General features: G+C 37.7%; 3 protein-coding genes across 3 annotated transcripts in view; 2 read left to right on the forward strand and 1 right to left on the reverse strand.

Annotated features, from left to right (window-relative positions):
• The window catches only part of LOC121369191 (coadhesin-like), a 36,805-nt gene extending 366 nt beyond the window's left edge, over nucleotides 1–36,439 (forward strand). Inside the window, exons 1-12 of the mRNA XM_041494109.1 lie at nucleotides 1–67; nucleotides 5,246–5,403; nucleotides 6,899–7,073; nucleotides 10,503–10,679; nucleotides 12,894–13,064; nucleotides 14,200–14,370; nucleotides 17,204–17,377; nucleotides 19,500–19,679; nucleotides 21,059–21,190; nucleotides 32,962–33,021; nucleotides 34,346–34,417; nucleotides 34,854–36,439. The exon at nucleotides 1–67 is cut by the window's left edge and continues 366 nt beyond it. Of these exons, the coding sequence (XP_041350043.1) occupies nucleotides 7–67; nucleotides 5,246–5,403; nucleotides 6,899–7,073; nucleotides 10,503–10,679; nucleotides 12,894–13,064; nucleotides 14,200–14,370; nucleotides 17,204–17,377; nucleotides 19,500–19,679; nucleotides 21,059–21,190; nucleotides 32,962–33,021; nucleotides 34,346–34,416 (1,530 nt within the window). The 5' untranslated portion in view covers nucleotides 1–6 and the 3' untranslated portion in view covers nucleotide 34,417; nucleotides 34,854–36,439. The remainder of the gene's footprint in view (nucleotides 68–5,245; nucleotides 5,404–6,898; nucleotides 7,074–10,502; nucleotides 10,680–12,893; nucleotides 13,065–14,199; nucleotides 14,371–17,203; nucleotides 17,378–19,499; nucleotides 19,680–21,058; nucleotides 21,191–32,961; nucleotides 33,022–34,345; nucleotides 34,418–34,853) is intronic.
• A 5,842-nt stretch (nucleotides 36,440–42,281) lies between these two features.
• Nucleotides 42,282–121,357, reverse strand: LOC121369192. Its single transcript, XM_041494110.1, has 25 exons — nucleotides 121,008–121,357; nucleotides 92,816–92,964; nucleotides 92,250–92,345; nucleotides 91,467–91,539; nucleotides 90,081–90,172; nucleotides 89,173–89,310; nucleotides 87,186–87,322; nucleotides 83,405–83,563; nucleotides 82,113–82,311; nucleotides 81,447–81,519; nucleotides 80,870–80,950; nucleotides 78,870–79,667; nucleotides 75,964–76,774; nucleotides 75,177–75,274; nucleotides 67,270–68,446; nucleotides 65,032–66,886; nucleotides 63,643–63,773; nucleotides 63,118–63,294; nucleotides 58,944–59,088; nucleotides 56,238–58,563; nucleotides 54,340–54,435; nucleotides 50,064–53,780; nucleotides 49,648–49,756; nucleotides 48,825–49,033; nucleotides 42,282–45,634 (listed from the first exon to the last, which is right to left on the reverse strand). The coding sequence occupies exons 1-25, from the start codon at nucleotides 121,288–121,290 to the stop codon at nucleotides 45,531–45,533; spliced, it is 13,233 nt and encodes a 4,410-aa protein (XP_041350044.1). The 5' UTR covers nucleotides 121,291–121,357; the 3' UTR covers nucleotides 42,282–45,530.
• Nucleotides 121,358–133,736: 12,379 nt separating this feature from the next.
• Nucleotides 133,737–144,179, forward strand: part of LOC121368887 (E3 SUMO-protein ligase ZBED1-like) — a 22,557-nt gene continuing 12,114 nt past the window's right edge. Inside the window, exon 1 of the mRNA XM_041493645.1 lies at nucleotides 133,737–134,844. Within this exon, the coding sequence (XP_041349579.1) occupies nucleotides 133,737–134,844 (1,108 nt within the window). The remainder of the gene's footprint in view (nucleotides 134,845–144,179) is intronic.

Consider the following 144,179-nt stretch of genomic DNA (forward strand, 5'->3'; position numbering starts at 1 on the left):
AGCACAATGAACATTCAATACTTTCTGCTTCTTGGGTTGTTGTTTGCAGTCTTGCTCGTCGAAACAGGTTTGTAAATGCATAAACAATATTTAAAATATGAAGTAAAATGGAATATTGTGACAAAACTGACTGTATAGAATGTAAATTATCAATTGTATAGAATGTAAATTATCATGGATTTATGACGTAAACAAAGGCGGACCCAGGTAATATCTCAGGGGCGGAACCCAGGGCAGAAGAGACATGGACCAATTTTTTAAAATAACACTGCAATTAAAGTTTGGCATTCGTGAAATGGAATTGTAAATAAATTGATGAAAAAGGGGGCACTTGAATTTTGCGGGGGAAGGTAAGTCCTCTCTCTTGTATCTGCCCTTGGTAAAACACATTTCCGGCTACTACCCGTATATGTAGACAATCGCAACTTCTCGAATCGTGTCAGTCGAAATATATATAATGGCGAAAAGTTGAAAACATTGTGTGTGAATGTGTGTGTGGGGATTTAGCTCAGTCGGTTAAATGCTCGCTTGAGGTGCTTCATCGTAGGATCAAACCACCTCGGTGGATCCATTCAACTGATCGGGTATTTTTCACGTTCCAACCAGTGCATCACAGCTGGTAAAAGGACGTGGTGTGTGCTTTCCTGTCTGTGAGAAAGTGGATTTCCCTTGCTGCATTAAGAGAAATATAGCAGGTTTCCTCTCAATATGATTAATTAATCAATGTGCTCTAGTGGTGTCTTAAAAAAACCCTTTGTAAACAGTGGAAATTTGTGACACGTGTAATTGTGAAACTGTTTACGTTTTAAAGTTAGTTTGTTTTGTTTAACGACACCACTAGAGCACATTGCTTTATTAATCATCGGCTATTGGATGTCAAACATTTGCTCATTCTGACATATAATCTTAGAAAGGAAATCCGCAACATTTTTTCATTAGTAGCTTAGTAGCAAGGGATCTTTTTTATGCACAATCCCACAGACAGGATATCACATACTACGGCCTTTGATTTACCAGTCATGGTGCACTGCCAGAAAAGAGAAATAGCTCAATGGACCCACCGACTTGGATCGATCCTAAACCGACCGCGCAGTGTTTACGGAGGACCAAGAAATAATTTATTTAAAAGTATTGGATATTTTTCTTCTTATGCAATACAAAGTTTTGTTTTGTTTAACAACACCACTAGAGCATCTTATGCAATACATGCATAGGGACTTTTCTCTGTCAGTATATATATTAACTAGCTAACACAAAATAAATGAGAATACGTTTCTATATACTTATTACAAAAGCTGAAATTTGGACTGGTTATCAATTTAATTATAAATAGGAAATTATTTGTTGGAAGAATTCTTCTCATTTATTTTTTGAATGTTCACATGTACAATGCTTAATTAAATCGCTATTCAAATGGATAAGGGAAGTAACAGGTACTAACATTACCATGGCCCCAACAAATTTTCTCTTAGGGTACCCTGAAGAAAACACTGTTATAACACTGTTATAAATATCATCATTACATTGGCAAAACAAGATATATATATAGTTCAAAATTTGATAAAAAAAACCCAAGTTTTGAAATCCTCAAGGTCAAACTAAATGTTTATTATAATTTAGAAAAAGCTGCATATTGTAACAAGAATAAATACGAGAAACTGATTAAGAAATGGAAATTATGAAATACTTTTCAGCAGACTCAAACCTGATGGGTGACAAAATAGTTCTGGACTAGGTAAAAACAGAGAATGTTTTGGTGTGTTGACTATTTTCATAAACAAGGAAAAACTGCATCATAAAAGACTGAAAAACCCCCAACAAACTTCTATATAGTAACCTTTTCTATAACCTTAGTATATGAAAAACTCTCAAGTGTGTATTGGCTTATATTCTACTTTTTGTGCAATGTGTAAATGTATGTGTGGCACTATAATACTTGTATATTGTGAAAATGGCGGGGAAAATGCAAAAAAACTAAAAACCCTAGCTAACACAATCCTCCCACCAACAACAACTAACACAATTTACATACAACCGTGTCCGGTGTATCAGCGCGTCCGGTGATTCGGCGCACTTGGTATTTTGCTTGAGTATGCTTAGGAAGTTGTCATGTTGTCGGAGTTTTTAACGAACTAAAGTTCAATTCCTTTTTCAATGGTTAATCAAGTATCAACATATTTATTGTTACGGGTGCAATTAATTTTTTTTTAATTATCAATAATTATATAATAATTTCAAAATAAATCATTCACCTGTTTTCGTGTTTATAAACGCGAAGTAGGTCATCCTTATTGATATTAAGAATGTTAAAACCAGTCTAAAACCACCGTTCTCGCATTTTAAAAATTATAGTAAACAGTATAAATGTAATTATTTTTGTTCGGTTATTTTTTTATTTAAACCGAAAAAGAAAACACAGGCAAATACAAACAAAACGAAAATTTTACACCTTAATTGACAGTCATTCCAGTTCACAATTGTCACAGTTATAAAATATAATAGTGAAATAAGATCCACATGTGTGCACAATCTACCCGAGAAAAATAAAATCCATGTAGGCATCTTAGCCATGCATGACAATGAACATGTATGCATCTGCAGTACTGTGCCACTCAAGAAAACGATTCCGAAACTGATCATGAGATGGGTCATATGTTATCGTTCATTTTCATAGTAATATTTTTAACAAGACAAAACAAAAAAGTACTAAAATAATTCTGGGACAATAGTGTAGCGTTTATGGCCGATACACCGGACAGCACTGTACTAATTAATGTCTGCTAAACCAAGGCGGCACTACTAGGTTGTCTCAGACTGAAGCCAAAATTAACCCTTTCGTCTAATGTTCACAGACAGTAGCCAAAATCCAATCAGTGTGAACCGGGCCACGATAATCGCAATATGCGGAAAGACCTCTCTGGAAACAGGTTCGCCGCCGCCAGTTTAAAAGCAATTACCATAGAGGTTGATGTTCTTTCTATGGTTAATAGACTAAACAGACTTCCCGAAGAATTCAAGCCATAGACAGGCCTCGGTGGTGTAGTGCTTACGTCATCGGAATTAAAGATTGTACAGGTACTGGGTTCGCATCCCGGTACCGGTTCCCATCCGGAGCGAGTTTAACGACACTTGTACCACGCTTTGCTGTCGGTCCCTTTGATTTTACCCGTGGTGTATCCCAGTTAGACCACGGGCTTATCTGACCTAAATTTTAGCGGTTGCTGAATGGATGAAGAAAGTTACGCCTACAGGTCACATATAGTTCAGCAGGAAGTAAATTAGAACATTGTTTTAAAAAGTAACACTTTCACTAATATTAGTAATAAAGTTACAATATATATCTGTAAATATAAAACAATTATTTTCATAAAAAAAAAAACCCTACAAAAATTAAATATTAAATAGTTTCGCTTCATTTTCCATTACATTACTTTATCAGTTGCAAAATTTAAAAAGGACACCTCCTGTATTGAGGTTGTTAACAGCGTTAAAAAGGACGCCTATAGCAAGAGGTCGTGGCACCCCCCCCCCCCCCCCCCCCCCCCCCCCCCACACACACACACACTTTTGCACGTTACACTGTTCAGAAGGCTTTAAATGTATTTGAACACCTAAAATTCAAAATGTTCTCGGGGAAGCATGCCCGGGTCCACAGACATTCGCCCCACTCCCGACCCCATTTTCAAATACACTCCGTGGGCCCTGTGTAAGTCTTGAAAAGTAACCCCACCCCAATTACCTGTTAAATATATATTAGTCTGTTATAATTATATACATGACTCAAAGACAGTGTGGGCGCCCTCCCCACATATGGGTACCCCTCAATATAAAATCATAGCTAAGCTCGTGCCAAAATTCACTAGCATATATATTATCTACAGGGTAATTATCAAGCTGAGCAAGATATTACGTTCTCCACTAAAAAAAACCCCCAATAAATGCATTGTATTTACCTGCTAAACATTTGTTTTTTTCCGGGGCACTTCAAATTTCGAGGAGGGGTTTCGCAGCCTGTAATGTCAGATAAATTAGTATTCCTGACATGTTTCCCCGTATAGGCTAATCGAAGCAAGTAGTCCAAGCAGACCCAATAAACTGCATAAACCCACACATTTGCTACGTCCAATTCGGACTACAAAGCAAGGTGAAATGTACCCGCTAAAATTAAATTGTAAAACTTCTTTCCGACCATGGTGACGTTATGAAGGCGTGGTAATAGGGACGTGGTACAAGCTAGTTACCTCATCCATCACTCGAGATTCGTCTAGTTAGACCACGGTTATTACGACCGTTGAGTGACGGGTGTACTAGATCTCGGGCTACGCCCTCGAACATTACACCCGTCACTCAATGGTCGCAAAAAACGTGGTCTAACTAGACAAATCTCTCGGAAAAGGATGATGTAACTATAACATTGAGTAGGTATAAGGCCGCTACACTGATTTTTTTAAATCAATAACAACTAACCTACTGATAGCTGAGGTATGTGCCCAGGACAGCGTGCTTGAGCCTTAACTGGATATAAAAAAAGTTTTGTTTTATTTAACGACACCACTAGAGCACATTGATTTATTAATCACCGGCTATTGGATGTCAAACATTTGGTAATTTTGACATGTAGTCTTAGAGAGGAAACCTGCTACATTTTTCCATTAGTAGCAAGGGATCTTTTATGTACACCATCTCGCAGACAGGAGTTATGCCGTATCCGCCAGATTTGCTTCACAGCTGGTTTGTACAAAGTCGTATCTCTACACAAGACAGAGCTGAGGGGACATTAGCGCATGAAAGCTAATGAAATACGAACCAGAGCAGCAATTTCGAACTCGGTTGTATTCTTACTTTTACCACCTAGAATTAATATATAAAGGCACTTTCAGTAGCTGGCATCATCCGACGCCTATAAACTTACCACGTCCATATGTATGCTACTTATTACAAGCTGTAGCATGATGATGATGATTATGATAATAATGATGATGATGACGATGATGAAGGTTGATAACGATGATAATTATGATGATGATGATAATGATGATAATGATGATGATAATGATGGTGATAAAGATTGATAACGATTGTGATGATGATAAAGGTTGACAAAGATGATTATGATTATGATGATAATGATGATAATAATGATTATGATAATGATGTTGTTGATGATGATGATGATGATGATGATGACGACGACGATGATGATGACGACGACAACTATTTCCTAGTATTACATTAATATTTGCAGCTAGTAAGAACGGCAAGAAGCAGAAGAACAAAGACAAGCTGGTGTGCTTTAGGAAGCTGAAGAAGAACGGGAAATGTTCGGGGATCGTCCGGAAGCGATCGTTCACCTCGCCGGAAGCCTGCTGCTCCAGGAGAGGACACGGGTTCGCCTGGAAAAAGGTGTGTATGAAATAATCGACTGCAATTAAATAATCGATAATCGAGTATATAAATGTATGAAATAATCGATTGCAATTTTGTCATCGATAATTAATTGGATATAAAATGTGTGAAATAATCGATTGCAATTTTGTCATCGACAGAAATATACGCTTCAGTTGTTAAAAAGATAATGTTTCTATGGAAATCGATGACGTAACCTTCCGAGAAAGGTGGGCAGTATATGTAACAGGGGATTGGAGGGTATAATAAAATGATAGATTGGTTATAAACGTGAGAGGTGAAAAACAAAATTAATCTCGAACTGACGATTTTCCCGGCTTATAGCAATTTAAAAATAAAATAATTAGGCATTTCTTCACCATGGTGCATGGGTGGTAACATTATCATGTTTTGTCATAAAAATGGCGAATACAAAGGCGGGTTCATGGGGAAAAACACCCCCCGCCCCCCCCCCCACCTCCACCCCTCACCCACGATATATTCAAATGTCTCCCCAGCCAGTGCACCACGACTGGTTTTTCAAATACCGTAGTATGTGCTATCCTGTCTGTAGGATCGTGCATAAAAAAGATTCCTAGCTACTAATGGAAAAAATGTAGCGGGTTTACTCTCTAAGACTAGATGTTTAAATTGCCATATGTTTGACATCCAATAGCCGATGATTAATAAATCAATGTGCTCTAGTGGTGTCGTTAAACAAAACAAAGTTGAAACTTCTTCTTTTTTTCAACTGACTTTTTTCTTTCTCTTTTTTAAACATTTCATTGGATTGCTCTTTTTCACGAGATAGTTCATGTTCCTTGCTAGAGTGTCGTTCATAGGCTCTACGGGCTCCCATTTTAACAGGAGAACATGACCGAATTAAACGAAAATGCCCGAATCGGGGAAACAACATTAGCATTACTGCCAAACAGCTATATATGGTTGCAAACAAATCACTACGAATTTTTACATGGATTACAACTATATTTGCGGGTAGAATGATGGAAATACATGGTAAAAAGGTCTTATGTTAGCATATTTTGCGCGAATATCTATCATTTTTGCCTGAATTTGAGGATTTGCTCCGGCACATGGGGGTGGGGGGGGGGGGGGGGGGGGGCAGCTGCTCTTCTGCCCCCTCTCCCCCATGTCTCTTAGGCTTATGGTGTCGTTTAAAAATCAGTTTATTCATTATTTTAATTAAGCAAACTGTAATTGATAGATCAACCGATTTGCAGTGGATACTCATAAATAATCGTGAAAATATAAAACATTCAAGTTGATAAGGTATGTCATGTGTGAAATTCATTACCCGTACAAATCGTGTAAAATCCTAGTTGTGAGAAGTGGAGATAGCCGATAGAGCGAGCGCAGTGAATTCAACGCAAAGTATAGAGCGTCATATCTACCAAACAGAACTATATCATCTACAAGTGTTCTGAACGCTTAAATAATAATTAAAAAAGAAAGATTCTAGTATTATGGTTTTTGACGTGTTGCATTATTTCAGGAAAAGCTCAGGAAGAACAGATTCCGCTGCACTCCGTGTAACACTTTAATGTCCTCCAAGAAAGACCACGATATGCAGATTTTGACCAAACTGAAACCAATCAAAGGCAGGAAATATGTAGATTTTACGACAAGAATGACGTTTCCTGAAAACCAGAGGCCACCCGTAATAAGAGGTATAGAAACTATTATTATTTAGCATGTTTATAGTTATTTTTACTACTAAGTAATATCCGATTTCAAAATTGAAAACAATAATAATGTAATAATAGTCGACATCTACCAATAAACATTTTCCATGTATGGGATATAAAAGTGCGTATAAAAGATCTCTTCGTGCTAATGGAAAAATGAAACGGGCTTCTTCTGAAGATAATTCATAAATCAAATGTGCTCTATTAGTATTGTTAAAAAAAACCTTTAACATTTAACAAAGACAACATTATTTTGACCATCATAGTAACAACCATGGTGCATTATAGCTGTTCTTCAGGATGAGACGTAGCCCAGTGGTAAAGCGCTCGCTTGATGCGCAGCCGGTTTGGGTTCGATACCCGTCGGTGGGCCCATTGGGCTATTTCTCGTTCCAGCCAGTGCCATACGACTGGTATATCAAAGGCTGTGATATGTGCTATCCTGTCTCTGGGATGGTGTATAGGGGCAGTTTCACGGGAAAGGTTGCACTGCTCGTTGATAGGAATAAAAGTTTCATAACTTTAAAATTTAAAGCTCTATTCTACTGAAATTTTATGGGTACCTGTGTGAATGGTATAGCAACCTACAAACCAAATTTTATTGCAATAACTTGATTTTTCATCAAGTAGTGAATATTTATATATCAAAATAACACATTTACGAGTCTCATTTGCATTTTTGCATTATTCCATCACTATTTTAATAATAATGTAATGTGAAATAGATACTTTTATTTTTATTTATTTGAATACTAGACTACTGATAAACATTTTTTACCAACCATATCAAAACTGGATGTTGTGTTATAAATTTACAGTATTTTAAAGAACTAACCCTGTTTTCCGTTAAAAAAATTTGGAAGATGTCATGTTATGAACATTGACCTATAAATAATTCAAATAACATTTTACAACAATTATTTTTGTATTACTATAATCACAATAGACACCTATAGTTGTGACAAGAACAAAAATCGATGTAACTTTGTTATTTACTTTGAGATATTTATTGTAACATAAGAGCCAAAAAATTTCCGTTAAAAAATGTCCCCTCCTTAACATGGGTCAAATAAATATATACAGGCAGGTTACAAAACTTTAATCATATATTGCATGCATAATAGCCTACAAAAACTAATTTGTGTAATTATTGTGTTTGTGTGAATTGTAGTTCTGTAAATACACAAGATTTTGCATGTTAAACAAAATGTCCCCTCCTAAACACAATTTTAAGATATATATTTAAACATCTTTTTGCAAAGTGCTTTCATTACATTATCAATATATTTACTTGAATGGATACAAAATACAATTCTATACCAATTTCATAATATATATGAAGTTTGTTTTGGTAGATTTTTTGTAAAAGGGTTGTGAGATATGATGCATTATTGAGATAATTAAAAAAAACCCCACCAAAAACCCGGCATGCTTATATGTATGATTTAAATTAATTTAAAATTAACTATTAATTCACTGATGCAGTGGTAATTTTATGTCACAATGTTCAAGTTCCGGAAAGGACATTTTACAACATGTTAAAGCTGAGCAGATTTGATACTGACATGTCTGGGTGTTGCTATGTACATGTGACTTGTATAGAAGTCTGAGACATTTGTTGACAATCAGCAGGTGTTAGTGGGTTTGACTGAGAGATGTCAGCTTTGTTTATTATTCTGTCACACTTGGAAAGTTGTGCAGTAATCAATTTTGGTTCTTTATTCTGCCATGCGTATAAATACAGTCAAACTGTGTTAAACATTCACCATAAGGAGGACATGTATCAACTTGGCCTTTTAACACAGGTGGTTGTTTAATACAGGTGGCTGCTTAATGCAGATAAGTTCATATTATTACAGAATCTGATGGGTTTTTTAAGAATACTGTTTACTATGACGAGGGTTATTACACTGGACGAATAACCAATACACAATCAGGGCTTCTAGAATTTTTATAAAATCCACTAGCCATGGGATCAGTGATTTTTAAAAATGTACTAGCCACAATTAAAAATTATCTAGCCCTACTTTACTTTAAGTTAATATAATTTTACTAAATACTAGTAATAATCGGATATAACACCTAAAGAGGGCGATAGAGCGCAAAAACACTAACATTGGGAGATGGGATGGGGGGGCAGGATATTCCGTCGGGCATGGCAATAGTAGTTATTTACTAGCCCAATATTGAATATCACTAGCCATGGGAGTGGGACTACCATAATCTAGAAGCCCTGACAATGCAAGTGTAAAGTACTTGAAGGTGATCATATTTGTATGAAATTCCTTCATGAGTGTAAAGTGACATCAACATTTAAATGGCCACGAACAAGGTCCTCCCAGACTGTCGGAGTGGAGTGCTTAGAAAGTTGTTTCATCTTTCTTGGGCCTTTAACGGTTGAAGGACATGAGCCTTTTATTCTGCCAGTTGCAGGACGTAAAATTCAAATATTACAAAATAAAGCTGGCAAATAAGGACATTACAAGCTAAGTAGATTGTGTGTCTTGTATGCAGCAGTGTACATATGAATGTCAGGTAATCTTTCAATGTTAATTATCTAATTACACCATTACATGCAGATTCATATCAAATATTATTTTCTAATACAATTCTGAATTTTTTTTTTTTTTAAAGATTACGAACAGTCTCAGTTTATTTAACTGACATCTAAATGTTAAAACAAAATTCCCCTCCTAAACGAAATTGCCATTTTCACACTGCATTGTTTGAAAGCTTATATTACTGCTAATACTAATGCAATCAACATTATTTTTAACTAGTATTCTAAAAAACATATTGAAATTTCTTTTCTAATTCAGTTATAGACATTCTGTTTGAAGATTAGTATTTAATGGTTTCTGTTTAAAATAAATCATTTTTAAATAGAAGAATATTGCTAAAATATTACCAAAAATCATCAGAAAACTTAAAATCCTTGGCCTTATTAATTAAAACATAGTTACTCTTAACAGTTTCCTATTTTAAAAAAACACCTCAGTTTATCTTTAGAAATGTATCACATAAAAGCTTATATTTTGCTGTACCTATGTGTCCTCATATTTTTATGCTGATTATTTTATAAACCGTAACAGCTGTAGGTCCAATTTTTTATAAAACATTTCACTAGTCATATTGCTTTTTAAAAATATAGTTTTTTTTTTTTTATAGAATGCTGCATAGTTCATTTTTGGGTCCCAGTGAGACTCTTTATGCAACCTTTCCCGTGAAACTACCCATATACAATATTCCTTAATACTAATGGAAAAATATAGCGGGTTTCCTCTCTGAGACTATATGTCAAAATTACCAAATGTTTGACATCCAGGCGATGATTAATAAATCAATGTGCTCTAGTGGTGTCGTTAAACAAAACATTTGTTTTAACTGTATAGCTGTTGTTATTTGCAACAGGTACGTTCCCGACAGAAGACCCAAACGCCCCTAAGATCGAATGGGGTCCTTGGAGCCCCTGCAGTAGCACGTGCGGCGCGGGGTGGCGATCCCGCTACAAGGTGTGCGACAACTGCGACATGAACGACTACGAGAACGCTAAAGTTGAGCCCTGCGTTGTGAACTTCTGGTGTCCACGTAAGTCTATATGTGTTCACGTAAGTCTTTAATTGTCCATGTAAGTCCATAAGTGTCCACGTAAGTCTATAAGTGTCCACGGAATTCGATAATTGTACACGTAAGTCCATGAATGTCCACGTAAGTCTATAGGTGTCCACGTAAGTCGATAAGTGTCCACGTAAGTCCATAAGTGTACAGGTAAGTCCATGAGTGTCCACGTAAGTCTATATGTGTCCACGTAAGTCCATAAGTATCCACGTAAGTGTATACTTGTCCATGTAAGTCTATAATTGTCTACGTATGTCTATAAGCGTCCACGTAAGTCTATAAGTGACTACGTAAGTCTATAAATGTCCACGTAAATCTATAAGTGTTCACATAAATCCATAAGTGTCAACGTTAGTCTATAATTGTCCACGTAAGTCTATACGTGTCCACGTAAGTCTATACGTGTCCACGTAAGTCTATACGTGTCCACGTAAGTCTGTAAGTGTCCACGTAAGTTTATAACTGTCCACGTAAGTTTATGATTGTCCATGTAAGCCCATAACTGTCCACGTAAGTATATACGTCTCCACGTAAGTCTATAAGTGTCCACGTAAGTCTATAAGTATCCACGTAAGTCTGTAAGTGTCCACGTAAGTCTGTAAGTGTCCACTTAAGTTTATAAGTGTCCACGTAAGTCTATAAGTGTCCACGTAAGTCCATAACTGTCCACGTAAGTCTATATCATGTCTTAAAGGTACTTGGACCTTAAAATAATGTGTGCAATATTTATGTGAAATACTTACAGTTCCTTGCTTGAAATATTGTTTTGGGTACAATGCCACATTATTCGTGTGGGCTTTATATTAAGGCTATTAAGGCATCACGTGATTTTCGAAAGCTGTTGAAAGGTTGTTGGCGTCTGCACTGGTGAGTAGATTAATGCATACTATTATGGCTAATGTAATACTGTTGACAGTAGTTAGTGGAAAGTTTCCTATTAGCTCAGTTGGTAGAGCGCTGGACACTTAAAATGAGGGTCTGTGGTTCGAATCTCCCCAGTGGAGATTGATTTAACAATTACGCTAATGTTCGCGAAAAAGATTTTACGAGTGAAGTACCTTTAAATCCTCTGTACGTCTGCTCAATATTGGACATATATATCCTCGTTCCGGCCAGTGCACCATGACTGGTATATCAAAGGCCGTGGTATGTGCTGTCCTGTCTGTGGGATGATGCTAATAAAAGACCCCTTGCTACTAATGAAAACAATGTAGCGTGTGGTGAATACAGGTGCGGATCCATGGGACTCCCTTCCGCCCCCCTCCCATATATTCAAGTGCCTCCTCAGCCAGTGCACCACGACTGGTATATCAAAAGCTGTGGTATGTATTATCCTGTCTGCGGGATGATGCTAATAAAAGATCCATTGCTACTAATGAAAAACAAATGTAGCAGGGTTCCTCTCGAAGACTACATGTCAACATTACCTAATGTTTGACATCCAATAGCCGACGATTAATAAATCAGTGTGCTCTAGTGGGATCGTTAAACAAAACAAACAAACTTTTGACATATTATGCATCATATAAGTTACATCTAGAGCGTGTTCAGGATAGAGAACGATCGCAGACGCTCGCAGTTGATTCATTAAACATTCGCTCTCCTGAAAACGTTTCTGTTTTTGCTTCCTGATACGTATGACCGGTCAACAATATTGAAATAAATATGAACATGAGACAAATATGTGGAAATCCAAACAGAACAGCCATGTTGAATTCAGCTTCGAAATACATATTTGAAACGCCGTATTAAGAAAACATGTCATGTGAAATGTGGATAAACAATTAGTAGTAGTAGGGTAATGGAACGCTCTCAAAAACGAACGGAATACAGCCATCATGAAAATAAATATACATACATGCATGCATACATACATACATACATACATACATACATGTATACATACACAAATACACACATACACACATACATACACGCACACACATACATACATACATACATACATACATGCATACATGCATACACACACATAAACAAACACAAACAACCTCAGTTTCAAGAGAAATATGTTCTATTTCAATAAATTGTTAAATAAAATAATGAGTTTACTTTAAAATTCATCAAACCATAATAAACTTGTATAATTATACCATTTATGTAGATATTGTGTAATAAATACGAAATAATTTAATAATTTAATTATAACCCGTTTTTTTTCTCCAGAGGATGGCAACTGGGGACCTTGGTTTCCGTGGCAGCCCTGCACCCAGTCGTGTGAGGGAGGTACTCGCATTCGTCAACGGAAGTGTAACTACCCACCCCCTGCGTACGGTGGCCAGAACTGCCCTGGACAGGGTAAAAACAACCAGACATGCAATGAAAAATCGTGTCCAGGTACGTTGACCCATAGGGCTATACGGGACGGCACTTTACTGGTGGTGGTGAGATGGGGGCGTAGGTGGGGTTTGAAATTTGAAAAGCCCCTGATTTCCATATAAGCATTATTTGCAACATAAGGAAATAATGAATGAAAGAAAGAAAGGAAGAAAGAAAGAAAGAAAGAATGAAAGAAAGAAAGAAAGAAAGAAAGAAAGAAAGAAAGAATGAATGAATAAATGAATGAATAAATGAACGAACGAACGAACGAATGAACGAATGAATGAAAGAATGAATGAATGAATGAATGGGTGCATGGATGGATGGATGGATGGATGAAAGAAAGAAAGAAAGAAAGAGTGAAAGAATGAATGAATGTGTAACAACGCCCCAGCACAAAAAAATTACATCGGCTATTGGGTGTCAAACTAAGGTAAATCCAAACATGAAATGCATATGTAGAATAAAATAAGATGTGTGTTTGAAGAATGAATCGTCACCGGTGACCTCACTTCATACTCTGACTTGGTGATTGGATTACATGTAGCCACATTATATAGCAGCCAGCAAGCAACACGTTCCAGGGAATGTCCATCGACGCATCCACCAAACCCATCCCATCCATCCAGTCATCCATCCATCCACCCTCCGACCACCCCCACCACACCCCCACATATACGTACACATGAATTATAATATACCTGCCTGTAGTACGGTAGACGTCAGTCACAGGTCTGGTTATTTCCAGGGTTATGAATAACACCACCATTATTGTGTTTGTATTTCCAGGGTTATGAATAAGACCACCATTATTGTGTTTGTATTTCCAGGGTTATGAATAAGACCACCATTATTGTGTTTGTATTTCCAGGGTTATGAATAGGACCACCATTATTGTGTTTGTATTTCCAGGGTTATGAATAGGACCACCATTATTGTGTTTGTATTTCCAGGGTTATGAATAAGACCATCATTATTGTGTTTGTATTTCCAGATTAATGTATAACACCTCCATTATTGTGTTGGCCTATAGTAACACCACCATTATTGTGTTTGCTTGTAGTAACACCACCATTATTGTGTTTACTTGTAGTAACACCACCATTATTGTGTTTGCTTGTAGTAACACCACCATTACTGTGTTTGCTTGTAGTGGACGGCAGCTGGAGTGACTGGTCGGACTTTCTCGACTGTAGTGTCACGTGCGGACACGGAACCATGATGAAGCGAAGAAGATGCGACAGCCCCGCCCCGGCCAATGGCGGCAGGAACTGCCACGGTCCGAGTACCTTCACCAAGAAATGTGACCGACCCCGCTGTCCTCGTACGTATATACTATTATTATATGTAAACAAGGACCCATGCTTATAAAACTTTAGTCTAGACTCATCTCCAATGACGCCCCATGCATACAATTGGTATGGCACTTCCTTGACGTTTCAAACATCAAACTCTTTTAGTCTTGAGTCTTGACTCTAAACGTTTATAAGCACGAGAAACCGTGCTTATAAAACTTTAGTGTCTAGACTCGAATCTCCAATGATGTCCCATGCAGACATTTGGTATAGCACCACCATGACGGTAAAATAGTCTTAAGTTTGAACTCTAAAATGTTATAATCACCAGGCCTGAAGGACAAAACCATTAACATTTTCAAAATCATATATCTAGAGAGAGAGAGAGAGAGAGAGAGAGAGAGAGAGAGAGAGAGAGAGAGAGAGAGAGAGAGAGAGAGAGAGAGAGAGAGAGAGAGAGACGTTTTGATAGTGTGATTATTGCCCATTTAAGTGATTGTCAGATTTTTCATTACTAGGAGGACTGCCACTCACAAAATCATATTCCTTCTTACTTCACATATAAGACTCACTCTCAAGAATAGTCTTCCTTATTACTAGTACTTCAAACGTAGGAGGATTGCCACCAAGGAATAGTATTACTTCTAACTACACCTGTAGGACTCACTCCCAAGAACCACATTCCTTGTTGCTTCGTATATAGGAGGACTGCCATTCCAAAAATTAATATTTTTTGTCACTTCACCCATAGGAGGACTACCACTAACAAGACTTAATATCCCTTCTCATTCCACTTGTGGGAGGACTGTTACTCCCCAAAAGTTTATTCTTGCCTCACCTGTAGGATGACTGCCACTCCCATAATTAATGTTCCTTCTTGCCTCACCTGTAGGAGGACTGCCACTCCATAATTAATGTTCCTTCTTGCTTTACCTGTAGGAAGACTGCCACTCCCAATCATTAATGTTCCTTCTTGTTTTACCTGTAGGAGGACTGCCACTCCCAATCATTAATGTTCCTTCTTGCTTTACCTGTAGGAGGACTGCCACTCCCAATCATTAATGTTCCTTCTTGCTTTACCTGTAGGAGGACTGCCACTCCCAATCATTAATGTTCCTTCTTGTTTTACCTGTAGGAGGACTGCCACTCCATAATTAATGTTCCTTCTTGCTTTACCTGTAGGAAGACTGCCACTCCCAATCATTAATGTTCCTTCTTGTTTTACCTGTAGGAGGACTGCCACTCCCAATCATTAATGTTCCTTCTTGCTTTACCTGTAGGAAGACTGCCACTCCCAATCATTAATGTTCCTTCTTGTTTTACCTGTAGGAGGACTGCCACTCCGAAGGATTAATGTTCGTTGTAACAAGAATTAAAGTTACTTCTTGCTTCACCTGTAAGAAGACTGCCACTCCATAATTAATGTTCCTTCTTGCTTTACCTGTAAGAAGACTGCCACTCCCAATCATTAATGTTCCTTCTTGTTTTACCTGTAGGAGGACTGCCACTCCCAAGGATTAATGTTCGTTGTAACAAGAATTAAATTTACTTCTTGCTTCACCTGTAGGAAGACTGCCACTCCATAATTAATGTTCCTTCTTGCTTTACCTGTAAGAAGACTGCCACTCCCAATCATTAATGTTCCTTCTTGTTTTACCTGTAGGAGGACTGCCACTCCCAAGGATTAATGTTCGTTGTAACAAGAATTAAATTTACTTCTTGCTTCACCTGTAGGAAGACTACCACTACCAATAATCGTATTCCTTATTATTTCACCTGTAACAGGACTGCTAGGACAAGACTTGCTTGAAAAATGTAAACCTGCATAAGACCACCGTCTTCCTTCAACCCTTATAATACATATTACACACCCACAATTCGGTACTTTAATGTGTTGATGAAATCGCTCACAATACTCGTAGTAACTGATTAGTGAAGCCGGCCCATGCAAACAACGCCACAATCTGTCAGGACTCAGGACTCAGTAACGATACAAGGAGATAGAACTGGGACCAGTTTCACAAAACATCGCAAACCTAGGTTTGCACGTAAACGTACATCTACGACTAAACCACAATTCATATTACCATTGGCGTAACCAGGATTTTATATTGGGGGTGGAGCAACTCACATTGAGGAGGGGGGGGGGGGGGGGACAACCCACACTATGTTTGTATGATTTTATAAAATTTAATACAGTAAAAACAAAACAAAAAGGTTTGATTGGGGGGGGGGGGCGGCCATAGACCCCCTGCCCCCTCATGCTACGCCTGTCGTATTGCCTGTACTATTAAAGGGTCTGTCCTGAAGCTAGTGTGACATGTATTTGACATGCGGAGCCTTTGAAGTTTCTGATGACTAACTCTACATATTAAAGACATTTTCCTCACTAGAATAATAGTGTCTGTATAAACAATGTGTTTGTCATTGTCATAATGACCGGATTTTACCTTCCAATAATGAAAAAGACTGTTATTTGGAAACATCTTACAAACCCCTTTAACAGTACAGCTAAAATAGTATGAAGTATACACACATTTTTAGTGCTAACAATGTTTCATATTCCGTAACGATGTAATTGTCTGTGTAGAATAGATGCCAAACACGTAAACGTACCACAGGTATAACTGCTAGGTGCAAATGTAAACCTACGATGTTTTGTGATATTTGCTCCAGTAAGTCTAAGAAATGTAACATTTGACACAGACTTAAAAGAGTTAAAATTTATTTTGTTTAACGATACCACCAGAGCACAATAATTAATTAATCATCAGTTATTGGATGTCAAACATTTGAGGAAATGTTTTTAAAAGGTATATTTATATCATACTCTTATTTAATTTGATATTTGTTTCTTATCAGAGGACGGTGGTTGGTCATTGTGGGGCACGTGGAGAGCATGCGCAGTTACGTGTGGCGAAGGCATGCGTCAGAGATACAGATCGTGTGACAGCCCTAAGCCAATGTATGGCGGCAAGGACTGTGACGGTTCGCCAGTGGAACAGATGCCGTGTTCTGGAGGCAGACCGTGTCCAGGTATCCGTGCTTGGTTTACTGTAACTTGTAAAACTAAAAACAACAAATCATTAGCATACTACGGGTTTGTCTGTGTATGAATGAAAACTAACTCATGAGGAGTTTTCACATATATTCAATATTTACGCCAAATATACATGAAACCCATCAAAGAAACATTGCAAAAGACATCAACAGACAACAAAAAAACAACAACAAACAAACAAAAAACAAACACGTGCAAAAACAAGCACATACATACGAATGCACGCACATACACACACAAATCCACCCATATTTCACACCGTAAAAAATGTTAATTTTAAAAATGTTGTTGTTTGGTATGTTAATGCGCTGTTTTTAACGTAATTACAAAATATCGTGTCACTCGTATGGAAACATTTCTAACCATAGACTCAATTTTGGGGTGTATCTGTTTCCCGCACCTGTACAGCTCCCGCGATGCGCCAAAAACTAATAATATGGAAAACGACCCTTGTATGTTTATATTTAAGGCAGTAGCTTATCATTTAAAAATAATTCAAAATGAAATTATATTAATTGTTCACTAATTACTATTACATAAACTAATTATAGCACAAATTACATGTAAATGAAAGGAATGTTTGTCTAACAATAAGCACAGATTTACATGTATATTTAAGGAATGTTTGTCTACCAACAAGCACAGATTTACATGTTAATGAAAGGAATGTTTGTCTAACAATAAGCACAGATTTACATGTTGATGAAAGAAATATTTGTCTAACAATAAGCACAGATTGACATGTTAATGAAAAGAATGTTTGTCTAACAATAAGCACAGATTTACATGTTAATGAAAGGAATGTTTGTCTAACAACAAACACAGATTTACATGTTGATGAAAGAAATATTTGTCTAACAATAAGCACAGATTTACATGTTAATGAAAGGAATGTTTGTCTAACAATAAGCACAGATTTACATGTTAATGAAAGGAATGTTTGTCTAACAACAAACACAGATTTACATGTTGATGAAAGAAATATTTGTCTAACAATAAGCACAGATTTACATGTTAATGAAAGGAATGTTTGTCTAACAACAACCACAGATTTACATGTTAATGAAAGGAATGTTTGTCTAACAACAACCCAGCCTGCGCAGTTTAAAATACAGTTAAAGGGACTGCCCTGTGTTTTCTGCCATTAAGACTAACAGAGACGTTTAACGAGATAATTACGTATGGAATTAAATATGATTCTGGTCATCCCAATGTTTATACTAGGTCAAACATCCTTTTATTTCCTAAAATATATGTTTTCATATGTACAAATTTAATGAGAGTTTGGTCTACTTGCAAACACTAGGACGATCAGAAACACATTGAATATACAGACACTGATATTCTAAACAAGAATCTGTATAATTTTATATTAGTATTTAATTTTAGTTGTTACAGCATTTTATTAGTTATAAACATCTTAAAATGGCAGCAAACTCCGGATAGTCCATTAAATGGTGTTCAATAATTATGGCAAATACGACAAGTAATCGCACTGAAAGGTAAAGTTTGTTTTATTTAACGATGCCACTAGAGCACATTGATTTTTTTTATCTTATCATCGGCTGTTGGATGTCAAACATATGGTCATTTTGACACTGTTTTTTAGAGGAAACCCGCTGTCGCTACATAGGCTACTCTTTTACGACAGGCAGCAAGGGATCTTTTATTTGCGCTTCCCACAGGCAGGATAGCACAAACCAGTTATGGATCACTGGTCGGTGCAAGTGGTTTACACCTACCCACTGAGCCTTGCGGAGCACTCACTCAGGGTTTGGAGTCTGTATCTGGATTAAAAATCCCATGCCTTGACTGTGATCCGAATCCAGTACCTACCAGCATATAGACCGATGGCCTAACCACGACGCCACCGAGGCCGGTCGCACTGAAAGGAAGCCTATATAAATGGTCGTATTTACCGTAATAGTGTTACTAGACACCGTTAAAGTAATTATCCCGAGTTCGCTTCCACTGTAAGATGCTTCTAACCAATAAAATACTGTAACTAAAATTACATACTAAAGCAGATTCTTGTTTGAAATACCAGTGTCTGCTAATCCAAGAGGTGTAGGCTAATTGGGGGTTTTGTTCATTCAGTGGACGGTGGATGGTCCCCCTGGACTAACTTTGGGTTCTGCCGTGCGCTGCAGAGGTGTCAGACGGGTTTTCAGGTGAGATCTCGGACCTGCACCAATCCGCGCCCCCTCCACGGAGGGAAGCAGTGTCCAGGGCAGCAATATGAGCGTGTAAAATGTTTCAATGACAAAGACTGTCCAAGTAAGTTATAACGGCGGTTCCAAATTCCATCGCATGTCTATATTATCTAGCCTAAAATAACTAGGGGTAGGGGGTGCGGTAAACGAAATAATTGTGGTCCAGTCATTGACTACTTGGACCTACCCCTTGCTCCCGCTAGGTACGGCCATGGAGTGAAGGGATCTTAGTTTTTGTTTTTTAATTGGCTCAAGAGTGTTTGTATCTCATGTAAAAACAATGATGCTTTAGATTATCAGAATAAAACAGCATTCCACTCACTGATACGACAAGTCTCAACTGCTCAAGAAGTTCTCTTTCAGAATCCCCCTCCTCCATTCAGAAATCCTAGATCCGCCCTTGTTTCATTTATTTAGGCGTATGGTAATACTTATTTCATTATAATATTTTGTCATTACCGAAATTGTTCTTTGTTTGGTGTTGTTGTTTTGTTGTTTTGTTGTTTTTTGGTATTTTGTTATTTCTTATTTGTTTGTTTGTTTTTGTTTTGTTTTGTTTTTGTTTTTGTTTGTTTTTTGGGGGTATTAATTGTTTTGTAATTATTATTATTATTATTAGAAAGAAGAAAGTCAAAGCATTTGTAACCAATATATTTTTCCCCACCAAAATGATCTATTTGATTTGTTTTATGTTATGATGAAACCAGTGCTCCTTGACGGACACTGAAGACCGTAGTATCTCTCCTGTCTGTGAGAGTGTGTATTTAAAATAGTCCTTACTTTAAAGAAACAGACTCTAGTTTTTGAACACTACAGCATATTTTTCACTATTAGAGACGTTTATGATCACTGAAATAAAACATTATTAGATTATCCATTTCCGTAGAACCGAAGAGTTTCTGGTCATCCCGTTGTTTTAATGTCACAAAATAAATTTTTCAAATTTTTAAAAACGCACGTGCGTCTGAGAAGTAGCGGTTATTGATTCGAGTTCTAGTCTATTTTTAAGGATATTTTGCGCTTTTAACGTCACAGACTCTTGTTTCACTCTGTTGTAACTTTATCCAAGTGTGTTACAGGTTTGTAGATTAACTGAACTTAGTGGTAATTTTCACGAGTTCAAACTATGTTCTGTCCCTTAATCAATGTCACCTATAGTGCGTCCCACAGAGAATGCGTTTCTCATACAATGAAATTTACTTCAAGTTATTTATTTCTGAGCCGATTCTTTTCTAAATTGCACACAAAAATAGTAGTTTTCGTTTGTTGTTGTTTGTTTTGTTTTTTGTTGTCTTTTCCAAAACACATTTACTTTTCTTCTTACGTCAAACCAAGCTGAAATTATGTACAAAAAAACATTTATATAGGAGGATGGGATGGACTATAGTGGTGTCGTTAAACAGAACCAACTTTAAACTTAACTTTTATTTTCTATGGCAACAGAAAATGGGTCGTGGTGTGAGTGGGGTAAGTGGTCGACGTGTTCCGCCACCTGTCAGATAAACACCGCCCTGCGGGTCAGGGAAAGAGAATGTCGGTGTCCGGTGCCAGAGAATGGAGGGGCGGGCTGTGAAGGTAAGGCATACTAATATAGTGGTGCGTCATTTAAAAATTGTCATACCGGTGTGTATAATGTCGGTGACGTAAAATCAGCATCACCATCAGCAGCAATAGTAGTTGTAGCAGCAGCAGTTGTTATAGTAGAAGCAACAGCAGCAGTTGTTATAGTAGCAGCAACAGCAGCAGTTGTTATAGTAGCAGCAACAGCAGCAGCAGTTCTAGTGGTAGCAGCAACAGCAGCAGTTGTAGTGGTAGTAGCAACAGCAGCAGTTGTAGTGGTAGCACCAACAGCAGCAGTTGTAGTGGTAGCACCAACAGCAGCAGTTGTAGTGGTAGTAGCAACAGCAGCAGTTGTAGTGGTAGCAGCAACAGCAGCAGTTCTAGTGGTAGCAGCAACAGAAGCAGTTGTAGTGGTAGTAGCAACAGCAACAGTTGTAGTGGTAGCAGCAACAGCAGCAGTTGTAGCGATAGTAGCAGCAGTTGTAGTGGTAGTAGCAACATCAGCAGTTGTAGTAGTAGCAGCAGCAGTTGTAGTGGTAGTAGCAACAGCAGCAGTTGTAGTGGTAGTAGCAGCAGCAGTTGTAGTGGTAGCAGCAACAGCAGCAGTTGTTATAGTAGCAGCAACAGCAGCAGTTGTTATAGTAGCAGCAACACCAGCAGCAGTTCTAGTGGCAGCAGCAACAGCAGCAGTTGTAGTGGTAGTAGCAACAGCAGCAGTTGTAGTGGTAGAACCAACAGCAGCAGTTGTAGTGGTAGCAGCAACAGCAGCAGTTCTAGTGGTAGCAGCAACAGCAGCAGTTCTAGTGGTAGCAGCAACAGCAGCAGTTGTAGTGGTAGTAGAAACAGCAACAGTTGTAGTGGTAGCAGCAACAGCAGCAGTTGTAGTGATAGTAGCAGCAGTTGTAGTGGTAGTAGCAACATCAGCAGTTGTAGTAGTAGCAGCAGCAGTTGTAGTGGTAGTAGCAACAGCAGCAGTTGTAGTGGTAGTAGCAGCAGCAGTTGTAGTGGTAGCAGCAACAGCAGGAGTTGTAGTGGTAGTAGCAGCAGCAGCAGTTGTAGTAGTAGTAGCAACAGCAGCAGTTGTAGTAGTAGTAGTAGTAGCAGCAGCAGCAGTTGTAGTGGTAGTAGTAGTAGCAGCAGCAGCAGCTGTAGTAGTAGTAGCAGCAGTTGTAGTTGTAGTAGTAGTATCAGCAGTTGTAGTGGTAGTAGTAGTAGCAACAGCAGCAGTTGTAGTAGTAGCAGCAGCAGTTGTAGTAGTAGTAGTAGCAGCAGCAGCAGCAGTTGTAGTGGTAGTAGCAACAGCAACAGTTGTAGTGGTAGTAGCAGCAGCAGCAGTTGTAGTAGCAGTATTAGCAATAGCAGCGGCAGTTGTAGTGGTAGTAGCAACAGCAGCAGTTCTAGTGGTAGTAGCAGCAGCAGCAGCAGTTGTAGTAGTAGTAGTAGTAGTAGTAGTAGCAGCAGCAGTTGTAGTGGTAGTAGAAACAGCAGCAGTTGTAGTAGTAGTAGCAGCAGTTGTAGTGGTAGTAGCAACAGCAGCAGTTGTAGTGGTAGCAGCAACAGCAGCAGTTGTAGTGGTAGTAGCAGCAGCAGCAGCAGTTGTAGTGGTAGTAGCAACAGCAGCAATTCTAGTGGTAGCAGCAACATCAGCAGTTCTAGTGGTAGCAGCAACAGCAGCAGTTGTAGTGGTAGCAGCAACAGCAGCAGTTGTAGTGATAGTAGCAGCAGTTGTAGTGGTAGTAGCAACATCAGCAGTTGTAGTAGTAAGAGCAGCAGTTGTAGTGGTAGTAGCAACAGCAGCAGTTGTAGTGGTAGTAGCAGCAGCAGTTGTAGTGGTAGCAGCAACAGCAGCAGTTGTTATAGTAGCAGCAACAGCAGCAGTTGTTATAGTAGCAGCAACAGCAGCAGCAGTTCTAGTGGTAGCAGCAACAGCAGCAGTTGTAGTGGTAGTAGCAACAGCAACAGTTGTAGTGGTAGCAGCAACAGCAGCAGTTGTAGTGATAGTAGCAGCAGTTGTAGTGGTAGTAGCAACATCAGCAGTTGTAGTAGTAGCAGCAGCAGTTGTAGTGGTAGTAGCAACAGCAGCAGTTGTAGTGGTAGCAGCAACAGCAGCAGTTCTAGTGGTAGCAGCAACAGCAGCAGTTCTAGTGGTAGCAGCAACAGCAGCAGTTGTAGTGGTAGTAGCAACAGCAACAGTTGTAGTGGTAGCAGCAACAGCAGCAGTTGTAGTGATAGTAGCAGCAGTTGTAGTGGTAGTAGCAACATCAGCAGTTGTAGTAGTAGCAGCAGCAGTTGTAGTGGTAGTAGCAACAGCAGCAGTTGTAGTGGTAGTAGCAGCAGCAGTTGTAGTGGTAGCAGCAACAGCAGCAGTTGTAGTGGTAGTAGCAGCAGCAGCAGTTGTAGTAGTAGTAGCAACAGCAGCAGTTGTAGTAGTAGTAGTAGTAGCAGCAGCAGCAGTTGTAGTGGTAGTAGTAGTAGCAGCAGCAGCAGTTGTAGTAGTAGTAGCAGCAGTTGTAGTTGTAGTAGTAGTATCAGCAGTTGTAGTGGTAGTGTAGTAGCAACAGCAGCAGTTGTAGTAGTAGCAGCAGCAGTTGTAGTAGTAGTAGCTGCAGCAGTTGTAGTGGTAGTAGCAACAGCAACAGTTGTAGTGGTAGTAGCAGCAGCAGCAGTTGTAGTAGCAGTACTAGCAGTGGCAGCAGCAGTTGTAGTGGTAGTAGCAACAGCAGCAGTTCTAGTGGTAGTAGCAGCAGCAGCAGTTGTAGTAGTAGTAGTAGTAGCAGCAGCAGCAGCAGTTGTAGTGGTAGTAGCAACAGCAGCAGTTCTAGTGGTAGTAACAGCAGCAGCAGTTGTAGTGGTAGTAACAGCAGCAGCAGTTGTAGTGGTAGTAGCAACAGCAGCAGTTGTAGTGGTAGCAGCAACAGCAGCAGTTCTAGTGGTAGTAGCAGCAGCAGCAGCAGTTGTAGTAGTAGTAGTAGTAGTAGTAGTAGTAGCAGCAGCAGCAGTTGTAGTGGTAGTAGAAACAGCAGCAGTTATAGTAGTAGTAGCAGCAGTTGTAGTGGTAGTAGCAACAGCAGCAGTTGTAGTGGTAGCAGCAACAGCAGCAGTTGTAGTGGTAGTAGCAGCAGCAGCAGCAGTTGTAGTGGTAGTAGCAACAGCAGCAGTTGTAGTGGTAGTAGCAACAGCAGCAGTTGTAGTGGTAGCAGCAACAGCAGCAGTTCTAGTGGTAGCAGCAACAGCAGCAGTTCTAGTGGTAGCAGCAACAGCAGCAGTTGTAGTGGTAGTAGCAACAGCAGCAGTTGTAGTGGTAGCAGCAACAGCAGCAGTTGTAGTGGTAGTAGCAGCAGTTGTAGTGGTAGTAGCAACATCAGCAGTTGTAGTAGTAGCAGCAGCAGTTGTAGTGGTAGTAGCAACAGCAGCAGTTGTAGTGGTAGTAGCAGCAGCAGTTGTAGTGGTAGCAGCAACAGCAGCAGTTGTAGTGGTAGTAGCAGCAGCAGCAGTTGTAGTAGTAGTAGCAACAGCAGCAGTTGTAGTAGTAGTAGTAGTAGCAGCAGCAGCAGTTGTAGTGGTAGTAGTAGTAGCAGCAGCAGCAGTTGTAGTAGTAGTAGCAGCAGTTGTAGTTGTAGTAGTAGTATCAGCAGTTGTAGTGGTAGTAGTAGTAGCAACAGCAGCAGTTGTAGTAGTAGCAGCAGCAGTTTTAGTAGTAGTAGTAGCAGCTGCAGCAGTTGTAGTGGTAGTTGCAACAGCAACAGTTGTAGTGGTAGTAGCACCAGCAGCAGTTGTAGTAGCAGTACTAGCAGTGGCAGCAGCAGTTGTAGTGGTAGTAGCAACAGCAGCAGTTCTAGTGGTAGTAGCAGCAGCAGCAGTTGTAGTAGTAGTAGTAGTAGTAGCAGCAGCAGCAGTTGTAGTGGTAGTAGCAACAGCAGCAGTTCTAGTGGTAGTAACAGCAGCAGCAGTTGTAGTGGTAGTAACAGCAGCAGCAGTTGTAGTGGTAGTAGCAACAGCAGCAGTTGTAGTGGTAGCAGCAACAGCAGCAGTTGTAGTGGTAGTAGCAGCAGCAGCAGCAGTTGTAGTAGTAGTAGTAGTAGTAGTAGTAGTAGCAGCAGCAGCAGTTGTAGTGGTAGTAGAAACAGCAGCAGTTATAGTAGTAGTAGCAGCAGTTGTAGTGGTAGTAGCAACAGCAGCAGTTGTAGTGGTAGCAGCAACAGCAGCAGTTGTAGTGGTAGTAGCAGCAGCAGCAGCAGTTGTAGTGGTAGTAGCAACAGCAGCAGTTGTAGTGGTAGCAGCAACATCAGCAGTTCTAGTGGTAGCAGCAACAGCAGCAGTTGTAGTGGTAGCAGCAACAGCAGCAGTTGTAGTGATAGTAGCAGCAGTTGTAGTGGTAGTAGCAACATCAGCAGTTGTAGTAGTAGCAGCAGCAGTTGTAGTGGTAGTAGCAACAGCAGCAGTTGTAGTGGTAGTAACAGCAGCAGTTGTAGTGGTAGCAGCAACAGCAGCAGTTGTTATAGTAGCAGCAACAGCAGCAGTTGTTATAGTAGCAGAAACAGCAGCAGCAGTTCTAGTGGTAGCAGCAACAGCAGCAGTTGTAGTGGTAGTAGCAACAGCAACAGTTGTAGTGGTAGCAGCAACAGCAGCAGTTGTAGTGATAGTAGCAGCAGTTGTAGTGGTAGTAGCAACATCAGCAGTTGTAGTAGTAGCAGCAGCAGTTGTAGTGGTAGTAGCAACAGCAGCAGTTGTAGTGGTAGCAGCAGCAGCAGTTGTAGTGGTAGCAGCAACAGCAGCAGTTGTTATAGTAGCAGCAACAGCAGCAGTTGTTATAGTAGCAGCAACAGCAGCAGCAGTTCTAGTGGTAGCAGCAACAGCAGCAGTTGTAGTAGTAGTAGTAGTAGCAGCAGCAGCAGTTGTAGTGGTAGTAGCAACAGCAGCAGTTGTAGTGGTAGCAGCAACAGCAGCAGTTCTAGTGGTAGCAGCAACAGCAGCAGTTCTAGTGGTAGCAGCAATAGCAGCAGTTATAGTGGTAGTAGCAACAGCAACAGTTGTAGTGGTAGCAGCAACAGCAGCAGTTGTAGTGATAGTAGCAGCAGTTGTAGTGGTAGTAGCAACATCAGCAGTTGTAGTAGTAGCAACAGCAGTTGTAGTGGTAGTAGCAACAGCAGCAGTTGTAGTGGTAGTAGCAGCAGCAGTTGTAGTGGTAGCAGCAACAGCAGCAGTTGTAGTGGTAGTAGCAGCAGCAGTTGTAGTAGTAGTAGCAACAGCAGCAGTTGTAGTAGTAGTAGTAGTAGTAGCAGCAGCAGCAGCAGTTGTAGTAGTAGTAGCAGCAGCAGCAGTTGTAGTAGTAGTAGCAGCAGTTAGTAGTTGTAGTAGTAGTAGCAGCAGCAGTAGTGGTAGTAGTAGTAGAGCAGCAGCAGTTGTAGTAGTAGTAGCAGCAGTTTTAGTAGTAGTAGTAGCAGCTGCAGCAGTTGTAGTGGTAGTTGCAACAGCAGCAGTTGTAGTGGTAGTAGCACCAGCAGCAGTTGTAGTAGTAGTAGCAGCAGCAGCAGTTGTAGTGGTAGTAGCAACAGCAGCAGTTGTAGTGGTAGTAGTAGCAGCAGCAGCAGTTGTAGTAGTAGTAGTAGTAGTAGCAGCAGCAGCAGTTGTAGTGGTAGTAGCAACAGCAGCAGTTCTAGTGGTAGTAACAGCAGCAGCAGTTGTAGTAGTAGTAGCAACAGCAGCAGTTGTAGTGGTAGCAGCAACAGCAGCAGTTGTAGTGGTAGTAGCAGCAGTTGTAGTGGTAGTAGCAACAGCAGCAGTTGTAGTAGTAGTAGCAGCAGTTGTAGTGGTAGTAGCAACAGCAGCAGTTGTAGTAGTAGCAGCAGCAGTTGTAGTGGTAGTAGCAACAGCAGCAGTTGTATTGGTAGCAGCAACAGCAGCAGTTGTAGTGGTAGCAGCAAGAACAGCAGTTGTAGTGGTAGTACCAGCAGCAGCAGTTGTAGTAGTAGTAGTAGTAGTAGCAACAGCAGCAGTTGTAGTGGTAGTAGTAGTAGCAGCAGCAGCAGTTGTAGTGGTAGTAGTAGTAGCAGCAGCAGCAGTAGTTGTAGTAGTAGTAGCAGCAGTTATAGTGGTAGTAGCAACAGCAGCAGTTGTAGTAGTAGTAGCAACAGCAGCAGTTGTAGTGGTAGCAGCAACAGCAGCAGTTGTAGTGGTAGTAGCAGCAGCAGCAGCAGTTGTAGTGGTAGTAGCAGCAGCAGCAGTTGTAGTAGTAGTAGTAGCAGCAGCAGCAGTTGTAGTGGTAGTAGCAGCAGCAGCAGTTGTAGTGGTAGTAGCAGCAGCAGCAGTTGTAGTAGTAGTAGCAGCAGCAGCAGCAGTTGTAGTAGTAGTAGCAGCTGCAGTAGTAGTAGTAGTAGTAGTAGTAGTAGCAGCAGCAGCAGTTATAGTGGTAGTAGTAGTATCAGCAGCAGCAGTTGTAGTAGTAGTATCAGCAGTTGTAGTGGTAGTAGTAGTAGTAGTAGCAACAGCAGCAGTTGTAGTAGTAGCAGCAGCAGTTGTAGTAGTAGTAGCAGCAGCAGCAGCAGTTGTAGTAGTAGTAGCAACAGCAACAGTTGTAGTGGTAGTAGCAGCAGCACCAGTTGTAGTAGCAGTAGTAGCAGCAGCAGCAGCAGTTGTAGTGGTAGTAGTAGTAGTAGTAGTAGTAGTAGTAACAGCAGCAGTTCTAGTGGTAGTAGCAGCAGCAGTTGTAGTAGTAGTAGCAACAGCAGCAGTTCTAGTGGTAGTAGCAGCAGCACCAGTTGTAGTAGCAGTAGTAGCAGCAGTTGTAGTGGTAGTAGCAACAGCAGCAGTTCTAGTGGTAGTAGCAGCAGCAGCAGTTGTAGTTGTAGTAGTAGTAACAGCAGCATCAGTTGTAGTGGTAGTAGCAACAGCAGCAGTTGTAGTGGTAGCAGCAACAGCAGCAGTTGTAGTGGTAGTAGAAACAGCAGCAGTTGTAGTAGTAGTAGCAGCAGTTGTAGTGGTAGTAGCAACAGCAGCAGTTGTAGTGGTAGCAGCAACAGCAGCAGTTTTAGTGGTAGTAGCAGCAGCAGCGGTTGTAGTAGTAGTAGCAGCAGCAGCAGTTGTAGTAGTAGTAGCAGCAGCAGCAGTTGTAGTAGTTGTAGTAGCAGCAGTTGTAGTAGTAGTAGCAGCAGCAGCAGTTGTAGTGGTAGTAGCAACAGCAGCAGTTGTAGTGGTAGTAGTAGTAGCAGCAGTTGTAGTAGTAGTAGCAGCAGCAGCAGTTGTAGTGGTAGTAGCAACAGCAGCAGTTGTAGTGGTAGCAGCAACAGCAGCAGTTGTAGTGGTAGTAGCAGCAGTTGTAGTGGTAGTAGCAACAGCAGCAGTTGTAGTAGTAGTAGTAGTAGCAGCAGTTGTAGTGGTAGTAGCAGCAGCAGTTGTAGTAGTAGCAGCAGCAGTTGTAGTGGTAGTAGCAACAGCAGCAGTTGTATTGGTAGCAGCAACAGCAGCAGTTGTAGTGGTAGCAGCAAGAACAGCAGTTCTAGTGGTAGTACCAGCAGCAGCAGTTGTAGTAGTAGTAGTAGTAGTAGCAACAGCAGCAGTTGCAGTGGTAGTAGTAGTAGCAGCAGCAGCAGTTGTAGTGGTAGTAGTAGTAGCAGCAGCAGCAGTTGTAGTAGTAGTAGTAGCAGCTGCAGTTGTAGTAGTAGTAGTAGTAGTAGCAGCAGCAGCAGCAGTTATAGTGGTAGTAGTAGTATCAGCAGCAGCAGTTGTAGTAGCAGCAGCAGCAGTTGTAGTGGTAGTAGCAACAGCAGCTGTTCTAGTGGTAGTAGCAGCAGCAGCTGTAGTGGTAGTAGCAACAGCAGCAGTTGCAGTAGTAGCAGCAGCAACAGCAGCAGTTGTAGTGGTAGTAGTAGCAGCAGTTGTAGTAGTAGTAGCAACAGCAGCAATTGTAGTGGTAGTAGTAGCAGCAGCAGCAGTTGTAGTAGTAGCAACAGCAGCATTTGTAGTAGTAGTAGTAGCAACAGCAGCAGTTGTAGTGGTAGTAGCAGCAGCAGCAGTTGCAGTGGAAGTAATAGTAGCAGCAGCAGCAGGTGTAGTGGTAGTAGTAGTAGCAGCAGTTGTAGTGGTAGTAGTAGTAGCAGCAGCAGTTGTAGTGGTAGCAGCAACAGCAGCAGTAGTAGTAGTAGTAGTAGTAGTAGTAGTAGCAGCAGCAGTTGTAGTAGTAGTAGTAGCAGCAGCAGCAGTTATAGTGGTAGCAGCAACAGCAGTTGTAGTAGTAGTAGCAGCAGCAGTTGTAGTAGTAGTAGCAACAGTTGTAGTGGTAGTAGTAGTAGTAGCAGCAGTTGTAGTGGTAGTAGTAGCAGCAGTTGTAGTAGTAGTAGCAACAGCAGCAATTGTAGTGGTAGTAGTACCAGCAGCAGCAGTTGTAGTAGTAGCAACAGCAGCATTTGTAGTAGTAGTAGTAGCAACAGCAGCAGTTGTAGTGGTAGTAGAAACAGCAGCAGTTGTAATAGTAGTAGCAGCAGTTGTAGTGGTAGTAGCAACAGCAGCAGTTGTAGTGGTAGCAGCAACAGCAGCAGTTTTAGTGGTAGTAGTAGCAGCAGCAGCAGTTGTAGTAGTAGTAGTAGCAGCAGCAGCAGTAGTAGTAGTAGCAGCAGCAGCAGTTGTAGTAGTAGCAGCAGCAGCAGTTGTAGTAGTAGTAGTAGCAACAGCAGCAGTTGTAGTGTAGTAGTAGCAGCAGCAGCAGTTGTAGTGGTAGTAGCAACAGCAGCAGTTGTAGTGGTAGTAGCAGCAGCAGCAGTTGTAGTAGTAGTAGCAACAGCAGCAGTAGTAGTAGTAGTAGCAGCAGCAGCAGTTGTAGTAGTAGTAGCAGCAGCAGCAGTGTAGTAGTAGTAGCAGCAGCAGTAGTTGTAGTAGTAGTAGCAGCAGCAGCAGTTGTAGTGGTAGTAGTAACAGCAGCAGTTGTAGTAGTAGTAGTAGTAGCAACAGCAGCAGTAGTAGTAGTAGCAACAGCAGCAGTAGTAGCAGCAGCAGCAGCAGTTGTAGTGGTAGTAGTAGCAGCAGCAGCAGCAGCAGTTGTAGTAGTAGTAGTAGCAACAGCAGCAGTTGTAGTGGTAGTAGCAGCAGCAGCAGTTGTAGTAGTAGTAGTAGCAGCAGCAGCAGTTGTAGTGGTAGTAGCAGCAGTTGTAGTGGTAGTAGCAGCAGCAGCAGTTGTAGTAGTAGTAGCAGCAGCAGCAGTTGTAGTAGTAGTAGCAGCAGCAGCAGTTGTAGTAGTAGTAGTAGTAGTAGCAGCAGCAGCAGTTGTAGTGGTAGTAGCAACAGCAGCAGTTGTAGTAGTAGTAGTAGTAGCAGCAGCAGTTGTAGTGGTAGTAGCAACAGCAGCAGTTGTAGTAGTAGTAGTAGTAGCAGCAGCAGTTGTAGTAGTAGTAGCAGCAGCAGCAGTTGTAGTGGTAGCAGCAACAGCAGCAGTTGTAGTGGTAGTAGCAACAGCAGCAGTTGTAGTAGTAGTAGTAGCAGCAGTTGTAGTAGTAGTAGCAGCAGCAGTTGTAGTGGTAGTAGCAACAGCAGCAGTTGTAGTGGTAGTAGCAGCAGCAGCAGTTGTAGTAGCAGTTGTAGTGGTAGTAGCAGCAGCAGTTGTTGTAGTAGCAGCAGCAGCAGTTGTAGTGGTAGTAGCAACAGCAGCAGTTGTAGTGGTAGTAGCAACAGCAGCAGTTGTAGTGGTAGTAGTAGCAGCAGCAGTTGTAGTAGTAGTAGCAGCAGCAGCAGTTGTAGTGGTAGTAGCAACAGCAGCAGTTAGTAGTAGTAGTAGCAGCAGCAGCAGTTGTAGTAGTAGTAGCAGCAGCAGCAGTTGTAGTGGTAGTAGCAGCAGCAGCAGTTGTAGTAGTAGTAGCAGCAGCAGCAGTTGTAGTAGTAGTAGCAGCAGCAGCAGTTGTAGTGGTAGTAGCAACAGCAGCAGTTGTAGTGGTAGTAGTAGTAGCAGCAGCAGCAGTTGTAGTGGTAGTAGCAGCAGCAGCAGTTGCAGTAGTAGTAGTAGCAGCAGCAGCAGTTGTAGTGGTAGCAGCAACAGCAGCAGTTGTAGTAGTAGTAGCAGCAGCAGCAGTTGTAGTGGTAGTAGAAACAGCAGCAGTTGTAGTGGTAGTAGCAGCAGTTGTAGTGGTAGTAGCAACAGCAGCAGTAGTAGTAGTAGTAGTAGCAGCAGCAGCAGTTGTAGTGGTAGTAGCAACAGCAGCAGTTGTAGTAGTAGTAGTAGCAGCAGCAGCAGCAGTTGTAGTGGTAGCAGAAGCAGCAGCAGTTGTAGTGGTAGTAGTAGCAGCAGTTGTAGTAGTGGTAGTAGCAACAGCAGCAGTTGTAGTGGTAGTAGTAGCAGCAGCAGCAGTTGTAGTAGTAGTAGCAACAGCAGCAGTTGTAGTGGTAGTAGCAGCAGCAGCAGTTGTAGTGGTAGTAGTAGTAGCAGCAGTTGTAGTGGTAGTAGCAGTAGCAGCAGCAGCAGTTGTAGTGGTAGTAGCAACAGCAGCAGTTGTAGTGGTAGTAGTAGTAGCAGCAGCAGTTGTAGTGGTAGTAGCAACAGCAGCAGTTGTAGTAGTAGTAGTAGTAGCAGCAGCAGTTGTAGTGGTAGTAACATCAGCAGCAGTTGTATTGGTAGCAGCAACAGCAGCAGTTGTAGTGGTAGCAACAAGAACAGCAGTTGTAGTAGTAGTAGTAGCAGCAGTTGTAGTAGTAGTAGCAACAGCAGTTGTAGTGGTAGTAGCAACAGCAGCAGTTCTAGTGGTAGTAACAGCAGCAGTAGCAGTTGTAGTGGTAGTAGCAACAGCAGCAGTTCTAGTGGTAGTAACAGCAGCAGCAGTTGTAGTGGTAGTAGCAACAGCAGCAGTTGTAGTGGTAGTAGCAACAGCAGCAGCAGCAGTTGTAGTGGTAGTAGCAACAGCAGCAGTTGTAGTAGTAGTAGCAACAGCAGCAGCAGTTGTAGTGGTAGTAGCAGCAGCAGCAGTTGTAGTGGTAGTAGCAACAGCAGCAGTTGTAGTGGTAGTAGCAGCAGCAGCAGCAGTTGTAGTGGTAGTAGCAACAGCAGAAGTTGTAGTGGTAGTAGCAGCAGCAGCAGCAGTAGTAGTAGTAGCAGCAGCAGCAGCAGTTGTAGTGGTAGTAGCAACAGCAGCAGTTGTAGTAGTAGCATCAGCAGCAGTTGTAGTAGTAGTAGCAATAGCAGCAGCAGCTGTAGCAGTAGCAATCGTTACTGCCGTGACATTACTTTTTTCATTCTCTCTTTTTTTTTATTGTGAACAAAATTACGGAATTTAAAAAATCGCGAATGCAGGAAACATGGGCTCTTGTATATGTAATTTATGCTTTATAATTTATAGTAGCAACAGCAGCAGTTGTAGTGGTAGTAGCAACAGCAGCAGCAGCAGTTGTAGTGGTAGTAGCAACAGCAGCAGTTGTAGTAGTAGTAGTAGCAGCAGCAGCAGTTGTAGTGGTAGTAGCAACAGCAGCAGTTGTACTAGTAGTAGCAGCATCAGCAGCAGTTGTAGTAGTAGTAGCAATAGCAGCAGCAGCTGTAGCAGTAGCAATCGTTACTGCCGTGACATTACTTTTTTCATTCTCTCTTTTTTTTATTGTGAACAAAATTACGGAATTTAAAAAATCGCGAATGCAGGAAACATGGGCTCTTGCATATGTAATTTATACTTTATAATTTATTTATACTTTGTTTCATTTTACACATCCTAGGGACCACTGGAAATAAATAAATAAATGATTAAACAAACCCGAAACCAATTGGAAAGTTATTTATTTATTTGTTTATAAATATATTAATTAATTAATTTTGTTTATAGGAGAGGCTGTGGAGGTGAAAGGATGTGCTAGGTTACCTGAATGTGACGTCATAACGAAAGGTATATAATACAATTCGGGAATGTTACAATTACAAAATTTATTTGTAGGAACTAATTTAAAGCATTGGTTATTTCATTATTAAGTTAAAGTTACCGAATGGTATAAATGGTTATTTGCACAATTTTGATGTTTTGATTGACAGCCAATAGTCCCGAGTCCAGCTTTCTGTTAGATGGTACAGAGGGTAAAATTACGTAGGCCTACTCTAGAAGTAATGTCGCACGCTAGACTGGGTTTCTAGCCTAACGTTAAATGAATGTGATGGGATAAAACATGATGGTACCAGTCAAATAATTGTTCGTTTGCTCTTGTCCTGCAGAAACACGCCGCCGTTCAACTTTGTGCATCTGTCACAGAGCTTTTGGACCAGTCGTCGTCTCTTAACGATTGTGGGAGGGACGTAGCCCAGTGGTAAAGCACTCGCTTGATGCGGGGTCAGTCTGTGATCGATCCCCGTCGGTGGGCCCATTGGGCTATTATTCGTTTCATCCAGTGCACCACGACTGGTATGTCAAAGGCCGTGGTGTGTGCTCTCCTGTCTGTGTGATTGTGCATATAAAAGATCCGTGGTTACTAATGAAAAAATGTAGCGGGTTTCCTCTCTATGACTGTCAAAATGATCATATGTTTGATATCCAATAGCCGATGAATAATAATTCAATATGCTCTAGTGGTGTTGTTAAACAAAACAAACTTTATAACTTAATAACAGTATGGAACCCAGACTTCTAGACAGAGATTCATTGAATCAAGCACCATTTTCCCATCCAGTCTGAATTGTGCACAGATACAGCCCTGAACATGTATTACGGTTTTGTCGTTCATAATAAGGATGCGCGACGTAGCCCAATCCCGTCTGTGAAATGGTGCATACAAAAGATCCCTTGTTACTGATAAAAATAATATAGCGGGTTTCCTCTCTATGACAGTGTCAAAATGATCATATGTTTGACATCCAATAGCCGATGATTAATAAAGCAATATGCTCTAGTTGTGACGTAAAACAAACTTCATATTTAAAGGCAAAATTTGTCAAAATTCGTAGTGTCTGTCCTGCTGAAGTCAACATTTGTTTACATAAACAACAAGCAGAGGTGTTCAGAGATCCGGATTTTTACAGTGTTTGCGGGTTTTCCTCTGTCCCAACTTTTCCAAATTTTCCGCATTCTCTCTGAATGGGAGCTGGTATTTTAGACCATCGTGCAACCCTAACCATGAGGTCATTTCCAATACCCGACCATCATTATTAAACATTTCAGAAATGTTTTTGTAACCCACTTTCGTCTCTGGGTATTGCCAAATAAAGATTTCTTTCTTTTGAAGCAAAAGTCCGGGATAATGTTGATGATGACGACGACAGCGACTCTTCCGGAGCCGGATTTACCAACGATTAAGGTTTGTCTAGGAAACGTCTTTAAATATATGCTAATTAAACACGGTTAGTATCTGTCTATCTATCTATCTATCTATCTATCTATAGAGCTATATGTATAGATCTATATATCTTACACATACAGACACTTACATGTACACACTAAGTATATATGCAAGGAATATATCTGCTAGAAAATCACATTTTAGACGGGCCTAAATTCACAGTTAAAGTTTTGTTTTGTTTAACGACACCACTAGAGCAAGTCCTTTTGCACTGCTAGTTTGCAAAGTGTGGGAGTTATATAGTATATAGAGATAAAAATGACAATTTCTGCACCTGTCTAAATAGCTGCAATATCCTTTTCCTGCAGACCTGTCTTCTAACATGTTTATTAAATTATTTTGAAATGTTCTATCTTCATAACGTTTTGTCAGAATTCTGCTTTGCATTTTGCAGGATTGATTTGTGATCAAGAAGATTTACAACAAAAGCTGCAGTTTTCTCTGTATATACACACGGAACAACACAGTGGTCACTGACTCTACCATGACAACGACACTGGGTCCAAGCCCATGTCAGCCAAATATAATACTATATCACAATGTAGTTTAGTTTGTGATTACACCAACAGTCGACTAGCCAAATGCTAGTGTCAGACTACCAACGGAAAATAGAAAGTTGACAAACTCGACAGTCTGGTTGTAATTTCCCTAACTCTCGACTTACGACGGGTGCGCACAGACTAACAACAAAATATTTTTGAATCGGATACGACGGCCGTCGTAGACGTTGTAAGAGGGCTCAGACTAGCAAATGGACAGTCGTAGAAGTCGTGAGAGCAGACAGTTGGCCAACTTTCTGGTGGGAGTTGGTAGTCTGAGCCTAGCCTAACATAGATAGTATCATAGACAAATATATAGATGTAGATAGTAACTTAAAGCTTTAACACTGTAACATATGAAAACATGATTTTAATTTGTACTAAAACGGTCTTAAGCTGAAACAACGGTATATGAATATTGCGGATTTTATAAATGTATTTTTTGGTCGGTTTCCTAAAGATGTTCGGTTACATTTACATAATATATCGGGTTATTCATAAAAAAAAAAAAAAAAGTCCCACTTTTTAAAGATATATAGCGAGAAAAGTATGCATAGCAGAATATTGTAATTTTACACACACGCGTGCGCACGCATGCACACACAAGCAAGCAGACAAACCCCAGTTTATTACGTGATACAAAACGATGTCAAAAACAATTACCACTGAGAAGCTACCTCACATCATTCTATAATTCTATTCAGGCGCGTGCGCAGAAGGAAGGTAACGTTTTAGGGGTTGAAACAGTTCAAATCCTACCCTGCTTAAAGCAATTTTATTATTATTATTATTATTTTTTTTTTAATATTTCGTTCGGGGGATCGCGACTCGAACCCCTCTAGACAGTTCACTCGCCAATCTAGACCCCCCCCCCCCCACACACACACACACACCCACCCCCGTATACTTTCCTGCACACGCGTCTGTATTTATTATCTCAGCCCCATGAACCCGTCGGCTTGGTCATTTATTTTCGGCAAGAAATGCTCATTTAACTTTTTTAACAGTTGTGATTTTCTTTTTAAATTCTTCTACTTGTCCGCACGCGCGTTGCTACTTGCCCCTTTCTCGGATAAGGTTCACACATTAATAGTCAATAGGGCTGCAGTTGAGGGTATCAAAATGTTGGGGGGGGGGGGGGGGGGGGGGGGGAGATAACTGAAAAAAAAAGGAAATGTATTTTATCATATCGATAAGACAAAAATTATTAACTACGTACTATGGGGGGAAAATCTGTCCATTTTAGTATGCAAACATAATTTGCAGCAGCTCCTTAATGATCAAGCAGGGTGGGGTTTCTTTTGGGGTTTTTTAGATTCATACATCTTCTCTTTCTTTTTCTTTTTTTTTCAATGTAAGCTGTATGCCCAAGCGGAATTTTCATCATTATTAGATAATATAATAACTGGCTTTGTGCAAAAATAAAATGTTCTGCGATAAACTTGTTCTGTTTTTTGTCTTGAAAAAGTGGAACTTTTTTCCTTCTTTTATTTTTATAAATCGCCCGTTATAAGAGTATTGTGAATTTAAATGTATATATATTTCTGTTTTCTAAACACACATTCTGTTAAATTTACGAATAAATGTATATGTATTACGCTTTATATTTTGAATGATCCTCTTTCTCGAGGTTTTTAAAAGTTTTTTCCCCCCGACTGACTGTGGATATCCCAATAATACGTACTTACAGAATATACATGATTAAAACAGCGTTGTTGGTGCAGACTTTGAAGTGCATCACAGTAGACGGATATGTCACATAATACTATATAGCACGGTATAGTCCTGGGGTATCCTAATAGGGTTTTGTTTAACGACACCACTAGAGCACATTGATTAATTAATCACCGGCTATTAGATGCCAAACATTTGGGAATTCTGACACGTAGTCATCAGAGGAAACCCGCTAAATGTTTCCTAATGCAGCGAGGGATCTTTTAAATGCATTTTCCAGCAGACTGAAAAGCACATACCGTGGCCTTTAACCAGTTGTGGTGCACTGGTTGTAACAGTCATAAGATAGTGTGAACATCATTTTGGTTCATAGCTTGATGAACACAAAAATGTTAAGTGGTCAAGTTTTACTGGCTGAACCAGACAAGAAATCGCGCCTAAAAATACAAATAAAAACTACGCCCCCCCCCCCCCCCCCCCCCACCCCCCCCCCCCCCCCCCCCCCCCCACACACATAAAAGAGCAATACCCCTGTACATTTAAAGACGAAAATACACAAAATAGAGGACCATCCCCACTTTATGCAGTGGATACAACTAGCTCTGGTTGACAGCTCGAGTGCTTGACAAGTGGTCCAACCATGGTTCATTTGTGCATTCATTTTTTGTCCGTTGATCGTCACAAACTGTCCAAAAAAAAAGGGTTTCTTTTGTTTTACGACACCACTAGAGCACATTGGCTATTGAATGTCAAACATTCGGTAATATCGACGTAGTCTTGGAGAAGAAGCCCGCTACATTTTTTTTCCATTAGTATGGGGACGTAGATGCACCATTCCATCGACAGGACAGCACATACGACGGCCATTAATATAATAGTTGTAATACACTGACTGGAACAAAAAATAGCCCAATGATGGGCAATCAAGCTTTGCACATCCCCTCCATGTCAAATAATAGGCTATAGCTTTGAACCTTCCAATATACACCGTCTTATGTGCAACAGAACACGAACAAATCTAACGCGAAAATACCTTCAACCATTTTATGAATGAATGCTTTACCACTGTGGCACGGAAATTATGGCAAAAAATAACGCCAAACAATTGTTTTTAAAGTCACTTTATTTAAACTTTTTAACACATACAAAATGTATATGAAACAACACAAAAAATATTTGTCTTTGACATGTATGTAGAAAAATAAAATGGGAACTAAATGAAAGCGAGATGCATAGACAATACACTTCTAACGTTAATGAATACATGTAAGCAAAAATATGAAACGATCACAGTATTTGAAACCACCACACATGGATTTGCAAGAGTCCCAGTGAAAATAGACTAGGTTTAAATCTTCAGTAACAGTCATCACAGACATACGTGTTAACACTGGCAGGAAAGACGACGTAACTAATACAATGTATCAATACATGTGAGGAAAAACAAAACAAAAAATCTTTCATTTCCACGTCTAAGTGAAATAACACAGACTGTTATCAAAGTATATTTTGAAAAAAAAGTATTTTCTTTGAAACTAAAATGTTTCAAATAATATAAGCAAATAAAAAAAATACTAAAAAGAATTTACAAAAAAAAAGAGAAAGAAATTAAGAATTTTTTATTTTTATAAAAAATAAATAATAATATAAATAAAAAATAAAAACGACCTTTCTTTAATAATAAAAAAAGAGGAAGTTTTCAAGACTATCTTTCAATCATCGCACAATCCACTTTTATTGTAATAACTAAAGTAGAACAATTTACAGAATGAGTGGATTCCAAATTATGAATTTTAAAAGATGATAAAAAAAACACATTCAGAAACATTCTGTATGTTCTACAGCGTTAAAACGGAATAAAACCATGCAATGTTCACTTTTGTACTAGAATGTGTGCCATGAAGAGTAAATAACACCAATCAAGTGGAAAATGTCAATTAAAAACAAATACCATGACCTTAGAAAAGAGATTATATGACATAGAATCATGGAATGTGAACATAAACATAATGCAGTAATATATAATGCACGAGTACAAAAAAAGAAAAATGGAATTGAAAAAATATGAGATTTAATATAAACAAAGTAACACTGTGGTATAACAGTGGACACATGGTTTGATTTCTACTCGTAATGAATGCTCAGAGATGGGAATGGAAATACTAGTACTAATTAAATATCTAACAATATTGTTGTGATGGAATGTAATCTCGACACCTTACTAAACTAAATCACAATTCTGTGCTGCATTATTATGCTTCATTCTGTAAATAACAAAATAATATTAAATAATAATATTAAAATAAAATAAACTGAAAAAAGTGCAAAAATTGGCCTTTGAACATGAAAACTTTGTTACAATATGATGCATATGATTTCTCTAGAGAGAATCCTCTCCCCCCCCCCCCCCCAAAAAAAAACCCAAACCCATTTAATTAATCAATAATAAAAAAGTACAATTTTGCCTGACTCAGTGGATATATATCTAAAACTAACAGTGTGTGTGTGTATATATGTATATGTATATATATATATATATATATATATATATATATATATATATATATATATATATATATATATATATATATATATGTATGTATATATGTATGTATATATGTATGTATGTATGTATATATATATATATATATATATATATGTATATATATATATATATATATATATATATATATATATATATGTATATATATATATATATCTATACACACACACACACACACACACATACATATACACACTGATAAGGTACTAAAATATGGACTAATTTGGAATAATAACAGAACTACTATGTTAGTAACTTGCAGTTAAATTATTGAAATGTAGGAAAACGTTTAGAAAATTAATATTAACTATACAAAATATTTGGTAGGTTTTCCATAAACTTTAAAAAACAACAACCACTATAAAAAATTAAAAAAAAGAGAGAAAAAAGAAAGAAAAAGAACCCCTGTGTATCATTTGTCCTCTTAAAAACATTGTACAGTAGTCCTGGTCAAAACTTCCAGTTTATTGCTCAGATGATTCAGTTCCGAACATTCAGTGAATTCTCACTTGTCCTTATGTCTAAACCTGGTCAAGACAGTGTCTTCATATCACTGGTTGGCATACATCATATATTTGTGAATACTTGTACATGTACTTGCACACCTTTTAGAAACACATCCTTATTGCATTGACAAGTTTTCTTATATCAAAGACGTCATCTTGATGACAATGTATTATTCTAATACCATCAGACTTTTTTTTTTTCACCATGAGCTAATCTCCTGAGATGGTGGTGCTTGACAGCAATCACATGAATTTTCAACTGAAATGTATTTAAAAAACGTTTACTGCAAGGCAATCAATTTGCTGCTCTCTTAGAACTTTCCAAGCTGTATGGAGGGTGGGCAAGGAGTGATTATTCACCCTTCTTGGCAAAAGAAAGAAAGAAATGTTTTATTTAACGACACACTCAACACATTTTATTTACGGTTATATGGCATCAAACATATGGTTAAGGAACACAAAGACATTGAGAGGAAACCTGCTGTCGCCACTTCATGGGCTACTCTTTTCGAATAGCAGAAAGTGATCTTTTATATGCACCATCCCACAGACAGGTAGTACATACCACGGCCTTTGATATACCAGTCGTGGTGCACTGGGTGGAATGAGAAATAGCCCAATGGGCCCACCGATGGATCGATCCCAGACCAGCCGCGCATCAAGCAAGCGCTGTACCACTGGGCTACGTCCCGCCTCCTTTCTTGGCAAAGTCTGGGTCAAATAATGGTCCCGCTCTGACAATTCAAACTGATCACAAAAAATAACATTTCCTTGTCTCCAGATCAAGATTTGACAATTTTAGTCCCTGAAGTCTGTGGCGAGTTTGTAGATGATCGATTATATATTCAGAACTACATTTCACATAACCAGATGTGACAATTTACCACGTCGAGAAAGAAACTATGTTTTGGAAAGACTGCAATATCATACAATGCTACAAATAGGACCATATACCTTTAAAAACACATTACAATTTATTATTATTTTTTATTTACAAATATACTACTAGTATAATAAAAAAGCAAATATGGCACATTAAAATGAATGAAAAACACTACAAGAGCACTCTTCTTAAGCACCATACAGAACAGGGTGCATATCTGGACACAGTACAGCTGTAACACACAGGGGACACGACAAACAAATATTATTCTCAATTTTTCTGCTGGTAAACAAAAAATTAAAAAAAGAGTAAAGTTTGTTTTATTTAATGACGCCACTAGAGCACATTGATTTTTTTATCTTATCATCGGCTATTTGACGTCAAACATATGGCCATTCTGACACTGGTTTTTTTTAGAGGAAACCCGCTGTTACCTCATAGGCTACTCTTTTACAAAAAGCAGCAAGGGATCTTTTATTTGCATGCCCCAAAGGCAGGATAGCACAAACCATGACCTTTGTTAAACCAGTTATGGATCAATGGTCAGTGCAAGTGGTTTACCCATTGAGCCTTGCTGAGCACTCACTCAGGGTTTGGAGTCGGTATCTGGATTAAAAATCCCATGCCTCAACTGGGATCCGAACCCAGTACCTACCAGCCTGTAGACTGATGGCCTAACCACGACACCAACGAGGCCGGTCACAAAAAATTCAAACGCAGATTCTAATATTACTATAAGAATAATACTGTTCAGTGTTACTGTGAAATCTACCAGATACAAAAATATTTTATGACATGTAAATGTAGAGGCAACCAACTATGCACTGAAGTGTTAAAGACCACTGAATACGAACCTAAAAGGGATTCAAGGAAGAAGACATACCTTATATTGATATATTATATTCTATTGCCAGTTTCTGACAAAACAAAAAGTACATGCCACTAACTGAAAACCTAGTGAAATTCTTGAAAGAACCTCCTACACAAGGCAAGGTATCACATTTGTTACGCATGGCATTCATGACCAGTCTTAATTCTGTAATCACCAACATACACTGTAGTATATAAAAATACTATGGAGAGAACAAATAAACATACACTAGTCTGTGTTTCTGCCAGAAAGAAATGTTTGGGTATGGCGCTTTGAAATTGAATATTTACAATGTGTTTGCTGAATGCAACGGGTGGTGGTGGTATAAGGATCTCCCCCAGGAATAAAATGGGTTATGTTTAGAGTTAGGATTAAGAAAATCATACAGTAAGAAAGTAAGAAGTGTTTTATTTAATGACGCACTCAACACACTTTATTTATGGTTATATGGCATCAGACATATGGTTCAGGACCACACAGATTTTGCGAGGAAACCCGCTGTCACCACTACATGGGCTACTCTTCCGATTGGCAGCAAGGGATCTTTTATTTGTGCTTCCCACAGGCAGGATAGCACAAACCATGGCCTTTGTTGAACCAGTTATGGATCACTGGTCGGTGCAAGTGGTTTACACCTACCCATTGAGCCTTGCGGAGCACTCACTCAGGGTTTGGAGTCTGTATCTGGATTAAAAATCCCATGCCTCGACTGGGATCCGAACCCAGTACCTACCAGCCTGTAGACTGATGGCCTGCCACGACGCCGGTAAAAATCATACAGTAATGATAACAGTCATTAATTTTGTCAAAAGGTATACTTAAAAAATAAAATGTGCAAAAAATGTGGGTATGGTGTCATACCCATTTTACCCTCTGGCAGAAACCCTGCTAGTACATACATGTATTAACACAGTATAAAGACCAGGGAATAAACGGCGTTCAGTTGTACATCACAATACTTTAATGATATGGCATCTGATATGAGATTCTTGCTGAAAAAGAAGCAAGTGGTGGTGGGTGGGAACGAAAGATGGCTTTTTTTAAAACAAATATCGAATATGAAGCTTGATAAAACAATGACATTTGTATACAAGGTCATAACCAAACGAAATGGACATTTTCATGAATAAATCAAACATAAGGGACATTTATCATTAATAATACAACAAAAGGGACATATTCATTAATAACACAAACATAAAGGACATATTCATTAATATCACAAAGATGAGGGGTATTTTCATGAATAACAAACATGAGGGACATTTTCATGTTTAACACCAAACTAAAGGGCACTGTTTTTAATAACACTGGGGAAACACATTTTGACTGGGAAACATCAACATTTTGGTAGCTTGTCATCGTTATTATTGTAAAGGCCTCATAAATACCAAGTTGTCTAATCCTTCAAAATTGTTCCAGACTGTTGTGAAAATGAAAAATGAAGAATATGGCACTGAAGACTTCATATGCATTCTGAAAATCCATCACTGTATATATACATTAACTATAATATTATACAGAGAAGGGGAAATAAGGGAACATCAGTAAAAGATGCTACGACAAACCGAATGCAAGTCCCACGAGTGTATCAATGGATAAACAGCCCATATGAGTCATATCAACATCTTATTATCATCCAATTATCACTACACTTACAGAAGACGGGTGAATGCACATTACTATGTCTGCTATCTGGAAAATGAATGAATGAATGTTAACGACACCCCAGCACCAAAAACAAAAAAAACATATTGGCTATTGGGTGTCAAATAACGTTTACCGCAATACATGAATCATTATGCCAATGCTACCACAATGAACCATAAATTAAGAACGACTCACAACATGCAAAAAAACAATATTTTTACAAAACAATAAAACACTGATAAAGACATCATTGAAGAAAAGTATATTCTTCTTAAAAAGGAAATGTTATAAATATGCCTATTATTTTCAAGACAAATAACAATAAGTTAAGATAAAACCATCACCAAGAGATTAATTTATAACCTCCTGCTCTACAATAGTAACCAAGGTTGGGGGAAACGTTTAACCCAATATGACTGGGGCACGGATGGATGGACAGAAGTACAGACAGCTGATCACCATATGACTATTTGAAGGACCCCGAACTTGATAATGTACAATAACATACATTAGCGACAACAAAAATTCAGATTTTAACCTTCAACAATTACGTATGTGCATTCTTATTTCAATTTGTATCAACATACGTATAGTTTTACATTAAAATGTTTATCTACTGCCAATAGTGTTAAAATGCAATGCCAAAATGTATACAAAATATACCTCTTAACAAAACCCCCCAAAATATCTTTCTTTTTCTATAAAAAATGCTCCATGATTATTTCTACTCCAAAATTCTATTCTCACCTAGAGCATAGGTTTAAAATATTTTTCTATAAAATGAGAGAAACATTTACAATTTGCCTAAATTTTGAAAGGAAACCCATAACCATAATTATGATTCCCACGCTTTTCTTTTCACAAAGGTCTTGTAAAAGATTTATTAAAAACCTGAAATTTATTCAAAATGAACTGTAAATCATTGCTAAATAGTAATATCTGTAATATCAAGTTGCCTTCTTTTCTCACTAGCTCCGACATTGGACATGATAGACAATGATTGAGGTAATCAGTTTTTCCATTAAATAATCTGCATACCTTGGAAACACATCTCAGAAAGCCCTAGCATGTAAATAAATATTTATGAGGATGAATAATTTACTTCCAAAAGTATAAAGGGACAAAATTTCCTAAAATTACGCAAAAATTGTGAGATGTAAAAACAGGTAAACCTCTTAAGCAAGACAATATTCTACATTGCTACATTTTTAATTCAAAATGCAACTAGCCGATAGAACAATCTTTGATGTTGTTTCAAACGGAGTTTGGATATGTTCTTAAACGAGTTATAAGATATAAATGGTATCCAAAGAATACAAGTGAAGTGTTGTTCTTCTCACCCAATCCACAAAGACCAGGTTTAAAACTAATTAAAACATCTTTTTAAACTCAATTACTTTTACGGCACTTGAATTTTTCACTGTTCATTCACGTCATAAGTATATGTAATGTTAACTGCAGCTGATCATTTGGAGTCAACATACTGAGTAGCGAGTAGCAGCTAATCAGATTTTTTTTTAAACATACTGAAGATAAATTTTAATATTTATCAGTGGAAATACGCAATTCTGGCACTTTTTTTTAGATGATGATCTCAAATTCAAGCATTTTTCATGAAGTTTTGACAAATTCAAGGGTTTTTCATTCTGACCACTCAAATTCAAGCACTGTTCAAATCTGTATGAACCCTGGAAACTGTCCTAATAACTTTAGATCCTAACACTGTCAAGAGTAACAGAAAATTGTCAGAACGATCGTCAAGTTTTGTGCAACCCATTTTTATTTTTTTTAAATTAAATTTAGAACATTTAGATGGTCATGATAGGTTATGCAGAAATAAACTGAGTTACCTGAATTAGTTTTTCGGTAATCCATAAATGGTTTATTTCAAGACTCGATTGTCATAGGTTTCGAGTAAGCTTAAAAGAATTTTTTTTATAATTTTAGTTTCCAATGTGACAGTGAAGATTCAGTTTTTCTTAATACGAACATGTTAAGCCTGAATTAAACACTTAAGGGGAAATTGGAAAAGCATCTAGGTAATGCTAAATAACCTCCTGGCTGGCAGAAATTGGAAAAGCATCCAGATAATGCTAAATAACCTCCTGGCTGGCAGAAATTGTCACTATTAAATGCACCCAGACTTAAAATACCAGTACAGTGTAAGGGTACACAGACAGTGATATAAATAAAACAGTTCCCTACACAGATTGTGAGATAAATTAAATAGTTTATATGTACTGATAAAACATTGGTCCCTACTCTTGACTGTGATATATATTAAATATCTGTTGTGGTTGCACTGCTAAAGCAGTGGTCCAGTATGCCAGTCCCTCCGAGGACAGCAAGAAATTCAACAAAGTTGCTGGACCCTCGACAAGTCTGCTATATTTGTATCAGGAATTTTTGGATGAAGGCGTCTACTTTCAGAAACATCACGTGCTCGTCCCCATCTAAGATCTGCGGGAATCTCGTTTCAATGGGCAACTCTGAAAAGAAAAGATTAAAAAATAAATGATGTTTCCTTAACACCACTTGCTGATAGTTGGTCACCTTTCTTACTCCTGGTACCAGGTGTGAAAACCCCCCAAATATTTGGTGGTGCCCGGGACTTGGAGGTATGAAAATGACACTGATTATGGAGATAAAGCGATGAGTATGTGTATATGTGTGTTTCAAATGCGGATATCTCCTTGAAGTTCTGATATTGGTGGATTTCTGTGTTATGTTTTTTTAAGGTAAAACTGTAAACAAGATGGCTGTTGTTAGGTTTTGTAAACTTTCGTGTCCGTTATAGAGTGACTGAGTTTTCTCAATGAACTTTCAGAATGGACTTTTAACAGAAGTGGTGTTAATAGTATTCCTCTATTGTTCAAAATAATAAAGTTTGGGGTCTGCAAAATTATTGTCTTGTGTTGTCAATACTGCACATGCGTTGCGTGAATGCTCCATGCCATTAAAAAAAGCTACACGGAAGGAGAAAAGGAAAAGAAATAAGCTTGGAAATAGTACAAAATTACCACAAGAGTGTGACAAATCCTCACAAGTGTGTCAAAGCCTGAAGAAAGTTAAGCATCAGGATTTCGGTGACAGCTAAAGTGAGTTCTTTGAAGCAAATAGATAGTGATACTATAGATAGCGCGACTATGTATCCAAGTTTGAGAACATTTTCAAATACGACATTTACAGAGTAATAATACAGCATTTATGAACTGCATGTATTCTAATAGAAATATTTTCAAAACCACAATGTGTGTTATTAATCTGGATATGTTCAAGATGTCATAAATGTAACCAATCCGTGAGTAATAGTGCACGGGTATATGTTTATGTTTATAATCTATTCTTGGTGGCATACGTATGATAATGCACATGCACGTGGCTCTTTACAAGTATGTTTATTTACATCATTTTGCGAAACCTGTGGGACTGGATAACTAGTATTGGGTTTGATCGGACACACACACACACACACGCGATCTTTTGTCAATATTATAATTATAATTTCAAAAAAAATTGTAAGTGATTTTAGTTATTATTCGGTAATTATGGGTCAGCTTGTACATGCCACATGCTATACCACATGTTGGGCTGGTTCCATGTAGAGTATGTGCATGCATTCAGTTGGGAGATGTGATAATTGAGTCATGTGCAGATATAATATTTAATCTTAATGCATGGGTTTAATGTGAAGTCACCATCTTACCCTTGAAAACTACTGTCATTGACATACATTGCATCAGTAAAAGTGACAGTTGTCAATGTTTTCCCCCAGGCCACCCTAATGGGTATGATTTTATTACCAACATTAATTCTCTTTGTATTTTATTTTATTGTTTATTTTTCTTTTGTTTATGTTGTTGAACATTGGGAAAGACCAACAAATAAGAACGTACATTTCAGTAATGTCTTCAGAGAAAATACTTTAATTTTTTTTTATGTTTGAGTGCAAATTATGTAATTGTTTTTAATTCTCTGAAGAACATGTCAATTGATAAATGTGTATATTATAAATTGTATGTAACAAAGTATGTGTGGAGAGGCATTAATATAGGCCAATGGCCTGTTTGCCAATCCATTTCTTTTGTGAAATAAATATTGTTTAAACCACAATAGCATGAAGTGAATTATTGACACAACTTGGAAAATAATCTAAGTTAACAGCCAAAACATTACCATCAATAGCTTTACACAGATATTTCTTTACACAGGTTTCAATTTCTTAATATATATTTTGGACAAGTTTGAAGTCTGGAAACATGCATAAATAAATAAAATGTTGTGCAGTATTTTAATCCATCATAACATGGGCATCAATGTAACAAAGCTAAATTTTCTTATGGCGCCAGCAAATTAAAAACAACAAGGAAACTGACGAAGACAGGTTGTAATTACACTTTGACAGATTTCACACATACGACATAAGATTCAGCAATTCCACTCTATTTAATATAAAATAATTGTATTAACATATAAGTATCAATTGTTAGAATCGAGATGTTAAGCAACTATAATTTAAGTATTTAGTAATAGAAATCACATTTAACAAAGAATCCGTAAGCAAAAAAATAAGGAGTTTTTTCCATATCATTTCCGTTTCAAGTTTTAGTGATTCAATCTTCCTGAAGCACCTTTTTTTTCTGGTATTATTAAACGGATCTTTCTATCAGCTACATACGGTAAATAGTGTCGATCAATATACAGAATTATTTTTATATGTGCTGCGTTATTTTTCACACTCGCCAGAATGAAATTACGTGCGCTGTACAAGCGCGATCGCACCTTAAAAGACAAGGTCTGTAGCACATATCACAGCCTTTGATGTAAGTCGAGGTGAACTGGCTGGAACAAGAAATAGCCCAATGGTCCCACTGATGGGGATCGATCTCACACTGACTGCACATCAGGTTAGTACTTTACCACTGGACTACGCTAACAGAGGCTACTCCAACCAATAAAGCAGTAAGGGATATTTTACATGCACGTTCTCGTGGACAGGACACACCCTGGCATTTGATTGCTAGTTGTGGTGCATGGGTTGGAATGGGGTAGGGGGTGGGTTTGAGATCCCCAAGAGATTGATCCTGCGACCCACTGCACCTCCAGTGAACACTCTACCACCCCAAAACAACAAACCACAATGACAACATCAAAGTAACCTTTTCCAAAGATGAAAGTGGGTTATGAAAAGAAAAATCTGGAAATTCTAATATTGGTGGTCAGGTTGCACCATCATTGGTTGCACAATGGTCTAAAATGGTTTTCCCTCCAATACATGAAAAGCATCAGCTAAAACCATATTGTAAGTTTTCCAGCATGAAGAATATGGAAACATTTTTGACAAGCAGCAAAAAAAAAAAAAAAGAAAAAAAAAAAAAGGAAAAAAAGACACAAAGTACAGACCATTAAGAATCTGTTTTTCCAGGAATGGAGAAAACTTGGTGTTTTCTCTTTTAGGAATATGTCACCTGGCCTCAACACAAATGCATATTCCCCTGGTGATAGCAGTCTGGTCCGAACATCCCAACAGCCGATGGGATGGCCTAAATTTCTTCCAATGAGTCCTCCTTCCTGTTTCAGTCACGTGACTGTAACTTCCTTCTTTTCCGTGAGGGGAATATGCATTTGTTTTGAGGCCAGGTGAAGTAGAAAAGAAAACATCTGTTCCGCTATGCCCACCTGAGAGGATGATGGCATGTGGCAGGTCCCTGTGTCGGTCGTGTCTGAAGCGAGACAGGCATCTGGCGAGGGCAACATACTTCTCTGCCGTCTTGTCGCAGCGGCAGCCAGAAACGAGCTTGACAATGCCGTACGTCCGGAACGTGGAGATGAGCGACAGCTTCTTCCGACACACCTCACTCTCCATGTTGCTGTCGCCCGAGTGGTCCCTTTAAAATAACACTTATAAACTAACACAATAACTTTAAAGTTTGTTTTTGTTTAACAACACCACTAGAGCACATTGATTTAGTAATCATCGACTATTGGATGTTAAACATTAGGGTGGGTTTTTTTTTTACATATAGTCTTAAGAGAGGAAACCCACTATATTTTCCCATTAGTAGCAAGGGATCTTTTATATGCACCATGCCACAGACAGGATAGCACATACCATAGCCTTTTATATGCCAGTCATGGTGTACTGGTTGGAACGAAAAATAGCCCAATGGGCCCACTGACGGGGATCGATCCTAGACAGACCATGCATCAAGTGACTGCTTTACCACCGGGCTACGTCCCGCCCCTTTTTAAATGAAAGCATTAGTGCACTTTGATTAATTAATCATCAATTATTGGATGTCAAAAGAAAGTACAAATATGTTGTGGTCAGAACCTAAGAACAGTGTATGGAGTTAAGGCAAATAAATAATATCCGGATAATGCATATTTATTTTATTTATTTTAAATTTTATAAAGTAAAAGAATAACTAAAAATGAAAGGTGAAAAAAAAGAGAGAGAAAGATAGAAGAAAACCTCCAAATTTGAAGTTAGAGCGTGTACCTCATTTTGGCAAGGAAGATGACAATGTTGGAGTGAATTGTGAGAATCCAGGTGTGGCCGGTCTTCATCTTCGTGTTGTACATGCAGCACAGCAGGTTTTGAAACACCTCTATGGGACAAAAAAATTATAAAAATGCCTCAAAAATAAAGTACAAATATTTACAAGCACCTACATGAAATATAAAGCACAGACAAATAAAGCTACATGTACGTCAAGTTGCAAATAAACACAAAATTCTTCAGCACAGTCACAAATGTTTGTTTTTTCAATTGGTTAGCAACCGTCACTAATACGCATTTAGAAAACAAAATATTCACTGATTACAACAGTTAAGAAATGGAACCACTATGACAGGCAACACCACACGAGGCCAATCAAGAGCATGAAATACAGATTGGGAAAGAACCGAACTCACCTGCTCGACCGTAGAGAATGACGGTCTCATCGACACTGATCACACCTCCGTCTTGCATCGATTCCCTAACTGAAGAAATTCTCTTGGCTGCTGATAGATTCTCTTGTACAGTTTCAACAGCACTGCCTAACCTGCTCAGCTGGCAGTTTCTTTCAGCCGACTGCCAATTCTCCAATTCACCCATCTGGCAATCTCTCAGATATGGACTGCAATTCTTTAACCTGCTGCAATCTGGAATCTTCTTGTTCTGATATGCCTGTTGATGCCTACTGTCTGTGCCTAGAGGTTTTAATTTTTCATCAGTTAGATTGGCACCAGCAAACTGAGTTTCAGTTGTCTTACAATGGGCCGTGTCAGGTTTGGAATAATATTCGGTATTAGCTAGATTTCCTCCATCGTGAAACACTGCTGATTGTGGAGAAGACACTTGAAATTGTTTATACATAAGTCTACTGTTGATGTGGATGTTCCCAGGCACTGTCCAGGATTGTGCTGATGATGCTGCTACTGCTGATGATGCTAACATATTTTGACTAGTGATGCCACCAGAATGATTAGATGAAATTCTTACAGGACTGGGTAAAACACCCAGGGAAGACATAGGCAACATATTTTGACTGGAAATGTCACCATAAGTATTAGAGGATATGGTTACAGGATTGGGTAAAACACCCAGGGAACACATGGGCAACATATTTTGACTGGAAATGCCACCAGAAGGATTAGATGGAATGCTTAAAGGACTGGGTATACCACCTAGGGAATGCAGAGGCAAAGCTCTTGTACAAGACACGGAGTCTAATAATTTTGTTAAAGGAGAAGTGATGGAAGTCATTTCTTGATGCAGAAATGTCTGAGCAGCAGGAGTTGAGACTGGATCTGGTATTGGCTGTAATTGTCTGACTAGAGAAAAGTAGGGTAGCGTTTTCACTGCACTAGAATCGGCAAATGTGTAATCGTGAACAGCATACCGAAGTTTTGCTACTCTGTTTGACGAGGATTCACAAAGAATGTTTTTTAAAGTATTACAGTCTTCAGACATGTCCTTTAATGTGTAAGGACATTCTGAACTTGAACCGACAACCTCGGAGTGTGGTCGTCTTCCTTCCCGGTTGTCATCACCAATAGAGTGCTGCTTATCCTGGACGTACCCACACTCTTCAAAACGACTCCCACCATGTGGATCCTGGCTCTCAGAACAATCAAAGTCATCTCCGGTAACCCTTCTGAAAATTGGCATGGCACACTTAATTTGTCTTGGAGATGGCATCTGCACTTTATCCGAATCAGTTGTGTTGTAACTGTTGTGATTAGAACCAGAGTTAAAACTGGTTTTGGAAGATGAATAAATATTGGTAAAACCTTCTTTGTTCACTGAACAAGCATCTGTCATCTTGTCGGGGACACTGCTTGAAGAACAATGATGCTTCATATTTTGATCACAGCTCGTTTCAACAGGAAAAGGCAGATCATTGAAAGACTGAAGTTTCATTTCTAGTCTCAGAGTCTCAGAGAAATCTGAAGTGTCATCAGAAACCTTTGAATTTTCATATTTGTTTTTTAGTATTAGCAGTGGATTGTCCTTTTGGTGAAATCTACATGTCTTCTGGTTGCCAACTTTCTGTAATGAACCTTTCTTTAATGGGCTGTTCATATCACTATCAGAACTGATGGACGATAGTTCCCTATAGAAGTTTTCAACAATGTTATCCATGGGGTCTGAATCATTCTCAGAAAAATCTGTTTTTAGAAGCTTACTTTTTTCACGACAGTCACTCAAAATGATTTCATCAACAGGTACTTTGCTACTGCTTGAATTAAGCTGTGCATAATCTGCACTGTTGTTGGTATTTAAACATTTGACACCCTGAATATCCTGTTTATTGTGCATGACTAATGGCTTTGTATCATACAAGTTGCAATTTTGGTCTTCAAACATTTTCTCATCATAATCACTTTCATCAGGCAAGTGATCTGTAGTATTACTGGATGCAATATTATTGATTTTTTGGCTTTTGTTTTTTGTCTGTCCAACTTCAGTTTCAAAATGGAGAGGCAAAGGATGCATTTGTGTCCCCATTTTTGAAGTAACTGGTCGATTATCAACAGTCAAAACAGAGCAGCTGCTCACTAAATGCTCTTCTGGATCAACAGGAGTCATTCCCCGATTTTCAGAATCTAAAAATGTTTCTGAATGGCTTCTATCTGATGTCATAAATTCATGCCTTTGCACATGGTCAACATTGTGATGCACCGAGGTTTCTGAAGAACTCTGTTTCAAAGTCATCAGTCTGTCCGTCTGTAAACTGCCCCCGTCATTTGCAAAACTCTCAGTGGAATAACCAGAGTCAGTGCTATGCATACTCTCTTTTCTTAAGGCATTTTCTTTTGCTAACCTCAATATGGATATGGCTAAAGAACTTTTGTCTGAATTTAGACATCCCAAAAGTGTTTTCGATGATGACGATCCAACTGCATGGTCTGTTTTAAGATGTGAAGTGCAAAGGATTTTGGATTTTTGTTTCATGTTAGCATCACTCAAAGGAACGTCATTTATTTTGGATGAAAGTAATTTTGTCACAGTGTTTTGCAGCAATGTATGGTTATCAGAGGGCTGGCCAGTGACTGCTTGGATTGTATTTGTCAAAGAACTTTCATCTCCAATTTCCTTCTTCATTCGGTATCCATCTTTCTTTAAACTCACTAGTTCAGTTTTGATTTTTTGACTGTGTCCTTCAAAACCATACTTTCCTAATTTGTCCTGTTTTGTTTCAGATTTTGTTATTTCAAGTTTTATTTTTCTGCTTGCTTTTTCATGTACTGATAGTACTTTCCAGACAGATAGTCCTTGTTCAGTTTCAGATCTAGATTTTCCACATTCACTTTTTGACCCACTTTGCTCTTCTATTTCAAATCTACATTTGAATTCTGATTCACATTTCCCCTGATCTACTGATTCAGTTTTTAACCTAGGTTTTCCTTGTTCAGTTGCTGATCTATGTTTTCCTTGTTTTACTTCAGATCTAGGTTTTCCGTCTTCTACTTCAGATCTAGGTTTTCCGTCTTCTACTTCAGATCTAGATTTTTCTTGTTTTACTTCAGATCTAGGTTTCTCATGTTCTATTCCAGATCTAATTTTTCCTTGTTCTATTTCAGATTTAGGTTTTCCAGCCTGCATTCCAGACCTGGGTTTTTCCTGTCCTACTTCAGATTTAGGTTTCCCATGTTCCATTCCAGATCTAGGTTTTCCAAGTTCTACTTCAGACCTAGATTTTTGTTGTTTCATTTCAGATATAGGTTTTCCCTCTTCTACTTTAGTTCTAGCTCTTCCAGGTATTACTTCAGATCTACCATTACTGATTACTTCACATTCCAGTGTGTTTTGCTCTTTTTTAGATCCCCCTTTTCCATGAGCAATTTTATTGGTGGGTTCAGCTCCCATTTTTCTAGCTTGCTCGGAATGTTTAAGATGTCGTGGATGACAGCTGATCTGCTCGGCAATAGAAGGTTTGAACACTGATATGCTGTGAATCCTTTCACCACTGCTATCAGGTAGCTTGTTTTTCACATTCATCTTTTGCTGATGAACGCCAGGTGCAGGACGTTTCCCATCATTGAAGTCACGAATCAACTTGCGATTTCGCCTTGGATCATGCTCGGGGCTATCGTCTATGTTTACCAACATATAATTCCCCACACTCGGACCAGCTTTATAATCTAAAAAAAAAGAAGATTTTGATCTGTAGTAACCAAGAAAAGAAAGAAATGTTTTATTTAACGACGCACTCAACACATGTTAATTATGGCGTCAGACATATGGTTAATGACCACATAGATATATAGAGAGGAAACTTGCTGTTGCCACTTCATGGGCTACTCTTTCCAATTAGCAGCAAGGGATCTTTTATATGCACCATCCCACAGACAGGATAGCACATACCACGGCCTTTGATATACCAGTCGTGTCAAGAAAAATGAAGAAATTATTAATGATATTCAGTCACACACACACTCACACTCGCACACACACACCCAATAATAATAATGATAATAATAATAACTAATAATAATAAATAAATAAATGTTAACCACTAATAAAATTACTCATTTCTACAAGTTGCTTACTTGTATTAAATGAATAACCTTCCATAAAGCATTTAACACATTTTAAAGTTAACCTAGAATGGCAAAGTCATGATGTCTTGCTTGTCATATGCTGAATACACAAACTCAAAAGCTATACCTATGTAGCAAAATTAGTGGAACTGTCTCTTACCAATGTCTCTCCAAGGGTCAAAGGTGATGGGAAACAGTATGTGCTCCCACTTATTGAATCGGTCGGGATGAGGTCCAGTTGTACGATAACGTTTTTCTGAGGAGTGAGAAAAAAATATTGGTTACAAGTAAACCGAAAACATGCATCATTAGGAATAATGTTTTGTGAACATAAACATTGTAAAACATATGACTTCTTAATAATAGGTTTGCTTTTGATCAATACCAAACATACAAATGTGTAAATAAATACGGTTTTGAAAAACAAAAAAGCACACCCCTCATCCCACGACAACCTAAAGAGAGATGACATCAGGTGTATAAAAGAAATCCAGTTTACAAGCCCGAATTAGAAAGAAGGAAATGTTTTATTTAACGATGCACTCAACACATTTTATTTACGGTTATATGGCATCGGACATATGGTTAAGAACCACATAGATATTGAGAGGAAATCAGCTGTTGCCACTTCATGGGCTACTCTTTTCGATTAGCAGCAAGGGATCTTTGATGTGCACCATCCCATAGAAAGAATAGTACATACCATGGCCTTTGTTATGTACACCAGTTGTAGAGTACTGGCTAGAACGAGAAATAGCCCAATGGGCCTACCGACAGGAATCGATCCTAGATCGATCGCTCATCAGTCGAGCCTTGAACCACTAAACTACGTTCCGCCCTTTAGAAAGAAGTAGTCATGAAACAGAAAACAGGTACTGTAAATCATGTAATTAATACGTCATGATATTATTGCATCCGTACATGAGTGGACAAAAATGCGTATATTTATTAATGTGTCGGGCAAAAGTCCACATCACATAAAAACCACAGTTGTGTTATTATATTGTTTGGGCTTCATCTTTCATGTTAAAAGAAGTCAGTAGTTGTTTTCACAGCTACTACATAACCTGAAGGTAATCGCATGGTGGGTCGACCAGGAAGCCCTAATTACTTAAAAGTAGTGTAATTAGTATAACTACACCTTATTGTTAAGGGTATGCCTCGCACTTTTGTGCGGTGATTGCTTGTAATTAATCCACCAGTAGGAATAAATGGTAAACGGGTTGCTATTATAGAGCACAATATTTCACGCGAACACAGACGTATTATTCTAACAAATGTTTTAGAATGATTTTATACACTTGATGTGCAGCACAGGAATAGACGTTAACAAATGCGATATATTGCAACAGTGACAACTTGCGACCAGTCTAAATTAAATGCCATGTATAGAGTCGAGCCAAATGGTTTGAAGAAATACGCACAGATTGTTGGTTACAGTTATATAATTTTCTACTGTTTCGTTTTTAAAGGAATATATTTAGTAATAAAATTTGTTGATTATAATTTTACAAATGTTCAGAACAGTTTAAATGTATACAGTAATCCAGAAGTGTAAGAAAATTTGAAAAATACTCACATCGCAAAATGAGCTTTTTGAAAATAAAATATTTGGAACATCACTGTATTATATACCGGCTATGATATTCCAGGAAAGTGAAAATAGAATGGCAACATCGAAACAAAACAAAGATTCTTGAAGTATTCACAAAAAGACGTTTAACAAAAATTGTTTTTGTATTTTGTTTCATCTTTATATTATAAAAGTTTTATTTTATTTAGAAGTATTATAGTAAAATCCTGCACATTTTTTGTATTGGGAATGAGACTAAACAAAATGCTTCAAGTTATTATTGCGTCGAGGTGTTCGCCACATTTTTTGCATTAATTACTTGCTCGCATTAATTTCATGATTTACAGTATCCTTACCACCATTGAAGAGTAGTTATTTGACTGCCAAAGTTTGGACCAAGTTCACAAGTTAAAATGATGGGGGTGGGGAGTGGAGAAGATGCACTAATGTTAGAGGTCCGATTAATGTATAAAAAGAAATATTACTTCTGGCTGGCTTTGACTGTTCATCTTTGGTCTTATCACCGATGATCTCTGACGAGTCATTTGTTTGGGACGAATGCTTCAGCTGACTGATGAGTTTCTGCAGCTGTGAGTTCAGGTTGCCCAGCACTTCCGTTGAAGGCAGGGGCAGACCACCGCTCAACTGTCCAGTCGAGGAGTCGGCTGTGGTCTCACCAAATCCAGGGATCATCGTCTCGCATGCCAGATGGATCTCGTCTATTCGTTCCTGAAGTGTCTGATTTGTGCCACTAACACTCAGAGACACATCACAACTGGATTTGGATTCCAAATCATCTTCTGCTGCTTGTTCATTAGCAGCATTACTCATTAATAAGTTCTTTACTTGCTCAGGAGCAGCGGGCGCTGGCGTGACAGTGGACGAGTTCTGTCGTTTTCTTGACTGACAATGTGCATCCACTCTGCTGTCCTTACGGTCCTGAGAAATGTTTTTCCTTTTAGCCGAGACTGAATGGTGAGAACCTTTGTCCATCTTTTTCACAACCATTTTGGCTTCCTGCGTTTGATTTTCAATCTTTACAGATACCTGTTCCTGTTCCGTGTCAATTTCCATGTCACTGGAACAGTTCTCATTTACTTCACTAACATGAACATCACCAGACGAAGAATGTGGATAACTTGGAAAATCAGATGCATACTTGTCATTGGATGAGTCTTCATTGGTGGTGTTCCCCGTCAAGGTATTCCACATCTTCCAAAACGCACCAGCAGCCGACAGCTCGCCAGTCCTTCCATTGTCGTTCTCCCTGGCTGCCAAATTCTCATCCCGACCTTGATTGGAGTGTTCATTTGAGCCGCAAGCTACTTGGTCATATCGCTCATCCTGTGTGGTCAACTGTTGTTCTGAAGCCGATGTTGGCTGCCAGGTTCTCTCATACACAGGTATTTGAACCAGATTCTGCAAGCGTGGGTTGTCTTGGCAGGTTTCAGTTGTTGTTTTCCAATGCTGAATTTGATCTTGTTTGTGGCGGTGAGATCTCCGATTATAGTGCACGTTACACAAATTAGGTCCTGCAAAAGCACTTCGTGTATTAGCTTTGGTTAGTTGTGCGTCGGTTTCATCTTGCAACAAATTATTCAGAGATGTGTTTCTGTCTTCTTTCACATGAGTGCTTTCTCTTATCAGCCTTGAATCACACAAATTATTCTGATTTTTATTCTGCATGCTACTGCTTGGATCACCATGGAACTCCTTCTGAGTAATGGGTGAACTTTGGAATAACCCATTTAAATAGTTCTCTTCAAATGAAAGAAATCCATCTACAACCCAGCTCGATCCCGACTGTCTGTTCTCTGTTTTAATAGAGCCGCCATCAAGTTGAGACAGTCTCGTTGTACCGTCATCATCAGAATAGTAATAATCATTAACATCTGTAACACATACACTGTCTGAAGTAAAGTCACCGATTGTGGACTTCTGTCTGGTTGTAACCATACCACCAGTGATATGTTCCTCATTATGAACTATGTCTGACAGAATCCGATGATGTATTAATGGTGGCAGATCTACATCGGATGGTCTGGGCACGGTTACAGAGTAACATTCCGAAGCAAACTTTTCACTTCTTCGTCTTGTATCTTGCAGTGATGCATCATTGTGCTCTAATTCTTGGGATCTGGTTGAGATTTCTTGAGGAAGAGCTGATGTAAGCAGTGATGACTGAACACCATTAGAATGCACATGTTCTCTTTTAGGTTCCAGAACACCTGTAAACCAGTATTCAGTTTCACTCTGTCTGGCAGATGTGCCAGCCTGGGATTCTGTCTGTTTTTCATTATTGAACCCACTGTCATCAGGTAGGAGTGATCGCTTGCAATCTACTTCACTTTGCCTGGGTTGAATGAGGTCTTCAAAGAAGCCATCTACAGAATTACGTGGCTCTGATTTGATTGGCACTATGTCAGAAAACCAATCTTCAGTTCTTTTACCTGTCGGACAGCTATTCAGATCACTAATTGACCGAGACGATTTAACTACTGGCTTCTTGGCATACGAGTCATCTTCTCTCAAGCATCTACGTCCTGAAGCCGAACCACTGCTCCGTGAATCTTCATCATTGTAGCTTTCTCTTACTCGGTGGACATCACCACTAGATGGATTGCTAGCGACAAGGTCCGTGCTGTCCTGCCCGTACAGTAATGTGTTATTTCGTATGGGTAGAGAATCGACTGGTCCCACAGATGTGTCTTCCTTGGCAAAGCTTACAGAATTCTTGTTCGATGAATTGCTGATCAATGTAGTGTCCTCTACTGTACTGGTCTCTCTCTTTTGTGTGGATGCAATTTCATCCTGAAAAAGTTTTTTAAAACAGGAATTACTTGATTGCTAAGTACATGTTATATCAGTAAGTTTACTTCTAACAAAGTATATGCTACATCAGTAAATTTACTTCTAACAAAGTACATGTTACACCAGTAAATTTACTTGAAACAAGGTACATGTTACATCAGTAAATTTACTTCTAACAAAGTACATGTTACATCAGTAAATTTACTTCTAACAAAGTACTTGTTAGATCAATAAGTTTACTTCTAACAAACCACATGTTACATCAGTAAATTTACTTCTAACAAAGTACATGCTACAGTAAATTTACTTCTAACAAAGTACATGCTACATCAGTACGTTTACTTCTAACAAAGTTGAGAAACATGTTATGGGATTCTTACTGTAAACTTGTATGGCTGGTTCTGAAACTCATCGGGCAGCGGACAGTCTGGACCATTGGATATGAACTGCTCGAGAAGAGTATCAAGTTCTTCTGCTTTCCTAAGACGATCGTCAAGCTCAGGAATGTCACATGCACTGAAGTTGCTATAAATCAAAAACAATTTCTTAGGTTAAAATTCAGTTAACATTATATTTTGTAGTTTACATATTTCTGGATAATTAAGTCACTGATGGCAGCAGATATAACCTTATTACTGTGAAACCCCTCTATACCGGACATCCTTGGGACCAACAAAAATGTCCAGGTTTAAAAGAGATCCGGTTTAGAGAGGTTAAGTTCTGTCCGGGTTTTTAAAAAGGGACTGTGTAAAACATCTGGTTTTGAGAGAATTCCGGTTTACTGTAGTTATTATATTTCACTTATATTTACCAGCTACACAAACTAAGAAACTAAAGGACCATATCACTAATTCATTCACTATTTTCAATTATCTAAACAAAAATCTGTGCACCCTATATATTAAACAGACCACTTGTAAATATCATTTGGCAATTACCTCTGAACATTTCAACTCATTACCAAATGATGAAAGTGGGTTACGAAAAACAAACTAAAATTTTAATACTGAGATTGGCCTTATGGTTAGGGTTGCACAACGATCTAAAATGGCGGCACCATTCACAATGTATGCAAAGTATCAACCGAAATCATATCATAAGTTTTAGATGTAAAAGATGAACATTTTAATACAAACAGCAGAAAACCAGTATGGCAGGGGTGGGGAAAAATTAAATTATCAATCGGTCCCACTTGATGTCGTCACTACCAGGGGGTGGGGGGAGGGGAAAAAAAGAAAGGAATATAAAAAAGAAGAACATTTAAAAGACGATATTTGCCAAATAGTTTTAAAAAAAATCATAGTGACATTTGTATAGTTTTATCTTGAATCATGAACGCAAAACGCATAATGTGTTATCGCATCAGTGAAAACCCCCCACAAATTGTATATATTTTACATAATGAAATAAATAATATAAAAAATTAATAAAAGTTATGAATTTTAATTCCCATATAAATATATAAAAAGGACGAGTACAGTGCTCTACAAAGCAAGTTCAAATTTACTCTTCCCTGGCCAGTAAAGTATAATATTTTAGTCGCCAGCCACTTATATTTTGTAGCCAGCTAATATATACTTGTAATTAAATCGATTCATATGCCATTTTATGGCACATTACTAATGTTGTAATTGTTGTTAAGATCGCATTCGCATGAACTCGTGAAGGGGCAATTCCTAGTTGTTAAATAGTAATTACAAGTTACTGTTTTTGTCCGGTGCCACTAAAACAGAGAACGACTATTAACGATCATTAGCAAATTCCGTACCCAATAATTTTTTTAAACTAAATTAAGCGAATTACTATTTTAATGGCACTGCTAAGATATGCATTTAACTTGCAGTACTCATTAAAAGTTAAATAAAAACTACCGATAGAAAACAAGTTTTATAGAAGATCAATTGCTACTGGTCCACTGTATTTTCCGATGTCCAGTTTTGTTGACAGATTAAAGTAAAATTATTGGAGTCACTAACTGGCGAATGTGATTTTATTTGTTACGACGCTAGTGAATTTTTTTAGTCGCCATGGCGAGTATTTTACTCGCTTTGTAGAGCACTGGAGTATTCAGTAGTGTCCTGAAAATTAATAAAAGATGGCACAGTTGAAGCGTTTGACAGCCTGAGCTAGCACATGTTTCTAAAGACAAAGAGAGTAATAACGTAATCACTGATTGGATGAAATTTGACCTCTGCTGGCTCTAGAGATTACAGTACATGTAGCTGTTCTGCTTACTCCCACTTGTTAACAAAAAAGGTGGATACCTTTTGTTAATTTTAAAATCCTTTATAATTATTGGATACACTACGTTGAACAGTCAACAATAAATACATTTATAGATTATTTCAGTATATTTTATGCTATTTCAAGCAGTTTGTATTGCACAAAAGCCTCTTGCTTCGGACTAGGACACTCGACCCGACAGAGCTCTGTACACAGGTGTTGATTGTAACCATTGATCACTATTTATTTATTATTTTAAATCATGCACGAGATACCGATGTCTGGGCAGTCCGGTCCAATAATAGAAATGGATAGTAAAAAGTAAAGTTTGTTTTATTTAACGACGCCGCTAGAGCACATTGATTTTTTATCTTATCATCGGCTATTGGACGTCAAACATATGGTCATTCTGACACTGTTTTTAGAGGAAACCCGCTGTCGCCACATAGGCTACTCTTTTTACGACAGGCAGCAAGGGATCTTTTATTTGTGCTTCCCACAGGCAGGATAGCACAAACCATGGCCTTTGTTGAACCAGTTATGGATCACTGGTCGGTGCAAGTGGTTTACACCTACCCATTAAGCCTTGCGGAGCACTCACTCAGGGTTTGGAGTCGGTATCTGGATTAAAAATCCCATGCCTCGACTGGGATCCGAACCCAGTACCTACCAGCCTGTAGACCGATGGCCTGCCACGACGCCACCGAGGCCGGTTAGAAATGGATAGGTGCTTCGGACTGACAAGAATGACAAAAGTGGGACCGGCAAACGCACGTTTTCAAAAAAAAAAATTCGGTCTCAGAGATCGAGAATCAGTCCCAGACCAGGAAAAAAGGGCTTTTCCCCACCCCTGCTGTATGGATAATTAAAAATGTGGAATTCTTGAAAAATCAAAAAAAAAATCATCTTTGATTTTAACTTTTTTAATTTATATTACATACACATGTACATGTGTACCAGGTATATTCAGCACTTAAGCTGGTGAAAACGTTACCAAACTTTCCCAATTTTTTTGCCAACAATTAAGACAAAAATTCTCAGTTTTTTTTCACACAAAAATGTCACCCAAAAAGGAAGAGAATGAAAGTCAAATAGCCATCACGTGGTTGCTGAATTCACTTTCTGAAAAATTTATTAGCATATTTAAACATTTGCAGAATACTAACTCAAGTTGACAGATGACTGTGAAAAGTTGATCTATTTATGGTTATTTTTCACTTACTATTAACCCATGCATGATAAAACCAGCTGTTAGTATTACCGACAGTGACATACTATGGGACCGTAGCAAAAGTATTTTGAAGCCAAAAGAGACGAAATTTTTCATCTGGGGGGAGGGGGTCAAAGAATCCACTAGGGTCATTTCGTCTTTTTTTGGAAAAAAAGGCTTCACCCTCTAAAAATCAAAAAGGAGTTGAAAAACAATGTGTGTTTATTTCCTGTATTTACTTTGGTAAACTCCGGCTTGGATCGTATGAAATCGTTATAAACCATTTATTTTTAGGACTCCTCTGGTTATTATATAGGGCAATAGAAGGAAATGTTTTATTTAACGACACACTCAACACATTTTATTTACGGTTATATGGCATCAGATATATGGTTGAGGACCACACAGATATATATATATAGAGAGAGGAAACCCGCTTTCGCCACTTCATGGGCTACTCTTTTCGATTAGCAGCAAGGGATCTTTTATATGCACCATCCCAGACAGGGTAGTACATACCACAGCCTTTGATATACCAGTCGTGGTGCACTGGCTGGAACGAGAAATAGCCAATGGGCCCACTGACGGGGATTGATCCCACATCGAGTTTCACAATTTCTCTTCACTTACCAATATTAGCCAATCTACATTGAACATCATCCATGGACTTTTACAATGTCTCTTCACTTACTCTAATATTAGCCAATCTACATTGAACGTCATCCATGGATTTTCACAATGTCTCTTCACTTACTAATATTAGCCAATCTATATTAAATGTCATCTGTGGACTTTCACAATTATTCTTCACTCAATATTAGCCAATCTACATTGAACGTCATCTATTTACTTTCACAATTTCTCTCCACTTACTAATATTAGCCAATCTACATTGAACGTCATCTGTGGACTTTCACAATGTCTCTTCACTTACTAATATTAGCCAATGTACATTGAACGTCATCTATGGACTTTCACAATGTCTCTCCAGTTACTAATATTAGCCAATCTACGTTGAACGTCATCTGTGGACTTTCACAATGCCTCTCCACTTACTAATGTTAGCCAATGTACATTGAAAGCCATCTATTGATGGTCACTTACAACTTCTCTTCACTTACTATTGTTCTTCATCATTTTCCGGACACATGTTTTCCGGGTTTCTCCAGAAGGAGTAGCGAGCAAATCTCCTTCTGCGGAAGTCACCGAACCGATACTGGCACTGATTATTCATTGTACTGAGCCGCCATGTTTTGTACGTGCATGTCGTAAGGTTCTCCATCAACACATCCAGGTCACTGCAGAAAACAAGTAGTGAACAGTCAGTAGACAGAAATAAGGATCTTTAGGTCAATTATAACCCTCTTGATGGTCGATTTGTTTGCTACATTATTGACAAATTTTCAGAACTGGACATGCTTATATAAAAATACATATTCTAATTCAACAGATTTATAATATCATATCTGATTGGTTTTCTGCTGAACTTTTATTTAGTAAAACCATTTTAAAACGTCAGAATATTTACACTTGTAATACAGCTACAGGACACTGAAGCAATTAGTCAAAGAGCTGGCGATACTGTCAACCTAACTGTCCTCTCAACAATTTGTCCTAAGCATTAAACAACAGAGAAATCAAGTTACCTGACGTTCAAATTAAATGTAGCCCATTCTTTTGGTGTCCGTCGTTCTTGTCTGTACGGATGAAACTTACGGACTAGTCTGCTTTCAGTCACGCGACGTGTGGATAACGTTTTTACTGTAGAAGCCAACCTCTGAAATGTACGAAAACAAGCCTTCCGAGAGTACGTGTAGTACTTCACCCAACAAATTATCACATCTCCTAAGTTCATGGTCCATAACTCTGTCAAAAATGGGCAAATCTCAATGAAGATCAAATTTGATACCAAAGTCAACATAATATTAATAAAGCTGTACACGAAATTCAGCACAATATTTTGAAGCATTATATAAAAAGGTCTTGACAACTACATGTATATGTGTGATAGATGGATGGACAGACCGATGGAGACACCTATAGTCCCCTCTGTTTGGACTAAAAGTTAAAACATTTGATTCAAAACTGCAGTCCCAGCTCCCCATCATTTTACAAAGTACTACACATGCAGTTTCAACAAGAGGCCATTGGGCTAAACCATCACCCGAGTAAACTGTTGACCTGATCTACTACATTCATGACCAAATTCACACATTTGTTTCAAGGAAGCTTCCCATAAAATTTGGTTGGAATTGTTAAAGCAGTTTTGGAGAAAAAGTTGAAAATGTTTAAGCATTTTTGCACGACGGACTAAAAAAAGGATCGCAATAGGTCACTTCATGATCAGATATCATATGTTCTCATTATCAACAGCTATCATCAATGGTCTTGATGCAAGATCCAGGCTTCGCTGCCATCAATTTGGTACACTGTTTACAACTAAAGAGATCAGAAATGAGACACTCCGTAATAGCAATGTATTTTTATGTGATCCAGACTGAAGAGAAAATTCCTGATCTGTTTGCACTGTGTTAGTCACAACACAATTAAGGCAAGCTGTAGATCACCCTCCTGAAATGGTGAAGTGTCAAATAAACTGTATCTAAATTTTTAATGCAAGACAGGATCATTCATCTTTCCTGGGGAAACTATCACACAGTGCACCAATTAGAAAGACCTCATTAGTTAATAAAAAAACACACATTAAAATAAAAATAATACAACTGTTTCAGTCATTGAAAGATTTTTGGCACTAAAAGCTAGTTTGCTAGTCTTTGTACATACTAGCATCCTAAATTAGGTCAGGAGTCTCAAAAATGCATTTAGGTAGCAAGGTTAAACGTCTAGTGGGGTGGGTGGGGGGAGCAGTTGTCCCAGTATAAAAGTGCCCTTTATGTGCAGCAGAAGCAGACCCTATATTAACATGTTCCAATTTTTGTTTTAGACTACCCCCCTCCTTTCCACCCATCATTAATTTTGATTAGGTAGAGTCTTGTGTCAGGCCCTATTGTGAAAACATATACAGCAGTGCTTACATGGGAAAAATTACTTATGGTGGGGGCGTCTCCTCGATTGGTTTTCTTGTTCTTGTTACTCTTACTGCTTTCATGAGACCTGCCTTCTGACTGGTCGCACGTCCTGGAAGAATCTGGCTGTGATGAACTATGTCGATGCGCACCTCTGGACGATTCTGCCGCAGAAGACTGCTCACAGTTCTGGCGACTCACTTCCAGATCAGACAGCTCAACGTGGAAATCATGTGAGTGTGACCGTATGCTTGGAAGGGAGGACTGTACGTTAAGTAATGCTTTCTCGAACAAGGATCCTGACTCAGATTGTTGATCTTTGCTCCTGTCAATCTTGGGTATCTTGAAAGGCTTTGAAGCACCTGTTTCTGGACTGCCAGTCAATTTCAGCATTTCAGATGTTTTCTGCTCGCAGTTTTCTTGAGAGTATTTTGTGGTTTTGTCTTCAGACAGGCTGACATTTGTTCGCCTTCGTTTGGCATTCCTCGAAGACAACTGGGGAGAAACCTTCAGTGAATTGATTACAGTTGCTGGCTTTTTCACCGAATGTGATAATTTGTATCTTATAGGCGACAGAATTTTTTTTTCTTGAACCTTGGTCACAGCGTCTGCAATTGATGAAATTCTCTGAAGTTTTCTTTCAGTGTTTGGGTATGTTCGACTTATATTTGATGCAGATTTGCTTTTCTTAGCATTCTTGTTCCCCTTTTTGGACGAATTCAAGTCCAAGTCGGAATTTTCGGATTTGCTTTTCTCTTTTGATTCATAACCATTTCCTTCTTTCTGCATGCATGGGAAAGTTCCCGAAGTAAGCTTTTTCTCCATATCGGACATCTTTACATATTTATCAGTCCTGGTGCCACCAGGACTTTTCCGTTGGTTGTCTGTTATGGGTTGATCCAGCAGATCGAATGTTACCTTCTTTATTGGTTTTTCATCTTTCATCTCACTAGGGATCTCAGAACTTCCAGAACTGGGACATGTGGAAAATTCACTTCTCTTAGTTTGGCAATCATCACTGGGATCTGAAAGGTCTTCAGCTGCATTGTTATTACACCCATAGATGAGGAACTCGGATTTGACTTGCTGCTCACTCCTTTGATGTAACACCGATCTGCCACTTCCATCCACAGCCAGACTGGACTTGTACACACTCGCCACTTTATTTCCATCACCAAGAGAACCTGGCTGCAAATTTTCCTTCATGATGTCCGTTACCACCACGTGGCACTCTTTCAAAACAATCTTATTTGGCACACATTTAGCGTGACCCGATCCTTCGTGAGATTCGGCATCACCAGGAGATATGTTCCTCTCTTGTAAGAACGTGTCATTTTCTTGTAGCACTTCATTGCTGGCTTCAAAAGCCTTGTCAACTGCACTGACATCCATTTCATGGGCTTCGATGCTTTCCTTTGAGTACGACTCTGAATTATTGTTTTCTTGGCGGCCTAGCTGAACGGATACTTTAAGGTCCTCACAACCGACAACAACAGACCCACGTAACCAAGTTTCGGAACCATTTCGAACTGGACTGTTATCATCTTTACTGCTAATGTCTCCAGAGGGACTGTGGTCATCTTCAGGTTGATCATATGAACTAAACGATTCTTTGAACCGTTGCACATCATCATTGTGTTGATCATCCTGACTGAACATTTCTTTTATATCGGCCACATCATCAGCATCCTGTGTCATGACCTGATCAGTTCCGTTACCTGTGGATGAAGTGTTTCCATAGCGAATGGGTGTCCTCTCCACGTGTCTCACATCATTCTTTTTCTGGGCCATGCAGTCGTGAAGCACTCGACGAATACTCTCAATGAAGGGCTTGTTTAACTTGCCAAGCTGTTCAACATTCTCACTAAAAAAACAGCAATAGGACAGTTTAAAAACAATAATCCAAATTCTGACATTAAGCAAATTACAATATGTATATATCTACCATACAAGTGCATCAAAATTATCAAAACTTTTATAATAGAAGACATATCTACTGTTGAGTCAATACCAACCATGCCAAATGTTGAAGTTTATACATTTCAAAGCTAATTAGCTGGTTAAATCAAAAGAATCCTGAAAAACAATAATGAATTGGATATCGTAAATCAAGCATCTGTCTTAACAAAACCCAGTATAACCATGCCATATCAAGAGAATTCAATATTTTTAACAAGTTTTAACTTTCACATATATTTTTTACCCCCAAATGTGTACATGACAACAATTATGCTTTTCATAGCTTACCCATGCAATACGTGTGTGACCTCATTCATCACATCAGTAGCTGGGACAACCGTCTGGCTGCAGTACGTGTTCTCGATCTTGATTCTAGGCAAACGAGGGTGAACCAGATTCATGTGTTGAAGCTGTGAACCGGACCAGTGATCCACTCTCTCATCAACAGGAGGTAATTCAGTTTTTGTCACCGAATCTACAGCATCAATGCTACCAGACTCATCAGTGGCCTCTTTTGTAAACAATGGATTCTTTAAAATAATGGGCAGCACATTGGGATAATATTTTTCTAAGATCATATTCGACTCAGTGACTAGGTCCTCTTGCGAGGACTGTGTGTGTTTCTCACCACCTTGAACACAAGGAGGTGAATGATTACTAATTGATGTACGATCACCATCGGCTACGAAGACACTGGATGCGACACCTGGATCTGTCACACTGTCACTACAGACTGCAGCCGATGTCACTTCAAGCTCGTGTAAACTACTTCCTTTTGTATTGGAGTCAAACAAGTTACTTCCTTGGGTACAGGAAGATGTGTTGGACTCAGAAGGTGCATCATCTGCATTGCAGCTCGATGCTTGAAGGTCATGTAAACTACTTCCTTTTGTACTGGAGTCAAACAAGATACTTCCTTTGGTATCAGCAGGTGTGTTTGACTCTGAAGGTGCATCATCTGTATCACAGCTCGATGCTTGAAAGTCATGTAAACTACTTCCTTTTGTACTGGAGTCAAACAAGATATTTCCTTTGGTATCAGAAGGTGTGTTTGACTCTGAAGGTGGATCATCTGTATCACAGCTCGATGCTTGAAGGTCATGTAAACTACTTCCTTTTGTACAGGGGTTAAACAAGCTATTTCCTTTGGTATCAGAAGATGTGTTGGACTCTGAAGGTGCATCTGTATTGCATCTCGATGCCGACTTCATTTCCAGTATATTGCACAACAAAGGTGAGTGAAGCTCAGCATGTGTCTCTTCACAAAGAGAATCTGAAGCATGATATGTATGGTTTGCATCTACATCTTTGTGTTGTGGTGAGTTGCTATCATTTGAAGCGGTGTTAGATGATAATGATTTAGTATCCTCTACAGAAGAATTGGATGATGAAGGCTCTAGATGAGTTTTCTTAGGAATTTTCTTGATCTTTTTTGCCTCTGTACTTGTCACAAATCCTGGAAGAACTAGGGGGGAAAAAATTGAAAAATAAAATATAAAACAATTAGACTGCATGTACATTGTACTTTGGCAACTTTATTACATACATACATACAAAAAAACTATTTTGGTGATGTCATTACAAGGTTTACACTCAATTATCACATAATAATCGGACACGTTAGAATGGCAGAAACAATTGTGGAAGCAACAAAGAACTTCTCAAATACTCAGCTACTACCTGTACTAGCATTGTCCAGCCTCTGCGAAAGAAAAACTGGCGTAAACCATTTCATTTTACGTGACCCATCATGAACATGTAAATGATGTCATAAATTCAATGTGCAAACGAAAAATGGGTTATGCAAACTTACGTATGCGAGCTATGTGCAAATGAAACTGTCACTTGCAATCTACAGAGGCCTGATAGTTATCTTGCACATGAAACTGTCACTCGCAATCTACAGAGGCCTGATTGTTATCTTGCACATATTAGACATAGTTCATAGCCTTAAAGATCAAACAAATTCAAAGACTTTCAAAGACTTTTACCTGTCATTTTCAAAAACTTTCAAAGACTTTTACACAGAGGTTAAAGACAACAGAATGAGATAAAAATGTCAAATCAGTTCGTTTGCGTTGCTGTCCATGGCAAAAAAATTAGCTTTTTTACATGCATCATGACAGATTAAACCTTGTAACTGGAAAATATCAAGTGCATGCAGCTGTAAAAGATATCGTCATTGCTTTGGCTATGATTTGTGAGAATTTAAAAACTTTTATTACAATTCGAAAACTTTCAAAGACCTAAAAATATTTTTTTCAATTTCATAGACTTTCAAGGAATTTAAAGACTGCTATAAACCATGTTAAAGTTAATGAACAATAAACTGATAAACACAAAAACATGCAATTTTTACATGCATTAAAAAAAAAAAAAAAAATGAAGTTCATGCAATATTAGTATGAAATCACAATCTCAACAGACCATTCAGTACAGCTAGGAAAAATCATCTTAAACTAGGGTCAGGTTTAAAAACCTGCAAAGGTAACATTTAATAAAGCTTAGAACACCACGATTCACTTTCTATAAAAACATTTTTTTTTTAAATGTCCTATTTACCTATTTACACTCAATATATTTTTTATTTACATTTATATGTCATTAGGCCAAAAAAAAAAGAAAAAGAGGTTTGTTTCAGGTAACATGGTCAAAAAAAGTAGGGTAGGTAGGTAGGATTTTTTTGATTTTTTTTAGTTGAAAGAAAGGTTACCCTACCTTAAATGTGTTTGCCAGAGAAAAACTCAGTCACAAGATGAAAGACATGAAGGCAAGCTGTCTGAAAAATCTTAGTTTACTCTTTGCAGCCAGAGAGAAATAAAAACAATCTCACTGTCAATGTCAGTTTTAAATTTTAAGTTTCACATGCCATTTTCAAAAGACAGGAAACAAAAAAAGTTCAAACTATTCCTTTCACCAATAAGTCAGTAGATGACTGCACAGAAACTTCACAGCTTTGTCCAGTTTTGTCAGAGGATGAAAAAAAGAAAGAAAGAAATGTTTTATTTAACGACGCACTCAACACATTTTATTTACGGTTATATGGAAACCCGCTGTCGCCACTACATGGGCTACTCTTCCGATTAGCAGCAAGGGATCTTTTATTTGCGCTTCCCACAGGCAGGATAGCACAAACCATGGCCTTTGTTGAACCAGTTATGGATCACTGGTCGGTGCAAGTGGTTTACACCTACCCATTGAGCCTTGCGGAGCACTCACTCAGGGTTTGGAATCGGTATCTGGATTAAAAATCCCATGCCTCGATTGGGATCCGAACCCAGTACCTACCAGCCTGTAGACCGATGGCCTGCCACGACGCCGGTGTCAGAGGATGACTGCACAAATTTGTCCAAGTTGGTCAATAGATGTTTGCACAAAACGTTCACAGATTTATCCAGTCAGTAGATGACTGCACAAAAACTTCACAGATTTGTCCAACTTGTATTGGAAATAACAAAACAATACTAATTTTGTGTGCAATTTACAAATCAATCGGCTTAGAAATGAATAACGTGTAGTAAATTTCATAGTAATAAAAAAGGCGTTCCTAGCCCGAGTACTCTGACTGTAAGAGAGCTAGACGGACATTTGGACATAAATAATGAGAGCGTGTTTATGTTCAAATGTCCGTCTAGCTCTCTTAGTCAGAGTACTCGGGCTAAGGCGTTCCCTGTGGGACGGACTTATAGTTTTAATGTTTATTAGCCCATTGAACGGACCCATGCTAAAATCACCCAAATTAATTTATTCCCAATTAACTGAAACACTGAAATAAATGTGAATTGTTTAATGTTTGTGGTTATTCTTGAATATTCCGTTTATTTAATTATTACCCATGCTCAGCAGTTGGTAGGCCTATCTACATCACTGGTGTAGGAAGCGGGGAAGGGGGTACTTTGTAGCAGCATCGATGGTTTATATATTAATTTTGTACGTGTGTGTGCCCACCCACCCCACTTTTTGGTATCTTCCTACAGGCTACACCCGTGTATATTAACAAATTCTGGGTACTAGGCCTAAGCAGTAGCCAACAACGAAAATTGTACCACGTCTTCTTCAAATGACCTTCACCTTTGCATGCAAAAAAACCCGCTATGACTTGTTGTCTGTGCATGTGGTATCGATAAATCCTTGATTGTTTTGTTGAGATCGCACATTGTTGTTTTTGGAAAATAAACCTACAATGTATGAGATGACTGGAGTTATAACAATACGATATATTTTCCTCTATAGGCCTACAGTATTTAGCAGTTTGTAATAAAAGCCGTTTAATCGCCACACACGTTACCATACTGTCATGCAATCTCGTGTGTCACCAATTACCGTGGTACCTAATAAGAGCACATGTTAATGATTCCAATTTCAAACAAATTAGTTATGCTCATATCCATTCAACGTCCAGGCATGTCTAGTCTGGGTCCAGTCTCTTAACAACGCCAGTGATTGGGTCCAGGGCACGGCGTAAGAAGGTGCCAAAAAGTGGGGTGGGGTGTATAAAAACAATCGCTGCTGCCTCCCCATGCACACACCCCCCCCTCAACCTCCATTTAACACACACAATGACGTGTAAGAGTTATCCTACTTGAGTACTTCTGTCGTCTGCTTTGTCGATCCGTGACCACAACTTCTCTGTGCGCTTCCCCCAACCCCACCCCACCCCAGCAGAAAAAAAAAAGTTCAGGGTCGGTGGCAAAATTTAGGGTCGGTCAGGTGACCGGAAACAAACGATTTTTTTGTTTTGGCCTTAGACATATGGTTAAGAACTACAGAATAATGAGTGGAAACCTGCTGATGCCATCTGCTACTCTTGTGCGATCAACAGCAAGGGACCATTTATATGCACTATTCCAGACAGGAAAGTACATACCATGGCCTTTGTCATACCAGTTGTGGAGCACTGGATGAAAGAAGAAATAGCCTAAAAAACCCAGACAGACTGCACATCATGCAAGTGCTTTACCACTAGGCTATGTTTGCCTCTTACATTGAAAGACGTAGTAATATGAATTCCAGTTTAGCCATGCAAACTGTGTGTACATGAAGAAGAAATAACATGCTCAATGCATGTATCATACAGGTTCAGTACCCAAATTTTCACCCTTCAAATACATAATGCACATATGAACATTTTACACCCCATACTCCTAAACCTGGTACAATGTTTGCAGAAACACATACTGTAAATTCAAGGAGGTAAACAATATATAAACACAAATATACATAACTGCATACAGATGTATGTAATAATACTTGAATATGGAAGGTTATTACAACATGTACATACATGAAGTAATGTTTGTTCAATTCTTTAGTCAGTATGTGTATTTAATTTCAATTCATTTTTTTTTTAATTGGCTTAGTGCATTATGATTTTATCTGATACTTTTAACTTAATGCTCACAACACTGACTGCAACATTTCATAATTTACATTATCTTGTGGATTATTTATATCAAAATAATCATATAACCCAACACACCATTTTATTCTTAACACTGGGTTAGTGGATTGGCATTTTAGTTATTTTTTTAAACAATAAAAGAAAAACAAGGAAAAAAAAAAAAGAGTTAAAACCCCCAACAAAAGCATCATTTATTGCTAAAACAAATATAAAATGTACCCAGGGTAATTTTTATGACTTTATAAATCAGTCCACAGCAACCTCCTGTATGTTTAAGGTAGGTGGATCAATATTTATTTTATTTTGATCATGACAGCAGAGACAGGTTCATGTATATCACCTAACCTATTAAACACATCCCATCAGTCACAGCAGACAACAATGACTTTGTTCACCAGGGGTTATTTTGAGCTCGCTCTACGTGACCCGCCACCATCACTGTAAAACATGGCTATAACAGGTTTCAGAAATCAATCTACCATCTGCCACATTCAATGAAGGTTCAAGCACATCTGTCTCTGGCACATTTACCGAATTTCCCAGATGTGGCCAAGATGGGATGGTTTAAAAAAAAAAGATTACTGATCAGTACGTAGCACTCCTCGACTTTTATTTGATTCACTATTCATTAATCTGGACCATTTCATGACTGGTGCAATGCTAGGGTTCATTTAACACTAGTTAGTGTTTTTTCTAGCTTGTTTGGCACCATGCCTCTATTAGAAACATACTTATCTGCCCTTTATTTTCATCATGCTAAGCGGTCCCAATTAGTCACTAAATTATTTTCGGCGCGTTATGCCCCAGTCGCTTGCAACAAAGGCACCTTTGTTACTAATTAATTGTTTAGTAGTTGTCGACTTATTCTTTTATTTTTTGGCGTTAATAAAGTTTTCTATTACTATTATTGTTTGTCAGATTGTGAGCAATCTCCTTCTTTTACAGAAAAGAAAATGTACAATATGTTTTGTGCTCAACAAAAATACTTACGAACGCGTTAAAATGGCACCTTAATAAAGTTTTGATATTTGTAAGTAATATGCATGTGTTTGTGTATATATCACTGTGTACGAATGGAAGTACATTAATATGACTAAATGACTAGCTGCGATTTTCTGTACCGTTAGCTGCATTATTAACTACGACCTATGCAGTAGTTAATAATGAAACTAACGATACAGAAATTCACTTCATCGCCTAACGATAAGCTTTCTACTGTCTGACCCACAAACAAATCGGAACAGCGAGTCCAGTGTCATTGTCAGACGGACATAGTGTAACGGACACAATTTCATGTGTAATTTAATAGTTAGATCGACTATCTACCTGCAATTATTAATATTATGCACAACCATTAAGCATTCCATGGTGTGTGTATATATGTGTGTGTGTGTGTGTGTGTGTGTGTATATATATACACACACACACACACACGTATATATATATATATATATATATATATTCACTGGCGTAGGAAGTACGGGGGCAAGTGCCCCCCACCTTTCAGATAGTTTGCTTTATAATAGTGTAAATATAAAAGTGTGGCCCCCTCCCTACACTTTTTGACTGTGTGCGTGTGTGTGTGTGCGTGTGTGTGTGTGTGTGTGTGTGTACATCCCCCGCCTTGCTACCTTCATATGCCACTGGCATATGTACATAGATCCATTAAAAAAAAATCCATGCAAGAAAACCAAACCAATCAGGGTGTGTAACAGCTTGCTAGATTCATCTCCTATATTTAACACATGATCAGTTATAACAAAATGCAATTTCATCAACTTAATTTTTACCTGTATCATTCTTTATTTTTAAAGCATAGGTGGGGACATTTATGATGCCAGGGATTGGCATGCATAAATCTCAGCTGAAGATTCACAAACAACTGTGACATTCGTTTTTCCAGCTGTGGTTTTATTCCCGTTGTTGGAAGCTCCCTTTTTTGTAAATATTCCTGCAACCTAACCGTTGTAATCTTTTTTAGAGGCACATTTTCATTGCTGATCCAGGAATTTATATTCTGATCATCCATGTTTGTTCAAAACTGAACACACCAGAAGTAGAGAGTGGTTAGGGGACATAACTCTGCCTATTTTTTTTTCGAATTTCTAATAGAGGCTAGTCTGGCTCCATCTTACCTTAATCAGCATCATGCTGCCCTGAGATTAAAAATAGCCTTTTTCAATAATTAAATTCTAAAATTGCTTTTATAAAACACTCAGAAAATGTATTAAATTATTAATTACAAAAAAAATCCCTGTTATATATTTTGCAAATCATTTAGTAAAGCAAGCACAGTTCTTCATTTATTTTTATTTCAATAAATTTTTATTTTTTTTGTCTTTAATGAAAAAAATCCCCAAGTTCCACGAAAATGGTGAAAATTACCCAAAAGTGTTGTCCATGCCTTGACAAAGTTTTAGGGAAAATATGAATTGATGCACTGATGGTCTCTAACTTAATACATAGAAAACCTTAAGACATTTTAAATCAAAATGGTGATATATCATTGCTGAAAATAATCTCGCCATCACTGACAAGACTACCTATACATGTACATTAACAAAATCTTGATGAATATCCCAAATCATAGCACAACAAAAATATATTCACATATAGGTGTATATACGCAAATAATGACATTTTTCTAAACATTAAAAAAAATAATAATAATAAACAAGCAGTTAGAATTAACTTCTAAAACAATGTGAGTTTCTAAACACATTAGCAAACTGAATTTTAAGAAAAACAATATGAGTTTTGTAATGCATGTCAGTGAACTGATATGAATAGAAACCTGTATATATGGCATTAGGAAGTATTTTTCTTTCATTTGCTTTCAGCCAGTGTTTAATCTTGGGCTTCCTTGGTGATGCAACTGGTGACAATAGTTTGCTGTGAGCAAGAACACTAGTGAATCAAGCAAGTACACACATAAACACAATACATGAAAGCAACAGAAAGATCCTCCACCCGATCTCTACTAGTTTTTGGGTGAGATGTTACCAAGTTTAATAAGTGAACATGACCTATTTCAGTCTTATATGATAAGAAAACAAGTACATCTGGTGATCTGAGCTTTACTTCTATGAATTTTGTTCTCCTGGAAGCATTCAACTGACATGATGATGTTGGTCCTCAGTATATTTTATTAACTTTTTTGCAATGTCTGGGGAAGTCTCAGGCTTTTTTTTATGTTGTGTGCATATGCAGTTTTTCACTCAAAGCAATAATTTCTCGTAGATACTTTCAAACCATAATAGAGAAAACACGAAAAACCAAGCAGCAGTCAAGCTACCATATACATTACAAAGAATATCCACTTTCATAGTACGAGTAATCCAAATCCAAAACAAGTACTATTTGTTTACAGGAATGTTTGACCGCAGAGCATTTTAACTACAGCTATTTAGCATCACACAAACACACAGATTAGTGTAGCAAGCGTACATGTATGTAGTAACATTGTAAGACTAAACAAAGACAGACATACAACACCCACAATGTGAACATACCAACCTACTGAGTGATAATGTAAACTTTCTGGGTACAGCAACCTGACCAGTGACAGTATAATTAGTTACCTCTCTGTGTACAGCTTGAGATTCTTCTTGGCCGGTGGCTGTTTGGTCGGCTCCTTTAAGAGTGAAGAGTTGAGAAACTGCTTCATGTCCTGAGCGGTGCGCAGCGTGGCCGACAGTTTGGCCGAGTCGTCCAGCGACAGATCCGTGGACCCCTCGCTCGCCTTGGGCAGACACTCGTCCCTGGGCTTTGTTACTCTGCCCTCATCCACGGCCAGACGTTTCTCCAGCAGGGTCCTCATGTCGGCCGCACTAGCTGCGTAAGTCTTCCCAGACGGCTCCCTCTCATCCTCACTGCTGCAGTGCACTCCGTTACTTTTCGGCTTTCTGACATCGGCTGATTCATGATGACGACTGCATTCCGTCAATCCGTCCTGCTTGGCATGGTCTACCTCCTTCTCGACTATTTCAGAATCGGACTGAGGAGGTTCGTTGACCACGGCTGTTTTCACTTTCGATGGTGATGGTGACGACAGTTTGTCCAGTGTTGGAATCGACCCACCACCGTCCGTAAGGTCTGTGCTGGTGGAAGTGATGGTCGCGTCCTGCTCCACACAGCTGTCCGCCATCTTGGCACTGTTCTCCCTCAGCTTCCTGATCTCTGTCTGAAGGATGTACTGAGCCGTGAACAGGTCACGCAGGTTCGACCTTATCAGCGGGCGGTTACTCGGCGACTCGTGCATGGTGAACTCATCGTCGAATGTGACAGGGACCTCGGAGAGTCTGGCAAGTCGCGGAGGGTCGTGTAGGAAGGATGTGTCAGGCACCGAAAGACTCCTGTGTAGAGGTGATACCGGCTTCTGTGGAGAGCCATCTGTAACAAGCCAGGAAAAATTCTTAGTGTGAAGTTATATATAAAAAAAAAAGAGACAGAAATGTAACAAACTGCGAATTGGTGTGCAGATGTAAAAACACGTAAATATTACTTTATAGTGGGAAAAATTAGTGATTAAGAATTGCTCAAAATGTGCAGCAGCTGAGACAGAGGAAATCTGTTGAAAAACAATCGACGCGTGCAGGAATTTAGCAGGGTGAGGGTCTAGACCTGAGCTACCGAGGTTTATGGGGTGGGTGGGTAGAGTCATGCAACCACGAAAAATATATTGAGAAAAATTAAAAGAAAACTCTTTAAAAGATGTTCTTTAACACTTATTAATTACAAAATGTTAATAATTTTAATTCCAGTTAGCCCAGATTACAAGCTTCTGTTTTATATGCTGTCTAAATGAATACATGTATGTAGCCAGCTGTGGTTGCAGCAACTGCCAACTTTATTTTAATCAGCCTTTGAATGAGGGCCACATTTCCCCCTTATCAATATGGTTCAACATAACCAAGTTAATAATAATTATATGAAGCACGCGTGTAATAACAAGTGTAATGACGTAATTTCGGGAAGCGATGTTTTAACATCATGTCGTCCTAGCTCAGACTGCATTTGAAATATGATGACATTTCGTCGTCTCCTTCTAGCTGTGGCTGAAACATTTTGAGTTGGGTCTTGTTATTCATAAAGAAAACAACAATAATAATATGGATAATAAAGAAATTATTACCCTCGCTCTCACAATATAAAATCAGTACGACACACGCTCGTATAATAATCTCTATTTGTTAAAGGGACATTCCTGAGTTTGCTACATTGTAATATGTTTCCGACTAATAAAATATTTCTACGATTAAACTTACATATTAAATATATTTTCTTGTTTAGAATATCAGTGTCTGTATATTCAATGTATTTCTGGTCGTCTTAATATTTGTAAGAAGCCCAAATCGGATTTTGTCTTCAAATAATTTCGTACGTACGAAAAAAGTATATTTTAGGAAATAAAATGAAATTTAACGTAGTACAAATATTAGAACGATCAGAAACACGTTTAATATACAGCAACTCATAATTTATGCAGAAAAATATATTTGATATGTAATTACAATCGTTAAAAAGTCTCTGTTAGTCAATAACATCTTAAACATTGCAGCAAACTCAGGAATGTCCCTTTGCAACTGGCAAATAGACAATGCATAAAATAAAGAGTAAATCTACAAAACAGCCGTTTCTACTCAATCATTAAACAAAATAAAAAATGCATGATGTAAAATACATGTCTATCAGGTATAATTAAAACCCTTTCACACATGAACACCAACAGGTGCACCTTTAATAAAAAAATTGCATTAACCTATATATAATTTAATAGCTAAATGCAAAACCAGATACCAAATTACAAGAAAATAGCATCTATAGTTTACCTAGACTTTGTTAAGATAAACAAAATAAAGAAGAGCAACATTTATTAAACACCGTAGCACATTTTAAAACTATGGCTATTCTGACACTTGACTGAGAGTAAACAGAGAAGGTACACCCATTCCCGAAATATGATTTCTACTAATAAAGCAGCAAGTCCTATTACATGCACTTTTCCACTGACAGAACAGTACATACCACAACCTTTGATGTACTTGTCTGAACAGGGGGGAAAATGTCTATAGAGAGCGATTGATCCTGCCATCCAAAGTTGGTTTTGTTTAACAATACCATTAGAGCGTGTTGATTTATTAATCATTGGTTGTTGGAGGTCAAACATTTGGTAATTTTGACGAATAGTTTTAGAGAGAAAACCTGCAACATTTTTCTATTACAGCAAGGAATCTTTTATATGCACAATCCTACAGGCAGGATAGCACATACCATGGCTTTTGATATACCAGTCGTGGTGCACTGGCTGGAACGAGAAATAACCCTATGGTCCCACCGACGGAAATCGATCCCAAACCAACCACGTATAAGTGAGCGCTTTACCAGTGGGCTACACTCCATCACAATTAAGGCGATAGCTTTACCACAACATGCAACACAGGTTAAACACAGCAACGATTAACACCATTAAGCAAGGTATACTAACATCCTGGGTTCGGCATCATTACTTGGAACCCGTCACCAGACGAAGAATGAGATCGTGATCTCTGGAAGAGTAAAGAATTTCGGGCAGGGCCCAGCAGGAGCTGATTCGACACCCCGCACATCTGCGACACGGGAGACAGTGGCGCCGGTGGTCGAGGAACAAACGATGCAAACGAAGTGGACGTCATCTGGGGTAGAAAGGAACACAGCGGAGACAATGTCACAAGCGGATTGGGACCGCAGGGTCTTTTAGTTGGGGAAGATGTCGCTAGATAACCTGGGGGACTGTGAGGAAGAGGAGGAAGGGGAGGAGGTGGTGGTGGTGGCGGTGGTGGAGGAGGGGGTGGGGGTGGAGGAGGCGGGTAAAGTGAGGTTGGAGGTGGGTAAAGTGAGGTCGGAGGTGAGCCAAGGTACTTCCAGAGGGGATAGACAGGCGGCGATCCAGAAGGTGAACCGACTGTTGGGGTTTCCTGAATCTGTTTTGCTTCGTTTTCTCCGGGTGACATCAGACGGGAGAGCTCCCCCTGTGAGCATGTGTCCACACTGTTGACATTAGTTCTCTTCGAGGGCGTCACACATTCAGCAGGTCCCGTCTTAGACTTGCCAGGAGATCGAAGCAAGTGGGATGGGGATAACGGGAATGAAGGATGTAGATTTTCACTCTGAACAGACAGTGTCTCAGGTCCGGTCACGCTGCATTTCACAGTTATTTGCAAGGGATCAAGGAAATCACTCGTTGTATCTCTGGGCTCCCCACAAGACACAGCCGGCTGTAACTGGGAAGTAACTAAGTTGTTTCCTGAAAATAATTAACAAAAGGTTAAACACTTCCGCAGTTTAAGTAACAATAGTGTTGTTATTTTTCGTAAAGACTGCAGATGAAAAGGAAATTAAGGTAAAACAGAATAATTTATTTTTAAAATGAATGACTGAAGTGTTACATCTCGGGGTAGTAAAGGCAGATGCTAACATATGAAAAGAAAGTGAGCTTTAATTACATTAAAATAACTTTAAATGCATTTTTAAACATACACAACTCTTCAGCAGCTGTTAATAACATAAATGCATTAAAAAGACTATTTGCTGAGCTCAAAAGAGACAAAACAAAAACCCAGTGCCAATATTAGTGAGATCTAAAGGCCTGGTACCTCAGGTAAAAACTATGATATTCAAAAGAATATGTGAGGTAAAAAGAAAATAATTCCTACGCACATGCAAATCATTGAAATTTGTAACTCATGTAGACACATTATAATTGTGCAAATTGTCTCATGTATATGCATGACACCTTAAGTGTGACCAACGATGGATTACTAATAACCATTATTCAACAAGAGAGGGGCAGAACATAGCCCAGTGGTAAAGTGCTCTCTTGATGGGCAGTCGGTCTAAGATCTATCCCTGTCGGTGGGCGCATTGGGCTATTTCTCGTTCCAGCTAGTGCTCTACAACTGGTGTAACAAAGGCCGTGGTTTGTACTATCATGTCTTTGGGATGGTGCATATTAAAGATTCCTTGCTGCTAATCGAAAAGAGTAGCCCATGAAGTGGTGAAAGCGGGTTTCCTCTCTCAATAACTGTGTGGTCCTTAACCATGTCTGACGCAAAATATAACCATAAATAAAATGTGTTGAATGCATCGTTAAATAAAACATTTCATTCCTTCAAAAAGAGAGTGCCAAGATTGGTTGGGCTTGGGATGGGTGTGTTCGAAAAACTAGTTAGTTAACTACCTATGCTTGACTAATTAATAGTTTCTTGAACATTATTAGATTTTTCCTTCAATACTCTTAATTATATACCGTGTGCAATACATGCATAGGATTTCGTTTCCCGCGAGTATAATATTATTCATAATGCACCAAGTTTATAATGTTCACCATATACAAGAAATATTGTTTGAGTAATTCTGCACTGTCATAAAAGAATAAGACATTGTTTATTGTTTTGGCAGCATGATTGCCACTACCTTAGCTAAGTATTAAATTAGCAAACTACTAACGTGGCATTGTAAATCGGCACGACTTCTTTGATATGAAAATGCAGTGTAACACAACTGGATACTGATGTGGCTTTGTAAGACCTGCAAGAGAAATATAAAAAACATATAACAGAAATTACTCAGTATGATCATTTATCCTGCAACCACAATTTGTTGACAGATTACAATGACCGATTAAAGCAAAGTGATAAACTGCTAAGTACTCTACTAACAGATTATCACTAAATCCGATTAAGAGTAAATCAAATAACAACAACATTTTATGTCAGGCTTAGAACGGAAGTAGTCAGTTGGGAAATGAGACTATCAGGGATGTCAAAAGGAAACAAGTCTGAAGTCAAGCATGTCAAGGAAAAAAGAATGAACTAGCTCATAAGTATCAGTTTGTAACCCATGTAAAGTCATAAACATCGAAAATTCCCGTGAAACTATAGTATTGAACCACAAATTAAAACACTCCGGACGATTATGAATCAAAAAAAAGAAGAAGAAAAAAAGAAACCGAAAAATGACATCCCAAGACTTTTGGCACTCAAGTTAAAAACTCAACACGCACAGATTGAAGATAAAGCATCACCTAACGTGTAGCTGAGAGAACAGTCGGGCATCAGCAGTAGCACAGTATCTTCATTTGGCTTCAGTACGGCCATCTGACAAACACACAAAACAACAATTAATATAAGGTATTCCCCTAACTGGAAAATCTGTTTTAAAATGGTTTTACATATGAAAGAGCAGAAGGCAAAGGCTGGTTTTCTTTTAATATAAAACCACTTAATTTGGCTTATTTTGCCAGAAAAGAAAAGTTCAGTCCCACTAGAGCCTTCCACATGGTTCATTGTGGATACATTCCAATGCACATTTGAGTTTATAAGGGATTAATATTACTTCTGTGCTTAGAGTCAACATGAATCAGTGCTGTAATTAATGGAAATAGCTGCTGAAAATGAAAGTATAGCTAGCTTCTGCTCTAGTCTGCCATAAATCCGATCATCTGCTATGATCAGATCTATACAAAAGCCTAAGAAAGATTCAGTTTCAATGGTTTGTCTTAAATGACGACATTTAACGAAACAGGGTAAACCTTTATTAATGGTGAACAAAAATTCCTGCATGACATCTAGGGTTACATACTTTAACATAACCAAAACATATGAACAACCCTAACCAGAGTAATTCATGAAATGAAAGACACAATTTTGACTCGATTATATACAAGAGATATATAGAATCAGGGTCATACACTGTCGTTTTTGCCTAGGTACGTCATCACTTTTTGGAAAGGCTGCCGGCTTTCAAGTGTCGGGCGTAACTCTGTGACATTGATGAAGTTGCCGTTAGAGAAGACTTCTGCATTCTTCTGCAATGTGGACAGTTGACTGAAATATTTATTTCTTGCAGCAACAAGCGAACACTTCTTTGTGATATTCAGAACACACCCACTGAAAATCAAGACAAGTCAGACTTAAGTAATTCATATAGCAAAGACTATTTTTAAAAATTAAAATTAGTAAATGTTTGGGTGTCCTAGTTACAGTAGTAAAATCAGTCAATTTTTAGATGAATAACAAAATAAAAAACCCCGGAAAGAATGCATAGGACACTGGGGTCTCTGAGAACTGAAACTTGGCCGAAACAATCTGTGGCTTACACAAAAACAAATCCTGGAAACCCATTCCATTTTTGTGTAACTCATCATGACCATGTAAATGATGTCTTAAATTTAATGCATGAATGAAAAATGGGTTGTGCAAAACTAGACATAAACGAGCAACATGCAAAAAAGAAACTATCGTTCTACCAATTTCCATGCTTCTGTAGTGTCAAACTAAAATTATTTTAACATTTAGTCACCGAATAGAATAGTTACTGAGAGATGTATGAAGGAATTAATTTTTTTTAACTATGCATAATAATTATTTTAACTATAAAATTCAAGTTTACTTGGTACTGTTGAATTTTCAATCTTGATTGAAATGCATGCTGTTATCAGTTGATGTGTGCATTACTAAATTAGCCTCCTAGTTTACACTGCCCAACCCCAACTCTTAACTCTGCTAAGGTGGTAATGTTTTTCAAATTACACTATCATCAAAACAAAATAATGAACTATGGCCATCATCAATCAACTGACAAAAAATCTATAAGTAAAATATTAATTTCTTTGCAAAACCAAAATGTACCTTTGCTCAATTTTATATTTGTTAAATATTGTCCAAAACACCAATCAAAACTGTCTATATATGGAAAGTCAATATTTTGCAAAATAGTCTTGAAAACATATTTATCTTAAGTTAGTTTTGCTATTTTGGTTAACAAATTGTCTAGAAAGCTGTTAATTGATGTTTATCATCTTTCCCTCCCCTCCCCACCCATGAAAATTAATTTATAGCTTGCAAAAATAAATAAAAAAATAATAATAATAAAAAACAATAATAATAATAATTAAAAAAATAAAATAATAATAAGATAAATTAATAACAATGATGATTTTACAAAAACTTGTCGATAACATTCTGCTGAAGAGAATCTTACAGTTTTGCTGGCTTGACGCGGTCCGCCTGGGAAACCATTTCAATGTGACAAGTACAAAGACTTTGGATGCAGAGCTTTCCCGACCACACGACAAATTCATCTCTATTCTCCTTCAACGAACATGATCTTGAAGGTGCTGACCAACTTGGAGTGCTTGGTCTGGAAAAAAAAGAAACAAATATTTGTTTAACGACACCTCAGCACATTTTAAACCATGGCTATTTGGAGTCTACATATCATAATTTCATCACTTGGTCGAGACAGACAAAACCTGCTGTCTTCATCCAGGCTACTCCTTCCAAAATGCAGCAAGAAATCTTTAATTTACATTTTTTTCATCAGACCTAGATGTGAAAAAATTGAGGGGAGTGAACACTGATTAATTGCAACCCGAAATGGGTGAGCAAAAAATTCCACAAACTTATCTATTAAACTTCAAAAATTGTAGAAACCCAGTTATTTTGCCTCAAAATATCAATTATTACATGAAATTATTTTGCCCCCCCCCCCCCCCCCTCCCAAAAAAAATTGAGCCAATTGTTTTTAAAATTTGCAATAGACCTCTTTCACATTCCACTGCACATGTGCCTGTTGCGGAGTAACTTGAGGACGCAAACCGCAAACTCACGCGAGATCTCGCAAAAATATACCTGTGGACAAGTTGTGGGGCATAGACAATGGGAGGCCATGCAATAGGAATGTGAATATTTCCATGATTAATTATTCTATCAGTAGGGAACCCGAAAATTCTGTCAAAGCAAACATATCAAGTACCATATCAGGCCCATAGCCGGGGTGGGGGGTGGGGTGGGGTGGTGGGTGGGGGTCGGTTGGAGGTATCGGACAATCCCCCCATGCAGGATTGAGTTCCGCTCAAATGAAAACAAAAAATTGGATTTTACATATAAAAGTTCTTGTTCCCAAATGACTGGGATAACGTAGCAAGAACATCTGTCTGAGGTTCCATTTGCTGAAGGTTCGATCCTCCTCAGTGGGCCCCGTTTGGTTATTTCCCGTCCCAACCAATGATCCATCAAAGGACGTCGTGTATGCTATCCTGTTTGTGGGATGTGAGAAGTATGCCATGTATCATTTATTATAAATACATTGGTACGACTGAAAATAAACGTGGCTCTGTGACCAGGCTATTTTACATGCATACCACAACTTAATGCAACTTGTTAATGTATATTTCGCAACAAAAGTTTGTGTATTATTATTCGTGAGTGTAACCGGTGTCATCTCATTGTTTGGCAAGGGGTTCTATATATATATATATATAAAAATATGGAGACTTCCCCCCACACTTCGGCGTTCGTTTGATGAGTTCCGTTTACATGAAATTTCGGACCCCCCCCCCCCCCCCCCCCCCACGCCAATTATGCTGGTTACGGGCCTGAAGTTATATACAATATTCATAAGTTAGACCAAACATCAAATTAGGATCGTATCGGGTTGCATGGGTCTACCACTCTGGAAAAGTTGCTGAACTTTGTTATGTATAATCATGTACGTTATAAAAACGTGTGATACTTGCATACCATATCATTATATAGGACTTCTCCCTATGTTTGTAAATGTGTATCAAAGTACTGATGGTATCGCTAACGATCTCGACCAATGTTCTCAGGTACAAAATAGTAACCAAACACTATTGTACATACAGATATATGTTTACTTTAAACTGATCTTCATGTAAAGAAGATGTCATCTTCTAAATTCTTCAAAACAAACAACGCAAACAGCCGCGTTTACTCGATTTTGTAGGTTTTTGTGTGTGACAGCTCATGTTTTAAAATTTTGTAAATATCAGATATTATTTCAATTGAAGTTGTATGTATCTGATATAAATGATAATGAAAATAAAATAAAATAATATAATAAATAAGATAAGATAAATAAATAAGTAAATAAATAAATAATTTGTGGATAGACATGTAACACTGATTAGTAGTTGTACAACTGTCTTTTTTAATGAAACGATAAGGGGAAAATAGAGCTGTGATAAAGGTCTATGTAAGTTAGGGGTTTTGTTGGGGGGTTTTTAGGGGGAAGGGGAGGCATATTTTATTAAATTTTAAATACTGATACATGTGGAGAATTAAACATCACTGGTAAATCCGCGTGAATATTTAACTATAATTCTAATTGTTAAAAATAGCAAACACATTCCACTAAAGTTAATTTTATTGTAAGAATCTTTTAATTTTGCGCTGTTAAAATATCCATGACAGTCGGCTCCAAAGACTCTGTCTAACTTAATGTTTCACTGTTTTTGGTCTTAAACCATTCCGATGTAAACTTTAGTTAACTGTTTTTCGCAGCCATATTAACATCTTATATGAAATATGTATGTTAGTCGCTAGAGATTCACTCACGACAACTGTCGATCATGCCCCCAATTTGTATATAGCCTCGATATTGTCCAATTCGGCAAGGGACGGTACTCTTCGTGCACATGCACAATGGGAATGTGAAAGAGGTCTATTGGCGAATTTGGCGAGTGCCAGAACTAGCCCTTAGATTATTATTATACTGATAAAGGGAGCTAAATGATGGGGAGACAGTGACAGCTCCCCTTAAATGGTGAACTCTGGTAAACATCACAGCCTTCATTGTACCAGTCGTGGGACACCACTCGTGCAACCCACTGCATCTCAGGTAAGTGCCCTACCACTGAACTACATAATTTAAAGTTGTTTAACGACACAACTAGAGCACATTGATTTATTAATCATCAGCTATTGGATGTAAAGCATTTTTGAATTTTTTAATATAGTCTTAGAGAGAGAATCTGTTATATTTTCCCATTAGCAGCAAGGGATCTTTCATATGCACTATACCACACAGGATGGCACATACCACGAACTAGGGGCGGGACGTAGGCCAGTGGTAAAGTGTCTACCTGATGCATGTTCGGTTTGGGATCGATCCCCATTCGGTGGGCCCATTAGGCTATTTCTCGTTTCAGCCAGTGCAACACGACTGGTATATCAAAGGCTGTGGTAAGTGCATATAAAAGATCCCTTGCTACTAATGGAAAAAAATTAACTGGTTTCCTCTCTAAGACTCTTATGTCAAAATTACCAAATGTTTGACATCCAATAGCCGATGATTAATAAATCAGTGTGCTCTAGTAGTGTCATTAAACAAAACAAATTTTATACCAGTGCACTGGTTGGAACGAGAAATAGCCCAATAAGCCCTCCAACGGGGATCAATCCCAGACAGACTGTGCATCAAGTGAGTGCTTTACCACTGGGTTATGTCCCACCCTCTGACAAATGCACAAGTGTTTACTTGAAAGATATGCTGTCTTTCAAGTGCAACCAATGAAAATTAACAAAATTTCTGTGGAAAATAACATGAAGAATATTTTTCCATGGCCTTTTTTCTTTTGTTGTGGTGACTTTATTAACTGCTACAGTTGCATGAAGTCACTTTGTGTCTTGGGGAGACACACACTATGGACTTGTATTTATCAGGTAAGTATAGAAGATAACAAAATTAAGCTTATTACATGGGGATGCATTCATGTCTCTGTGAGGCCACCTCGTGGACCTATATTTCATAGCTAAGTAAAGAATATCACATTATTAATAACATAGCATGGATAGACATCAGTGTCGTTGGGAATTCACCACACAGACATGTATTTCACAGCTAAGTATAGAATATCACATTAGTAATAATAGAGCCCAGGTAGACATCTGTGTTGTTGGGAGGCCATGTATTTTCGCACAATTAACATGTGGTTAGTTGGTTCTAACATGTAACTCACCGGATGTTTGGAATGGCTGCGTCTACAGACTTGGAATGTTTCAGATCATCCCTGTAGCTGAACATGACAACGGCATTGGGACAAACATGACGGGGCTTCTCTTCAACACTCAGATCGCCATATTCATACAGATAGATCTGGAAAAAACCCACATATATAAATGCTTACAATTCGATAAGTTCATACTCATATACAACCAGTGGTTTCACAATTGAAAAAAGAAGACAGAAAACAGAAATAATCTGTGGCTATTACACCTGTCATATTAAACAGATTCAGAATTTACCAATAATTAAATCCACTGTGTTAATACAGTTCTGAAATGTAATCCCATTCCCGAGTTAAAGAATGAACAAATACCTGTAAAATGTTTTAAACTGGACAGTTAAACCTCCTGTTTGGTTGACATTATCAACTATAGATCTACACTGAATGCAAAAAAAAAAAAGGAATATAATTTTCCACTGTAATATTAAATGTTGTGTTTTAAGAAGAGAGTAACACATTATTAAGATTCAGGAGAATGACAGGTTAATATACCGTATTTTCCAATGTATTATGCGCACCAGTGTATAATGTGCACACCCCACTTTGAATGTTTATTCCCATGAACCACAATATAATGCGCACCGTTTTTTTAAACCACAAAATCGACAGTGAATGCAAAGATGTACAGTTTTCCTCAAGTCACCAAAATTAACGAAAAGCGAAAGCAGCGGTATATTTAAGAAACAAAACTTAAGCTAGGTATTTGTGTACATAGACCTACATGTCACACATGCATAAATCAAGACAAAAGTATACCCATACACTCTAAATAACTAATAAATAAATGAAAAAAATAATAATAGCACATTACATTCGGTTCTCGTGCCCAACGTGAATGTGCGAGATTTCTAATTTTATAGTAGTCTCATATATTTCCGGTTTGAAGGAAATGGCTGAATTAAATCTCGTGGAAATAAAAAATATTTACGGTCTATTTTTGTGCACTTTTTGGCGAGGTATGGATGCTTTTGTACATTTATTTTTCATTTATTACAACCATCACAAGTGAAAAGTGATTTTTAAGAGTGTTTTGGTGTTTCATTGGAATGAATACTGTCAATAACCTGTAAAGTACCGTAAACTACTGATCGAAGATTTTTCGTGGGTGATCGCTGGACATTTTTAAAAGATTTTTTTTCTATTGTTATTGTCAATTGCACATAATACATGGGAAAATACGGTATGTTTATCATTTCAAAGAAATGAGTATTTGTAATCGAGTATATCGATCTTAATTACAAACAAACAATAACACTGATTTGCATTTCTTTTAGTGTTCAGTATATAAAACTGTTTCTACTGTACTAACCAATGACAATTTGTGGACTATCATACTAACGTGAACTTCTATTGCACTGACCAATGTTCACTTCAATCATACTTACCAGTGTGCACTTCTATCATACTTACCAGTGTGCACTTCTATCATCTACTGACCATTGTGCACTTCAATCATACTTACCAGTGTGCACTTCTATCATACTTACCAGTGTGCACTTCTATCTTCTACTGACCATTGTGCACTTCAATCATACTTACCAGTGTGCACTTCTATCATCTACTGACCATTGTGCACTTCAATTATACTTACCAGTGTGCACTTCAATCATACTTACCAGTGTGCACTTCTATTATCTACTGACCATTGTGCACTTCAATCATAGTTACCAGTGTGCACGTCTATTGTACTTACCAGTGTGCACTTCTATCATCTACTGACCATTGTGCACTTCAATCATACTTGCCAGTGTGCACTTCAATCATACTGACCAATATGAAATTCTATTATACTGACCAGTGCGCATTTCAATAATAATAATGACCTGTGTGGACTTCTATCATGTACTGACTAGTGTGCAATTTTATTATACTAACAAGCGTGGAATGACCTGTGTGGATTTCAATCATACTGACGAGCATGGACTTCAATTGCACTGACCTGTGTGGTCTCGAAGAGATGAGCCAACTGTATCTGTGTAGATGTGTCTAGTGTGCTTCCCTTGTAAACATGACAGTCGTGGTTTGGCGTCGGCTCCAGATTACAGTTATAGTTTTCGGATACCATCTTCACATGACCCTTATAGAATACAAAATATCATACTTCAGGTGCCCGACGTTTCATTTTAGGTTACACACCACCATTCACTTTTGCATGCATTTCAATACAATTTCTATGTCACAATACATTCTGTAAAAAGACAATATCAACAGAGCCACAGTACTGCTATTTTTATGATGTACATTTGCTTGACCACAATACTTTGGAGTTAACCATTCTTAAGCCCAAGCACCGCCTCATTTTTCTGGTATATAGACCTGTGACAACATACATCATACAGAAATATTATTTAGTAATAAACATAACAAGTATCTTCAAACCAATGGGTCATTTAAATACTACTTAAGTAACAAAGTAATTTAATTATTAATATGAGGAAGGTAACCAACATGTAACACTAAAAAAGCAACAAACTGAAAAAACAACAAAACCCCCAACCCCCACCTACAATACAATTCAAATAGCTGAATGTGTTATGTAAAGAATAAAAGGTTATATATATGCTACATGACTTTCACTCATTAAAATAAAAATTATACTTGTCCCAAGAATTAAATTATTTTCTGTATTTTTAAATTAGTGATATTTACCATCATAAAATATTACAATTTAATTACAGTATCACTAAATAAATATTTGATGCAAAATTTCAGCTGTTTTAAGCAGCCACTTAAAGCAGAATAAAAAGGTGTTTCTTAAGACAATGTTCTGTTTAATAACGTAATCAACCCTATCAAGGTGTAACTAATGTGCACATTTGACTGTACTCTGTGACCTGTGTATTTTACCTTCATTATCTTGAATACAACCAGCTGTCCCCGCATGTAAATGGGAAGAGGCGTTGGCCTCAGAACGTCAGCGTGACGGCACAGCTGTACACCTGAAGACAATCAATATATTAAACACACTTCCACACATTTCATGCTATTTTCATGTTTCCAGCTAACAGATTTTTTTTATTGACTAAACTACATATTAAATACATTTTGTTGTTTGATGCTATTGTCATGTTTCCAGCTAACAGAGACTTTTTAGTGACTAAATTACATATTGAATAAATTTTGTTCTTTGCTATTGTTGTATTTCCAGCTAACTGAGATTTTTTATTGACTAAAATTACATATCGTACCACTGGCAAATATACTCTTTTTATTTCACTAAATCGTATTGCGCAACTGCCACCTGTGGGTTACACTAGGGGAGCAATTAAGTTACAGGACTCCTGGCAGCAGAGAGCACGAACATGAAAGGTGGAATTTCAGACACTGACGAATTAAACGTCTTGTTGATTGTGGAGTGACTGGACATGCCAAAACATTTGGTAGCCCGGCGGACTACCGGGGTTAGACAACTGGTATACCGAGTGAGAAATCGGTAGCCAAAACACCCTGGGCTACCGCTAAGGTCGAGCCCTGTCATGTGACACATTTGGCAACAAATACTGAGCTGCGTTCAGCCAGACTGAGTGGAAAACGTCTGCTAGACTGGTTTATGCGCTTCACAGTAAACCATATGGCCATGTTGGAAACCAATCAAATAGCTTGCACACATTAGCGAAACGTTTGCTGGCTGAACTTGGGGCTGATGCTTCTTGTTAGTGGCTATTACCGGAAATTGTCGACACAATAAAATAAAATAAATTATTTCTCAAACACAATATAACTTTTATTGTGTGTATCAAACAATCAAATGAATACTTGTATGGGACTTAATAGTCCGGGAGCCATGGGGTTGAACCTGGTTTTGCCGGGTAAAGTTTTTTTCTCTGCTGATTCTTGTAGCTTGGGGCTACCTCTTCAAAATACAGAAGGGTGCCTGGTGATATCTCTGGAGCATTTTCAGATATTAACCCCTTTATGCCTGGAGTGCCAAAATCCCAGAAAATTAGGGATTTATGAGATTTCATGCAAAATACTCAAATCAAATGCATCAAATTTGCTTTCTCCAATGTTTATTCATAAATGAGGTTATGTACAATGTATTTGACTACAAATTAATGAATGTTAACCCTTTAAGGCCATGCCAGCAAAACACTTTTGATAACAATACGGGTAGTGCTGGATGAACCTTCCTGTACACCCATTAAGCCTTAATCAGCATGTAGAAATTTGGAGCACATGATACACACTGGCACCATAGCCAAAGCAGCAAACTGTAATGATGTGAAATCTTACCCATGCTTGAATGGCCAATGGCTGAAGATGATAAATTTCCTATTTTTATGCCTTCTTGACAAATTTTTCTAACCTGGAAAAAGGAAACAGTTATTACAAATCTGTATTTATATAATACAGGCAATCATGTTTATGGTTAAGAAGAACCTGCATTCATACAGTGTGTGTGTGTAAGTACATGTAAACAAACAAATCACTTGGGTCATCCATTAAGAGGCTGTCTCAAGGCTACATAACAAGCAAAAATGTTTTTTTTATATGTCTTGTGAATGTAAAGATTATACCATGAATTATATGCTCACAATCAACTAATTTCAGTTACTATAATTAATAAATTTATATTATTGAAAAATCCAATGTAATTGTGAATGAGAGGTTGTAATACGTTTACATCACAGCTTGAATTTGAATTGTATCTCCACATTGACAAACTATCACAAAGCTACGTGTCAATGCTGATCAGTGAAAACCTAAACTAATTCACATACTGCCAAACAGGTTTTTTTTAAATGTAAGTGTGGAACATTAGTCCATCGTCTGATTCCTTTAACATTTTTAATACATACATTTCTTCCATTACCGTTTTTTTTCTGTTTTTTTATTTTTAACCAAGGATTCTTGGCAGTACATTACATTTTGACATTTCTTGAGTTAATTATGCAAAGATTATATATGGGATTGATAATGTGTTTAGTTACAGGGCATTTATCACAAATAACAATTTGTAAACTGAGCATGCAGATGTATGGTACCGTATATAATAGACAGAAATAAAGCACACACCTCTTCATCCGATTCTACCAGAAGGAATGCAAAACTGTCAGCTAGCTCTCGCTCTGTGTATCCATTCTGCTTCAACTCTTTCTTCTTCTCTAAGTACTAAAAATTAAATTAATGAAAAGTACTTAAGGCAAGAATCAAGTTCAAAGTAAAGACTTTTTTTATCCAGGGGTCCAGCCAATTTAAAGTTATAGCCACACCACCATCAAAAAGCACCACTTAAATTTTTTTTAAAACAGTCTTAGCCATGAGTAATATCAAGGCGAGCCGAAGATCACTTTCCTGAAATGGTCATAGGTTAGCAATCAAATAAATTTTTAAATAAAATTAACTAAAAATTGTTTTGCAAAACGATCAATTTTCTGACTTCTTAAATCTTTCCAGGCAAGTGTAGAGGAGAGGAGGAGAGATCACTCACTTTTCCTGTTACAGACAGAAAAATACAGCACCAATAATGTTTTAAATTATTCTTTTTAAATGAAAGCAACAAATTTTATCTTAAGACTGTATCAGTGGAAATAAAATTTCAGCTGGAATCCAGTGTGAACACATCATAATTTTCTACTTACGGCATGCAAGAGTTGAGGATTGTTGACCGACTGAACGCCAACAAATGAAAACTTCCTGTGTGATGCAGAGTGTCGGTAACTCTTGGTAACCACCGGAAGGATTTCCTGCTGGTACTCATGGGATTCCATTGAAAGCTTCCTGAACAGGCCTGCAGGAAGAAAAGAAAGACAGGTTTTACTTAATGACACACCTGAAACACATGTATTTAACTGTGGTTATATATGACATATGTTGGACAAATGGTTAAGGACCACACAGATAATTAAAGAGGAAACCCTCTGCCTTCATGGGCTACCTTTTTACTAACAGCAAGGGATCTTTTATATGCATCATCCCACACACAAGATAATACATACCACAGCCTTTGCATTGGTTGGAATGAGAAACCCAATGGCAGAGCTTCTAGATTATAGTAGCTAGTGGCATTCAATGTTGGGCTAGTAAATAACTACTATCATCATGCCCGATGGCCAGTAAAAACAAATTTGTCAAATCTTGCATTTATGTCTGTTTTCCTGCCCCACCCACCTACCCAAATCGAAGGGTTTTTAAGTTCCATCTCCCTCTTTAGGTGACATACCTGTATCTGGTTGTATTTATTAATGTAGGGCTAGTGAATTTATAATCATGGCTGGTAATTTGTTTAAATCACTGATCCCATGGCTAGTGTATTTTTATACAATTTTAGAAGTCCTGCAATGGTCACCTGCAGGAGACGACAAAAGAAACCGGTTCTAAAAATTGAAACTAGTAACGTAGGTACATGCAAGTCCAAGGACTCAACATTAACTCGCAACCTCCACTTGTCCTATAGCAGAATATAGGACAGAACACTCCATTTTGACTTGTCTTTTCACAAGTGCTGCTGCAAAACATGTTAAAAGTCCAATACAAATAACCAGTTAACGATAATTACAAATAAATGTTTTGTTACTTACACATTATTATTCATTGTTCATTTACATTGGAATATAGCTACGGCTATCATCTTCAAAGAAATAAATCAACAAGTGAGAATCGCACTTCGCTGTTTTTTCCTGAGCTTGAAATACTTCAGCCGATCATTCAAAACACCTTGGCCAATAACCTCTGGTTCAGTCGATATGCTGAAACATTGCGACTCAATATGTACATTCTTTGTCAAGCGAGCAGCAACGGAAAAGCCCGATAGTAAGGATTTCCGAATGTGACAATTTATAAATAGTTTGACACCATCACACAGGTGTTTTAGTAGACTAGTACTGTGTTAAAAAATAAAAATATGGCCTAAAACATTTAGCCCGACAGCTGAAACTAATAAATAGAGGATTCGTCACGAGTATTTTTTAATATGGAAAATATCAACCGAGTCTATATTAATCAGTATTTGTCGAGGCTCTGCCGAGGCTCAGGTACACAAGTCTTGTTGGCTTGTAAGCAAATGACCCATCCACAGCAACAAATTACCTAGAGACCTTGCAGATTTGCATACCATTATTAACCGGGTTAATAAAGTAAATTATCACATGGGTTTATGACATGAATATCATGGGTAATTTATAGGATCAAGATAATTAAAAAGTTTATGCCTTCTGCTTTCATTAAAAAACCACAAACTATAAATAATAAATTTAAATAATATCAACTGTATCAATACATATTGCAATACAGTTTTGACTAGCTGTATCGTTGCACCCTACTTTTTAGAAATGTGCTTGTCCCACCCAATTATTTCAGTTAAGAGTTGAACAAGACAATTTCATTGATCTAGAACTTAGTCTGAGAAAATTTCTCAAATAAGAGCTAAACATACCTGCATACACAGGTACATTGTATACATGCATATTGTGTACATTGTATATATACTGTAAAATGTGTAACATTTTGAGTATATTAATTATGGGGAAGGGGGAGGGAAATAAAAGAAATAGTATATATAGCAATAGTACTTTAGAACTTTATAAAGTAATAGAAAATCAATCTTCATTGAGGGAATTCAATCAACAGACTCTCGGTACAAGAATGAATGAATGAATGAATGTTTAACGATACCCCAGCACAAAAATACACATAGGCTATTGGGTGTCACAAATGGTAAGTATATGAAAATATTATTTATATCGTCTTGCCAAGTCGAAAAGATATATTGGTTAATAAGAAATTTAAAATCACTTTTGTATCACCATCCCAACTAACGGGTGCTCCAATTTCATGTATTGTAGAACTTGGAAACATGAAAGTGAGTCTGTAAAAATAATATATTTGGATGCACATGAATCCTTAATCTGTTCCAGAGCTTTAATGATTGCCCAGGTTTCAGCAGTAAAGATTGATGCTGAATCGGGCAATCTCATGTAAATTACTGCGTCTATGGGAAAAACTGTAGCACAAGCCACAGAATTCCCATCCCGTGATCTGACTGTGTACACAGGAATGTAATCACAGGCTTCGAAATTCATGACGGCTCCACGGCATTTGCCGTACTGCCTGGTGCATTTGCCGTGATGCCTCAAAACGACCAGTTACTTTACGGCTATGGATAACCGTGCCCTTTTAATTACCTGCCGTGGTGCCCCTTTTGTGTATGTTTGTTTTTTTAAGACTTGTACAACCCTAACTTTTATTTTAAAACATTAAACATGCACGAATTCGATGTTCCTTGGTAGTGTTTGTATACAGTTTCTTGGTCATGTATTAGAATTGCACATCGAACGTAACAAATGATAAATTACGGTTGAAACGTACAGCGTTACGGGGAAAATACCCACCGTAAATTGCCGAAAGGTTTAACGTCGTACATTTACGAAAAAACCCGTAAAAAAGCCGAAAAAGAATCCCGGGGCAATTTGTTTTTCTTCAAAATATGCCTACAAGAAAAAGAAGATTAAAAGAATCCGAGAAACAACGGAAGGAAGAGGGACAAAAGTTGCCAAAACTTTTTCATTATTTCAGGTAAAAATTATTATTATTATTATTATTATTATTACTATTATTATTATTAGCTATTTAAATGCCCGCTGCGTTCAACCAGACCGAGCGGAAAAACGTCCGCTAGACTGGTTTATGCGCTTCACAATAAACCAATTGGCCACGTTGAGAACCAGTCAAATAGTTCACGAACGTTAGACAAACGTTTGCTGGCTGAACTTGGGGCTGTTCATGACAAATTTTGAAATTATAAAAAAAAGTCTGTCCCATCATTCTATAAAAAATGTTTTTTGCTATTAATTTCAGTTTTGTTTGACGTAACAAGAAAAGTAAAAGTGTATTGGAAATAACAAAACAATACTAATTCTGTGTGCAATTTACAAATCAATCGGCTTAGAAATGAATAACTTGTAGTAAATTTCATAGTAATAAAAAAGGGGTTCCCTTTGGGACGGGCTTATAGTTTTAATGTTTATTAGCCTATTGAACGGACCCATCTTAAAATCACCCAAATTAATTTATTCCCAATTAACTGAAACACTGAAATAAATGTGAACTGTTTAATGTTTGTGGTTATTCTTGAATATTCCGTTTATTTAATTATTACCCATGCTCAACAGTTGATAGGCCTATACATCACTGGCGTAGGAAGCGGGTACTTTGTAGCAGCATCGATGGTTTATATATTAATTTTATACGTGTGTCTGTGTGCGCACCCACCCCACTTTTTTGTATCTTCCTACAGGCTACACCCGTGTATATTAACTAATTCTGGGTACTAGGCCTAAGCAGTAGCCAACAACGAAAATTTTACCACGTCTTCTTCAAATGACCTTCACCTTTGCATGCGGAAAAAACGCGATGACTTGTCTGTGCGTGTGGTATCGAGAAATCCTTGATTGTTTTCTTGAGATCGCACGTTGTTGTTTTTGGAAAATAAACCTACAATGTATGAGATGACTGGAGTTACGATACTACGATATATTTTCCTCTATAGGCCTACAGTATTTAGCAGTTTGTAATAAACGCCGTTTAATCGCCATACGTTACCGTACTGTCATGCGATCTTGTGTGTCACCAATTACCGAGGTACCTAATAAGAGCACGCGTTAATGATTCCGATTTCAAACAAATTAGTTACGCTCATATCCATTCAACGTCCAGGCATGTCTAGTCTGGGTCCAGTCTCTAACAACGCCATGCAGTGATTGGGTCCAGGGCACGGCGTAAGAAGGTGCCAAAAAGTGAGGTGGGGGTGTATAAAAACCATCGCTGCCCCCCCCCCCCCCCACGCGCACACCCCCCTCAACCTCCATTTAACACACACACACATATATATGAAAAATAATCCATAAATGCATACTTAAGAAAATAGGCCATGGACATGGTGTCCTCCGACAATGTTTACGTTTTTGTGGATACGGTCACATGACAGAATGAGATTTATCCCTCCACTTTTTTTTAATTCTATGTTTGTTGGAGAAAAAGTTGAAATTAGGGTGGATTTTTAAAATTATTGTTAAATATAGAATTTACAACACAAATAATATAAAGATTAAATTTTTAAAAACCTAGATGATTTGGTTTGAACATTTATTTATTTAATTATTTGTATTTCAAATAATTTAACACTGAACATTTCATCCCTTTTCCTAAAGCTTTGATTGTATTGTTCTGAAACGTAATACATATATTCTCTTGATAGTCTCCACAAAATAATAAAGATGTCTAAACTTGTGAAAACGTTTTTTGTTTTTTAAATTAATGAGATTGTAAAACTGAAATAGAAATCTTGATTGGTTAATTCTGAAACTTAGTACCTGTATTCTACAGTGATTCTCTGGAGATACCTTCACAAACAAATAGATAAAATTAACATATCTACTTTTATTATAGATTATTTTATTTTATTTCTTTAATGTTAAGACTTTAACATAACTGTCCAGCCATTCAAATATAATTTTCTTTCAGTCATACTCCATCTACCACCTCATCATCGAGTCAGGCTGGTCAGTCGTGTACACCGACACATTCAAGCACAGTAACTGTGGTTGATAGTCCAACCAAAGGCCAGGAATCTACCAGGAGCAACGCAAGTAATACTAGTAAAACAGCTGATGATGTTTCCAATGTCAAGAAAAGAAACGTGAAAAATACTACACTAAGCCTTGAAACAGTAAAATCGTGGGGATTTGAGTGGTCGGATTTTGAGTGTAAGACTGAGCATAATATTACACATGTAATCAAAGTGTGGTGTAAAACATGCAAGAAAGCATATGATGACCATAATACATCCATCCCAAAGGAAATCTGCAATACGACACATGGCGAGAATGCAAAGTCATCAGAGTTTGATCTTATTGCAGCTTATATTAATGGTACTTCAAATGTAAAAAAAGACACAGCAGTCACACATGGAAAATCCAAAAATCATAGAGATGCTGTCAGTAAAAACAAGAACACTGAGAGAAATACAATTGCCTGCTCATTCCTTAAAATGGATGAAGTTGTAAAATCAAGAATGTGTAAACTCTTTGACATAGCATATACTGTGGCAAAATGCGAGTTGCCTTTTACATTTTATCCTACTATGGTTGCCATGGAAAATAAACATGGGGTAGACACTGGGACAAGTTACCTCAATGACAAACAATGTACAAATTTTATTGAGCATATTGGTGAGACAATGACAAATGAAGTACAAGAACTATTTCAAGCAAAACCTTTCTATTGTTCTATTATGTTTGATGGAAGCACAGACAAAACTCTGGCTGAGAAAGAAGTAATTAGCATCAAATTACTACAGAACGGCAAACCAACAATTAAGGTTTTAGGGTGAGTGGAATTTAATTTTTCTCACTTTGTTTTATAAAGGGCAGTTACAGTATGAAGCTCAGTGCAGGAGCACTCACCTGAGGTACAATGTGTAATAAGACTGAGTACCATAGAAATACTCTGAGGGTGTGTGGGGGTTCCCATTCCAACATATGCCCATGACTGACACTTCAAAAGCTGTGGTATGCACTGTCCTGTGTATCCTTATATGTATGATACAAAAGATACATTGCTGCCTTATATATATATATACACAAATATTCCTTTCCTTTTATGAATTAATTACGAAAATACTAATAGTTGCAATAGAGCTAGTTCTCACAGGCTGCTTGTACTACAGATTCAGTTTGATTGACCTGCCTATAATTATATGTCATATTACAGAAAATGGGTGGGACGTAGCCCAGTGTAAAACACTTGCTGGATGCGTGGCCAGTTTGGGATCGATCCCCGTCAGTGGGTCCATTGAGCTATATATCGTTCCTGCCAGTGCACCACGACTGGTATATCAAAAACCGTGGTATGTGCTATCCTGTCTGTGGAATGGTGCATATAAAAGGCCCCTTGCTACTAATGGAAAATATGGCAGGTTTTCTCTCTGACTATACGTCAGATTTACCAAATGTTTGATGTCCAATAGCCGATGATTAACAATTTATTAAGCAATGTACTCTAGTGGTGTCGTTAAACAAAACAAACTTTTTTATTTCAGAATATGTGAACCAGAGAGTAGTCAAGCAGATGATATAAAGGAAGCCATAGATAGAAAGTGTTTGGACATGAAGCTGGATCTCTCCTCCTCGTGTGTCGCAGTTGCAGCAGATGGAGCTTCTGTTAACTTTGGGGCCAAAGGAGGGGTTTTAAAGAAGCTGCAGAATGAGATGCCTTGGATAAAAATTATACACTGCTTGGCTCATCGACTGGAATTGGCTTTGTCAGATGCTTTCAAGGAAACCTATTACAAAGACACAGTAAATAATTTTTAACTTATTAATATGTTAATATTCATATAATATTATATCAACAGATAATGCTTACGTTTACGATTACTGAAGTTGTTTTGTAGAGTGGACCTACATCTCTACAGGATGCTTTATGGCCATGAACATAGAATAGTCTAGATATTATAATATTTCAAGTATTAATGTTTACAAATAAACACCCAGAAACACTAGACAGATTTGTAATAATGTAATGAAAAAATGTCATAATTTTTAAATCTATCAACATTTTACATTCTTAATTAAGTTTCTAGGGACGTCCAATAATATTTCAAAATCTTAGGTAACCAGAAGTTTGTTCACATGATTTTTACAGATTGTTCAATATTGTGTATTATATTTAATATTACATAACCGCTGAGTTACAGTGTCCAAAAATCATCTTAGAATACACCAATAAAGATTTAGAATCTAATGATTCATTGCATAATCGGGGTAGGATTGAGCTCAGTTGGTAGAGGACTTGTCTGAGGTGCTTGGGTCGAAGGATCAAACCTCATTGATGGATCCATTTTCTGTTTTTTCCATCCCAAACAGTGCTTCAGAATGGTAACAAAGTCTGTGGTATATATTATCCTATTTGTGGGATAATGCATATAAAAGATCCCTTGCTGCTAGTCAAAATAAAAGTGATGGCAGTGGATTTCCTGTCTCTGATTATTTGTTTGGTCCTCAACCATATGTCTGATGCCATATAACCGTAGATTAAAATGTGTTTGGTGTGTCATTACATTTTTTATAATTGTACATATATATACTTTTTGTTCATTTTAGGTGGATGACTTGATGATGCACCTTTATTATATGTACAGACGATCAGCCAAGAAATGGAAAGAACTGGAGCGCTTATCCGAGTCGATGAATGAAAATATTGTCAAGCCAAGCAGGTCACAGGGCACTCGTTGGATCGATCATCGCCGGAAAGCATTAAAAGCACTTGAACGTGACTACACCTGCTTGGTGTGCCAGTTCGAAGACATAGCGTCTGGGCAAAGAAAGGATATCAAACCAGCAGATCAAGCAAAAATGAATGGCTATCTAAAAATCTTTAAATCACACAAATTCATTTTGCATGTTGCTGCATACCAAGATTTGGTAGAAGACTTAGCTTCACTCTCTCTCTGTCTGCAACAAGATGATTTGGCAGTTTCAAATGTAAGAACCAGGATTGAAGCTGTTTGTCTATCTCTGAAAGCAAAACAAACCCAATATGGAAGACAGCTGCGCAATGTAATCAGTCACACAACTGAAGAGAATCAACACACATTCCGAGGTGTGACGCTATCATCAGGTGCTAACACCATGACAGACTTTGCAAAACATCATACCAAGTTAATTCTCAATATCATTGAGTGTATTGAATCTCGATTCGCTACATTTATTCAAGACAACATATTGATGGCAGCTGACATATTTGATCCAGCCAACTTGCCAACTGAACAGGGAGATCTTGCCACATATGGGAACCACGATGTGGATTCACTGATTGACCACTTTGAACATATCCTGTCTTCTCAATGTGATGCCAATGCGGTACATGGGGAATGGATGATGCTGAAGTTGGATCTCTCAAAACATCACAAGACCATGACATATGCAGCAATCTGGGAAAAAATGTTCACTGAAAAACAAAATCTGTATCCAAACATCCTCCAACTTGTACAAATCGTTCTGGTCATGCCCGTCTCTACCTCTCAAGTTGAAAGGCAATTCTCCTGCATAAAGAGAATACTGGGAGACTGGCGACTCAATTTGAAATTGAGCACTATGGAGCATCTTCTGAGAATCTGCTCAGATGGTCCGAAACCAGTGGACTTTGATCCATTACCTGCTGTAATGAGATGGAACAGCAGCAGTGTTTGTTCAAGGAGACCAGATACGTCATAATCTCTCACCACCAAAGTTGTCTTTAAGGACACCACAAATTTTTTTTAAATACTGTTTTGTTTAATGACACCACTAAAATACTTTGATTTATTGATCAATGACCAATTTAACAGAATTACAAATCAAGGTTTTTTCCTGGTTAAATTGACTTCCTAAAAAAAACTGCCTTGGTGCCCTTTGAAAATGTATGAACGTAGCCTTTGTGCCTTTTAAGTTAGCCTTGATGCCCTTCATTTCCTAGATTTTTAAAGGCTATTATAGCCTGCCCTTTTAACACCGAATTTCGAGGCCTGTAATCACAGTACCTCTCTTGGATTTCCATGAAATGTTGTTTATAAAACAATTTTTGGTGGTTTGATACACCAAGGTGGCAAAATAAAATAAGAAGGCGTTTCCAAAATGTCTGTTAAATCAATGTTGGAAACTGATAAAAACTGCTTAATGCGAAGACCAAATGTTCTAATCACATTCGGTTTCGCATCAAATAACTTCATATATTTATTATCAAACACCGCATTGTGTGCAGGATGTTTTGGCATAGATTTAATCTTTGTAGCATACTGCAGAGAAAGCTTTGCACGTCTATCACCCAAACTAGGTTCGTGTGCATCGACATACAACTCTCCACAGGAGATGTTTTGAAAGCACCAAGACAAAGGCCAAGTCCCTGGTTGTGTATAGGATCTAGCATTTGCAAGTAAGACTTACGTGCTGACCCATACACAATGCACCCATAATCAAATTTAGACCGAACTAAAGATGAGGAACAAAAGATAGCCTCCTGTCAAAAATAACCCCCAGAAACAGCTGAGGATCTAAATGGTGACCTCTTTTCTGGCAGATATGCATACAGATGGTTTTTGACTTTGAGAATCGAAATCCGTTGTCAGTTGCCCATTGTTGAAGTTTATTCAAACAAAGCTGCAACTGACGTTCAATGATACTCACACTGGACTACCTGTAGCAAATCTGAAAATCGTCGACATATAACGAGCTATCAACGCAAGGTTTTAAACACTGGGTGATGCTGTTAATTTTCAAGGAAAAGAAAGTTAATGACAGGATTCTACCTTGAGGCACACCCATCTCTTGGGAGTGAGAATCGGATAACGTAGATCCCATTCGTACCTTGAAAGAGCTATTCTATAAGAAATTTGAAATACAGTTAGGCACGTGGCCTCTTAGGCCCACGCCATGGAGGTCTTTCAAAATCCCATACTTCCAGGTAGTATCATAAGCTTTTTCAAGGTAAAAAAAAACCCCAATACCAAATGCTGGTTATGGATGAAAGCATCCCTACAAAATGTTTCAAATCTAATAAGATGATCAACCGTGCTATGTCTAGGCCTGAACCCACATTGCATGTTAGTAAGCAATTTGTGGGACTCAAGATACCAGACAAGTCTACGGTTGATCATTCGTTCCATGGTTTTACAAATGCAACTTGTCAAAGCAATAGGGCGATAACTGGTAGGATTTGTTGGATCCTTACCAGGCTTGGGAATAGGAATGAAATTTCGTTAATAAATTTGATTGTGAAGTTTGTCATTGAATAATATCAACAACGCAATCAGTATATAATAATAATCCACTTGAACTAGGTCTGCAAACTGCAGTAACATGCTATCTCTACATCGCCACAGTTACAGCATGCATTGTTTACTTTTCCCTTTCAAGTTTTTGGCACAGGAAATAAGTCTAATGACATGCGTGTTTTATTTGGTTGGACACGTCACATGGTAATTAATCTCGCACATGTATATGTTTTAGACTAAGAACTTGGAAATCACCAATCGCGACAACAGGTTAACCTCAATCAAGTAAACCCCAGTCATGCTTTGAATTTCAGTGTTTGTTTTATTTATCTATTGTTTTCTAATTTAACACTTCGCTGACAACAATTTACTTTAATGGTAACCACACCTGCAATGACTCTGCTTGGCCTATTAACATGTAGCAGTCTGGATAATGTGTCACAGCTGCCGATACAAGATACCTTTATTGTTCATCAATTAACAACGAATTAGATGTCGTCGTTATATTCTTTTGATATCGGTCTGACATGGGATAATGCCCTGTATTTGAGCAATAGACATCACCGTTTCTGGCATCATAAACAGTAGGGCCCTAAATGTATAACCCACTACCGAATACACTGAACCATATATTACTGTGTGTCACACTGTCGTACACTCATTTAAATTTAATTTTTTTGATAGTGGTTTTAGATATCAACCATGAGTCTGCTCAATTATTTTTTCCCGGGGGGGAGGGCAAAAGCGAAAACGGAACAATGACGATGGATCACACTTTACAAAAAAACTATAACACGACAAAAAACTGAAAGTTGGAACATGATTTAAGTGTTTGTTTTATTTTATTTTTATACTCGTAAATGTGTAATGTTACAAAAATTATATAAAAATCCAGTTATAATTGATCAGGAATTTGGGCTAGTGCTTTATCTTGGTGGGCTAGTGGTTTTCACAAACCCACTAGCCCTGTGGCTAGTGACTTTTCAAAATATTTGTCATACTCTGTGTAATCAAAGTATCAGATTTAAAACATACATATATGCAAACACACTTAAATAGTTGAAATTTTTTGTCATTTAACTCAATTTAACAATTAAGTTACTAACTATAAACTTGTATAAGGTTACGCTATCTACAGTTTATTTCATGGGCTGGATCAAGTATATGTTGGTTGCATTAATGAAACCAAAATGTCTGATCTTAAAAATCCTTCGAAAGCAGGAGAAAACATGTTAAAGTCGACAACAGTCACTTTTCACATCCTTGTTTTGGCTTCGTACACAATAAATAAAACATATACAACGGTAATTTTTTGATATGATATATTTAATAAAAGGGCCATTCCATGGTATTTGGTCCATGGGTGTGGAAATTTCAAAATGATCTGATAAACTAAGTTTTTATTTTAACTTAAAGCATATAAAAATATATATTTATTGCCAATTTACTTATGTTTTATGGGTTTTAATGAGTTTTATTTGAAAAATTAATTTTTGTAAGCCAGGACGTGACATTTGTTTTTTGGTAGTATTTCATTACTGTTATGCCAAATTTAAAAATCCTTTTTAATTCTCCCCGTTCTCAATGTTCCAGGTATAAATAGAAGGTATAATGATGACTAGTTGTATTAAATGATTAAAATAACCACCTCAAAGTTTGAGCCAGGATGTGACTTTGAGCCAGGACGTAACTTTCAAGATGGTGAGTTACACTGAGTAAAGAATTTTTTAATTAAATCTCTCTATATGACTAGATAAATTATGTGCTCCACAACTACTGACTTGCAATTCAAAGTAGAAATAAATCGCTATCATTTATTGGTTGCTTGTTGACAATCCACCAATTAAAATGCAATTTGCATGGAAATCATTGTTTCTTACTGTTGTTAAAAAGCATTGGCCCACAGTAATTATTTCAGCCAATTGTAATTGCGCTTTCTTAGCCGCTTGTGTCAGAAGAAAAACGGGACCAAAAAATGGACGACCCCCCCCCAAATTATCTCCTCGGATTTAGACGATTCACGAGATCGATCCTGGGGAGATAAAATCTGCGGAAAATTCTCATCCCTGGATAATGCACATGTACCTATAAGAAATTACTTTTGTTTTCAATATTTCTGCCCTCACAATCAAGAATCAGAAACAGAGAAACTGGTTGGCCGGGGGAGGGGGAGCATGTCCAGATATTTAATATGGATTTGTGTAGATAAAAAAAAATAAAGAAAATACTATTATCAATTAATTCTATGCTTCTATGTTTTGACTAAACTCAATTACTGATAATCCACCAAATTAAAGAATATTGTATTTAACCAAATGTTCCATTTTCTGAATCCAAACTGGTGTACACATACAATAACTTTTGTGTCAAAGAATTGTTCAAATACAATGTGCTGCTTAAATCTTAAGTTTATTCCTTGGCAGATACAGGTATCGAAACACGAATTAGAATATATATATAAACCAACATTCATCCAGTGAAGGATGTAATTGGTAAAGATACATGTTGAAGATAAAACTTGGGTTGGGGGAATTCAAATCAATTGTATTGTTGAGATTCTTGCTATTGTCATCCATCAACAATCTATATATACATTGTTGACAGTTTGGCCAATCAGTTAATGATGAACAGAAAGAAACTGTCCAAAAACTAACATCTTTACCGACTGGGGTTCACATTTTGAATTCCAGTTTGAAGCAGATGATCATAAAAATACTAATAAAAGTCAAAATATGATATATTAATTGAAAAATATATGCTACATTGTAAATTGCAAACAAGAGCTTTTGTACGGGGGTTATAAATGCAAGTTCATTTTACTATCAAGGATTGAGCCACAAAGTCAAAACTTGGTACATATGTAGAATATGCACATGCTGGGTAATTGCCCACGTGGTCAAACCACCCCTGGTATGCAGGTATATTTTTCACAATTACTTTTTTCTTCTCAACTTTGGACCCTAACTACACATTAATAAAACATTTGATTCATATAAGCGTTCTCATTAAGAAACATCTATAGGTATATACTTCAAATCAAATAACAGTTTGTATCTGTGATAAATAATCAGGGAGTAATAGTAATAGTCCCCCAAAATATAACAAATATCATTTCTGAATGATAAAAAAATAAACTTTAGGGGCCGATTTCATGTCTGGGTTTCGAAACACTGGGTTATATCAAAACCTAGGTTTAACACTGGTTTACATAAAACGCTGTAAAACTTGACCAAGACGTACACTTGTGGTGCATTTCACAAGTGTGTGTTTAACCCGTGTTTACAAAACCACGCTTTTTACATGGGTTACCCGCAGATTTGGAAAGGGACATAAGCGAGGAATAGCTTACACTTCATCACTTTGTAGATGAAACTCGTTACCGGTATATTACTAGCGTTCGCGATAGGGATTAGCTACCCCCCCCCCCCCCCCCGATTTTTTTTTTTAGCAAACCTCCACAAATGATGGACATATTTGGGCAAAATGAGCTTGACTGAGAACGTTTCACCATGTATTTCCATCATTTTACTCAAATATTAGTTATAATCCATGTCAAATGCTTACAGAACCCTACATAGCTGTAATAATGCAAATATGAAAAACGTTTTGTTATATAGGCATTTTCCTTTAATTCTAACATATTTTTTTTAAAAGATGGGACGCGTACGCCTGAGGGCACTGAGATTACGTATGGTCAAATTTTTAAAACTGTGGGCCTGTACCGCCTTGTTCCCCCTTTATTAAGACGAGATAAACACGAAAGTATATCATTATAAGACTGCAGTCTATGATAGACGTTTATTGCTTTGATACCGGTGGTAACCAATCAACTTCCAATACTAGTACTTCCCGTTTTCGTGTAGTTCATACACAATGAAGATATTATTTTTTTCTAATTTAGTAAATAACTATATTTATTACCGCAGTGACCACTCATAACAGGGAAAATATTTTCCATATTTTCTCAGTGAGATATAGTCTGCAGTGGTGTGACTTTCTGTCAAAAATTATGGATGATTTGACGCTTACAAACCAATGACTTTGTCGGTACTAAATATAACATCATCACGATTTGGCAAATGCACAAAATGACGTCATGTACTTTGATGAGTTTGTTTTCACAACTGTTTTAATGTTAAATTTATAACAAAATGTCATTTTAACGCAAATCATTATTTATATTTTAGCAGAATAACGATAACTTTTGTTTTTAAAAATTATCTGTGAACGTGATTAAAATACAAAGTTATAGCAATATCCAGAAGAGTGTTGTGACGGAACATGCTCTTAATTTTGTTTTCGCCTGTGGCGATATTAATTGTTTTAGAGGGCCATGTGCAGTTCCAATATGCATTTAAGCCCAGGTGGGCACTTTGTTACGTAATACCTCTGCGCGACGGTCGTCGAGCTCTTCTAATACACACACCCAGACCAGGTGCGGAGGCCATGTGGCTAGTAGTTACATAATACCTCTGCTAGTTCGGTACGTTCGGGGTATTGTGGGCGGACTAGGTGTCAGCAAGTCTGGCGATCTAAGAAAAATATGCCGGCGTCGTCGCTGTGGAAATATCACTTGATAGGGGGAGGACCACGATGTAAAGAGAGAGATAGAGATAGAGAGATAGAGAGAGAGAGAGGAGAGAGAGATAGGGATAGAGAATTCTAGTTAGCAAAATTAAAAGTGGAACATGAGTTAAAGTTGAATACTAAAGAAATTAGACGGGAAGCCGGAAATGGGTTTAACATATCGGAGGCTTATAGATCAGCGCCTGTATTTGACAAACAGGAGGTAGATATGTACTTCCAACTTTTTGAAGGGGCCGCTAAGCAGCTAAATTGGCCGCAGTCTAAGTGGACATTGTTAGCCGTGTCTAAGTTTAAGGAGAAGGCTAGTGTAGCTTATAATTCAATGAGTGATGAGCGAGCAAGTCAGTACGACCTAGTTAAGGCGGCAGTGTTGAGGGTGTATGAAGTACGACCTGAGGATTATCGTTTACGGTATAGCGAGTTGAGAAAAAGGCAGGGTCAGTCTTATAGTGAGTTTGTGGCTAAGAAGGCAGGGATATTTGATAAATGGGTGATTTCTCATCAGGTAGAGTCATATACCGAGTTACGGGAGTTGTTGATCTTACAGGACATTAAAAATGGATTACCAGTTAGCTTACGTATTCATGTAGAGGATCATGATGTCAAAAAGATAGAGGAGGCAGGCATAGTGGCAGATGATTACGTGTTAATACACAAAGCTCAGGCAGTACAGGGTAGCTCTTTACAACAGGGTGATAAGAAGAAATTTCAGCCAGGTTTTTCCCGGGAAAGTAACTATCGGGGAGAGTCATCTAGTTGGTCAGCTAGTCAGGCAAGGAATGCACCTGGTGGGCAAAGTAAGGATAAGCCTGCATTATCAGCCAATGCACGAACTTTTCGTCCACATTGCAGTTACTGTAAAAAGGATAACCATCTTGTCGGGGACTGTTTTAAAAGGAAACGCGATAATGCGCAAGTGGTCGGTTTAGTGAGGTCAGCTCCGTTAGCGAGAGAGTTAATGGTTAGTCCCATGGCAGAGAAAGTAAACCCGTATGTGTCCACTGGTATGGTTTGTGATGTGAAACAAGAATTGAGTCCTAAGGCAATATCAATCTATCGAGATACCGGCTGTAGTCAGTCACTGATCACGTCGGAGTGTTTAGCTGGTATTAAGAATTCAGATACAGGACGTAGTTTGGCCGTAACCTCGGTTACTGGAGAAAAAATGGTTGTCCGGTTACATAACGTTTTCTTGTGTTCAAAGTTTGTGACGGGACCAGTCGTTATGGGTGTTGCAGACTTGCCTGTTAAAAACATAGGAGTTTTGTTGGGTAATGATTCGACTAGTCAGTGTTGTCAGCCGAAATGTGACCAATTGTTAATTAAAGACAGCACTTTACCAATAGAAGAGAGTGAGGTTAATGAGATTAGATATCCTGCGTGTGTAAAGACTAGGGCTATGGCCAGAAGGGTAACACGAGACCCAGAGGATATTTGTGATTTGTCTGATACGTGCGTGAGCCATGAAATTGGAGTGGATGAGGTTATCAGTAAAGTGGTAGATAAGTCAACTGAGGAATTAAATGTGGTGGAACCTGTTGTTCTCCCGCAGAGGGTAAATGAACCAGTTGTTTGATAGAGGGGACTTACCTTGTAATAGACAAGAGTTAATCCTAGAGCAGGAGGCTGATTCAAGTTTGCTGGCAGCTCGCACTACATTGTTAACTGAGGGTGAGATGGAGGATCAGATGTCAGGTTATGATATGGACAAAGGAGTATTAATGAATAAGAGAGTTAGAGATAGGAAGGCTAGGAAGCAACTGAGCCATGCTCAGAGCAAAATAAAATCAGTGTTTGATAGGAAGGCTAGGAGTCGGGAATTTAAACCAGGGGATAAGGTGCTGCTGTACCTTCCCATTAAACGGGGTTCATTGCAGAACAGGTATTTCGGGCCCTATGTTGTGCACAAACAGGTTAATGAGACAGGGTATGTGATAAACACTCCTGATAGGGTTAGGAAAAGTAAGTATTGTCACATCAATTTGCTAAAAGGTTATTTTGACAGACTGCCGATAGTTCCAGAGTTACCGGTCCAAATTGAGCGTCACTCAATTTCCTGTGATGACGTCAAGACTGCAGAGATCAAATTAACCAACAGCCAGATTCTAGCAGACTTGAACCCCCAGCGAGAAAAGTTGACTACGCTGATACAAGACAATGTTTCCATTTGTCAGGACCTTCCAACGGTTACCAATACCTTAAGCCAGGATGTGCGCTTGGAACCCAACGCTACACCGATTCGACAGCATGCCTATCGGAGAAGGCCTGGAAAGCGTGCGACACTGAAGAAGAAGGAAACGAAGTTCCAGTGGTCACATGAATGTGAGAAGTCATTCAACCGTCTCAAGCAGATGCGCTCCTCGTCTCCCGTGATGGCAGCACCAGACTACCGAATGCCTTTCAAACTGGCTGTGGATGCCAGTGACGTGGGAGCTGGAGCTGTGCTGTTCCAAGAAGACGAAGACGGACTGGACCATCCTAATGAAAGCCTCCAACCAGAGAGTTTGAGATAGAGTCTGCTTCTGCAGGAATTCCCAATTACCATTGAACATATCAAGGGCACATCCAATGTAATCGCTGATGCCCTGTCCCGAAGCTGAACGTTATGATAATGTGTTGACATTCTTGATTTCTGTTTTGTTTTTATATATTTTATTTGTATACCAGGGACTCAGAGACTCAGTGTGATTACTGGTAGTCACCTTATTATTATGTGTTATAAATGCCCGGAAGTGTCGGTTAACGCACGTTTTGTTTTAATGTAAAAGTAAAGTAAAGTTTGTTTTATTTAACGACGCCACTAGAGCACATTGATTTTTTTATCTTATCATCGGCTATTGGACGTCAAACATATGGTCATTCTGACACTGTTTTTAGAGGAAACCCGCTGTCGCCACATAGGCTACTCTTTTTTACGACAGGCAGCAAGGGATCTTTTATTTGCGCTTCCCACAGGCAGGATAGCACAAACCATGGCCTTTGTTGAACCCGTTATGGATCACTGGTCGGTGCAAGTGGTTTACACCTACCCATTGAGCCTTGCGGAGCACTCACTCAGGGTTTGGAGTCGGTATCTGGATTAAAAATCCCATGCCTCGACTGGGATCCGAACCCAGTACCTACCAGCCTGTAGACCGATGGCCTGCCACGACGCCGGTTTGTTTTAATGTAGTATATTTCCCTATTCCTAGAGTAGAGGAAATATCCTTTTTGAGGTGGGGGTGTGTGACGGAACATGCTCTTAATTTTGTTTTCGCCTGTGGCGATATTAATTGTTTTAGAGGGCCGTGTGCAGTTCCAATATGCATTTAAGCCTAGGTGGGCACTTTGTTACGTAATACCTCTTCGCGACGGTCGTCAAGCTCTTCCAATACACACACCCAGACCAGTAGTTACGTAATACCTCCGCTAGTTCGGTACGTTCCGGGTATTGCGGGCGGACTAGGCGTCATCAAGTCTGGCGATCTAAGAAAAATATGCCGGCGTGGTCGCTGTGGAAATATCACTTAATAGGGGGAGGACCGCGATGTACCCCCAGGCGATATTCGGTTTTATGATAAATAGTTAGGGTTTTAGAGATATCGGGGAGAAACATATTGGAAGGCTTCCAGGGATCGCTGTCCGTCCGGACTGGTAAATATTTTATTTCTGCTCTGTGTATAACCTTGATGTGATTGATGTGACTTTAAATATTTTAATACTGTATTATACCAATATTATTTAGACGGTGCTGCCGGTCACCTGACGCAGTAAACTGTAGGCTCACTGTTCTATATATAAAGCTTAACCAGTCATCCTAGAGGACCTAGGTAAACTGTAGGTTATTGTCTTTATTGTGATAGGTACCAGTATTAATTCTGTGTTGCAAGGTTACTGAATGAGTAGTTATGGGTTAATTAAAAATTAACCAGTTAGGAATAGAGTTGTAATTCCTTTATTAATTAAGTTCCCCTGGCAGCGTTTCTCAATTATCACACGTTACTGAATGAGTAGTAAGGATTAATTAAAAATTAACCAGTTAGGAATAGTTGTAATTCCTTTACTAATTAAGTTCCCCTGGAAGCGTTTCTCAATTATCACACGTGTGGGTGTTGTGTCACGGTGAAGTGATTACAATATTGTGTAAACTAGACACCTAGAGATTAACTAATTAAGTGATCAGTTCTGGGTTGTTATTATTTGTTGTTGTTAATTAACTACTGCGGCAGTACATTTGTTAGCGTAGTATTAATACAGATTCCAAAGTGTATTATGTTTTGTTGTGTTTTCTAGTGAACTAAACGTCCTATAATAATATATACTTTATACAAGATGTTATCTCTGATCATACCTAGACGAGCCACGCAGGTTTTTTGAACTGCCCGTTACAGAGAGATCTAATAGATATACAGTTAGGAGAGATATTTGGATAATCGTGTTTCATTCAGTTACGGGTATTGTAGGTAGTACTAAACCAAATAACTTCCGGCTAGGTCAAAGTTCGAGGTGCACCGAACTTTTGATAGAGAAGTGAACACCACAAGTCCTGTGATTGGTTATAAATGTGAGTGTGTTGGTTGTAAAGAATAATAGTTTCTTCTGGGTAAAAAAAATGTGCAATTTTATTTCATCTAGTACCAATGTGTCAAGTAGCCTTGTGCTTGAAACATGTATGGGGCACCTGTAAAAAAAAGTACTCGAATTTTGTGCGAAACTAGGGTAGTCATAGACGCTACCCGTTATCTCAGAAACGAGCAGCTTGACCCCCATTTTTTTCTGATTCACTTTAAGTGTAAGGGGTGGTAGTATTTATATCCATGGCGTTTATGTCGGTTGATACGTTGCAGGTAGGAGTTTTAGCCACATATGTTACTATTGTCGTCTATTGGATTTGATTTGGTAGTATATACACCCTGTAGGATCCCCGTGACATGTGTGTAAAGTGGTTTACATTGTTTCAATAGCCTACATGTACATGTATGTGCGCATGGGCGTCAATCTGGCTTTAAAAGTGGAGGGACAAGTTAGTGTGTGTGTTGGGGAGGGAGGGAGGGAGGGAGGGAGGGAGGGAGGGAGGGAGAGAGAGAGAGAGAGAGAGAGAGAGAGAGAGAGAGAGAGAGAGAGAGAGAGAGAGAGAGAGAGAGAGAGAGAGAGAGAGAGAGAGAGAGAGGAATGTCAATGAAAATCAAAAAGCTATACTTCAGTGGTTAAACGTTTAATTTTTGTTTGTTTTTTGTTGTTGCTGTTGTTCTTTTTGTTGGTGGTGTTGTTGCTTTTGCTAAACGAAAAGGTAGGGGGGACACTTATATAGATTGTCCCCTGGCGTTGAAAAGTGAGGGGTACACGCCCCCCGTCCCCCACCGATCGACGCCCATGCATGTGCATCTAAAATAATGGCGTTTAGAGAAAACATAGCTAGGATAATAAATAGAATAGCAAACTCGGTACCACTTGTTATCACATTTATGTTACGAATGAAATACTAAAAATGATTTGAGTCGGGACATAAATTTGATAACTGGTATCTCATTTATTATCCTCTATATACCTCAGGTGCTTTGTTGTTTGTTTCCCTCGAACATAGTGAAGGGGTGGATCTAATTATACAGTCGTGCTAAAAAAAAGGCAAAAGGGCATCTTGTCTAAATGGGGAGGGGGTTCGAACCCTGTATTCGCTTCTGTGGTGGCTTAAAATGATCTCTAAAATACGTTCACATTTCAAGACTGCAATATTGACGTAAAACACAATTTTGCTGCCGAAATTATCCATGAAGAAAAGTTACATTGAGCAAACCCAGCGAAAAACCACCTCAAGGGCAGGTTTAAACAAAAAATACAATTGTAACCCAGTGTTAAACTAGGATTATTGAAAACCAGACATGTGAAATGCACAGTAAACATGGCCTAGGGTTTAACCTAGGTTTAAACCATATGTTTCCAAAACCCATCGATAACCTAGACATATAAAATCGGTCCTAGGGGTCTCCAGGTCAGAAACTATGACAGATATGTACAAAATGAGTACAATTATAGATTCTCTAGGTATGAATCAGCTCATATAGCAAATTGCAGCTTGATATCTTTATAATGAATTAAGTTATTAGCATTCAAAAGGTGCCTGAAATCACATGACAGTTGCAAATGTCAAAAATGGGACAACAGGTCCTGCATTTGATCAACCATAATTTCAAAACTAATTAGAATTTGACCGTAAAATTTTGCATGCATCCATTATTTATATGGAAGTATAAATGGGTGAAATTTTTTAAAATTGGAGATGGTGACACGGGAACCTCTGGTTGAGTTGGCACGAAATGAGCCATTTACGACAGTTAGCGTAACTTAACAGTATTTTTAACAGCCTTTATTTTGTCCATACCTGTATCCATGTGTATGTTTAATACACACAATAAAAGTTGTATTTTATTCCAGCAATGATAACATTTTTATTTTTTTACGGATTCAGCAATCTCCACTTATTTGGCGCCAAATTTGTCATGTGATCAGAACAGTCATTCTGTCTTTTGTTTCCACTAACTATCGTCTGATATTTTGTCCTCAATTGCAGATTTATATAATTGGTTTAACTGATGATTTTTACTTTCTGTCATTCTGTTTATTCAGCAGTTCTTTATAAAACATTGTAAACGTTTCATTTTGGGGGATTTATCACTGCTTATAAAAACAACGGAAGTGGTAGTGTTTATCATTAAAATCATTTATCTTGGGTGCAAAATAATATATACACCGCTTCTACAAAAACGATAATATTGTATCACAGCGATCGATTTATTCGATGAAGATGGAAATAAAAAAAATTATCCGATATTAGGGGATCACTTTACAAACATCTTTATTGTTTTTCGTATATCTTGAAATCTTTATTAAAATAATATTAAAAAACTGCTCGGTTCAGCAAAACCGGAACTGCTCGTGGATATCAGACTGATAACATCTTCGGTTCAATTAAAATACGAGCCTGCTTGTATTACGTATAAACTTTTTTGCTTTTTTTCTGTAGGCAAAATAAGGAGTATGTCTTTCAACAAAGTCTACCAAAACACACCAATATAGTAACCAAGCTCCCCCCCCCCCCCCCCCTTTTTTTTTCACCCAGCGAGAACACTGGTATATCACTGGCTATTGGACGTCAAACATATGGTCATTCTGACAGGTTTTTTTTTTTAGAGGAAACCCACATATGACAGGCAGCAAAGGATCTTTTATTTGCTTTCCACAGGCAGGATAGCACAAACCATGGCCTTTGTTGAACTAGTTATGGATGCAAGTGGTTTACACCTAACCATTGAGCCTTGCGGAGCACTCACTCAGGGTTTGGAGTCAGCATCTGGATTAAAAATCCCATGCCTTGACTGGGATCAGAACCCAGTACCTACCAGCCTGTAGACCTGATTATTTAGATGCAGGTAGGTATTAATATAGCATATGATTTTAATCGATGCTACTATTTAAAATAACGATCGTGTATAATGCATTTTGTATAAAAATAACTTTTCACCTGTTTTTTTCCTAATCAGTAGCAAGTACTTCCTGGTTCAGAATTATTGTGTTGTCAAAGTTCACGCGTGCACAGATTCATAATAAACAAGCTGTATGTAAAATAGGACGCTTCTGGACTTAGGATGCCTTTCGATCTTTAGCGATACGAACTCTAAGCAAGGTTGTGAAAGGTGACTGTCGTCGACCTTAGAATAGCAATAAAGTGGAGGTGACTGGTCAATACATGTATTTCAAAATTTCTTGGGAAAGACCCCATACTCTCGAGTGCCTAATAAACATAGGGGCTGAATAAGCATAGGGTCTGGAAAATTTTCTAAAATCAGTTATAAGTAGGGTGCGGAATTAGCACAGGGTGTGGAAATCTTTTTAAAAACCAATAAGAGTAGAGTGCAGAATTAGCATAGGGTGTGGAAATTTAGCTAAATTGTAAAAATTGACTAGTAATGAAAACAATTTGGTTTGACGTAAAAATAAAAAGAAGTGTTTTGGAAATAACAAAAATATACTATTGTTGTGTGTACATGTGTACATGTAATTTAGAAAACAAGTGGCTCAGAAATAAATAACTTGTAGTAAATTCCACAGTATTAACAAATGTGTTCACTATAAACATATGTTTCTATTATCTAACTGTTACAACTGTGTTACTGTCACACACAATTAATTAAAACTGTAAGTGTGTTTGTACTTTTAAATGAAATTATGATAATTAATGTGAGGCGAGATTGCAGCTTTGAAAAAAAATCCAAAAGTTCCATGCAAGAAAACCAAAACAATCAGGATGGATGACAGCTCGCTAGATTCATCTCCTATATTTAACACATGGTCAATTATAACATAACGTAATTTCATCAACTTAATGTTTTCTCGCTAATTTCTAATAAACTTTATTTGCAAGGAAAAATAAAAAGGTCGAGTGGAATTTGTAATTAAAATGAGTGGAATTTGTAATGTAAACAAATATATAGATATAAAATGAGGAAAGAATGTAGGTAAAGTTTGGGCCAGTTCCCCTTATCCTAAAGGAACTGTACTTTATGTACTCTAGTATAGATAGCTTTAAAAAAGTCATATTTACCTTTAAGAATTCGGTACCCCCCGTCTTCAATGTTTGGTGAAAAGATGAAGTGTTGAAGTGTAATTGATTAATTTATATAAAGTGCTTGCATGAACTGTTGCATCGATTACAGGCGAGCACTCAATCGAACGCATCCTAGGAATTTACCCAACCAAATAAAACCGAACCGAGCCGAACGATAAAAACAAAATGGCGGCCAACAATGTTCGGAAACGTCGTAGTGTAACATACTTTGTTGTGCCTTAATGGTTCAAATGATCAATTAAGCAGAAAAACAATGTATGTATATTAATAAATAAATAAATAAATATATTATTTGACCACAAAAGTTAGAATTTTATTTGACAACTCGGAAAACTGTAAATTCCGTTTAACATTTTGCAATTCCGCCCGCGATTCCGTGATCGCGGAAAATAGGTACCCCTTATAACAACTTAAGAATTGTAATAAGCGTTGGGTGCCGAATTAGCGTAGGGGGTTACATTTTTGAAAAATGTAATTAAACATAGGGTGCTGAATAAGCGTCGACACCAATTTTTTTTCACAAATTTAATAAACGTAGGTGTACGTTTATTTGGCACTCGAGAGTAACACCCCAAAATCATAAGACTTCACAACTTTGGCCTTGTCACACTACGCCTCCCACACAAGTTCCATCTGATTCAAAAGTCGATCAGCCCCACCCACCCCACCAACTCCCAACTGACCTATTGGTTACGGCCTTGAAATATGAACATTAGGTTTGTTTTCTAATATTCTTAACAATTATTCCATGCTATAATTTTTATTATTAATTTTTTTTATATATATATATATATATATATATATATATATATATATATATATATATATATATATATATATATATATATATATATATATATATCGTACCGTCATACAATTTCGATAGACATATGTTTTCGATACTTTGTTTGTAACTGCATGTATCGCGAGATTATGCGAGATATTACGTCATTATCAGCCTGAACATAAACAACGAAGTGTGTTTTTCCTCACAATATTAAAAATGCTTCAAGACAATCTGTCAACTTTATGTTTTAATTATATACCATAAATAATGTTCATGTTATCAGTTTTTCATAATGCAATATTTTGGTACTAATGAAATGCCTCACATAGCGAAATCCAGGTATCACAAATCCCTGCAGTTATTGTCTGTAACACTGACATCTGACCTGTCAAAGTTAGACGATATACTACATGATCACTATACTCAACAATACAATTTATGGAAGGCTGGTTGGGTTACCTCTTATGTCATTCACAGCAAAGTTCTTTTCAGTAATTCTGGTGGGGCATGTTTACGTGTGCATTTACATTTACTACAAATAAAGGTGGTTTGGTGGAATTAGATTTTTTGAAAATATATAGTTCTGTACCTCTGTCAGAGTACTTAAGGTGACAATCTGAATTTTGGTGTCATTGATAAGTATAAGTTCTAAGAGGATTAGACATTAGGCCATGACGAAAACATAATATAAATATGTTTTCAGTGAACACTGTCTATTGGTCTGAAGATTATTCAATATTTTTTTACAATTTGCAAACAGTTTATGATTTTATTTTCAAATGAAGAGTTTGATGTAAATTATTGCACGGAGTATAGCCCCTATCACTGCCATAAGATGGACAAAAATAGACAACCAATGAAACTATCGAAAACATATGACATATAGTAGCATAGAGCAAGCATTTTTTTTAATACTTTTTTAAAAACTTTTTTTTATGTAAACTGAAGCAAAAGACCTAATTAGAAGGAAAATAAACAAAAAGTTTTAATTTTTCATAGAAAAACCTTTTTTATAGTCGGAAAAATGACGATTTCACAGGTATTGCATAGGCTAATTTCGAGGTTTTGGCAAAAACGCGTCTTCACCTTATCACACTAAAACGAAGCAGTATAACAAAAACAAAAAAATATGACAATTTTACTTGTTATCTCATCAAACTATCCTCACAATTTCAATATGTTTAGTCACTCCCTGTAATTTTAGCTCCCTGTCAAACATGTGACCCGTCTGCCAAAATTGTGTATGTGAAATGTCGAAAAGTGAAAACTTCTTATAGTGTTGCTACATATTAATAATCAAATTATATATATTATTTCTACTAAGGATATATAAATAATTGGTGATAAAATTTACTAATACTCATACAAATTTACTAAACTGTTTATTTATTGGTATATGTGTCTATGTAATGTGAAACCATACTATGGGACAAATCAAACGTTTATGTATAATTATGTATTTATTGAGCTGAAAGACTTTCGCATCACCAACAGTACATGCATTTGCAATTCGGTTGCACACAGTAATTTATATATAGCTATTCACACACACACACACACACACACACACAAAACATGCATTAAACAAGACCGAATATGACAAATGTTTTCAAAGGTCACTAGCCACAGGGCTAGTGGGTTTGCAAAAACCACTAGCCCACCAGGAGAAAGCATTAGCCCAAATTCCTAACCAATTATAACTAGAATTTTTATATAATTTGTAACATTACAAATTTACAAATATAACAGTAAAATGAAACAAACAATTAAATCATGTTGTAACTTTCATTTTAGGCCAGACAAGCAAGAGCATAAAACACACAAGAATATAAACCATGTCATCAAATTTATCCAAAGGTCAAAAATAATTAATCAAGTTCCAACAACTCTTCCACATGGCCACCACAGGAATTCACAGTAGGAAGACTGTGTCCATTTACATGGTGTATACATTTTGCACACTCAATCTAGTGTCGAATACTTTCTTCTGGATCAAAACTTTCTATTTCAGGGCCAAGAAGCATAATGCACAGCAGAGACTGAAGAGTTTTCTGAGACATTCTATTTCTTTGCTTTGTTTTTAGCTGGTTCAGTTTGCTGAAAGACCGTTTACAAGCAGCAGTTGATTGTGAAAGCATCATGTTACAAGATTATGAATCGAGTTTTGATATTAGAATTATTTTAAAGTCCTAGTTATTATGACTTAAGACAACATTACAGGATGAACAAATAAAAATGGTTTCAAAGTTTAAAGTTTGTTTTGGTTAACGACACCACAAGAGCACACTGATTTATTAATCATCGGCTATTAGATTTCAGATGTGGTAATTTTGACATATAGTCTTAGAGAGGAAACCTGCTACATGTTTCCATTAGCAACAAGGGATCTTTTATATGCACTTTCCAACAGACAGGATAGCACATACACAGCATTTAATATACCAGTTGTGGTGCACTGGCTGGAACGAGGAAATAGTTTCAATACCTAAATAAAACAAGCATGTTTTTAGTAGTAAACAGAAATGAAACAAGAATCACAGTTTTGCTAGTTGTATGTATGAACAATTGTTTTGTCATTTTAAATAAAATGTTAAACTTTTTGTCTTGAACATTAAATATGATGATTATATTCCTGATGTTCGTATCTTAAATAGTTTGTTTGAAAAGCACCAATTTATATTTTGCAAAATACATACAAGTGCAGGTAAAACAATGACAAACAAAATAATACAAGCTAATCATGAATATAGAAGTATGTTGTTTAATTATTAGTTGCTTGAGAAATTTGCAGTGAATCCCTCATGATCAATATCAAAATGTTCATATCAGTCTGTTACCAAAAATCATACGAGTATCTCACGATCAAGGAGTACGGTATGATAAAAGACATACAAATGCAACAAAAATTACTAATATTGAAATTTTTGGCCAATTACTATATTGGATTTTAATTTATGTAAAAAAATCTACAATTTCTTTTGTTCACACTCGGTGTCCCAAAAAATAAAAATGGGCGAAAGAGAGAGAGAGAGAAAAAGGAGTACATTTTGAACCAAAGTGTGCAATTGTGTTCTACAACTGTATCACCGATGGCTGTATATTATATTATTTTTTTTTCTGTTGAACATTATACAAAAACGTTTTGGTCCTCATTTGCTCAATATTTTTTCAATGTGATTTATTCTTCAAAAACAAACTAATTTGGTATTAATTAAACTTATAAAAGCTTTACTGAACGTCTACCACGTTATTTATATATCATTTACGGAAGTATACAGCTATTATCAAGAAACACAACTACCATTAGTGGCGTGTACGTCCAGATAAGTTATGTCCCTCGCAAGGTATTCCAGAGAAGTTATGTCCCTTGCAAGGTATTTTTCCAGTCACCATAACTACTCGGTACCAACGTTTTATAAATAAACAAACTATGAATACGGTTGTTTTAAAATATGTCACTGGTGAATATCATTTGTTAAAAGTATTTCCCATCATATTATAAACATATATGAAATTGCGTCTGGAAGTTTAAATGCCTTTAAAGTGTTTATCAATATTTGTAAAAAGAAATTCGTCAATATCTACTTCACACTAAAATGGCAGAGTCACGTGATTTAATACATTCATCACCCTAGTTTACATATTCGGCACACTTCCCATGATTACCCCAGTCGTTAATGTACGTAAGGCTGGAGAAAAATGCATGTAATCTGAGACGCGATTTTGTCAAAACGGAAAAATGCGTTTAGAGTAGCGGCCCTTTGCTTGCTTGTCGCTACATATAGCGGAGACACCTGTACGACTTAGCAGGCAGTGTTTTTGGAGGAAAACTTGGCGTTCATGGAAAATTATAAGTTTTTCACAATAAACTAATGTAACATGAGAAAGGTATGTATGAAATATTGTTTATATTATATTTTAATTTTTTGCATATCGTATCGAAAACATATGACGCCAGGATATAGGCTATATAAAAACATGGGGGGGGGGGGGGGGGGGATGATAAGGACATTTTGCCAAAATAAAAAAAAGTTAAACATATAACCTTACCAACATGTGTTCTGTTAAGTTTGGGTATAGTAAATGAAGCTGCTATGTCTTCTTTAAGAGTTTTGCACTTTGATTCATTTCGAATGCCCAGTGTTTCACATGACTTCGCGCCATCTTTGTTTTGAAACTGAACGGCTGCGTCTGCTTTCATTTGTTGCTCGGTTTCGTCACACATATACACAGTCTTTGAATTACAGTATGACATCTCGGCACATTCCTCATTTTTGCTCCTTGCATCATTATTTACCTTTGGCGATTCGAAAAGTTCGAAAAGATTCGCCATATTCGTATATTTTACATAATAAACAACGGTTAACTTGCAAAAATATTGACACTACGGATGTTAGTTGATGTTTCACAATTTTTTCCGCATCATGCGTTATAATGTGTTTACGTATAAGGTGGAATAGTTACTGAGAACCAGTCTATTCAAAAGCCGCTGCGTACCACGTGATCGTCTATCAAATTCTCAGGTGATACCGGTCTACGTCTGACAGCCAGAATCATAGTCACATGATCACATCATATTGCTATTTCATGCATTCTTTAAATAGAGCTTTACGAAATTAAATTCAGTTGCTTCAAGAATATGAAAGAAAACAAATAATTTAGCTTACTGTTTAAATAAATGCTTTCAAAAGGTTTAGGGAGGGTGTGCGTATACTGGCGTAGGCTAGGCCTAGTATATGTAGGTAGGCTACAGGCCTGCGTGTTTGTGCAGGAAATTATGTAGGGGAGGGTCTAGACTGGCGGGGATTGAGTCACGATCTCCCGAAAAATACAGGCCTATTTCACTGTAGGGTTACTGCGGTAGTGGATGGAGACAGGGTGCGTAGAAGAATACTTGAACAAACAAACAAACCAAAAAGAGAGAAAAAAGCTCAAACTCGTATTAACAATGAATTTGTTTAAAAAAAAAAAAAAAAAAAAAAATTAATATACATGTACAGTGACGTCGGAACTGGGGCGGCAGGGGCGGCGGCCGCGGCCCCAATATTGAAACAAACAAAAAACAAAAAATAAAACAAAACAAAAAAACACCTTTAATTTTTGGGTGTGAGGTCGGGATCGGGACATGATTTGGGTAAACATTACAAGCACCTTATGCAATGTAGTGATTATCTTGTTAATAACATTTTAATTAGATGATGTAATTTGAGTCAAAGCCAGGCCAAGCTACTAAATGATATAGGCTATCATTTAGTAACTTGTATTGATGTGTAGGACAGTTATAATTTAAAAGCTAAATTGAGTTATGTCACTTGGTCCATGTTTTCATCACTTTATAAGGTGATTCAATACCCTGGCTTCATATAATAGCAACAACTTACTGTACTATGTTGTTTGTTTATTATTTTGTAATACATTCTAAAACAGTTTACACACATGTAAAATGGTATTTGCATTTTGCACACTTCCAAATATGTCAAAGAAAAGGGTACAGATGGTGAGACCTCATACAAATCAGACAAATGTTTTCATTGTCATAAAATTATCGGTGAAATACGCTTTTTTAACAGTACTTTTGCTACAAAAATATGTATGAGATACCTACTAAAGTTGTATCTTAAATGCAGCAGAATGAAGGAAATGGCATCTAGAATTCAATTTTTTTTCGGGGGAGCATGCCCCCGGACAACCTAGCACTCCCTCGCTTCGCTCGGTCGACAACCGCCTCCCCAATATTAATTTGCTTCCGACGCCCCTGATGTAGGCCTATATATTTGGGCGTCTACTAACACAAAGAGTGTATTAATTGTATTTATTTATGAAAATTGGGTTTTCTAATTATTAGTAGTTTAAAATCGGCCTATTTAACGAAATACTAATTGTATTTTAAGTAGATGCACAATTTAATATGACAGAACTATCTTATTTATGACTAAATATGATTATTATAAATATTGAAAGTGCTACGGACCTATTGCGATATGGATACGGAATGTTGTCAATTTAGAATGTAGAGTTACGAACTTTTTTATGTTTGTCTCATGGTGTTTGTGTTGTTTGTTTCAGAATGAAAGAAAAAAGAAAGAAATGTTTTATTTAACGACACACTCAACACATTTTGTTTACGGTTATATGGCGTCAGACATATGGTTAAGGACCTGTCACGGTACATGCTCTTAATTTGTTTCGCCTGTGGCGATTTTAATTGTGTTAGAGGGCCGTGTGCAGTTTATTGCCCGTAGCCCAGGTGGACAACTTGTTACGTAAGACTTCTGCGCGACCATCCTCGATCTAGCTTTCCAATATGCACTTAGTCCCGCTGTGGAGGCCATGTGGCGAGTAGTTACGTAATACCTCTGCGAGTGCGGGTTTTACAACCGCGATTTTGGCGACGATGGCGTCAGTAGTCTGACGATCAGAGAGAAATAATACCTACGCTAGGAGAGATGAAATATGAGATGATACGTGAGGTGCCGCCTTGTTCCCCCAGGCCAATTCTGATTTTGGAATAAATAGCTAGGATTTAGAGATATCGAGGAGAACGAATAGGAAGGCTCCGAAGGAACGTTAGTCCGTTTGGACTTTGGTAAATATCATATCTGCTCTGTGTATAACCTTGATGTGATTGATGTGACTTTAAATATTTTAATACTGTATTATACCAATATTCTTTAGACAGTGTCTTCGGTCATCTGACGAAGTAAATCGTAGACTTATTGTTCTAACATTATATGAGTATTTGGTAATATAAAGCTTAGCCAGTCATCCTAGAAGACCCCTAGATACACTGTAGGTTATTGTCTTTATTGTGATAAGTATTAATTCTGTGTCACAAGGTTACTGAATGAGTAGTTAGGGGTAATTAAAAATTAACCCGTTAGGAATAGAGCTGTAATTCCTTTATTAATTAAGTTCCCCAAGAAGCGTTCTAAATTATCACACGTTACTGAACGAGTAGTAAGGGTTAATTATAAATTAACCAGTTAGGAATGGTGTTGTAATTCCTTTATTAATTAACTTCTCCTAGAAGCGTTTCTCAATTATCACTCGTGTGGGTGTGGTGTAACGGTGAAGTGATTCGCATATTGTGTAACTAGACACCTAGAGATTAACTAATTAAGTGATCAGTTCTGGGTTGTTATTATTGTTGTTATTAATTGACTACTACGGCTGTACATTTGTCAGCGTAGATTAATACAGATTCCAAAGTGTATTGTGTTTTTGTTGTGTTTTCTAGAGAACTAACGTGCTATATTATATATACTTTATATAAGATCGTATCTCTGATCATACCTAGAGACGAGCCATACTAGGTTTAACAGCCTGTTACAGAGAGATCTAATAGATATACAAGTAGGAGAGACATTTTGATAATCGTGTTTTATTCGGTTACGGGAATTATAGAATCCCCGTGACAGGACCACACATATTGAGAGAGGAAACCCGCTGTCGCCACTTCATGGGCTATTCTTTTGGATTAGCAGCAAGGAGTCTTTTAAATGCACCATCCCACAGACAGGGTAGTACATACCACGGCCTTTGATATACCAGTCGTGGTGCACTGGCTGGAACGAGAAATAGCCTAATGGGCCCACTGACGGGGATCGATCCCACACCGACCGCGCATCGAGCGAGCGCTTTTTCAGAATGAATGTAAATGCAAATATATATATATATGCCTGTATAGATTATTATATGAGCGGGAGTGTCATACACAATTTATGGAACGAGTTTGGGAATTTTATTATTCCTCGAGTGAGGAGGGGTATAAAAGAGTTAAAAACAATTCCCAAAGGAGTTCCATAAATATTGTGCGATTATTTATTTCTTACCTACAAACTGTAATGTATAACAAAAGTTAATATAAGCGTATAAGACAGGGGATGGGGGGGGGGGGGGGGGAATTTGGGCCAAAAATTATACAGATATTCGGGCAAAATATGCGAACCTGATACATTTTTACCATGTATTTCCATCATTCTACCTTCAAAATTAATTGTCATCCATATAAAAATGCGTAGCCCACAACCGACGTAATTCCAGATTATATATCAGATTAATAAACTGCGTCGGCACCATGCACGCCAAAGTTCAAAGACAAACATGAATGGAACTTCCTGGTCAGATTCAGGCGCTTTATCCGCTAGGTCAAAGACTAGCCCCCGGTCTGAACAATAGCATCGCTCTCTGAATGAAACGTTTGATAAACAACTGTACAAGTGCTGTTACGCACTCAACGAGTGACCTCCCTCCGGTAAGGAATATCGGCACTGTCCAGATAGGCCTACAGCGGACCAAAAGTCAACTGGTACACATGGCAGCGTTAACGAATTCCATACCGTTTAATGAACTGTTTGTTAGAAATTTGGATGCTGTAAATAAAACAAGTCTGTACAAGAAAAATCGACTGTAGCCTATCTTCTAATGTTGGATCCGCAAGGTGGCAATAAAATTTTAATCAGACAATGGTATCAGTCCCTTGCCCATGTCAGTTTATAAACATGTATCAAAAACCAAAAAGCTGACTGCATATAACGAAAAAATAAGTTTCTGATGATGATGATAACTAGTTTAACGTGCCCATATACCACTAGGGTTTCGAACACGCCCATCCCGAGTCCGACCTCCGATAAGATCGGTGACCTGACTCGGGATGGAGGGGGGGGGGGGGGGGGGGGGGGGTTGAAAATGGGCAGAATTTTGAAAATAGCAATTAGTAAAAAAAAAAAAAAAAAATAAATTTAAAAAAAGAACAAGATTACAAGCCAAAAATAAAAAGAATTGACTGCTCGGCCGCGTGGAGCTCCAGACTGGGAATGAAAGTTTCTGAAGAAAAGTAGGCCCTAATATACAAATGAAAAACATGGTGTCGTCGCCGCCCCCCCCCCCCCCCCCCCCCAAATTACTAAAGGTCCACTTTTCTCTATTAAATTTAAATAATGTTACGTAATCATTGTTGTTTTGAGGGGTTATTTTTATGTTGATTGGTCCCATCATCAGCAATTCGCACCCACCCATTAAAAATCCTGCGTAGAGTTTATTGTTGTTTATGAAAAATCTGTGCCGCTGTTGGGACTTGGAGTATGTGTTGATATGATATGCATATGGTGCAAAGACTATGTGCAGTTGTCAAGCAAGACATTAAAGGGACATTCCTGAGTTTGCTGCATTGTAAGATGTTTGCGACTAATAAAATATTTCTACAATTAAACTTACATATTAAATATATTTTCTTGTTTAGAATATCAGTGTCTGTATATTCAATGTGTTTCTGGTCGTCTTAAGTCCAAACTGGATTTTGTTATAATATTTTAGGAAATAAAATGAAATTTAACCTAGTACAAATATTAAAATTGCAGCAAACTAAGGAATGCCCCTTTAAAATTTCAGGCAGAGATATATATGTATACACATATCAGGGGCGTAGCGCGATCTGGACCTGGGGTGGGGTGGGGGGGGGGTGGGGGGTGGATTCGAATATGAACCAAGTGGACCTTTTTCTATTTTGTTTTTGCACCACCAGAAACTCCATATGTATAAACCTGTATGTTTTATTTGCTTCGGGGGGGGGGGGGGGGGGGGGGGCGAACCCCACTAGCCTACGCCCCTGCATATCTCGAGTCACCATTTGCCCACCCCTTATTGATTTGTTGTAGTGGAGGGCTACAGCGGACTGTGTGTAACACTTCGGCAATCGTCGAAGACCAAATGGTAGCCAGCTACTGCGTCTAAAATACAAATGTTTTCCTAAATCTGACGCCACAGAGCTTTAGTTTGATTATTGTTGAGTCCAGTTAAACTTACATGTTGTTATCAGTAGGGCCTATTAGCGCTACACGAAGAAATCCGACGCCTCTGTGCTGTACTTTCTTGTGGTGACGCAGGCCCGTAGGAACGACTTTGGGAGTGTGTGTGTGTGTGTGTGTGTGTGTGTGTGTGTGTGTGTGTGAGGGGGTGGTGGGGGCACTGACGGATCGGGTACAAACTCTATATTGGATTTTGGTTACAATGGCAAACATTAATGTGTTAAAAAAGAAGAAGAAAAAAGCTCACAAGTGCCGCCCCACCCCCACCCCGGTTCCTACGGGCCTGTGACGTAGAGCAAAGTATGTGCCCACATGACAGATGTGATTCGAGCTAATATACACCATATACGATGATTTCACTGCGGCTGGCGGCATGCGTTTTGGAGACGCGCGCATCCAGTGTAGACGCTCTTATTGAAACTAAATTAAATGTATTCCGATTAAAAAAAGAGAAAAGAAGTGTTTAGCCAAACCGCACGCACGCACGCACCGCATATAGTCCGTCCCATCCTTCTACAAAACTTCTTCTGTTTTTTTTTGTGTAAATGATTTCAGTTTCGTTTGACGTAAGAAGAAAAGTAAAAGTGTTTTGTAAATAACAAGCAAATACTATTTTTGTGTCCAATTTAGAAAACAATCGGCTCAGAAATAAATAACTTGTACTAAATTCCATAGCATGAACAAAAGGCGTTTCCTGTAGGGCGGACTGTAGTCTAGGCTATATGAGCCTTTACATCGACGACATTTTCCGAATGTTCTGATATTTTTGTCACAAAGTTGATAGGTTTAGAAAAAAAAAGCTGTTACATTAACACTGAAAGAAAATGCTATACCAGTTCAAAATGCACCCTGACTCATGAAAAGGTTCGCAGTGAATTAAATCGCACGGAAAATAATAAGTGTTATTCGGAAACTCATTCAAACAAAAGCAGCTGAAATCCAAACCTATAATCGTGTCAGGATAGTGCTATGGGGTGTATATAGAAACTGCATGAAGGAAGCCCCCCCCCCCCCCCCCCCATTACCGGCTTTGAACTCCCGGCACTCGCTATGCTGCCCCCCCCCCCCTTCCCACACACACCTCTTAAAAAAATTCCGAGGGTCCTGTATAATTCGTTAATTTTGCCGTCTTAACAGCGTCTACTATGCAGATGGTTGTCTTCTGAATATGAAGGGGTGCTACGTTATTCGTGTTATGCCATTTACTAGACAGATTGGGTGGCCCCCCAGTCTGATTGAAATCAGCTCTACTGGTCCACCAGTAATAGTTATAGACCAGTGGAGCTTGGGTGACCCATCTAAGATAAAATCATGGCTACACCACTCAAATGACAGTCTGTTCCCAAAACACCCAGCCAACCAAAACAGTAGGCCTATTACACACACACGCTTACGCACACACGCACACTTAATTACAGGGCTCTATACGGGGTCTGCTAAGTGGTTGTCAGTGCGATGGCTTAAGGCATGACAATGTGAGAGGCCGAAAGGTCTGAATCTGTTACCGGGGTGGGGTGGGGGGAGAGTATATAAAGATAAGATAGAGATAAAGATAAAATGTATTGCATTTAAACATTCCACATGGGAACAGAGTGCACAAAATAACATAAAAAAAGTTGCAATATCAACAAACAATTAATGACTATAGTGTTATAGAGAAATGTTTTCTACGATCTGATTTTAAGCAGTGAATTAGATATGGTTCTAAGTATATTTCCTGTTTGCTTACCCGAGAAAAAAATTCGGGAGTTCATATACAGCATTCCCAGCCTTTTAAGAATAGTAACAGGGAAATTAAAGTGGTCCCGCCCGCGGCTCCTGATATTTATAGTAGGATTCCAAAAGGTAAATGTTTTGGGTCTCAAGTGTAGGGCACATCCCCCACCCCCACCACCAAATTCACTCCCGATTCCGACGAACCTACAATATAAATAAAATAAAATAAAATAAAATTGACATCCATAGTTAAACACTATATTTTCGTGTCACTTACGCACTGCAACCCTCTACGACCCATGGAATCAATATATCTTTAGACACCATCGTTGATAATTTGCTCAGCTTAATTTGAGAAATGTAGCGTGGTTATCTCCCTTATTTGTTAGTGTCTTGTAAAGAGAGTAATAAGACCGACTGACTTCAGTGGTGTCGCGGTTAAGCCATCATACACAAAGCTGGTAGGTACAGGGTTCGCAGCCCGGTATGGGCGCCCACCCAGTGCGAGTTTTAGCGACTCAATCGGTATGTGTAAGACCACTACACCCTCTTCTCTCTCACTAACCACTAACGATTAACAACTAACCCACTGTCCTGGACAGTTAGCCGAGGTTTTCTCAGGACAGCGTGCTTGAACCTTAATCGGATATAAGCACGAAAATAAGTTGAAATGGTGTATCTGTTACGTGGCCTCAGATTACAGTAATCTTCCCATGTGGTTGTCCAAATTCCAACATTTGATAAAGTTATTACATTTTGAAGTGTCCCTCAAGTTTCCATTGCTAAAATTGACCATGGCAAGGCACTGTGGTAGGTGTTTTAACACAGCCTCTATATGCTCTCATTTTCAAGGTGACATCCTGATACTTACTGAGCATTGCTTTAATATGTATATCATTGGAATGCATTAGCGTGGGCCAGTTTTTAGGGGGGAAAATGGACTGATAGGCCTCAGATTACAATTATCTTCACATTTGGTTGTCCAAAATCCGGAAATTTGTCCGCGCTGGTATTCTGCTGTTTTACTGTGATTATTTCATGGCAGACAGCTATGAAGTGGCAACTATTTGACTGAAGTGACTGGGGAGAGCATGCAGTTTGTAAACATGTGTAACTTGTTGACATTGAAGACTTGTTTGTGGTAATTCCGGCCCATGCAAAAGTAGTGCTTTTTGTGTACTCCGGCCAGGCTTAGAGGGCGTGTTTGTTTAAACCAATATGCTGGGAAAAAGAGCTGGACAACAGGGGTTGTTCTTTTCAGGGTCTTTGTCCCCCAGGCAGGCAAAGGTACATACAAAAATCCACGGGCCTGCTGATATTAATAAAAAGAATTATAGCCACTAAGGCTATATTGAAACATATAGCGAAATTAATTGTCGTCTGTGGCCTGAAATGTTATCAATATAATTGACTGCGTTCAAATCTTGGGATATATTTTCTTCTATAAACATCAACCAGAATTACGAATATTCCACATTGCTTAATATATATCTTTCCAGTTGTTTATTAAGAAAAATGAAAAAACCCCAAAAAGGCTCGAACATCGCGCAGCTGCCAGTCTAGCAGGTTGAAAATATAGCGCATGTTCTATGACGTCTGTTGCCAGATCTGTAGTTGACGCCATCACAGACGCGACGTGTTTTGTTGTGGGTTTTGTTTTGTTTTTTGTTTTGTTTTTCATTTCACCACCAAATATACAGCATACATAAAGCAAATAATAAACATACATATAAGAGAAGCATACATAAATAATAAAAAACAACAACAAAAAAACATGTTATAATAATGGTCTCCCATTTATATATACTAGTATATATAAATATATATTTCCTGTGGAAAAGAAAAAAGGTATATACCGATGATCAACTTGTAATTAGTTATAAACTAAAAACATATACAATAATATATATTTTGTACAATTAATTTTGTCCAAATATTCCATTTTTCCTCAAATTTAGTTGTCCTGTTATTTATTGTAGCAATATATTTATCTATAAAATAATACATGTTCAGATTGTTCTGGAATCCAGTTAACGTTAGTTTTTGACTTTTGCATTTTGAAGTATATATGTATTGTTTCGCAATTAGAAGTATTAAATTGACAATATTATCTTTTTTGGAATAATTAGGATTGCCTAAAATAATTGTTTGTGCATTTAATTTTAGTTTTCAAGAATATCCAGTTGATAAGAGTATTCCAGAATGCTTGAACATGTTTACATAACCAAAAAAGGTGCATTAAATCTTCCCTAAACGTATGGACAAAATTCACATTTATCTGATTTTTTAATACCATATATAACCAAATGCTTATTTGTTGTTAAAATAAATAAAAATATCTTGTATTGAAAGTAACGGAGCCCTGTGTCGGTGGTTAGCTTGATAGGGATAAGATATACATTTCCCCACCATTTGTCACAGAGGTCAATATCAAAAATATGATTCCATTTTATTGGTGCGTTTATTTTGTATTTAGATGTGTGTTCATTTATGCACTCTTTGTAAGGTTTGTTTTAAGAAGTTCTTTCAAACAATTAGGTATTATTGGCATTTGTAACGTTACTAATTCTGTATATATAACCAATTTATAATATTTTTTGATTGCTAAAATCAAACCGTTGTAGACTGTAAATGGCGGTATGAGGTCATATTTCATACAAAATTCATCATATGTGAGCCAACTGTTTTGTCACATTCGATTCAGTGTGTTTTATTTTGGATTGGTACCATACTCGCCAAACCCAGGCACAGATCCAGTGTGTTTTTGGGCCTTAGTCATCGGACTTAAAGGTGGTAGGTACATGGTTTGCATCCTAATCGGTGCTACATGGTAATGCTGTCTTGTATGTGGGGGAAGTGCACAAAATAGATAATTTCCTGCTGATAAGAAAGTAAATGTAGCTGCTTTTTTTCTGATGACAGTCGGAGTTACCAAATGATGGACATCCAATAGCCGATGATTAATAAACCACTGTTTTGTACTGGTGTTATTAAACGAAATAAACTTTCACTCACTCACACATCCATCTATTCATTATGTCGGTGGATCCATCCAGTGTCTCACGATCAATATGTCAGTCAAAGGCCGTGCTATGTACTGTCCTACCTATGAGGAAAATACATAATAAAATCCGAAAGTACTTGTACTAATTATTAGGAGCGAGGTATATGGCAATATTTCTGTCTCACCATCTAGACAGGTGTTCAGTTTATCATGAAAGGCACAGCAGTTTAAAACAATGTGCCGAAGTGTCGCTAAACGACCGTCCTATTTTCTTTTGTTCACGTGTTTTCTTATCAGATCTGAGGGGCGGGACATAGCCATGTGGTAAAGCGCACGCCTGATGCGCTAATAATATTGCACTTAATACTTAGTTACTTACCATTCTCTCATTTTATTTACAGTTACACATGCAAAAACACATCAAACATGGCTCTTCATTTAAAAAGAAAACATGGTATTGGCGTAAATTCAAAAGTACATGTATCAGAAGAAAAACCATCAACCAGTGTCCTATCGCAGTCTGCCTCGTGTAGAAGTGTTATATCCCCGGATGTTAAAACTCAAACTAGTCATGGTCAACTTTCTATTGCTCAAGCATTTCAAACAAAATGTCTCCAGGTAGTGCCAGAGCAAAACTTATTACAAAAAATGTTGCGCTGTTCATTGCCACTGATCTGAGGCCCTTTTCTGTAGTAGATAGTAAGGCATTTCGCAACTTAATAACCGCCCTTGATCCCAAATACAAATACAATCTGCCTTCGCTCCCTACTTTCAGTCACAAGGAAATACCTGCACTTTATCGCGAAGTGTATGCACAGGTGCAAGAATTACTTAAAGGAATGCTAAAGCAAGGCTTTTTGACTGGTGTGCATATTCAACGATACATAATGCACATTATTGCATAATATCAACAAGTATAATCGTATAGTTAATTAATAAAACGGTTAAATGATATATAACGGGCGCAACCATTTTGTACCATCCCAGTGAATACGCCCTCTGGCGAGCTGGTGGTTACGTAATACCTAACGTGTCACGTCAGGAATTAGTCTTCGAAATGAAGAAACAAAACATACCTGATTTTTGCGGATGCATCGCAGTGTTCTGTAATAATATATATCCCAGAAACACAGCAACGTGTATATGTGGTTTATTTTCCAATACAAAATAAACCACCATTGTCAAAGTGTTGAAATAACTGTATTATATTTTGTATATAAATTAACCCACTTACTGAAATAATAGTCAGGAGTGTTTTCTTGCTTAATTGGTCTTTTCTTTCTGTGGCCTGTACCTGTGGTTCTTGATTGGCAGGTGTATATTTAGACGGTCCCTAGACACTGTGTCTAGACACACTAAAAAGACGTGCCTCTTTTATTAAGATCACAGGGTATTGTGTGATAACCTCAAATCGTAATGGACTTTACCAGCTTTATTACTGTAAGTAATTCTGTAAAACCCTTGATTAAATAGACTTTCCCATCTAAAATCACAAAACTGACCAATTACGTCGTCTAAAGAAAAGACAAGTATCACTTGGGTATCGTGAGTGGTCATTTTCGCTCGAACGTATCCTACCAATAGGCCTAATAATATGCATTTTTTTCTTTGGATTTTTTAAAAGAAAAAAATACTATAACTCCATTTCGTTATATTGATGCAAATTGAAATATATTTAGTTAAACAGTTTATTATACTATCAAGTCATTTATGTTGTTTTACAAGTCAGGTTGATGAAAGCGAAGCGCCTTGTCGTAAATTAGAGCATTTGTTTACACTGTGCATAATAGAGAAGTTGGACCTGAGCTGACTTCGCCCCAAGCTATGCCACCGGACGTCACACGAAACAAAATGGCTGCCCCCAGTTAGCAGGAATGATCATGTTTTTTTTTTATTAATTCTAAAATTACGCGTTTTTCATTTGTTAAAGTGTCAGTATGTGTTGTAGTCCGGGTATGCATCTTTCCAACACTTAAGGCTCTTGTTGGAGTTTAGTCTACCTTTAATGAAACTCACACAGTTGCACTTACCACAAATGGATGGACCTCTCGAGCCACAGAAAGCTATATCACCATTACAGCCCACACTATCGACAACGACTGGAAAATACAGAACAAGGTTCTACAAACCCTACCCATGCATGAGTCACATACGAGAGCTAATATCGCTGCTGTTTTAAAACAGGCAGTCACTGAATGGCACTTGCAGCGACCACATGGTATTCAGCCACTATGCTCAGATGGTGCTGCTAACATGGCTTCTGGTGTGCAACTGACTAACATGAAGCCACACATCAAGTGCTGCTTTGCACACAGCATCAACTTGGTAGGTCAGCAGGTTCTCAAAATCGATGAGGTACAGCATTTGTTGGGACGTATACGAAGAATTGTGACATATTTTCACAAAAGTACCACAGCAAACCATGAGCTGAAATTAAAGCAAGATCTTTTACATTTGCCAAAACATAAACTGTTGACTGAAGTAAAAACACGCTGGGATAGTGCTTATGACATGATAGAGCGCTATTTAGAACAACAGCCAGCTATTATGACCGCTCTCATGTCACAGGTACTGAAACGAAATGAAGATTTGGACACGCTGACTACTACTGATGTATCGACAGCAGAACAACTGGTGGTACTCTTAAAACCTCTAAAAACCATCACAACTATCCTATGTGATGCCAGCCAGCCAACTGTGTCCATGATATGGCCTTTTCTAACGAACCTTAAAACTAGTTTTCAGCCATTGGAGACCGACACCAGGATAATAAAATATGCAAAGCAAGCTGTACTCGATGATCTGGAAAAACGCTACACGGGACCTGATATAAAGAGGGTTATGCTACAAGCCAGTGTGATTGACCCAAGGTTCAAATCGTTACCATTCATTGAGCCTGATTTGAGGATTGAAATCTTTGTGTCACTTATAGCATTAGCTGATGATTTGCAAGCCAGCCGCACAGCTCATTTCGGTGTTGCAGCCGTTGCTAAAAAGGAACCTGAAGAATCAGGATTAGAACTAACGGAAGAGCAAACATTACCCGCTATGCCAGACCTGTTTGATGTTCCTAATGAGCCACACTCGAAACCTGTTGTTGCTGAACGGCCAGCTGGTGAACCTTCACGAAAGAAAACTGCTATCGATTCCTTTTTTGGAGATGTTTTCGTCACCAAAGTAGAAAGTGGGACAAAACCCAGGTTACTTGTCATCGAGGATGAAGTGACACGATACAAAGCAGAAGATGCCATCGGGTTAAACGACTGTCCCCTAGAGTGGTGGAAACAAAATGCAATTTTCTATCCATACCTGAGCAGTGTTGCCAAACATCTTCTGTGCATCCCAGCAACAAGTGTGCCAAGTGAGAGAGTGTTTAGCACTGCTGGCGATGTTGTAACTGCGCAAAGAGCTGCACTTTCAGGCGAACATGTTGATATGCTAGTCTTTTTGAAGAAAAACATTGTAATTGATTAAAGAATAGACCCTTTTGCTTGACATTATCAAGATTATTTGTGGTTGTTCACTGTTCAGTTTATTTTGTATTTTGATGTTTTAAGCACAGAGAACTGCACTTTATTTTGAATATATATATATATATATATATATATATATATATATATATATATATATATATTTTTTTTTTTTAAAGATAAACTGTTTACATGCAACTGAATAAGCAAATGCATCATAATACCATGTTTTAATTATTATTTGTGAATTTCTGACTTGTCAGCACGTTTTTGCCTATATGCATTGTATTCATGAATAAATAGTTGTAGTCGTCACCTTATATTCGTGATACGTATCGTATTCGCCACCCTGTGTATTCGTTACACCTCTAGAAGTAATCATATGTTAGACGCCAGTTAACCGTAGTTTAAAATGTGCTGTGGTGTCGTTATCACAATTGTTTCATAATAGTTAGCCAGTAAGAACTCAGACTAGTTAATACAGTTCTAATTGGCTTTACCATGTTAAAAAATTTACTGTTATCACTAAATGTTTTGGAAATTTTTGGTATAATCAGCATGTCAATAGTACTGAGATATTTTTAAAAAGTGTACAAATACGTTTAACTGATAACTTTATTCAAGAGAGAGACACTATGCTAGAAAACTCTCCTAAATGTAATGTATATAAGCATTTAATAGATACGTTTTTCTTGCATACTACCATAGAATATCATTGCCAGATTGTTACACTACTCTTGTAACAAAATTGATGGCGGCAGAAGTAGACACGTATTTGAGGAGCTCTGTCTGGGTGTTAGAATTCAGTATGCTGTAGAAGGGTTTGCATCTCTTTCTTACACCAAGATGCTGTTGGTATAATATGTAATACACAGAAGTATTTTTAATGAGATAATTGAGTAAATCAAACTGCAAGTGGGCAAATTCCACACATCGAGTTGAAAACAAAGCAAACCAAGATGGCGGCCGAAAACCGATAATCGTCAGCAAGCCTTGAGGAACAAAGGCATTTATTGAGAAGAGTAAACTCTGAACCTGATCTGTTAGAAGTGAGTCCACTTCATCCACAGGGTGAAGTATTTGAATATCAACCTGATTTAGTAAATACCCTAAAACAATCAGTTAACACGAAGGAGTTCATTGACGCAGTAATACCGGTTCTCATGCCCCAAATACAGTATGTGATTCGAGATACTTTAAGAGATTTTCTAAAAAATGAATTAAATGCTGCAATTACAACTGCCTTTGAACAAAAAGTTAAACCAGTCACTGACAAAATAAGCAATGGCTTAGATTCTGTAAAATCGGTGAATGTGGATTTAAAAAAAGGAAATCATTTTTAAAAAACAGAAATTCAAATACTGCATGAAAAATTCGAAGAGCAAGAGCAACATAGTCGCCATAACTGCTTAAAATTCAACAATGTCAAATTAGATGATACTTCAAAAAACTGATGAAGCAATTATAAAAATCTGTAAAAGATAAATTAAATATTGACATCGGCAAAGCAGACATCAGTAGAAGCCATATACTTGGACAGCCCAAAGAAGGAAAACATAACATCATTGTATGATTTATCAGGTACAGAACAAAGGAAACGATATTTAACAACAAAAGAAAAATTACTCTGATAGGATATTAATTGCTGAAGCTCTGCAACAACATAGATACAATCTGATTTTTGAACTCACGAAACTGAAAACAAAAATCTGTTTATGCCTTTTGGACACAAGATGGAAGCATTTTTGTCAAGGTTACAGAAAAGAACAGGAAAGTCAAAATTAAAACCATGGAAGACATCCAAAGTCTTTGTTCGTGAAACAAGCAAACACACTTTACCTTTGTCACGGAGATCCTATAATACCCGTAACTGAATAAAACACGATTATCCAAATATCTCTTCTAACTGTATATCTATTAGATCTCTTTGTATCGGGCAGTCCAATACCCAAGTGGCTCGGCTCTAGGTATATCAGAGATATGATCTTATATAAATATTATGTAATATAGCACGTTTAGTTCACTAGAAAACACAACAAAACACAATACACTTTGGAATCTGTATTAACCTTAGTCTGACAAATATATTTGCCGCAGTTAATTACTTACAACAATAATAATAACAACCCGGAACTAATCACTTAATTAGTTAATCACTAGGTGTCTAGTTTACACACTATTCTAATCACTTCACCGTGATACAACACGTACACGTGTGATAATTGAGAAACGGTGCCAGGGGAACTTAATTAATAAAGGAATTACATCTCTATTCCTAACTGGTTAATTTTTAATTAACCCATAACTACTCATTCAGTAACCTTGTAATACAGAATTAATACTGGTACCTATCACAATAAAGACAATAACATACAGTTTACCTAGGTCCTCTAGGATGACCGGCTAAGCTTTAATAATTTTAGAACAGTGAAGCCTACAATTTACTTCGTCAGATTATCGGAAACACTGTCTAAATAATATTGGTATAATACAGTATTAAAATATTTAAAGTCACATCAGTCACATCAAGGTTATACAACAGAGCAGAACTATATATTTACCAAGTCCAGTCGGACTAACGTTCCCCGGGAGCCGTCCAATGATTCTCCCCGATAAATCTAAAATCCTAGCTATTTATTACAAATCCGAATATCGCCTGGGGGCACATCGCGGTACTCCCCCTATTGTGGGATATTTCCACAGCGACCAAGACGCCATATTTTCTTAGATGACCAGATTTACTGTCGCCATTCCGCTAGGAATACAAGGTCGTAAAACAGAACTCGCGGAGGTATTACGTAACCACTGGCCACATGGCCTCCACACCTGGTCTAAGTGTGTATTAGGGGGTACGGTCGCGCGGAGGTATTACGTAACAAAGTGCCCACCTGGTCTTAAGTGCATATTGGGAACAGTTCGACCACCATCGCGCGGGGGTATTACGTAACCATGCCGCACACGGCCCTCTGAAACAATTAACATCGCCACAGGCGAACAAAAATAAGAGCATGTTCCGTCACAACCTTGATGATTGTTCACATAATAACTACCAAACGTGTATACTCTTAATACACTCACTTTAAATGTATATATTTCCCCAATAAAGCAGTGTATAGTACTGAGGTATGTATGTAAATAACATTCATAAATGTTGATATAGTTTTCAGTGCATTAGTGTATGTGTGTGTACCCTACTCAGATATTGATATACTGAGTGTGTTAACAGAAAGCTATGACATTAGTGTATATGTGTGTAGCCCACAGAGTTGTCGATACACCGAGTATGCTACTACATGACTGACATTAGTGTGTATATGTAAGTGTACCCTACAGAGATGTTGATATACTGAATATTCTACACAAGACTATGAACCGACAGAGATGTTGATATACTCAGTATTCTATGCATAATTGTATATGTGCATACCTCAAATATATGTTTATATCTGAATATTCTACACAAGACTATGTGTTTAGATGTGTATGTTTACTAAGCTGTGTACAAGTATTTTTCGTGTGATAAACATGTAATATGTGTGTGTGTGTGTGTGTGTGTGTGTGTGTGTGTGTGTGTGTGTGTGTGTGTGTGTGTGTGTTTGTGTTTAGATATGTATATGTACTAAGCTATGTGTTAAATATCTAGTAGTGTGGATAAACATGCAATATGTATATATAATATAATGTGTGTGTGTGTGCACACACGCGCGCGTTTACATGTACGTATCAAGCAATGTTGTAAAATATTTACTAGTATGGATATACACGGGTGTATACTACCTATGTAGTGCACGAGTTTGTGCTAAATGTTTTGCGAGAGGATACATCATACTGGAAATGCCGACTAGGTTTGTGCCTTCAGAGTAGGGAACTTTCGAACTAAGTGCATATCTTAATACATACTTGTTTTCTTTTTGACCCTTTGTTGTAGAGTAAATGTAGCAGCGAATCAGTCGTCTGATTGATTGTAATCAGTATCACATTCTGTGGCCGTGTCGCGTTAATGATTTCCGATTGGCTAGTGCAGATTCATGTTGCTACTCGTGAAGTGAACTTGTTTTTCATTGGTTAAAGAATGGAAGGTCTGCACTCAGTAGGTAATCCATGGAAGAATAAGAATTTCTACAAATATAATATATATCAATATAATTTTTACCATAAAACGTGTGCAAATTATGTATATTTATAGTTTGTAAAACTGTTGTGCATGTGAGGTGTGTGTTAGTGTGTGTGTGTGTGTTATCCAAAATATGAATTCATGTTACGTTTACCTTTAGTATTTGTCTCATTATTATTATTAAGAAATTGTACTAAAGACAAAATACACCCGTTAAGCCCAGTATACCCTTCGGAAATGTTCCTTTCCATAGGATCTTCTTTTCTATAAACATGTAGAAGGCAGCACCCACTATTCGATATTAACATTGAAAGGCTCAATCGAATATGTAATAGCTGAGGAGTAGCCAGAGAAGAAAAAAAATGCCGAGGAAAACCTAGACCTGTAAAATAAATGTCAGTGTCATGGGAAAAATAAAATAATTATGGGGAAATTCCAGACGAGGCATTGAATAGTCTACATATATCCAAATGGATAATAATAATAATAATAATAATCAGATGTGCAGAGCATCGATTGGGCTTTTCAGTGTAAAAACTAAGACGAGGTATCGCGGTCGATTAATCTTTAACTTTTGCAGTGAATTTGGGGAAGGAAGGAATTTTTTTATTTAACGACACACTCATCACATTTTATTTACGGTTATATGACGTCGGACATATGGTTACGGACCACACGGATATTGAGAGAGGAAACCCGCTGTCGCCACTTCATGGGCTACTCTTTTTCGATTAGTAGCAAGGGATCTTTTATATGCACTTCCCACAGACAGGATAGCATAAACCACGGCCTTTGATATACCAGTCGTGGTGCACTGGCTGGAACGAGAAATAGCCCAATGGGCCCACCGATGGCGATCGATCCCAAACCGACCGCACATCAAGCGAGCGCTTTACCACTCCCTGAATTTAAGGAGTACAAGTACCAAATGTTCTCAATATTATTTGTTTCATTTTTAATTACTAGCCTGTATACCTTTCAAATATTGACACCAAAAGGAAACACTGTTATATTCTTCTTGTTGATTTTGCTTAGTAATGATATCGAAAAAAATCCTGGTCCCAATCGAAATGAAATAAAAAATGTTTTGAAAACCTATCTATTTTACACTTAAATATTCGTAGCATACGTAACAAACTAATCATCCCCGAACTTTCAGAGATACTTGACGATTATCACATCCGTTGTTTTACCGAAACGCATCTAGATGACATTGTACCTATGCTATTAATGACTGAAAATTATGACGCAACTTACAGACGAGATAGGACAAATCACGGGGTGGGGGTAGCAGTCTATGTTAACTCAGTTAGCTCACAAAAGACGGTATGATTACACAAATCATTACTTATCTCTGTAGTATACCGTCCAAACACAACTCCTGTATTGTGTTGGGATAGATTCGAACACTCGGTCGATCAAACACTCAACCTGTGTGACAACGTAGTCATTACTAACGACCTAAATAAAGATTTCCTCTCTGTACAACAACACGTAGTCATTACTAATGACCTAAATAAAGATTTCCTCTCTGTACAACAACACGTAGTCATTACTAACGACCTAAATAAAGATTTCCTCTCTGTACAACAACACGTAGTCATTACTAATGACCTAAATAAAGATTTCCTCTCTGTACAACAACACGTAGTCATTACTAACGACCTAAATAAAGATTTCCTCTCTGTACAACAACACGTAGTCATTACTAACGACCTAAATAAAGATTTCCTCTCTGTACAACAACACGTAGTCATTACTAATGACCTAAATAAAGATTTCCTCTCTGTACAACAACACGTAGTCATTACTAACGACCTAAATAAAGATTTCCTCTCTGTACAACAACACGTAGTCATTACTAATGACCTAAATAAAGATTTCCTCTCTGTACAACAACACGTAGTCATTACTAACGACCTAAATAAAGATTTCCTCTCTGTACAACAACACGTAGTCATTACTAACGACCTAAATAAAGATTTCCTCTCTGTACAACAACACGTACTTTTAGTCATTACTAACGACCTAAATAAAGATTTCCTCTCTGTACAACAACACGTAGTCATTACTAACGACCTAAATAAAGATTTCCTCTCTGTACAACAACACGTAGTCATTACTAACGACCTAAATAAAGATTTCCTCTCTGTACAACAACACGTAGTCATTACTAACGACCTAAATAAAGATTTCCTCTCTGTACAACAACACGTAGTCATTACTAACGACCTAAATAAAGATTTCCTCTCTGTACAACAACACGTAGTCATTACTAACGACCTAAATAAAGATTTCCTCTCTGTACAACAACACGTAGTCATTACTAACGACCTAAATAAAGATTTCCTCTCTGTACAACAACACGTAGTCATTACTAACGACCTAAATAAAGATTTCCTCTCTGTACAACAACACGTAGTCATTACTAACGACCTAAATAAAGATTTCCTCTCTGTACAACAACACGTAGTCATTACTAATGACCTAAATCAAGATTTCCTCTCTGTACAACAACACCCTCTGCACGAACTCATCATGCGTACAAATCTGTCCAACGTAATAAACACCCCAAAACGAATGACGGCCTATAGATCCTATTCTTACTTCTAAAACGTGAAACCACAGAAAGTAGGGTAATTCAATTTAAAGAGCATATCAGCGACCTTAAAGCTACGTACGTTACATTAAATCATATTTTATGCAATAACAAAGCATTCGAAAAGAAAGTTTGGTTGTACGATATAGGTGATTTTGGAAAATTCAGTAATTTAATACTGAAAGAATCATGGCAAGAAAAAATAAATTCAACAGAAAACGTTGATATCGTTTGCGAACATTTTGAATCTATAATTAAACGTACGTTACATTAAATCATATTTTATGCAATAACAAAGCATTCGAAAAGAAAGTTTGGTTGTACGATATAGGTGATTTTGGAAAATTCAGTAATTTAATACTGAAAGAATCATGGCAAGAACAAATAAATTCAACAGAAAACGTTGATATCGTTTGCGAACATTTTGAATCTATAATTAAACAGCATATTAACAATTGTATACCTAATCAGACAGTTACCATTTGACTGAATGACTAGCTAAAGAGGAATTTGCAAATATCTTAGACAGTAAATTGATAGAATTGTGTTCAGAAAGTAAAAATACATATTGGCAATATTTAAAATATATTTTAAATAAACACAATAGTCAGACGTTTATTCCCCCATTAAAAGACCCAACAACACATTTATCGGTTGCATTCAAAGATTTCGAAAAAGATGAAACATTAAATAAATATTTTCTTTCTATTGCTTCAGTAGATGATACAAATAAAGAACTCCCCCCTTGTAAACCACGGTGTAAAGATAGATTCGAATCATTAGTAATAACTGTAGAAGAAATATCGGATATCATAAATATACTATCACCAAATAAAGCAATGGGTCCAGATAAGATTAGTCACCAACTACTTAAACGTATCATCCATTCAATCAAACTTCCTCTTCGGTTGCTTTTTAACAAATTTTTACGTACATCTAAATTCCCTAACAGATGGAAGATAGCTCATTTTAAACCTCTCTTCAAAAAAGGTGACAAATGTTATTCTACTAACTATAGGCCGATATCGTTACTAAGTTGCATTGGAAAAATATTTGAAAGAATTGTATTCAAACATTTATATAAATATTTTATATCCAATGACCTTTTATATAAATATCAGTGCGCATATCGCCCTAATCACAGTGCTGTTCATCAATGATTAGCACTATACTCCTAAATTTGTGAATCTTTGGACAAAAAGGAACACTTCTGTGCTGTATTCTGTGATATGTCAAAGGCATTTGATAGAGAGTGGCAAAGAGGATTAATCCATAAACTTGAAAACTGTGGTATAACAGGAAATGCACAAAACTGGATTAAAGAATATGTATGAAACAGAAAGCAACGAGTCATCGCAAATGGTACTCTATCAAATTAAGGCACTTTAATGGCTGGAGTACCCCAAGGCTCAATATTAGGACCATTATTATTTTTAATTTATATTAATGATATTGCAGATAACCTAAACTGTTTAACGAGACTATTTGCTGACGATACCAATATAACATCTAATGACTTCATCCGACGCCATATAACCATCAATAAAATGTGTTGAGCGCGTCGTTAAATAAAACATTTCTTTCCTTCCTAATGACATCTCTTCCATTGAAAACAACCTTAACTCAAACTTGTTGAAGCTTCACAAATGGTCCAAAAAATGGCTTGTATCTTTCAATCCAGATAAAACTAGCGTTGTACTTTTAACAAAAGCAGTCATCAGCCAAAACCTAAACTTGTATTTGATACCAAAACATTAAACACAACAGAAATGCATAAACATTTAAGTTTAACCTTTTTAGCAAATGCCAAGTGGACAACACATATTAATAATATCGGTAATGATTTCTGTACTTAGGAAATACAAATATTTATTAAATCGACAAACATTATTGAAATATATATAACTTTTATTCGCCCAATATTAGAATATGCATCGGAAGTATGGGATGGGTGTTCATTAGTCGAGGAAGACAATATTGAAAAGGTACAACGAGAAGTCGCCAGATAAATCATGGGTTTGCCCAAATTTACATCTAGAAAGTCTTTATATTACGAAATTGGATTAGCACACTTACTTCCGGGCGTAAATTCAAAAAGCTGGGCACAATGTTTAAAATAATGAAAGGTATGGCTCCTGATTTTATGATACACAGTATCCCACATACAGTTGGACAAAGTGCCCCCTACATGCTAAGAAATCGGAATGATAATTCTTTACCCCCTGCTAGAACTAGCTTACTTCAATCTTCATGTATCCATTCGACAAAAAAACTTTGGAACAATCTACGAGCTAAAATTCGAAACTGTCAAAACATATCTTCATTTAAAAAAAGCAATAAAACCCGATATCCCATGCGTTGCGCCATACTATTCATTTGGTAATAGAAGAAAAAATGTATTGCATACTAAGTTAAGACACAGGTGTAGTGTCACGGGGATCCTATAATACCCGTAACTGAATAAAACACGATTATCCAAATATCTCTCCTAACTGTATATCTATTTGATCTCT

This window comes from Gigantopelta aegis, chromosome 3, assembly GCF_016097555.1.
Source record: "Gigantopelta aegis isolate Gae_Host chromosome 3, Gae_host_genome, whole genome shotgun sequence".
NCBI lineage: Eukaryota > Metazoa > Mollusca > Gastropoda > Neomphalida > Peltospiridae > Gigantopelta > Gigantopelta aegis.

What these genes read in the sequence shown, in the direction of transcription:
- LOC121369192 (XM_041494110.1), bottom strand. Translation starts at nt 121,290, where the DNA reads ATGGCGAATCTTTTCGAACTTTTCGAATCGCCAAAGGTAAATAATGAT. An exon ending in CGCGTCAAGCCAGCAAAACT is followed by an intron (nt 82,312 to 83,404) that starts GTAAGATTCTCT and finishes CTTGATTTTCAG; the next exon opens with TGGGTGTGTTCTGAATATCA. An exon ending in TGACCCTTGGAGAGACATTG is followed by an intron (nt 53,781 to 54,339) that starts GTAAGAGACAGT and finishes CTTTTTTTTTAG; the next exon opens with ATTATAAAGCTGGTCCGAGT.